General features: G+C 46.2%; 3 protein-coding genes and 1 non-coding gene across 4 annotated transcripts in view; 1 reads left to right on the plus strand and 3 right to left on the minus strand.

The window, feature by feature from the left end:
- LOC144482178 (putative G-protein coupled receptor 139) overlaps positions 1-7300 on the minus strand; it is a 15061-nt gene extending 7761 nt beyond the window's left edge. The window contains exon 1 of the mRNA XM_078201384.1: positions 7216-7300. Coding sequence (XP_078057510.1) covers positions 7216-7300 — 85 coding nt within the window. The remainder of the gene's footprint in view (positions 1-7215) is intronic.
- Positions 7301-39413: 32113 nt separating this feature from the next.
- On the minus strand, positions 39414-121439 carry LOC144482179 (NACHT, LRR and PYD domains-containing protein 3-like). The gene is given in 11 exon segments (XM_078201385.1): positions 39414-39504; positions 41366-41533; positions 76052-76222; positions 80217-80303; positions 85584-85850; positions 87379-88861; positions 101165-101230; positions 101317-101488; positions 103683-103883; positions 105078-105226; positions 121376-121439. Coding segments are annotated over 11 exon segments (2919 nt in total).
- LOC144482175 (NACHT, LRR and PYD domains-containing protein 3-like) lies at positions 48939-65898 on the minus strand. Its single transcript, XM_078201383.1, has 4 exons — positions 65885-65898; positions 64149-64235; positions 57323-57493; positions 48939-49113 (listed from the first exon to the last, which is right to left on the minus strand). The coding sequence occupies exons 1-4, from the start codon at positions 65896-65898 to the stop codon at positions 48939-48941; spliced, it is 447 nt and encodes a 148-aa protein (XP_078057509.1).
- Positions 70360-70520, plus strand: LOC144482180 (U1 spliceosomal RNA). Its single transcript, XR_013495889.1, has one exon. It is a non-coding gene; the product is annotated as a U1 spliceosomal RNA (small nuclear RNA).
- Positions 121440-126725: the final 5286 nt, after the last annotated feature.

Consider the following 126725-nt stretch of genomic DNA (forward strand, 5'->3'; position numbering starts at 1 on the left):
AGACAGGAAATCCAAAATGCAAATATTAAAGGAGCTTCTGTGATATGGGAGAATTTAGTCTGCATATCGAGTGGGAGAATCAAATTAGACACAGTAAACTAGCAGAGGCATTTCTGGAGTGCATACGGGATGGTTTTCTGGAGCAATGTGTTGAGGAACCAAGAAAGGATCAGGCCTTATTGGACTGGGTGTTGAGCAGTGATAAATGATTAGTTTGCAATCTAGTTGTGAGAGAACCATTGGGGATGAGTGACTATCATATGGTAGTAATCATTGTCAGAGAAGATAGTGATGTTGTTGATTCTGAGATCAGGGTCCTGAATCTCAATAATGGTAACTAAGCTGGTATGAGGCATGAATTGGCCATGATGGATTGGGAAACATTCATGAAATCAAAGATAGTACACAGGCAATGGCCAACGTTGAATTAACGAATAGATGAACTCAAGAATTTGTTTAATCCTGTTTGGTGTAACAGTGGTAAAGGAATTGTGGCCAAACATGGCATAGAAGGGAAATAAGTAATGTATCAGATTCAAAGAAGATGGACACAAATTGGCAAGAAAAAGCAATAGGTCTGAGGATTGGGAGCAGTTTAAAATTCAGCAATGGACGACCAATGGATTGATTGAGAAGGGGAAAATAGTGTATGAAAGTAAGTTGGCGGTTGGTGGCGTTGTGGATAGTCCGGAGGGATGTCAGCAGTTACAGAGGGACACAGATAGGATGCAAGACTGAGCGGAGAAGTGGCAGATGGACTTCAACCCAGATAAATGCGTAGTGGTCCATTTTGGCAGGTCAAATGTGATGAAGGAGTACAATATAAAGGGAAGGACTCTTAGTACTGTAGAGGATCAGAAGGACCTTGGGGTCCGGGTCCATCGGACTCGAAAATCGGCCCCGCAGGTGGAGGAGGTGGTCAAGAATGCGAATGGTGTGCTGGCCTTTATCAATCGAGGGATTGAGTTTAGGAGTCCGGGGATAATGACCCTCGTCAGACCCCACTTGGAGTACTGTGCTCAGTTCTGGTCGCCTCACTACAGGAAGGATGTGGAAAACATTGCAACGGTGCAGAGGAGATTTACAAGGATGTTGCCTGGATTGAGTGGCATTCCTGATGAGGATAGGCTGAGGGAGCTGTAGGATGAGAGGAGACCTAATAGAGGTACATAGGATGTTGAGAGGCATAGATCAGGTGGACTATCAGAGGCTTTTTCCCAGGGTGGTAATGGCTGCTACGAGAGGACACAGGTTTAAGGTGCTGGGGTGTAGGTACAGGGGAAATGTTCGGGGGACGTTTTTCACACATTGGGTGGTGGGCGAGTGGAATCGGCTGCCGTCAGTGGTGGTGGAGGCAAACTCAATAGGGTATTTTAAGAGACTCCTTGATGAGTACATGGGACTGAATAGGATGGAGGGTTATAGGTAGGCTGAGAAGGTAGGGATATGTTCGGCACAACTTGTGGGGCCGAAGGGCCTTTTTTGCGCTGTAGTTTTCTATGTTTGTTTCTATGTAACATAAAAAACACTCTGTAAAATCTTCTATCGGCATGCAAAGAAAAAAAGACTGACAAAAAAATAATGTCGGCACCTTACCATCAGAAATGAGAGAATTCATAACGGGAAATGAACAAATGGCTGAGCAATTAACTTCGTAATTTGCTTCAGTTTTCACAAAGGCATACACGAATAATGTACCAGAATTTCTGAGAGAAGCATGTTGTGGTGAGGAGCTGAAGGAAATCACCATTAGTAGATAAATCGTTTTGGGGAAATTGATAGGATTGAAGGTGGGTAAATCTCCAGGTCCTGATAATCTTCATCACGGACTGCTTAAGGAAGTGACTCTGGAAATAGGGAAATTGTAGATCCATTGCTGGTTACTTTTCAAAATGCTTTGGACTCTGCAATAACGTCTACAGATTGGTGGGCAGCTAATGTAAGCCCACTATTCAAAAAGGGAGGTAGAGAGACAACACAGAACTATAGGCCAACGCGGCTAACATCGGTATTGGGGATGTTGCCAGCGTCTGTTCTCAAGGATTTCATAAATCAGCATTTGGAAGGTAGTGGTATAATAAGGTACATTCAGCATGGATTTATCAAAGGGAAATCATTCTTGCAAATCTATTGTAATTCCATGATGAATTAACAACTAGATGTGAATGAGGAGAACCAGTGGATGTTGTTTATTTAGTCTTCCAGGTTTTCGAGGAAGTCTTACATAAAAGATGGCAATGTAACTTTAAAAGCACACTGCATTGCTGGCAATGTCTTGAAATGGATAGAAAGCTGGTTTGCAGAGAGGAAGCAAAGAGTTGGCATAAATGAGTCTTTTTCTGATTGACAGTCAGTGACTTATGGGGTTCTGCAGGCATTTGTGCTGGGACCTCAACTTTTCACATAATATGTTATTGATTTGGAAGAGGATTCTAAATGCCTTGTCACCACATTTGTTGGTGATACAATTTTGGGTGAGAGGGTGAGCTCTGAGAATGTTTCAGAAATGCTTCATCGTGATTTTATCAGGCTGAGTGTGCATGGCATATGCAGAATAATGTGAATACATGTGAGGTCATCCGCGTTGGTTTCACCAGAAGACCAATTATTCCTTGAATGGCTATAAATTGAATACAAAAGGAGACCTTTTCAGTCACTGAAAGTAATTACGCAGGCACAGCAGACAGTAAACAACGCAAATGCTTTGTTGGCCTTCACAGCGAGAGGTTTTGAGTACAGGAATAGAGACGCTATACAGCAATTGCAATGCGCTTTGGTGAGGCCAAACCTGGAGTGCAGTTTTGCTGTCCTTATCTGACGAAGGATGTCCTTGCTAGTGACGGAGTAAAGTCAAGGTTCAGCAGGCTAATTTCTAGGATGACAGGCCTGTCATCCAAGGTGAGATTAAGTCGGTTAGGATTATATTGACTGGAGGTTACAAGAGTGAAAGGGGATCTCATAGAGTCTTATAAAATTCGAACAGGATTAGACAGGATAGATTCAGAAAGAATATTCCAAATGGTGGGAGAGTCCAAAACTAGAGGTTACAATTTGAGGATACGGGGGAAACCTTTTAGAACTGAGGTGAGGAGAAATTTCTTCACCCGGAGTGTTGTAAATATGTAGAATTCATTACCACATAATGTAGGTGAAGACAAAATATTGTTTGAAATCTAGATGGAATTAGATATTGCTCTTGGGGCTGAAGGGATCAAGGGATTTGCGGGGTAGTGGGGATCAGGATATTGAATACGATGAGAAGCCATGATCAAGATGAATGGCATTGCAGGATCGAAGGACCGAATGGCCTACTCCTGCTAATGGTTTCTTTGTTTCTATGAGCCCAGACGGTTGAGCGCCAGGTTCACGAAGAACATGCAAATAAGCATTATAATAAATATAAATAAATAAATCAGTTTTTCACTGGAAATGTGCGAGAGGCTGGCCGCACAGAAAATCCAATGCGGGGAAGATCAGAAAAGTCGAGAAAACGACACGATGACACTGTCGTTAAAACTGCTGCCTCACAGTGCCTGGGGCTCGGGTTCAATTCCGGCCTTGGGTCACTGTCTCTGTGCAATTTGCACTTTCTCTCTGTGTCTGTGTGGGTTTCCTCCGGGAGCACTGGTTTCCTCCCGCAGTCCAAAGATGTGCAGATTAGGTTGATTGGTCATGATAAATTGACCCTTTTGTCAGGGGGATAAGCAGGGTAAATATGTGCGGCGATGGGAATAGGCCTTGTGTGGAATTCTGGTTGGTACAGACTCAGTTGGCCGAAAGACCTCTTCCTGAACTGCAGAAATTCTATTCTTTGAAATCGGGCATGAAGATGAGTTCTTGCCTCTCACATGATTTTACCGGCTCGCCCATTGATGGACGGACCGAGCCAGTTAAATTGTGGCCTCTGTCTCCCAGCACTAATCATGTTTTTTGGATTCATCTTGCCAACGGATCGTGCATTACATGTGGAACTTACTTAATGCTTTTCTGAAATCCATATGAATTAAATTAATCACAGAACCTGCATCTACACACCAAGTCACCTCGTTGAAATATTCAATCATATTCGTTTGGCTTAATCTCCCTCCAGAAGGGCCATGAGACTTTCCCTGATCATAACTTCCCTCTGCAAGTGCAGATTAATCTTCTGAGACAGAATTTTCTCAATAGTTCTCCTATCATGACGTGAGGACCACACCCTGTAATTCAATCGGATATATTTACTACCTTGCTTAAAAGTGGAACCACATTCGCTGCCGCCTGATCCTCTGGCACCTCCCCTCTCACCTGAAGAAGGAGCAACGCTCCGAAAGCTTGTGGTACCAAATAAACCAGTTGGACTTAAACCAGGCGTTGTGAGACTTCGTTCTGTGCTTACGCCAGTCCAACGCCTGTATTCCGACATCATGATCTCCCCTGTGGTCAGTGAAGAATAAAGAATTTGGTTCAGCGCCGCTGCTATTTCATCCTTTACCTCCCACAGGCGCCTGGGACACAGCTTACCGGAGCTTGGAATTTGTGGACGTTTAAGCTCGCCAAAACATCCAATACCTCGTCATTCCTTCAGTCACGTTGTTAAGAAGGATACATAATCTATTTTCGAATTTACTACTTTTATCCTCCTTATTCAGAGTGAAGATAGATGCGACACACTCATTTTCACCTTATCAATGTTCTCTTGCTCCACTTGCAAAATAACAATTCGTCACTAATGGACTGCACTGTTGCCCAGGTTCTGTTCTCCCTCCAATAATACTGTCCTCAAAAGAGTGGCATGGTACCTAATAGTGATGAAGAATGCCTTAAGTTGCAGTCAGGGGAGGGTCTGATGAAATGGGAAGGTGGGAAGTCAGTTGACAAATGAAATTTATGGCAGGCAAGGGTTAAATGATAATTTTTTATGCTGTGCGCAGGAACACAATGCAAACACTTTAAAGTAGGTGCTGAGTCTCGGAGCCCGGGACTTAAATGCTCAGATCATTGGTTATTAAATGTCTCCTTGACAAAAAAAGTATTGCTTCTTGCGTGCTTTATGGAGAAAACATTCATAGAGTATGTAGAGTACATAGGGAGGAGGAGAGGGTGCAAAATATACTGTTACAGTCATAGCTAGGGTGAAGAGAAAGATCAGCTTAACGAAGGTAGGCTAATTCGAAAGTCCTTTGGCAGCAGGCAAAATTGTTAGAGTCCAGATTTAATTGCATAGAATGAGAGTAAAAGATAGAATTAAAGAGTAGGCTGCAGATAGCACTCAAGATGCCGCCACACTTCGGCCACCATTTTGAATTATAATTAATGAAAATTTCATACAATATAGTTTTCTGTTTCGGAACCGAGATATATACTGATCAGAGTTAAATCTTAGTTAACTGGCAAAAAAGAAACAGATCATTGTTTTAACAAAGTTGAAAGGGTGTGAAATGCGTTATCAAAGCTTCGTAAAACTCATTCAATAATACCTTCTGAGTACGGAGTTGACAAAATTATGAAAATAAAGATCACAATGCAGATTTCTAGAAGATCAGGAACTTAATAAATAAGAGCAGCATTTGGCCATTCTGCCACACAAGCCTGCATTCATATTGAATGAGATCATGGCTGATCTGAATGTGTTTGGAATTCCATGTCCCAGCTACCTCCGTGAACCATTGATCCGCTTGACTAACACAAAACCATCAAGTTTCACGAAAATAATGTCGCCGACACGGAGGGGGGAGGGGGTGGGGGGTGTGGGGGAGGGCGGTGAGGGGGTGGTACCTGGATTGCGATGTCTTAATCATATACGACAGTGACTTTCATGAAGGGATTCACAAAATGCGAGAATTGAAGTTTTTTTTAATAGTGTCACAAGTCGGCTTCCATTTACACTCCAATGAAATTGCTGTGAAAATCGTCACACTCGTGCCTGTTTAGCTAACTGAGGGAGATTTTCGCATGGCCAATGCATTCAACCAGCACGTCTTTCGGACTGTGGGACGAAACCGTGGCATCGGAGGGAACCTACACAGACACAGAGAGGAAGTACAGACTCCACACAAATTGTGGCCCAAGGTGGGAATTGAACCCGAGTCCCTGGCACTGTGAGGCAGCAGTGCTAACCACTGTGCCACAGTGGCGTGCTGAAAGCAAAACACAGACGTGTTGGGATTGAATAGTCGACAGGAATTCATTGCATTACTTTCCAAAGAGATTAGATTGGCACCCAGGACTACAGAAAATCATTATGTGCTGCAAGGCAGAACACAGCCACAAGAAAAAAAAACATTCACAACACCTCTTCTAATTATCCAGCTGGATTTGCAGCTCATAAATTGCCTCAATTGCAGACTAATATGTTAAAATTACGGTGCAATGTTTCCCGAAGCTACAGAGCACGACTTAAGATGACAGCGACAAACACATGGGTTGAGTAAACATTGACAGACGGATTTGAAATTGGTTGAAATTTGTGCTTAAAATAAGACTGGGACCACTGCTTGCTTTCTTATACAGATCCCTGCTCATGCTGGCGAAGCATTGATGATGCAGCCAGAGTAATGCATTGTCCTGCAGGGGGATGTGCCGAAGACGAACGGGACAACAATGCAGCTTGCAACGCTGTAAACCATAATTCCGTCACACCTTCTCCAGTGATGAGAGAGAGTGTGGAAATTGTACGCAAGGACAGATGCAGATTTAAGTCATTTTTTAAAGGGCATAATATCAATATTCTTGGAAATGTTTTGGAGAAATAAGGAAACTACTTAACTTAACGAGCAGCTGGCATGGACAGCTGTCTATATCATTCTGCATCAGGACAGTGACTGAACTGGTTTGCTGTGATTTCCACGACAGAGAGTCGCTTTCGGGATGGACTGTGGGTTATGAAGGCTTGCAACGGCCAGATGACTTTCGAATCATCGAGTCATTTTGTATTGAAAGAACAAAGGAGGATCTGTGCAGCATTCCCTTAAGGCAGAGTTGGGGCATGGTCCTTGTTTGATAATGTAGAAAAAGGTGGATTCTGGATACAACCCAACTTCAGATCAATTTTGGAGGTTGTGAACATTCTTTTTCTTGAGGTTCAGGCATTGGGCAGTTCGGGGGAACGGACATTGATGGGTAGGACACCGTTTCCGTGACCGGAACTTTAAAAAAATGCATCTGGTCGTCCCAAATAAAATGACAGGATCATTAAAAATATGCTATAATTAATGGAGGGATAAACCCACTTACCAGGGACGCCAACAATAGCCAGGATGGGATAGTAACCTGACTGAATAATCAGTAATGCAAAATAGATCCGGGTGTTTAATGACATCCAAGAATAATATGTAGAAAGTTGGTAAAGAGCTCCAGATAAACTCCTGCTCATCGATGGAACATTCAAATCTCTAATTTTCCAATTATGATCCATTGGTGTACAATTCCAATCTGTTGTGCTCATATTGGGGGTCATTGTTGAAACATTCAAATCCATTGTCCTCAGATTATGAGCCACTGTTTTAACATTCCGGTCTGTCAATCTCAGATTGCGATCTCTCATCGCCCTCCGTCTCCAGGCGCTGATTCCAGATATACCCAGTGGTCTCTGACAGCCACTATGAGAGAAGGCATTGAAAGGAGTCTCGTTTTAAAGAAGATGGAATCCCTCAAGGGAAACAAATAGGATTTTTTTTTCATTCTCTGAAAAAGCAGATTGAGTTAACCCCTTCCGATGAGACAAGTTTTCCATCACACACTGACTTCAATCTGTTAATCATTCTTGGATTTTGAAGTGACCCGAGGGGATTTGAGGAATGAACATGTTAGGGTATGACTGAAAGGGAGGCAAGGTGATAAGCACTGTACTGGCTTTGCAATAACACCGTGCTCTGTTTCCAGACATCATAATTAAGGATAAAATTATTCGTTTCTTCGAAAATATAAAATAATAAATGGCAAGCAGTATGGCTTCATTCATGGAAAAGTCATTTCTGGCGACCGTAAAGGACATCCGATGAACTAATGGAAAGGGTTAATGGCCATCGTGTTGTTGTGTTAGGCATGTGGACTCAGAAATGGCGTGTTATCAGCTGGAATTCAATAGTTGTGGTCGGCAAACTGAAACCCACACATTACAGAGCAGATGCGGTGTGGAAGTGATACTGATGAGATCAGAAATCAGAGAAGTGGCGGTTTGTTGCTAATCACTCAGGCCAAATGTATACAGTGGTTTCACTGGGATATTAAAGCACTGGATAAAAGCAATTTACTATGGAGGCTGGAGTCTGAAACCAGAAGGGAAAATGTTGGAAAATCTCAGCAGGGTCTGGCAGCATCTGCAAGGAGAGAAAAGAGCTGACGTTTTGAGTCCAGACGACAAAGGTTCTTTGACAAAGGGTCGTCTAGACTCGAAACGTCAGCTCTTTACCCGCCTGACGGATGCTGCCAGACCTGCTGAGGTTTTCCAGCTTATTTTCTCTTTTGGTATTAAAAACATTGCATTTCATTCAATAAATTGTACATTCTTTTGCATGAAGAAAATAATTGCAAAACATGCGAAGGAGGCGCCTGTCAACGCGGTAAAAAAAAAATACAGCGAGGGCGAAGTTGAAGGCCGTTGGTGAATTTAAACCGGATGTTAAAGTCAAAAGACACATGCAGCTTAAATTGCAATAACGTCTAAATGGAACAAATTGGTTAGATGTAATGATGCTCCTGGGAAATGAGTCGTATGTATGCTGGTGTTCCAAGTTGTAAAGTATGCTTCTTACTTTCTTCAAAACGTAAAAAGGCAAAGAGAGCAATGAAGACTAATTAAATAAATAAATCTGCAAACCTTATTAGTCATTAGACAGGCCGTCGCTAATTTCTTCGCAAACTCTGACAATGCACATGGACCAAGTGTCAGCATCTTGGAGAAGGTGCAGAAAAGTATTCTAAAATGGTCCAGGTAAGTAAGAGCTGTTAGCAAGGGTGTAAGTACGTCTCCCATTCTTACATACTGCACAATTGGAGTGGCTCATGCTTTATTGGTCATCACCTTCGCACAAATCTATGGTCGCCCTTTTGTTTGTGTAAGTCTTTGAATTAGCGTTTTTCTTCGACATAAGTAGGCGAAGATTTACTCACTTGGATAGGTCAGAAGAACCAGCATGAAACACAAGTTTCGCGAAGGCAAGCGACGTCACACACACGCGGAAGCTTTCTTTCTGTTCTTTCTTTCTCCTGCACGTCTCACCACTTTATTCATTCTCTGCTGAAGGAATTCATTTTGCTCTCTTCGCAACTCATTCCATCGCATCAGCAATTCATTCTACTATAACGAACTCTGTCCCAGCAGCTCATTCTGCTGCACCGAACCCTCATGATGCTGCCTCAGCAGCGCATTTGCTATTTAGAGCTATGGGGAGAAATCACTCAGGGCTACAGCTTTCCTCCTTCCAGTTTCAGCACAACCTTCAGTCAACACCGTTACAACCTCATACAGTTTATTAATGACTACTTCCTCACTGTCATTGACAGTAAGACATTGATGTTCAGGGGCTGCAGAATCTTCCTCTGCAAAGGCTCCTCAGCTCTTGATAGTTCTGGTTGTTCTTCCTCCATTACAGCAGCCGGGTCATCACTGGCCTCCCCCTTCTAAACACTGGATCATCCTGAACATCAGTATCAATGTCAAAAAACTCAGCAGGATACAAGGTTTCTCGCTCATTTGCCACAGATTCCGTGCTGTACTGCTGTGATGTACCAGCTTCCGTTACATCACCAGCAGATAGGATGGCCTGACTCTCAACCATGTTTCGCTGTTCTGTCATCATGGCATCCGTGAGAGTTAAAGAAAGCACAATTATTTTCCATCATCATAACTGTCGTGTGTGTCTATATAATCAATTGGCTTTTCGTCCGCCCTGACCAAACCCAATATCCCCACCATCACATATTCTGGGCGTTGACGAACCCAGCAGGTCCCAAGCATGTTCCTCCTGTGGAGTAATCTCCTTAATACACGCCAGTCTTCCTCCGGTCACCAAACTTTCCCATGCATTATGTTCAGGTGATCAATTATTTGTGGTATTAAAGGTATACAAATTATTTTATTGCAAACAATTTGAAAAGATGAGGTAGTTATGTTCAGATAAATGTGAACATATTTATTTTTTTCCAATTACAAATATATTTTTGTCGTTGGGCTAAAATGTTCTTTTCCATTGAAATTAGCACAATTATACATTTTTTACTAAAACGTCAAACATCAAAACGAAATATTCAAATATGAGAATAGCAATTGGATAATTCAAATAAAAAAGGTAGAAAGATTAACCATAACTGAATCAAAATAAGCAATTAAAAACGCAACATACATAAAAGGAAAAGTTGTTGAGGTGGAGGTGGAAGTGTTGGAGGGAGAGGATCGGGACACTAAATATTCTTGCGTTATCCATGGGGACTTCCCCGTCCACATGACCGATCTTCCTGCATCCCAGATGGAAGAGTATGTTGCCCAGCAACAACAGTCTCTGCAAAAGGGTGGCTGCTGGACAGAGAGTGCAGCAGCAGATCCTGTTGGCTATCCGACAGGAAGCAGAGAGTCGGAATACATGGGTGCTTTTCTGGTTGGCAGATGGTAACTAGTGGCGTGCCGCAGGGATCGGTACTGGGACCTCAACTATTTACCATTTATATCGACGATCTGGAGGAGGGGACTGTGTGTAGGGTAACAAAGTTTGCAGACGACACAAAGATAAGTGGAAAAGTGAATCGTGCGGAGGGCGTAGAAGGTCTGGAGAGAGATTTGGACAGGCTGAGTGAGTGGGCGAGGATCTGGCAGATGGAGTATAACGTTAACAAATGCGAGGTTATTCACTTTGGAAGAAATAATAGCAAATTGGATTATTATCTAAATGGAATGACATGACAACATGCTGCTGTGCAGAGGGACCTGGGGGTCCTTGTGCATGAGACGCAAAAACCCAGTCTGCAGGTGCAACAGGTGATCAAGAAGGCAAATGGGATGTTGGCCTATATCACAAGGGGGATAGAATATAAAAGCAGAGATGTCTTGCTGCATCTGTACAGGGCATTGGTGAGGCCGCGGCTGGAATACTGTATGCAGTATTGGTCCCCTTATTTGCGGAAGGATATATTGGCCTTGGAGGGAGTGCAGAGAAGGTTCACCAGGTTGATACCAGAGATGAGGGGTGTTGACAATGAGGAGAGGCTGAGCAGATTGGGTTGGTATTCGTTGGAATTTAGAAGGCTGAGGGGGGATCTTATAGAGACCGATAAGGTAATGAACGGGCTGGATAGGGTAGAGATGGAGAGATTCTTTCCACTTACAAAGGAAACTAGAACTAGAGGGCACAGCCTCAAAATAAAGGCAGGTCAGTTTAGGACAGAGTTGAGAAGGAACTTCTTCTCTCAGAGGGTGGTGAATCTCTGGAATTCTCTGCCCACTGAAGTGATGGAGGCTACGTCGTTGAATATGTTTAAATCACGGATTGATGGATTCCTGATCGGTAAGGGTATTAGGGGTTATAGGGATCAGGCGGGTAAGTGGAACTGATCCACTTCAGATTAGCCATGATCTTATTGAATGGCAGGGCAGGCTCGAGGGGCTCGATGGCCTACTCCTGCTCCTATTTCTTATGTTCTTAGATGTCACCTCTTTATTCATTATTATCTGCTGAAGGACCTCGTTTTCCTGTCTCAGCTGCTCATTTCACTGCAGCGAACTCTCACGATGCTGTCTCAGCAGCTCATTTGCCATTTGGGGCTCCTGGGGGACACCATTCCGAGCTGCATCTTGGTCATTTCACTTGCGTCGGAAATCATCCTTGTTATTGAATTTTACAACACCTTCTGCAAAGCTGCGAGGTGACTACTATTTATGCAAAGCATACTGAAATCTTTACTTTGAAAGTGATTATGTTCGTTTTAATTTTTCATCCAAAACGTTACATACCCATCTGAAAGCATCAAATCATTACTTTGTTGCGACAGTGATCTGCAGCCACTTCACTATCTGCAGACACCAATGTTTCAATTTCGTTCCAAGCCATAGCTTGTATTTTCCTTGCTGGCTTTGATTTACCATTGCACAAGGTTTGAACTGTGTTCTACTTCATGCAATAAATTTTCGAAATCATTGTCAAAGACATTCTGAGATCTCTTTTCTTGCAGCAAACTTTTCACTAACTATATTCTGACTTTAAACACAAAATGTACTTATATGAATACCACGTATATTAGAAAGGTACATAACAGTAATATGATGCAGATTTAGGGCGACACATTGGCACTGCTACCTCACAGTGCCAGCGGCCCACGTTCAATGTTGTCCTTGATTTGCTGTCGGTGTGCAGTTTGCACGTCCTACCCATGTCGGCATGAGTTTCCTCTGGGTGCTCCGATTTCCTCGCACAGTCCAAGGAGTTGCGAGTTAGGTTGATTGGCCATGCTAAACTGCCCCTTAGTGTCAGGGGTATGAGCAACGTAAATTCATGTGTCTACGGGCATAGAGTCTGGGTGAAAATGCTGTTGGTGCAGGCTTGGTGGACCGAATGGCTTCCTTCTTCACCGTCGAGATTCTATGTGTGAGGTTTTCTGGCTGTGTTCACCCCGAAATTGAAAATCCCGCCTGAGGTCAACGGACCATTCCATGGTCGCTACGATTCCCGTGGAGGGTGGAATGGGGAAACTCGCCCCTCCAAATCTATTACTTTAAATAATGCGTTCACGACTTTAAAACAATTATGACATTTATTTATACATGTGAAATAATACTCGTGGTCAATCATTAGAATTGGTTTAAGAATTAGAATTCTAGTGAACCAATAACAGTCTATTAACTGCTTCAAAGTTGTAGGAAAATAACTCAAGTGCAAGTACAAACACATTCCTTCCATAAGAGCAGGGGACTCCGTTTTCAATGTCAAACTGTCTTTTTAAATCTGGACCTCAATGGACGTTTCTGGGTTGCTGTGTCATAAGGGGTCCTGGGTTGGAATATTTTGCGATGTGCTGGCGCCTGTTGCGATGGCTGCGGTGAGGGTCCCAGTCGGCTTCACACATCGGGAGTTTCGTTCGAGCTGCTCAGGAAACGTCAATATTCAATTTTCTTTCAATTTTAGGCGGACCGTCGGCGATCAGAGGTTATGGGGCAATATCGTAATGCGAGATAATTATAACTGAATAGCATCATTTAAGGAAACAAAGCCAAAACATACTGATGATAAAGCCCATATTAAAAAGATATCGCTTCAGCAGCTTATTTATTGCATCAGACCAGTGCCATGCTGCACAGTGCAATTAGAGCAAGAGCATGAACATGATAATGTTGAAGTACAGGGTGCAGTGTTGGAGGGAGAGAGGGTCCCTCCTGGCGGCCAGTGACCCGTGCCGGTTCATGTGCCTCCTGCATTCCTGATGGCGCTGCATCTGGTCCAGCAGCAATTGTCTCTGTACGTGGCAGCTCCTGGCCAGATGATGCACTATGAAGTGCCACCATATTCTTGATAACCTGATGATGGCGCACATTGTGCTGTTTCAGCGGCTCAATTTGCTGTAATGGAATGTCATTATGCTGTCTCACCAACTTGCTTCAAAACCTGTATGTGGTGAGTATTGACGTCAGCAGCGCTTTTCAGCTGCTGGGAGACATGTCTTAAGGTTTCTTCTTGGATCCTTGCTGTGGCCTAATAATTTTCAGCCCATTTACAAACCTCAAGAAACTGAGGATAACGGAATTATTCAGTGACCAGTATGAATGTGACATTAAGGAGGTGTGGGCTCTTCCACTGAAAACGCTGAAGGCTCCTCCCCGCTGAAGGCTCTGAGCCTTCCTTCAACACAGCAGCCATGTCAATGCAATTGTTGCAGTCCTTAACCGTTGCATTTTCCTGTATATCAATATGGAAATCAGAAATATCATCCTGCTGCACGGCTCCCCCCTGGTCTGCTGCAGCTTCAGTGCTGCACTGCTGTGGTATGCTCGCTTCATATACTCTCTCTCACATTCTTCAGTCGGGAAAAAGATGCATAAGTCTAAGGACACATGCCAACCGACTCAAGAACAGCTTCTTCCATGCTGCCATCTGACAACTGAATGGATTTACATCGCATTAAGTTGATCTTTCTCTACACACTGGCTATGGCTGTATCACTACATTTTGCCCTATATCCTTGCCTTCTGCATGAACGGTATGCTGGGCAAAAAGCAATATTTTTCACTGCATGCCAATACATGTGACAATAACAAACCAAATCAAAATTAAAGTTTGTTGCTATAGAGGAGGAGAGGCATAGAGGCTCATAACTGCAGGAGGTTGTTGAGCGCCTCATCATTCCTCTCGCTCTTCGAAGAACTTCAGAATTTACTGCAATCCCCGACATATCAGCAGATGACTGTAGAAAGGCAGTAGTCGTTTGGCATTGACTCTAGGAGGCTCTCGTTGGAGTGGAAGGGGAAGAGTTTCTGCGAATACTCCATCAGTCATGCAGCTAGGTCTCTGACTGCTACACGCCTGAGCTCGCATATGGCGGGAGGAAGATGATTAAATGCCACTGCTCTGTTGGACTCGGGCTTAGTTAGTGAGTAAGAATATGTTTTGTTTAGCTAGTGAGGGATGAACATATTTTTTGGAGAATTTGTTGTGCTGAGCTCTTTTGCTTATCAGACTGCTCCGGGAAGGATGATTTGGGCACCTGGATTCCTTGATGTGGTGGGCTTGATGCAGTGACCTTCAGTGTTGTGTAATAAGTGAGTCCATGGATTTTTGTTATGCAGGAATGCTTTATTCTGCTGAGGGTATTGGTGGGCTTCCAGTTTTATGTAAAGCATCTGTTGTGGTGTATTTTCTGTTTTAATAGAGGGATTTTAGGGTTTATCGTGCTGACTCTGTTGCCAAATTAAACGGTATTTGTGGTCATGTGCATGTGCACTGCGGTTGTTTATATGACTGAACCAGTGGCTTCCTTTATCATTGAGGAGGACTGATTTACTTTAAGTAATTAGAATTAACTGAATTTTTCCTTTATCGCTGGGATTTCAAATCAGTACCAGTGCTAATAGGCTGACCGTCCGTAAAGCTGTCATAAAATGGGGCATCTGCAGGACAAAAAAGTGCATCTCAGAATGAAGTTTTGCGCTTGACAGGTCAATGCCTTTCAAATCGCTGTCGACAGTACCAAAATCAAAATTTTTGGATGGAACAAAGATAAAGTTTGTCCCAGTTGGACGAGTGTTTTTTCTCGATCAAATGAACTTATTGTGAGAAAAGCCAGACACTATTGGACCCCAGACATTACGTTTTCACTGTCCCTTTGGGTTCAAGTCTGTGCATTTGAGAAGTTATGGGCAGGATTGCATCTCCGAAAACTATGGCCAGGATAAGCTGTGAGAAAGAAGATGAAAGAGTGCAACATTTTGGCCTGGCAGCAGCAAGGCAAGATCTGTGCTCTGTGGCATAAACTGAAGAGTAAATCGTGCATGTCGACCCTGATATATCATGAGCGAAACATAATTGGTATCTACTTGGTTGTTTTCCACGAAACCGGAGTAACAACATCATCATCTATATATTAGGTTATGTATACATTATTCTGCCAGAGAAATAACAGAGAAAACGATCATTAGGTTAATGTAAGCTTTGCAGAATAAACCAGCTGACACAGTCCATCGAACCAACAGCAGCAACGTCGGTGTACCACACCTGATATGGGGTCAGAAAAAAAGAATACCAGAAGCTTCTCCACACAAACTTTCTTCTGCATTGTCAAATATGAAGAACATTTTAATGACATGTGGAAGAAATGATCTCTCCACCAAGTGATCATGCAAAGACATACATTTGAAATGTTCATACACAAGGGCCCACATTGCATCAACAGATCTTGAGGAATGTTGAAAGCCACTGAACTCAATCATCCATGAAGCAAGAGGAACATTATTTGGCATCCGAACATAAAAGTTGGATTTCGGCATTGTCTGCTAAGATAACATAATTCATTATTCCAAAAAAGAAAGCCATGATGACCAACATAAACTAAACATCTGAAGCACAGCATGACCTTCAGGCAAGCAGAACAGCCATGCCAGAAACGGAGATGCTATCCTGGGCAAAGGCAGATCAATTTATGTAAAAAAAATCACTGCTTACAATGAAGAACGACAAGTTACGTCAGACTGGTCCCAAAGCCCTGGCAACAACAAAGATTAGTTTCGGAGTCTAGCAGATGCTGAAGTACACAGTGAAGAAAATAAACCAATTTCCCGCAATGCTTCTAAGATTGATGCCACTGAGTCCGGGCTTGACACTCACTTACAAATTCCTACCCCGAATGATTTACATCGAATGTTATAACCATCGAATCCCACAGTGCAGAATGAGATCATGACAATCTGCCTCATTGAACTCATAATGGGAAGCGACCACCCAGAGAACAGTTGTAAACATGGAGAAGAAAGAATATTTGCTGAACTGCTCAAAAAAAGAAAGCGCCAGCCAGCGCAAGACTATTCAACGTGTTTACTTCTCTGCTGGAAGATAGGCTCTCATCCACAGCGTGTACGTTAGGCAAAGTCACCGAACGACACACAATCAACGATGACAGAGCAAGCTGCATAAACACAACGTAGTTCTATTCTTAGCACCAGGAACATGTAATTTTATGCGAATTAGCAGAAGAGTCTCCATGTACCAGTGGAACAATGACACACGCGAACAGATGTGCTGTGGCTATGATCTAATCCATATACGAATTATTTATTTACTTTATCTCAATTTGGTATTCAATGCTTTTAAAGAAGATGGTGCCTACACAATTGTGAGTACATTTTCTTTTCACACAAGCTGTTCAGCTTCATCCCGTCCTTCTATCACAACATACAATGCATTCCATAATTTCAATTCTCCCATTCCACTCAGACTAAGAATGAAAAATGAGGTGAAATATGGCCTCTGTTCCAGGCAGTTGTGTCATTTCTTTCCCTATGATTCCAATCTGTAGGTACGAAAGGCATTCACTTACTCACTCGGCCAGACAGTCAGCTCTGCCATCTGAAAAGACGTTCAGTGAAGGCAAAAAGGACATAATTTGACATCCTGAACAAATCAGTCATCAAGGCTGAAAATGTTGTAGGGGTCATGGAAACTTTGTGAAAAGTGCTCAGTGAGTCTCTGTCAGATAAATTGAACTGTTTCTTCCTTACTAAACTTGCAATTCAAGCAGTGATGGTGAGGCTAATTTTCTGTTTGTGTTTGTGCCCCTGATTAAACTAAATGAAAATCCACAGGAAGAGGATAGCCAATGCAACTAAATTGGGTTCAGGGTGAAAGACATCACTACCCTTGAAGCAGAGCCCAAAGCACGGATAGGAAAAGTAGCCAATATCTTCGAACAAATCAAAACACGTGCGCAGGATAACATGGAGCTGACACTTAGGAACAATCTGCTGGTTCGTAACGTTTGCATTCCCAGCGCCAAATGCAATGGTTATGGAAAGTTGGCGGTACATAGCGGCCTAGAATTTAATTTCGCCTCCTTCCATTGGCTGGCTCACAACAGCTCTGCGCTGATTGAAAACCAATCACGAATTCAGAACTCTAACAAAGGGAGAACTCAGAAGTTTTGTGGGAATTTCATATAGAGACAACTTTGGAGGATTACGCACGGCCACTGGATGGAAGAATTTTTCAGACATGTGGCCTCCTATATGGAGAGATAGCCACAACAGACGTCAAAGCTTCGGCTGAAGAATGCTGGAAAGAGGTTAACGCTCTAAACGTCGACTAATGCGGAGTGTAGTCAGAGAAAGAGGGAAATAGTGACACTTCATATGAGCTAGCATCCATCTGGACAATTGACAGTGACTGTGGGATCTTGGGAGAAGGCGCCGAGGTCCAACATTACTACCAGCCATGTCACTTGACAGCATCAGTATTGCAGTTTGTGGCAGGTTCTACCTCTCAAACATTTGTCTTGACAAACGCCAGGAAAGATGCAATTACTGACGAAAGGTCAACTAAATGTATTGCTTCTTCCCTGTATCTTATCTCTCGGAGACAGAAAGAAGTATTTGTGGCCAGCAAATACATCGTAAATTGTTGCGTCCAGAATGAGACACATCATTCCAGCTGAGACCTAACAAGTCATCAGTAATATTTTAATCTGATATATTTTACCATATATCTCCCCTTACCTCCACCGTACGTTCTTTTTCTTTTCTCTCTTCCTTATGAACATTTCCAACTGCCACGATCCTGTTTCACCAATCTTTATCCTCAACATCCTGCATCCAACCCACTCACTGTTTATCACTTATGCAAAAAATGAAGTCATATGAAAAACGGCCCTTCCCCATTCACCTGTGATTCCTGTTTTATTGGAAGAAATAACATCTATGCGGAGACTGCCCGTGCATCGGTACATTGCAGTTTCCATGACAATTCCGTTACATTGCTCTTGATTGCACAACCTTTCGAAGACCATGTCCATAACACGAACATCTATATCTCCTTCAGCCATTTCAGGAAATACAGCCATGACTTGACTAAGTTCATCAGACAAAATTTTCCATTCACATATTTGCGACCATTTCCATTTATTAACACATTTTTCTTACAAGCAAATAATCCTGCTGTCTTTAATTGTGCCCTCTCGGAATTCCATCATCAGTAACATCAGACCAACGGCTGAATTTAGAAGATTCATAACCTTTAATCTCACCATTGAGAAAAAACATTCACATCCTGAAAGTTAACCTGAATAACTCGCATAAACTATCACGACGGACAGGTTTGCCAGTGCATCCAGTATTTCCATCTTGTTTCCCTCAGTAGTCCTGTTATCCCACCATTCGTTCTTCCACTTTATGTTGGTACAAAGTGAATTTGAAGGGGATAATTGAACCAGTTTGTTCAGTAACTAGAGTGTCATTAATGTCATTCTCCCAAGAACCCAACTGTGCCTCTGGGGTGATTGCCACGTCTATAAACAGGTCGAAGAATGAGGTGTGTTTCAGAATCTGAGGGCAACAGACTCGTATTTTGCAACATCGGGTGAGGATCTGAGAATAGTCGATCGAACGGTTCAACAGCGGGTGAGAATCTTCTTCACTGTCCACTGTGCCACAAATTTTGGTGTAATCGACAAACTTACTAACCATGCCTCCTAAATTATCATCCAAATCATTAATATAAATGACAAATAACAGTGGACCCAGCAGCGATCCCTGAGGCAGACCGCTGGTTACAGGCCTCCAGTTTGACAAAGAAACCACCCTCCACAGCCACCCTCTGTCTTCTGTCATTGAGCCTATTTTGTATCCATTTGGCTACCTCACCGTGGATCCCGTGAGATTTAACCAAATCCTGTGTGCTTTTGTTTTTAACTTTTTACATTTCTGAACACTGAAAACTCTTGCCCTTGTTGGGAATATCACTGCGGTTTGAGAAAAGCAAACACTGATCGCACACCCAACACAGGACTGAGCAGAGTTTCTTGTACGTTATACAGACAAAACATTCTGTACGTAGAGTAGATTGGGGTGGAGGAGAGGAAAGGGTGCAGAATATAGTGTTGCAGTTACCGACAGGGTGTAGAGAAAGATCAGCTTAATATATGGTGGGTCCATTCAGAAGTTGACATTCTCCCCAAGCACTAAACTTTCCACAAAACAAGGCTCACAAATTCGACACACTTTCCATTGTCCGCTCTCCCATTATGCTGTGTTCGGAGTCTCTGATCGATGCTAAGGGCCTAGTATTTGAGGCTCTGAGCTGAACGCACAATCTGTCTGTTTCTGAGGGAAGATTACTGCCCACTCAGATACAGGTGGCTGCAGTATCCCCTTGAAATATATCTGTTGTGTAAAGTGCCGCATGTTTTTTCCCTGTGTCCCTGAAAGAATTATTGAATAATCTTTTAATATCTGCAATAATTATCACAGAGCAGGGCCAACATGGGGGAATCTAGTATCAGGGAGGTCACAGTTTAAAATTCATGGAGCTCCCATTAAAGCTGAAGATAAGGAGGAATAATTTATTCTCTCAGAGGGTGGTTAGTGTTTAGAATTCCCTTCCCAAGAGAGCAGTGGGCGTTGGGACATTGAATGTATTCAATGGGAACAAGTTAAAATGTGCTGCAAAAGGGAGACCACCTATACCTCTCTCAATCTGTGCCTCGCTCTTTTCCTCACTCTCGATGTGTGTGTCTTGTGTCCCTCTCTCCATCTCCCTCTCCCTCTCTGGGAATCTGTGAAAAATATCCACAAATATCAGTCAGCCATTAGGCGTTTCTTCACAGTGGCCATTTTATGTGAACGCAGCACTGAGATATTTCTGACAGAGTTGTCTCCTCACCAAGGTAACGTTAGTACTTTAAATGTGACAGATACACAGCTTTGGAGACAAAAACGAGGGTTGTATATGTGTGGGGGTGTGTGTGTGCCTGTGTGTATCTATGTATGTGTCTGTGCATCTTTCCGCATGTGTGTGTGTGCCTCTGTGTCTGCATGTGTGTCTTTGTGTCAGTGTGTGTGTGTCCGTATGTGTGTCTGTGTTTGTGTACCTCAATGTGTCTGTCTGTCTCTGTGTGTTGACCTCTGTGCCTGTGCATGCCGCTGTGTGTGTGTGTGTGTCCGTGTCAGTGTGTTTCTGTCTGTGTGTGTGTCTCTGTGTGTGTGTGTGTGTTGCTCTGTGTGCATGTCTCTCTCTGTTTCACCGTGTGTGCCTGAGTGTGCGTATCTGTGTGTCTGTCTGTGAGTGTGGGGCTGTTTGTGTGTATCTATCTGTCTCTGCTCGTGTGTGAGATTGTTTGTGTTTCACTATCTCTCTATCCCTCAGTCCCCCAGTCCCAAATTGTGCTTCTCTCTCCTGACCTGCTCAGTATTCCTGCATTTACTACCTCACTATTTAAAATAATCTTTTAACTTGCGCGTAACGTTTCACAGAACGAAGGCAGCATGGGCTTATCTAGAATGACAGGATAGTGAAGACGTGAAGAAGTTATTCCTTCAAGTGGAACTCAATATAATTTTGAAATGTATTGAGGTTTTATGCCTCTCCAGATTCAATCCTTCCCAACCTCTCTATCGAGGCTCCTCATCATTTTCTACCAGGCAATTCTTTGTGTTCGAGAGAGTGTACAGAGGAGATTGAAATGAAACAGACAGTTAACTTCAACGCTCAGAAATATGAAGTGATGCATTGTGGACAATAATTTGAGGAGAGAAAATCTAAATGAAATGGGAACAAGTTAAAATGTGCAGCAAAAGGGAAACCTTCTATACCTCTCTCAATCTGTGTTTCTCTCTCTTTCTCACTCTCTATGTCTGTGACTTCTGTCCCTCTCTCCATCTCGCTCAGTTTCTGCCTCAATTTAATTTGTTTTTTTCACGGTCATTTTAAAAGATGATTGCTGTGACAATGTTCAAGTTATGTCCTGTGTCCAGTTTTAATGCTGCTTCCTGTAAACCATTTAAAAATGTGTTTGTTCTCTCTGCTCAAATGTTGTTTTGTCCTTTTCTGGACAATCAGATGAGAGTTTGCTGTGTTAAGCTGTGACGATAAACAGCATGGTCATTCTGAGAGTTATTAGATCTGTTCAGTTTTAGTGATATTTGCTTTGTACAACTGAAGTGATGTGTGCTGTGACAATTCTAAATGACATTTGTGGTGCACGTTTAAAACAATATCTGTTGTGAGTATTTTAATTGATTAGAACACACTTTATTTTAAATGCTATTTAATTTTAAAGATTTTGACTGTTATTTTTCTGACGTTATTTATTTGTACTTGCATTCCCCATTTAGAATTCAATTTGTGTCCATGTTGTTATGAAGTTGCATATATAAGGTTAAAAATGTGGTGTTTGACAAATGTACATATTGAAAAGAAATGCTGAAACCAAAAGAAGAAATCATATAGCATTGTCTCTTTTAAAAGCATGTGTCTTTGTGCTGGGGGTTTAAACTGCAGAAAGCAGGCTGCAGAAGACAACTTTGCAACATTTGTATCCAGAGCAGCATCCAGAGTTCCAGCAGAGCAAAACAGCTTCTGAATGTGGAGCAAGAAGCACTCAGAGACACGGAACCAATTGAATTCAAATCTGCGTGTTGTTGACAGCCTCAAGCCAGTCTCACTGTATTTCTCACTGTATCTGCCTGTGTCTCTGTATGTATAAATACAGAGAGACAGGCAGATACACAGAGAAATACAGAGAGACAGGCAGCTACACTGAGAAATACAGAGAGACAGGCAGATACACAGAGAAATACAGAGAACAGGCAGATACACAGAGAAATACAGTGAACAGACAGATGCACAGAGAACTACAGAAAGACTGGAAGATGCACAGCTTACCCAAATCACTGACGTATTTTGTGAACAGCTGGGATCCAAGAACTGACCCCTACGGGACCCCACTAGTCGCTGGCTGCCACTTAGAAAAAAGATTAATCAATTCCAACTCACTGCTTCCTGTCTACTAACCAATTCTCAATCTGTGCAATTATACTACCCCAAATCCTATGGACTTTAAGTTAGCGCACTAATTTCCGATGTGGCATTGGTCCATCCATTTGTGTGCAGTGTCGATTTATCAGAATGATACCAGGATAGCAAAGGTTAAATCACAAGGTGGCGAAATAGCACATTGAGGATTTTAGTCCCCGGACAGAGAGTTAACTTCAACGCTGAGAAATGTGATGCATTTTGGATAATAGGTTGAGGAGAGAAAATATAAACCAAATGGGAACAAGATAAAATATGTAGCAAAAGGGAGATCTTCTCAAGCTCTCTCAATCTGTGTTTCTCTCTTTCTCTCACTCTCTTTGCCTGTGTCTTTTGTCCCTCTCTCCATCTCGCTTTCCGTCTCTGGGAATCTGAAAAATATCCACAAACATCAGTCAGCCATTTGGCGTTTCTTCACAGTGGACATTTTATGTGAACGCAGCACTGAGATATTTCTGACAGAGTTGTCTCCTCACTAAGGTAACGTTAGGACGTTAAATGTGACAGGGAAGCAGCTTTAGAGACAAAAACGAGGGTTATTTATCTCTTGTGTCGTGTGTGACTATGTATGTGTGTGTATCTCTGTGTAAGTCTGTGTGTGTGTCTCTGTCCATGTGTGTATCCGTATGCCTGTGTCTCTGTGTGCATGTCTGTGAGTGTGTCTGTGTCTTTGTGTGTCTCTGTGTGCGTGTCTCCGTGTGTGTGTTATTTTGTGTGTCATTGTGTCTGTATGTCTGTGTGTGTGTGTATGAATGTGTGTGTGTGTCTGTGGCTCTGTGTCCGTGTCAGCCCAATTAATGAGCCATTCTAATTGAACTTTTCGTGGGGTGTTTTACTTGTAATTTGTGTTTATTTGAATTCGGATTATCTGTGAGTTACAATGACCGTAAAAGGCGATGTGCTTTGTGGTCATTTTTGATAATGTTTGCTGTGGTAATTGTATCTGAAAATGTAATTTTATTTGTCCTGTCGAAGTCATTCGATGTGATCATTGATCATATTTTCTGTGTTCATGTTAATGGATATTTTGGTGGATTTCTGCATGTTTTCTTTTATGCCGTTTTGAATAATCGTGCACACCTTGATCAGGCCCCTCAGTCTTCCCTGCTCCAACGAAAATAACCCAAGTCTATCCAACCTCTCTTCATAGCTGAAATGCTCCATCCCAGGCAGCATCCTGGTGAATCTCCTCTGCACCCCCTCCAGTGCAACCACATCCTTCCGATAATGTTGCGACCAGAACTGCACACAGTACTCCAGCCGTGGCCTCACCAAAGTTCTGTATAACTCCAACATAAGTTCCCTGCTTTTGAAATCTGTGCCACAATTGATAACTTCCTCTGTAAGTTTAGAATCCATACAGTACTGAAGGAGGCCATTCGGGCCATTGTGCCTGCACTGACAACAATCCCACCCAGGCCCTATTCCTGTAACCCCACATATTTACCCTGCTAATCCCCCTGACACTAAGGGGCAATTTACCAAGGCGAGTCAGTCGAAAATGCACATCTTTGGACTGTGGGAGGAAACCGGAGCACCCGGTGAAAACCCATGCAGACACAGGGATCATTCTCTCTGGACCCTCACCAGCGGTGACCACAGCCGTATAATCGATCGTAACTGTGGTCGACACTTTATATGCCCTGTTTTATATGCTTTTATATGTTTTTATATGTGTCTTTATATGCCCTGTTTGTGAACTGAAATCCCACTCCCCTGATGAAGGAGCAGCGCTCCGAAAGCTCGTGGCTTTTGCTACCAAATAAATCTGTTGCACATTAACCTCGTGTTGTGAGACTTTTACTGCATTCTATACATCAGCCAGTAAAGGAACGCATTCCGTCTGCCGATCGAAAACACCTTATCGAGCTGTCCTGCTACCCTCAGGAATCAGTGGACTCTCACTCTAAGATCCCTCTATTCACACACAGGGAGACCACATTAGAGAGAGAGGGGGGGTTGTTATAGGAGATTAAAAGGCCCAATGTGTCATATGGTCTGCATCTGATTGGTGATCTAACAGAAAGCAGAGAGTCGGAATAAATGGGTGCTTTTCCGGTTGGCAATCAGTGACTAGTGGCGTGCTGCAGGGATTGGTGCTGGGGCCTCAACTATTTACCATATACATAGACGATCTGGAGGAGGGGACCGAGTGCAGGGTAACAAAGTTAGCAGATGACACAAAGATGAGTGGGAAAGCAAATTGCGTGGAGGACACAGAGAGTCTGCAGAGAGATTTCGATAGGCTAAGTGAGTGGGGAAGGATCTGGCAGATGGAGTATAACGTTGGTAAGTGTGAGGTTATCCACTTTGGAAGGAATAATAGGAAAATGGACTATTATTTAAACGGTGAAAAATTACAACATGCTACTATGCAGAGGGACCTGGGAGTCCTTTTGCATGAATCACAAAAACTCAGTTTGCAGGTTCAGCAGGTAATCAAGAAGGCAAATGGAATGTTGGCCTTTATCGTGAGAGGGATGGAGTATAAAAGCAGGGAGGTCATGGTGCAAGTGTACAGGGTACTGGTGTGCAATTTTGGTCCCCTTATTTAAGAAAGGATATATTTGCTTTAGAGGGGGTGCAGAGAAGGTTCACCAGGTTGATTCCAGAGATGAGGGGGTTGGCTTATGAGGAGAGATTGAGGAGACTGGGCCTGTACTCATTGGAGTTCAGAAGGTTGAGGGGAGATTTATCAGACAAAGAAGATGATGAAGGGGCTAGACAGGGTAGAAGCAGCGAGGTTATTTCCACTTACAATGTAAACAAGAAATATGGGTCATAGCCTCAAAATACGGGGGAGTCAATTTCGAACAGAGTTGAAGAGGAACTTCTTCTCCCAGAGGGTAGTGAATCTTTGGAATTCTCTGCCCAATGAAGCAGTAGAGGCGACCTCGTTAAATGTGTTTTATTTAAGTCACAGGTAGATAGATTTGTAACCATTAAGGGAATTAAGGGTTATGGGGTGCGGGCGGGTAAGTGGAACTGAACCCACTATCAGATCAGCCATGATCTTATTGAATGGCGGAGCAGGCGTGAGGGGCTAGATGGCCTACTCCTGCTCCTATTTCTTATGTTCTTATGATGTCTCTCTGCCACAGAATTATTCAATGCCGGCTCGAAGTGTGTGCATCACCAGAATCAAACACACGCTGCTGTTCTTTACATCCAACTGTGTAGCTCGACCTTGTGTTCCCTTTGCCACATCAGGGCGTGGTGTGAGTTTGGATCTCTCCATCATATTGGGAGTCACCGGCAATGTCTAATTTCAGGATCAACTTGAACTTTGTTACAATAATTTTTAACCTTGGACTGCACCTTTGTTTTAATGCAGACCTGATCACCGACCATCACTGAGATTTACCTGAACATGTCAATACATGTTCCATTGTTTTCTAAATAAATATTGCGACATTTGCAGCGTCTCTGCCTCTGGTTTGTGTCTCTGTAGGTTGTTCACAGTTGGCGATGGGGCAATGTTAAATGCACAGTTTAATGGGATTGGATACGCATTTGGATTTCGAAAAGTGTTGCCCCGGGCTGGGGGATTGCGGCGATGAGGAAAGATTGGATTGGCCAGGGTTATTTTGCTGGGAACACAGGAGGCTGAGGGGTGAGCGAACTGAGGTGTCCAGAATGGTGAGGGTGGGAGACAGGGTGAAGAGGAAAGGGCAGTTTCCCGCGAGCAGAGAGAGGTGACTTACCGGGGGGGGAGGGGGGGGGAATGGGGGGGGGGGGGGGGGCTGCCACAGATTGAAGGGGATTGCTGGCAGCTTTAGAGGGGACATTAGGAAGAAGCTTTTCACTCAGGGGCTGCTGCCTGTCTGCAATTCGCTGCCTAAACTGGAGCCTCAGACACAAAGCCCTGGGCTTCACTCCATCAGCAGCCGCACCTGGAGCTGAAATGCTGCCGGCTGGAAACAGGGGGCTGGGGCCTGCCTGACTGGAAGCTGCGGTTACAATGGGCGGCTAGTTTCCATTCCCCAAGCTGCTGCCGCTCTGATGGGCTGAATGGCCTCTTTCTGCGCCAGGGACCCGGCTTCCATTCCCGGTTTGCGGCTGCACCACCAGCACTCACCGCAGGGGAGACGCCCCGCGGCCATCTTGCGTTGCCCGGCTTCAAAGCGGCGGCGGCCCGCGCGCGGCACTCTGGGAGAATTCCCCTCCCGCACATGCGCACAGGCAGGTACATGTTAATTTTTTTTGAATGTTGATGGTTTTTATTCCTGTCCACTCTCGTCAGAATTTCGGTTCCTGCTCGATTCGGGAACGTCGCTTCTGTTTTTTAAATTATGTTTTTTTTTAATCTGACCCGCGCGGCGCAGTCTGGGAGAAGATATCGCGCACGCGCAGTTCCGCCGCCGGCCTGTATTTGATTTAATTTTGATTCGGTTCCTGGCGGGGTTTCCGGTACGGAATTTCTCTCTGTTGCCCTACCTGCCTGCTGCCTACCTGCGGTCCATCTGTCCGTCCACTGGAGGGTGCGCTCTCCCTCGAGGGAGAGAGGAAGAGAGGACGAGGAGTGACTTTGAATTAATACTTTTCTTCATTGTTCACCAAGGAGAGGGGCCATGTTTTTGAGGAAGAGAAGGTGTTACAGGTTAATAGGCTGGAGGAAATAGATGTTCGGAGGGCAGATGTCCTGGCAGTTTTGAATAAACTGAAGGTCGATATGTCCCCTGGGCCTGATGAAATGTATCCACGGATTCTTTGGGAGGCAAGGGATGAGATTGCAGAGCCTTTGGCTTTGATCTTTGGGTCCTCGCTGTCCACGGGGATGGTGCTAGAGGACTGGAGAATGGCGAATATTATTCCTCTGTTTTAGAAAGGGAATAGAAATGACCCTGGTAATTATAGACCGGTGAGTCTTACTTCGGTGGTTGGTAAATTGATGGAAAAGGTCCTGAGAGATGGGATTTACGACCATTTAGAAAGATGCGGAATAATCCGGGATAGTCAGCACGGATTCGTGAAGGGCAAGTCGTGCCTCACAAATTTGATAGAATTTTTTGAGGAGGTAGCTAAGTGTGTTGATGAAGGTAGGGCAGTTGATGTCATATACATTGATTTTAGTAAGGCGTTTGATAAGGTCCCCCATGGTCGGCTTATGATGAAAGTGAGGAGGGGTGGGATAGAGGGAAAGTTGGCAGATTGGATAGGTAACTGGCTGTCTGATCGAAGACAGAGGGTGGTGGTCGATGGAAAATTTTCGGATTGGAGGGAGGTTGCTAGCCGAGTGCCGCAGGGATCAGTGCTTGGTCCTCTGCTCTTTGTGATTTTTATTAATGACTTAGAGGAGGGGGCTGAAGGGTGGATCAGTAAATTTGCTGATGACACCAAGATTGGTGGAGTAGTGGATGAGGTGGAGGGCTGTTGTAGGCTGCAAAGAGACATAGGATGCAAAGCTGGGCTGAAAATGGCAAATGGAGTTTAACCCTGATAAATGTGTGGTGATTCATTTTGGTAGGACTAATTTAAATGTGGATTACAGGGTCAAAGGTAGGGTTCTGAAGACTGTGGAGGAACAGTGAGATCTTGGGGTCCATATCCACAGATCTCTAAAGGTTGCCATTCAAGTGGATAGAGCTGTGAAGAAGGCCTATAGTGTGTTAGCTTTTATTAATAGGGGGTTGGAGTTTAAGAGCCGTGGGGTTATGCTGCAACTGTACAGGACCTTGGTGAGACCACATTTGGAATATTGTGTGCAGTTCTGGTCACCTCACTATAAGAAGGATGTGGAAGCGCTGGAAAGAGTGCAGAGGAGATTTGCCAGGATGCTGCCTCGTTTGGAGGGTAGGTCAAATGAGGAAAGGTTGAGGGAGCTAGGGCTGTTCTCTCTGGAGTGGAGGAGGCTGAGGGGAGACTTAATAGAGGTTTATAAAATGATGAAGGGGATAGATAGAGTGAACGTTTAAAGATTATTTCCTCGGGTGGATGGAGCAATTACAAGGAGGCATAACTATAGGGTTCGTGGTGGGAGATACAGGAAGGATATCAGAGGTAGGTTCTTTACGCAGAGAGTGGTTGGGGTGTGGAATGGACTGCCTGCAGTGATAGTGGAGTCAGACACTTTAGGAACATTTAAGTGGTTATTGGATAGGCACATGGAGCACACCAGGATGGTAGGGAGTGGGATAGCTTGAGCTTGGTTTCAGATAAAGCTCGGCACAACATCGTGGGCCGAAGGGCCTGTTCTGTGCTGTACTGTTCTATGTTCTATGGAGGGGGGGGGGAGACGTCGATTCAGACTGTGGATTTTTGTTTCCATCTGCAGTGGGCGGGGGAGTGAAGACAACACGGACTTGAACTGTTTGGGCCCGACAGGGCTGGAAGAGCCAAGTCCCCCACCCACTGCTGCTGCCCTCATCACTGGCAACCCTTCCCCCTCGTTCCTCCTGACAGGGACACCGGCCCTCCCCCGTGCCTTGTCCCTCGTCATCCCTCCTGCTCCTCCGAACTCCTCTCTCCCTCTCCAGCTCCGGGGAGAGAGCACCTAGTCCCCCACCCACCTAATCCACCCTCCCTTATTTTTCCCTCCTCATATATGCCCTGCCGTGCATCTGGGTAGTCTCGTGGTGGGTGTAACACTCCCTTATCTAAGATGGGGACATCACCAGCGTCGCCGGTGGCAGGGCCTTCTCGGCCCACCTATGTGGGCGTGGTGGCGACCAGAGGCCCCGCCGCTCCTAAGGCCCTGCCACCTTTTTCATTGATCGCAAGACAGCTCAGGGTTAAGTGCTACGCCCACCCCGGGATGTCCATCGAGGCCTGCGTGAAGTCAATGGCTGGGGTTGTCGGCCCCTCAGCCATTGTCGTGGCCTCCAAGATGTACGGCTGGGCCATATTCTTTTTGAAGGCCGAGCGGGCGGTCCACCTCGCCCTGGAGAAGGGGCTCACGGTGGGCGGGACGTTCCTGGCGGTGGACCATTCGGAGGCCACCGCCCATAAGATCGTGTTATCGAAAATCCCGCCTTTCCTACCTAAAGAGTTCCTCTTCCCAACCTCCATCTACAGGCGGAGGTCAGGTGCGGGGTGCAGCCGATCCCGCTCGGCCCTCGGGACCCCTCCGTCCGCCATATCTACTCCTTCCGGTGCCGGGTAATTGTCCGCCTGGCCCGGGAAGAGGTCGTGGAGGGAGGGTTTAGTATCCCCCTCGAGGGGACCACGTACCGGGTCTTTAGGTTCGCGGACGGTGTGCGGTGCCATGCCTGTAAGGAGGCGGGGCACATTGGAAGAAGCTGCCCTGTCTCCAGAGCCGCCGATCACGGCGGGAGAGGGAACCTCCGCGCGGCCAGAAGACCCCGAGTACGAGTAGTTCAAAAAAGAAAAAGGGGGGTTACCGGAACCCCGGCCCCCACTACCCCAGTCACCCCTGCAGCAGAATCGGGGATTGTTTCTGTTTCCCCCCCCCCTCCACCACCATCTGGTCAGCCCGTGGGCTCTCCGGGGCCGAGTGCTGGGCCCGGCGCCTCTAATGCTCGGGATCCTGGGTCCGGGCATGGGGGCGGTTGGCGTCCCCGAGCTGTCACAGCTGGCAACTCCGACACCTCAGGGGGACTTGACGGGGAGGCATGGGTTGCGCGGCAAGGCGAAAAGGGGCGGAGTGCGAGGGGCCTCTCCTGCCCGAGGGCACGACAACAAAAAGAGGCGCAGCCCGTCGGGTGCCCTGGCGTTCGAGGTCTGCGTGCCCCTCCCCCCTTGCGAGTCATCTCCTGCCGCGCCACCTCCCGTCTTTGCGCCTCGACCCCAGAAGGGGGACAAGGCGCTGTGTAAGCGAAAAAACGTGCTGCCTCAGTCCTCTGGCAAGGACTCCCCGAGGCCGGGTGGCAGCGGGGCCCCCGTGGCTCTGTTCCACCCGGCCAATTTCAACCCAGAGTTCTTTTTTGGTATGCCGGGGGACTGGGGCAGCACCCCAATGTTCGTGTCCCCGTGCGGCGGTGGCGAGCAAATGTTCCACTCGTCCTCTCCGTCCCGGCCTTGGATGCAGGACATCCCCAACCTTGATCTGGAGGTTTTGCCGGACTTGGGGGATTTTCCAGGCATCTGGGGCGGAGGGGGGAGGGGGGGGGGCGCCGTCGCCGGCGCACGGGGGCCTGCAAACCGGGGAAGGTGAGCCCGGGGGGAACCCCTCCTCCAACGATCCTGGGGTTGGGATCGGGGAAGAGTTGGGGCGAGTTGGCGGCTCTGTGCCGCCCGCCGTACATCCTGCGGCAGGGGACTCGGAGTCGTGGGGCGACTGCCCTGAGGAGATTCGCGGCTCGGTGGTGGACATGGGGGCTCTTTCGGAGTCTGCCCAGAGCGAGACGGGGGACTCCCTCGTGCCCCCCACCGAGTCGTCCCTGATTCCCTCCAGGGAACTCGGGGCCTTTCTCAAAAGACACTCTGGTCGTCCTGACATCATCCGGCTAGCCCTCGGCCACTGGCCAGACCTGGCGCTGCTCATCCGGTCCATGTAGGCATGCTCCCATGGTGCGTCGGGCCTGGCGAGAACAGAGCAGCATTGGGTACTGCGGTTCCTCCACGGGCTCGAAGGGGGGGGGGGGGGAGCGGGCTGGCGTGTATTGCGCCAGCGCTCCCCCAAACATCTAGATAAGTGGTGACAGTGGCCAAAAGCTGCTGACATGAAGGTGACTATCGCCAGCCTCAACTTCAACGGCAGCAGTGAGCCACACTGCAGGTTGCAGAACTTCTCGGCCCGGAGGCCAATTAGCTTAGTGGATTCGGTGACCAGCAGATGGTTCGGAATAACACTAACAGTGTTGGTTCAATTCCAGCTCTGGTTGAAGTAGCCTTGGGACCTGCTTCACATTGCCCCAAGAGTAGCTGGCAATCGAAAACCGCCATTGACAAAAGAGTCCAAGGCGGCAAGTATGCGGTATGTTTCCTGCAGGAAACCCACACCGTTCCGGGAGACGGAGCCCAATTGCTCCTGGAGTAGGGGGGGGAGGGGGAGGGGGAGGGGGAGGGGGAGGGGGAGGGGAGGGGGAGGGGGAGGGGGAGGGGGAGGGGGAGGGGGAGGGGGAGGGGGAGGGGGAGGGGGAGGGGGAGGGGGAGGGGGATGGTGGGTCTTCATGAGCCACCTCACGCTCGCTTCTAGCGGGGTGGCTATCTTGTTCGCCCCGCGTTATCAGCCGGAGATCTTGGGGGTCAAGGAGCCGGTGCCAGGCCGGTTGCTGCACTTGACGTTCCGTGAGGGCCCGTGGTTGTTCACTTGCTGAACGTCTACGCCCCAACCACTGGACCGCAGCAAACGACTTTCTACAAGAAAATGTCCGCTCATCTCGACACCATTGTGGGGGGCGAATGTATTATCCTCGGGGGGAATTCAACTGTACCCTCAAGGCTCGAGACCGCACGGGCCTCTGGCAGCGTTGCCCAGTGATGGTGAAGTTGCGGGACCTGCTCGGGACCCACGACTTGGTGGACATCTGGAGACATCTCCATCCTGGCTCCAGTGCTTTCACTTACGTGAAGCCTGGAGCCAGAAGGTCCAGGCTCGACCGCCTTTACATTTTGTGGGCGAACTTGTCCGGCGTGTCTTCCACCTCCATGCGGCTGGTGTCGTGCACGGACCACAACCTGGTGTAGGTGGACTTTGTGCCGTCTCGCGTCCGGCGGGGGTCCACATACTGGCACTTTAACATCACACTGCTGGAGGACGAGCTCTTCCTGGACTCGTTCCGTCGATTCTGGGCCGGCTGGAGAAGGAAGCGGGGAGGCTTCCCCTTCTTGAGGCTCTGGTGGGATGTGGGCAAGACTCACGCCATTACCTTCTGTCAGGAGTATGCGAGGGGGTCAACAAAGAGGCGGAAATCCAGGCTCGAAGAGTTGGAGAAGGAGGTGCTCGAACTGGAGGCACGTCTCAGTCAGCCCGACGCGGACCCGACCCTGCGGTCGGAGTACAGGGAGAAGAAGGGCGCGCTGCGGGACCTGCACCTTGCCAGGTCTCGCGGCGCGTACGTGAGGTCGCGGCTCCAGTTCCAGGAGGACCTGGACCGCGGCTCCCCCTTCTTCTACTCACTGGAAAAAGGGCGGGCTAACGGTCAGCAGCTCCTTACGCTGCTGGCCGACGACGGTTCCCCTGTCTCGGATCCGGATGGCATCCGGGCGATTGCCCGGGATTATTACATCTCCCTCTTCTCTCCGGATCCGTCCAGCGAGGATACCCGCACACTTCTGTGGGAAGACCTGCCGCAGTTCAGCCCTGAGGGTGTTGGCAGGCTTGAGGCTCCCACCACCATGGCCGGGCTGACCGGCGCCCTCAATGGCCTCAGGCAGGGCAAGGCCCCGGGGCTGGACGGGCTGACAGCAGAGTTCTTCAGGGCGTTCTGGGACGTCCTGGGGAACGACTACGCGGGGGTCCGGGGTGGAGGGCGTTGCCACCGGGGAGATGCCCCTTTCGTGGCGCAGGGCCATCATTGCCCTCTTGCCCAAGAAGAGGGATCTACGCCTCCTAAAGAACTGGTGCCCGGTCTTCCTCCTCAGCACGGATTATAAAATCTTTGCCAAGGCTATGGCTTCACGCCTTGGATCCGTGCAGGACCACATGATCCACCCTGACCAGTCCTACACGGTCCCGGGCCGTTGTATACATGACAATTTCCACCTGGTCCGGGACCTAATTCATCATTCCCAGAGGGCTGGTCTGTCGAATGCCTTCTTATCATTGGATCAGGAGAAGGCGTTCGACAGGGTGGAGCACAAGTATTTACTCGGGACTCTGCGGTCATTCGGGTTTGTGACGCATTTGTCGCCTGGATCCAATTACTGTACTCTGCCACAGAGTGTCTGATTAAGGGTAACGGGTCCCTGACGGCGCCCCTTCGCTTTGGGAAAGGAGTACAGCAGGGCTGCCCCTTGTCTGGCCAACTGTATTCCATGTGCATGGAGCCATTCCTGTACCTCTTGAAGAGGAGGCAGTCAGGTTTGGCCCTGCACGGACTGGATGTAGGGGTGGTCCTGTCAGCTTACACCGATGACGTGCTCCTCATGTTCATGGACCCGGCTGACCTGCGGAGGATGCGAGAATGCCAGGCGGTGTACTCCGCCACATCCTCTGCCAGGATCAACTGGGCCAAGTGCGCCGGACTCCTTGTTGGTCCTTGGGAGATGGACCCCTTCCAGAGGAGCTCAGGCCTTTTACCTGGACCAAGACCAACCTCCTCTTGTTGGACGCCCATCTCTGCCCAGCTGAGGAATCCTGGCCGGCGAACTGGCGGGAGCTGGAGTCCAAAGTCTCCGCCCACCTGATTCGCTGGACATGACTGCTCCGAGTGCTGTCCTACGGGGCGCGAATTCGCGTCATAAACCAGCGGGTTGCCTCCATGCTGTGGTACCGGCTGGTCCCTTTGACCCCTCCCCCTGGCTTTGTCGCCGATATCCAGAGATCCCTCCTGCGGTTCTTCTGGGACAATCGACTGCACTGGGTCCATGCTGCGGTTCTGCATCTCCCGCTTGAGGAGGGCAGACAAGGTCTGGTGTGCCTTCGCACTCAGATAGCGACCGTCCGCCTCCAGGCCCTGCAGAGGTACCTTTACGTTGAGCCCTCTCCATGATGGTGTGCGATGGCGACGTATTTCTTCCGCCAGTGGCACGGCCTCAATTATGACGTGCAGCTCCTGCATATCAATCTGGGATGTGTTTCGACCTCCCTGCAGGAGTGAGGACCTCCTCACTGTCTGGAACACGGTCGCCTCGCGACGCAGCTCCCTGCCCCCCACCCCCTCCACGTCACGAGTTGCGGCTCTCGTGCGAGAGCCGCTCCTCAGGAATTCGCTCGTCCAGCCGTACAGTTGCAGGTGGCTGGTGGAGAGGGGGGCTGTGGATGTTGAGGTGACCAGGATTGGGGACGTGCTCGATGGCGGAGGGGCGGGCTGGATGAGCCCCCGCATGCTGGCTGAACGCGCGGGGGTGTCCGACTGGCGTGCGGCCAAAACCATCCTCGACCTTAGGGCGGTCATGCTCGGCCCCGAAACTACACGCAAACTTGCGGTGGGATCCTGCCCGAGTGTTCCCCTGTTCGGATGGAATTCCACATTGTCCCAAAGCCTCAAACCCCCTCCCTGGGTGAGGTGCCCCACAGCATGAGCTGCCTCGCGGAATTGTCCTCCGTGCCTTTTTCTACCGCGCAGAGGTGTTTCCAGTGCGGGCTGCTGCTGCACACCTTCCACTACCGCGTCCTTGCCTGTCCCCGGATACACCTTGGCGGGCCTTGTGGCCGTCGGGCGGCGGAGGTCCCCAGTGGAGGTCCCTCTACGGAGGGATCTCCCCAATTACATTGGGGACCTGGGGTGGAGGGTGCTGCATGCAGCAGTTCTGCACAACCGTAGGATTCACTGGATCACGGGCTCCGAAGAGTGCCCCTTCTGTGGCCTTGTGGAGACCGTGGACCATGTCTATGTTTTGTGTCTTAGGCTGCACTCCCTTTTTGTTTTCCTAAAGAACCTTTTATTGATGTTTTGTTTGCACTTCAGTCCCACGCTCCTCATCTACGGTCACCTGGTGCGGAGAGGTGAGGGTCGTGATGGCGACCTCCTCATGAACCTGCTCTTGGGCCTGGCGAAACGCGCCATTTACAGGTCCAGGCAGCGGGCTACCGAGGGGGCCGTCCATCCTGACTGTCTGCCCCTCTACTGCGGCTATGTTCGCGGCCAGGTGTCCCTGGAGAGGGAGCATGAGGTGTCCACGGGCACGGTTGATTCCTTCCGCGCCCGCTGGGCACCACAGTGGGTTGGGGTGCGTTATCGACCCTAATAATCACATTTTAATTTTATGTTTTCAAGTTTCCTTTGCACTTTGATTTTTGTTCGGGCTGTTCCCCTTCCTTTTGGGGAGCTGCCCCTTTTACTTTGTCCTGACTTAATTTGAGTTTGTTTATTTGGTTTGACCTAAAAAGAGTCAACACTCAGTTCTTCCTTTTTATTTAAAGACAAATGGCAAGGGGGCGGGGCTCGCCGTGACGTCGGGTCAACATGGCGGCGGTGCCGCCCTTTCACAGGCTCCGGATGTTCCGCCAACGAGCAGCGGCTCGGCCTCAGATGGCAGGAAGTGACACTGGGAGGAGCAGCAGCAGCCGAGAGTGTTCCAGCGACCCCTCGGCACAGTCTCTGCCCAAAAGGCATCCCCAGTTCAGCTGCTGAGAGGCACTCGGAACCTCTTCAAATGTAAACATTTGCAGCTTCTCAAATTCTCTCAATGCATCTTCTCAAAAAAAGCTAAATGCAGCTTCTCAAATTCTCCATCCATCCATCTCACCCACCCTGCATCCATCTCACACTTCTTCCCACTCTCCATCCATCCCTCTCCACAACAAAAACCATTCATTCAGCACAACATCTTCCCGCTCGTTCCCCCAGGCTGTATTCCAGCCTTTATCAAATCCACTCTGCTCCCAGATACTTTGCACCATTAGATATTACACTTCAAACATTTATCATCTCTGAATTTAATATGTGGCCAAGGCGATCACAGACAAAGTAAATTCGGCATGCCCAGGACAACTCTCAGCAACTTTTACAAATGCACCATAGAAAGCATTCTTTCCGGTTGTCTCACAGTTTGGCATGGCTCCTGCTCTACGTCTCAGATCGCGTTCCAACCGACTCCAGAACAGCTTCTTCCCAGCTGCCGTCAGACTTTTGAATGGACCTATCTTGCATTGTGATACCCGAACTATGACTGTAACACTACATTTTGCACTCTCTCCTTTCCTTCTCTATGAATGTTATGTTCTGCCTGTCTAGCGCGCAAGAAACAATATTTGACACTGTATGTCAATACATGTGACAATAATAAATCAAATCAAAAGATAAATCATCAATTAAAATCCCAGCAGATGAGAAAGCGACTGGAAGCTGCATCTGAATCTCCTGTTGTTCGGTCAACCATGACAGACCAATCTGAGACATTGACGTGTAATAAATGACTTTATCAGCTGAGTTGTATTTGTTTACCTCAAGGTCTTTGCCACATTTAGAAATTAAAATAATTTGTGCCACCAAAACCAGGGATGTACTGCTGAAGCTTTATAAGGCTCTGGTTAGACTACCGTTGGAGTATTCAGAGCAAATTTGGGCCTGGATTAAAGAAAGAATGTACCGGCCCTGGAGAAAGTCCAGAAGAGGTTCGCAAGAATGATCCCGGGAATGAAAAGCTGGATGTTGGAGGAGCATTTGACGACTCTGGGTCTGTACTCGGAGTTTAGAAAGATGAGGGGGTCCTCATTGAAACTTACAGAATACAGAAAGGCCTGGATAGAGTGGACATGAGGAAGATGCTTCCATTTGTATGAGAGACTATGATTGGAGGGCAAACCCTCAGAATAAAATGACGTTCGTTTTGCACCGAAATGAGGAGGACTTTGTTCAGCCAGAGGTTCGTGAATCTGTGGAGTTCATTGTCATAGACGGCTGTGCATGGCCAGTTCATTGAGTGTATTTAAGACAAAGACAGATATGTTCTTGATTGGTAAGGGGATCAAATGTTATGGGGAAAAGACGGGAGAATGGGGTTGATAAACTTATCAGCCATGATTAAATGGTGTAGACTCAATGAACAGAATACCTTAAATTCTGCACCTGTATCTTATGGTCTTTTCAGTTTCACACTCACTGTTAGCTACAGTATTTACACTATTCCCCCACTCTTTATTAGCTTCAGTGTACGCTTTAGTTTCAGCATTCCAATGGTTCCCAATTAGAATTTGACGAATTAACCAACTAGCATTTAATTGCCAATAACTACAGTTATACAGATGATAAAATCTGACTTCATGCATCTATCCTGAGATCTTTGGGATAATCCAAAATAAATCAGACATTCAGAAACTAAATAAAGCTAAGTTGAGTGTGCAGGGACCCAGTGAAATTGTGAATTCTAGCTTTCTTTGCGATCGCTCTGCTCCTGCTCAGTGAGATGTAAGGAACAAGGAGAGAGGAAACTACATTTCCGAGGCTCCGATCCTGTGCAATGCTGCGCTAGTGTTCTTTTTTGCCCTCGTTCTAGGGATGTCGGTTTCATTTTTGTCCAACTTAAATTTAATTTGGTTACAGGGCGCTGAGAATTCATTAACCGTTGTAGTGCATGGGTGTGTTGCTTGTTGTAGTTTGTGATGTGTGTTTCTGTGGGTGCATGGCTGTATGTTGTGTGTCTTTAAGAGAGGTTCTGTGTTTCTCTCTCTGTAAGTCTCTCTGTGTGTCAGAGTAAGAATGTGCAAGGACTGGGTGTGTGTGTTTGTGAGTGTGTGGGTGTCAGTTTGGGCCTGTGTGTCTGGAAATAGGTGCAGATGTGTTATTTTGGGCGAGGAAATTCAGTGCGCAGCACAGTTTACACACTCCCATTCTGAATGGGATTAGTGTCTAATAACTGCACCAAATGTAGACATTGCAGTCTGAGATCATCCCCAACTACAATATCCAGACAAGATTCCCCCCTAAGGAAATGAGGGAACAGAGTTTATGTACAAAGTGTGGCGATAAAAGGGTTAATGCAACACCCGGGGTTCCTGTTGCAAGCTTCAATCCCTGTCAATATTGTTCAATATTCAGACTGCAGTAACCGGTTCCCAGATGCAGACATGGGAGTTACTGAACTTGTCTGAGGCTCACAAAGAACGGCGCCTGCAGTAGTTGTGAGCCGCCAGCAGATGGTGGCATTGTGGTCACTTTAATCACCAGATCATAGAAATCCTACAGTACAGAAGAGGCCATTCGGCCCATCGAGTCTGCACCGACAACAATCCTACCCAGGCCCTACCCCCATATCCCTACATATTTTACCCGCTAATCCCTCTAATCTACGCAGCCCAGGACACTAAGGGGCAATTTTAGCATGGCCAATCAACCTAACCCGCACATGTTTGGACTGGGGGAGGAAACCGGAGCACCCGGAAGAAACCCACGCAGACCCGAGGAGAATGTGCAAACTCCACACAGACAGTGACCCAAGCCGGGAATCGAACCCAGTTCCTTGGAGCTGTGAAGCAGCAATGCTAACCACTGTGCTACCGTGCCGTCAGATAGTGAAAGGGGTTTTGAGGAGAGGCTGGTGGAGTCTTTAATTCATTCACAGAGACAGAGAGGAAACTCTGACAAGATTGACCAAACTACTCTCTGCTGGATACTGTCAGAGTCGCACACACTGTTCTCTCTCTGGAGATTGATCTTTGCTTCTCCCTTTTGAAAGGATGGTGAAGACTCTGTTGCTGAGAACACAGTAAGAAGTTTAACAACACCAGGTTAAAGTCCAACAGGTTTATTTGGTAGCAAAAGCCACACACGCTTTCGGAGCTCCAAGCCCCTTCTTCAGGTGCGTGGGAATTCTGTTCACAAACAGGGCATATAAAGACACAGACTCAATTTACATGAATAGTGGTTGGAATGCGAATACTTACAGCTAATCAAGTCTTTAAGATGCAAACAACGTGAGTGGAGAGAACATCAAGACAGGCTAAATCGATGTGTATTGTCTCCAGTCAAGACAGCCAGTTGAACTCTGCAGTCTGAGTCTTCATATGCCCTGTTTGCAAACATAATTCCCACTCACCTGAAGAAGGGGCTTGGAGCTCCGAAAGCCTGTGTGGCTTTTGCTACTAAATAAACCTGTTGGACATTACCCTAGTGTTGTTAAACTTCTTACTGTGTTTACCCCTGTCCAACGCTGGCATCTCCACATGCTGAGAACACTGACAACACATTGCTGCTTAAACAATGGTTTGCAGCAATCTTTCCTTCAATGTGCAGACTAAAACTACAACAGTTTTCCAGCTGGGCATCTCAACCAAACCAGGTAAGCAGGGAAATTACTACCTCGCTGGAGGGGCTGATGCAATAGGGAGGGAGAGGGGCAGGAATGAAGGGTTTGGAAGGGGCTGTCGAAGATCTTCACAATTCAGGATTTCACTGTAACCGGTGGAGCAGCAATGTTCATAGATTGAAATGTTCACACGAACACTGTCAGTCCCGGTCTGGATCCCCGCAGCGACTCCAGCTGCGGGAGAGCTCCATTTGGACTGAACTGATTGTCCACCAGCCTGAAACACATTAAAGATGAAACAGGAAATAAACAGATTGAACAACAGAGTAAATAACTGGACACTGGAGTTAATGGGACAAATCTTCTGGTTGCTGGATCACCAGAGACCAGACACACAACTGAAGATGAGCATCGGGACCTTGTGGATGTCCTGACGCACTGATCTACCTGGGAATTGTCCCAGAGGTATTAACTTCTATTGGCGAATTCCCCTGCTGCAGTTAGAGTCAGATACTTAGGACAGATCCACAAAATTAACCTGGATAGTTACTCAGGTAATGTCAGACAGCTCACCACCTGGGCTAATACCTGAATAGAACAACCGAGTCCCCCAATCACGTCCCACTGATCCCCATACTACACCTCCCAGAATCTGACGAGAGTCACTCCCCCCAACTCATCCGTACGTCCCCTCCAGCCTGGCGTCCTCCCATGAGCCCTTAAACTAATCTGACTAACACTTCCAACTTGGCCTCATCCTGACCCAACCTCTCTTCACCTCACATAGAAACATAGAAGATAGGAGCAGGAGGCGGCCATTTGGCCCTTCGAACCTGCTCTTCCATTCATCACAATCATGGCTGATTGCTCAACTCAATAGCCTAATCCTGCATTCTCCCCATAACCTTTGATCCCATTCACCCCAAGTGCTATATCCAGCCGCCTCTTGAATACATTCTTGACGAAGCCTCTGACTTAAACTCATTACCCCAGAACCAAACCACCCCACTACCCTCTTCAAAGCTATTAACCAACCCCAGCCCCCACCACACAACCACGTCTGACTAGATCTCCAACAACATGACCAACTCCCAGCCACCATCCAAACTCCCGATTAACCCTCCCACCCAACACAATACAACTCGTCCATTCCCAAGACACCCAGAACTAATCCTCCAACCTCTCCCCAGCTCCCTGACTCACCATTGACCCAGCTACAAACTAACCCATTCACTCCCCCAATCAAGTAACTCTTATGGAGCTCCCCGGGGTCACTGTGCTGTGAATAGGGTGTGTGCTCTCTCTTCCCCGACTCTACTCTGCTCTGATGGAGTTCCCCGGGGTCACTGTGCTGTAAATAGGATTTGTGCTCTCTCTTCCCTTACTCTAGTCTGCTCTGATGGAGGTCCCTGGGTTCACTGTGCTGTAAACAGGATTTGTGCTCTCCCTTCCCCAACTCTGCTGTGATGGAGCTCCGCGGGGTCACTGTGCTGTAAATAGGGTGTGTGCTCTCTCTTCCCCGACTCTACTCTGCTCTGATGGAAGTCCCTGGGGTCACTGTGCTGTAAATCGGGTGTGTGCTCTCTCTCCCCCGACTCTACTCTGATGGAGTTCTTTGGAGTCACTGTGCTGTAAATAGGGAATGTGCTGTCTCTCTCTCTCGACTCTACTGTGATGGAGCTCCCCGGGGTCACGGTGCTGTAAATAGGGTGTGTGCTGTCTCTTCCCCGACTCTAATATGCTGTGATGGAGCTTCCTGGAGTCACTGTGCTGTAAATGGGGTGTGTGCTCTCTGTTCCCCGACTCTACTCTGATGGAGTTCTTTGGAGTCACTGTGCTGTAAATAGGGGGTGTGCTCTCTCTCTCTTGACTCTACTGTGATGGAGCTCCCCGGGGTCACTGTGCTGTAAATAGGCTGTGTGTTGTCTCTTCCCAGACTCTTGTCTGCTCTGATGGAGCTCCCAGGGTCGCAGTACCGAAGGTCCTGGGAGAAATATGCAGCAGTTTCAGGCTGGGGAATTTTCACACATAGCGGCAATCTGCTTACCATTGCTGCTGCTTGGAAGATTCAGGCCCATTTATATTTTAAATCCATTTCTATTTTAATTGATGCGCTAAAAATTAACATAAACACTCACGAGATCCACTCCAGAGTCCTGCAGGTCAGTATGAGGCGGCGGAGAGCAGGGACAGATTGATCTGTGAAGGAGTTTGATTTCAGGTTCAGAAACCTCAGTGACTGGTTTGTACAGAGAGCGGAGGCGAGATCCTCAGCACAAGAATCTGTGAGAGCGTTCTTATACAGACTGGAGATCAGAGAGAGAAATAACAGGAATCAGGCTCAATCCCCAGTGTTTTACATAATACTGTTAATAACAATAATAATGTATTGTATCAGACACTCCCGAAACACAACTTGCATTTCTGTAGAATGAGGAAATACTCAATGCTGAAAATGAAATATAAATAATCTGGAAATGCTCAGCAGGTTAGCTAAATACATGTGAAGAGAGAAACAGGGGTAATGTTTGATTTTCCATTGGAACTGGGAACGGGCAGTGAATTGACAGGTTTGAAGTGACAGCGGTGGGTGGCTGGCGAAGAAACAAAGAAAGGACAAACTGGAATTACAGGAGTGATTAAATGATAAAAGTGTTGATGGGACAGGACCATAATCACAGGATCCCCATGTCCTTACTCGGAGTGGCTCGGGAGGGATGGTCAATGGTTTCGGAATGTAGTGTGTGGTGAGGTTGGAGATAATGGCTGGGATTTTACCAGAAGCTCTGAAGTCCCAACATGGGGATTGGAAATGGGTGGTGTGTCCATGTGGGCAAGGTAGGCAGAATTATGAAGGTGATATTGTCAGTGGCGAACAATTAACGGCTGGCAGGCAAGAGGAGCTACCCACTCAGGCTGCCTGGGCAGGGGGCAGTCCCGGTTCAGCCAATGCTGACACCATGTCCAGCTTTTGTCGCGAAATTAAGGACTTCCTACAGAAACTCAACACACATGGAGAAGTTGAACCAGGAGCACTCCTCGTCACAATGGATGTCTCAGCTCTCTACACCAGCATCCCCCACAATGATGGCATTGCTGCAACGGCCTCAGTACTCAACGCCGGCAACTGCCAGTTTCCAGATGCAATTTTACAACTCATTAGCTTCATCCTGGACAACAATGTCTTCACCTTCAACAACCAGTTCTTCATCCAGACTTACGGAACAGCCATGGGGACCAAATTCACACCTCAATATGCCAACATATTCATGCACAGGTTCGAACAAGACTTCTTCACCGCACAGGACCTTCAACCGATGCTATACACTAGATACATCGATGACATTTTCTTCCTTTGGACTCATGGTGAACAATCACTGAAACAACTATATGATGACATCAACGAGTTCCATCCCACCAACAGACTCGCCATGGACTACTCTCCGGAATCGGTTGCATTCTTGGACACACGCATCTCCATTAAGGGCGGTCACCTCAGCACCTCACTGTACCGCAAGCCCACGGATAACCTCATGATGCTCCACTTCTCCAGCGTCCACCCTAAACACGTTAAAGAAGCCATCACCTATGGACAAGCCCTCCGTATATATATAGGATCTGCTTGGATGAGGAGGATCGCAACAGACACCTCCAGACGCTGAAAGATGCCCTCATAAGAACAGGATATGGTGCTCGACTCATCGATCCACAGTTCCGACGCGCCACAGCGAAAAACTGCACCGATCTGCTCAGAAGACAAACATGGGACAAGGTGGACAGAGTACCCTTCATCGTCCAGTACTTCCCCGGAGGGGAGAAGCTATGGCATCTCCTCCGGAGCCTTCGACATGTCATTGATGAAGACGAACATCTCGGCAAGGCCATCCCCACACCCCTTCTTCTTGCCTTCAAACAACCGCACAACCTCAAACAGACCATTGTCCGCAGCAAACTACCCAGCCTTCAGGAGAACAGTGACCACGCCACCACAAAACCCTGCCACAGCAAGACGTGCCGGATCATCGGCACAGATGCCATCATCTCACACTGGAACACCATCTACCAGGTACACGGTACCTACTCTTGCAACTCGGCCAACGATGTCTCCCTGATACGCTGCAGGAAAGGATGTCCCGAGGCATGGTATATTGGGGAAACCATGCAGACACTGCGACCACGGATGAATGAACACCGCTCGACAATCACCAGGCAAGTCCGTTCTCTTCCTGTGGGGGAGCACTTCAGCGGTCATGGGCATTCAGCCTCTGATCTTCGGGTACGCAGTCTCCAAGGCGGCCTTCATGACTCACGACAGCGCAGAGTCACTGAGCAGAAACTGATAGCCAAGTTTCGCACACATGAGGACGGCCTAAACCGGGATCTTGGGTTCCTGTCACACTATCAGTAACCCCCACAGCTTGCGTCCTAGACTTGCAGAATTTCACTAGCTCTCCTGTCTGGAGACAATACACATCTCTTTAACCTGTGCTGAATGCTCCCTCCACTCACATTGTCTGTATCTTTAAGACCCCCGGTTGGCTGTAGAGATTCGCATTCTAATCAGTATTCTGTAACTTGATGTTGTGTCTCTGTGCCCTGTTTGAGAGCAGATATCCATTCAATTTGACGAAGGAGCAGCGCTCCGAAAGCTAATGGCATTTGCTACCAAATAAACCTGTTGGACTTTAACCTGGTGTTGTTAAAACTCTTACCATCTCCAAAGGCAGCCAGTAGGACTTTCAAACACAGCAGCTCTGGAGAGAGCAGCGAGGGAGCTCTGCTTACTGAATGAAGGACTGAAATGTCAGAAAGCAGAGCAAGGGTTGCTCCCCAATCATAATTCCTCCCTGGAGGGGCTCCTCTCGGCTGCTTGGGCTCGGAGGGAGGTCCTGTTCCCTCATGATGGAAGGAGAAGATTATCCCATCGGTACAAGCCAGTCTGGATGGAGATTGCTGGGAGGTGAGCAGGTTTGAGATACGTGGTTACAGAGTGGAAAAGGATCAATGTCCTGATGTGTTCTGACACACATCCACCCTGGGTGAACATATCTACCCAGACACTGGCAATGACTGTCAGTGACATATCTGTTAGGCTGGCACCAGCATAGCTAGAGCCGGGTTGACCAACATATTCACTGGGCAAACACACGTCAATGTTTTTCTCACTCAAGGGGCCGATGAGTAAATTTCAGAATGATAAAGTTTGGCACAGTAGAAATCTCAAGTAAAAACTAAACTGATATGAAAAAAACAACTTGCTGAGCACAATAATGAGTAATAAATAAAGATGATTATTAGAGTTTAATCCTCATCAATCACAAATTGTTTATCTCCCACATTTGCTGCAGATTGGCTCAAAAACATATCAGCTGCAAACATGGGAAAGGAACGGCCTGTGATTGGAGGAGCAGCTCCATGCAGATTCTTCCATTCAAACTGAACTGTGTGACTGAGATTCTGGAAACTCGCTCCGGGGGCCGCATTGAGGTGCTTCGAGGGTCACATTCGCCCCTTGGTCCACACGTTGGACAACCATGGGCTAGTGCATGTGTTTGATGAGTGAGTAACAATTTATGTGTTTGGAAAGAGAGCAAACATCATCAGGGAATGAGTGAAGAAGAGTGGAGACATCCAGGTCTTGCCATCCTCACGTCAATGGAAGATGAAGTGCTGGATCAGGAAGGCCTGGCGGCAGAGTGGGTAATTACTGCAGATGAGATGGGTTGAGTGGGTGACCTAATGAATGGGCACAGGAGAGCGTCTGGTGAGGACAAAACATAGACCTTGTTTATCCATCACAGGTCACAGAGAGCAGTCTGAAGGACGTATTGGGATAAGAACAAAAAAAGTAGGAGCAGCAGGAGGTCATTCAGCCCCTCGAGCATACTCCATCACAGCTGATCTAATTGTAGTCTCAACTCTTTTCCCTGTCGGTCCCCCGTAACCCTTGATTCGCTTCTCATTCCAAAATCATTCTTAACTCAGCCTTGAATATATTCAATGACCCTGCCGCCACTAGTCTCCAGGGAAGATAATTCCACTGACCAGTGACCATCTAAAAAATGAATTTCTCCTCATCTCAGTCTTAAGGGACTGACAATTACATTTTGAAATCTGTCCCCTTGTCCTGGTCTCTCTGACAATAACAGCCTCTCAACAACCACCCTGTCTCATCCCCTCAATGCGGTCACCTTTTAATCTTCTGAACTTTCATAGATATTGCTCCAATCTGCTCAAAGTTTCCTCGTAAAATAAACCTCTCCATCCCAGGAATCAGCAGAGTGAACTTTCTCTGTCCTGGTTCTAATACAATTCCATCCTTTTTAAAGTAAAGAGCTCAACACTATGCACATTACTCCAGTTGTGATCTAATGAAGGCCGTGTAAAACTGCAGCAAAACCTTCCTACTCTTCCCTTCCATTCCTATTGCAACAAGAATGTTAGGAAACAGGAGCAGGAGTCATCCATTCTGTGCTTCAAATCCACTCCATCATTCAATGTGACCATGGCTGATCCTCTGCTTCAACACCATTTCCAGCATTATCCCTGCATTCCATGATTCACCAGCATTCTAATGGAAAACAAATACCCCTAATCTCAGCCTAAATAACTGCCCCTTATTCTCAGGCTCTGTCCCAGGTTTCAGACCCTCCAGCAAGGGGAAAAATCGTTTCTGCATCTGGCCTAATGAACCCCGTAAAATGGTGTAGGTTTGAATAAGTTCAGCTATCATTCTCCGAAAAGCCTGAGAATAAAGTGTTTTTGTTCCTCATAGGACAACCATCTGTCCCTGGACCTATTTTAGTGAACCTTCTTTACATGCCAAGTACATCTTTGCTTTGGTCAGGAGACCAAAACTGTACACAATACTCCAGGTTGGTGTCAGCAAGGCTGCATATAATTGCAGGAAGACATCTTTTTCCTCCACTCAAATCCTCTTAGAATAATGGCTAACATACCATGTGTTATCTTAACTGCTCTCATCTTCGCTTTCAGTGCCTCATGAACAAGGACATCAAAATATCTTGAAGTTGTCTTAATTTCTGTTTTTCCTACAAAATTGGATAACCTCACATTTGCTCACCTTGGAGCAAACCCTTGGCCGCTCCCTGAGCCTCTCCACATCCCCTTGAAACATCTTTGCATCCTCCTCATAATTCAGATTTCCACCTAGTTTTCTAGTATTCGCAAATTTGGAAATAATATATTTGACCTCCACATCCATATCACTGATATAGATTCTGAATAGCTGAGACCCAAACACTGATCCCTGCCGTACTCCAATAGTTAGAGGCTGTCAACCCAAAATAACCCATTTATTCCAACTCCTTGTTTCTGTCCACTAACCAGTTCTCAATCCATGCTGGTATATTACACACAATCACATGTGCTCCAATTTTCTCTAATAACCTCTTGTGTGAATCATGCAACTATAGAATCCCTAGTGTTGGAGGTCATCATTCGGCCCATCGAGACACTCTGACGGAGAATCTTACCAAGGTCCGCTCCCCACAACATCATAAATTTACTCGGGCTAATCCACCTCATCGACACATCTTGGGAAAATAAGGACAATTTTACCATGGCCAATCCATCTACCATGCATATCTTTGGAGTGTGGGAGGAAACCGGAGCACCCAGAGGAAACACACGCAGACACGGGGAGAATGTAGAAACTCCACACAGTCACCCAAGGCAGGAATTGAACCCGGGCCCCTGTCTGTGGTGCAACAATGCTAACCACTGTGTCACCGTGCCAGCCTTTCATAAATCCATGTTGGCCCTGTCTAATCGTGCCATTAATTTTGAAGTGTTCTGTTATTACCTCCTTTATTATAGATTATTATAGGATTATCCATACTATCAATATCAGACTAATAGATCTGCCATTGCCCGGTTTCCCGTACCCAACATGTTTACGCTGTTAATCCCCCAAACCTACACATCGTGGACACTAACAGGCAATTTAGCATGGCCAATCCACCTAACCTGCACATTGTTTTGGACTGTGGGAGGAAACAGGAGCAAATGGAGGAAACCCACACAGACAAGGGGAGAACATGAAAACTCCACAGACAGTGGCCCAAGGCTGGAATGGATCCGTGTCCCTGATGATGTGAGGCAGCGGTGCCAACCCCGGTGCCACATCTTCGCTTAATCTCATACAGCCTTTGAATTAACAACGGCTGGAACACTTCTGCTGCCGTTTTTCAAATGAAAGGAATGTATCTTTGCTGGAAACGCTGCACATTTGCACATCACCATGTCTAAAACAGCTTGTTTTGTGTTTGGCACTGGAACGTGCTTCTCCAAGAAATTGCTTGAATACATTCTGTGAACTAATCTTCTTTTCAACTTTTGACAATCTGAGCGATTTATACAGTAAGTGGAAGAACCCATAGGAGCACTGACCTACAGAGGGATCTGTGTGTACAAGTCGACAGATCCCTGAAAGCGGCAACAGAGGTGGAAGAGGTGGTCAAGAAGGCAGACAGCATGCTTGTCTTCATCGACCGGGGCATTGAGTATAAAAGTTGGGAAGTTACGTTACAGCTGTATGAAACTTTAGTCGGCCACACTTCAATATTGCTTGCAGTTCTGTTCGCCACACTGCCAGAAGGATGTGGATGCTTTGGAGAGGGTGCAAAGAACGTTTATAAGAATGTTGCCAAGTCAAGGAAGGTTAAGTTATGAGGAGAGTGTATAAGCACGGATTGTTTTCACGACAAAAAGGGAGGCTGAGGGGTGAGGTATGCACATTATGAGAGGCATCAATATTTCGTCAGGGTAGTCAGAGACTTTTCTCCACGGTGGAATGGTCAACTACAAGAGGGCACAGGATGAAGGTGAGAGGAATAAAGTTGGGAGGGAGGTGTGTGGGGAAAATTTTCACAGAGAGGCTGGTGGATACCTGGAAGGCATTGCCAATGGATGTGGCAGAGGCAGGCATGTTGCCAGGGTCGAATGTGCATCTTGATAGACACATGAACAAGAGACAAACAGGAATAGCAACCACGTATGGGCACTACGTTCTGGACCTGAATAAGGATTAGGAGTCGCCACAGGCTTGGTGGGCTGAAGGGCCTGTTATTGTGCTGTATGATTCTTTGTTCTTCTTCCTATATGAAGATTAAAATCACCGTGATTATTGCAGTATGCTTTTACAAGACACCATTATGTTTCCTATACAGTGTCGGAGATTGTGAATATTGTTAGGGGCCTATAAATGATTCCCACAAGTGATCCTTTAACTTTGGTAAATCTTATTTCTATCCAAACTGATTCTGCATCTTGATCATTGGAAGTAAGTTCACCTCTCGCGACTGTACTGTCATCTGTTACAAACAGCGAGACTCCACCACCATGTTGTGTCCTCCCATTTACTGTCACCTATTCATTCTCCCCCTTTTCACAAATCAATGGATGCTGTGTCCGGGGAGAGCTGTGCAAATCTGAGGAGGAAGAGAGGACCTCAGAGGGTGCACGGAAATATTATTCCCCCACACCCTCGACATTAGGATTTGTGGGACGGACATCCCATTGCTCAGGGAACAGAGAGAGAAGCAACAGGAGTCAGAGGAAAAGCAATTTTTCTTTCATAACTGACGCCAATATTAATGGGCAGAGTTTTTTTTTTACACAAATACCAGTGGACAAATTGTATTGTTGAATATTCAGTTAATATAAACGCAATCTCACACAGTCTGCTACTTACTGCAGTTTATGTATTTTACAGTCCAGTTTCCTCAGAGCCACAGACAGCAGTTTCACTCCTGAATCTCCAAATTCGTTGGTACCCAGATCCAGATCTATCAGTGAACGGTTTGTACTGAGAGCAGAGACCAGGTCCCCGGCACAAGAATCTGTGAGAGCGTTATCATGGAGACTGGAGATCAGAGAGATAAATAACAGGAATCAAGATAAATCCCCAGTGTTTTTAAGAATAAGATCATTAACAATAGTAATGTGCAGCGCGGGACATTCAAGAAATACAATTTCAGTTCATACAGAAGGTAAAATACTATTGAAGCTGTAAAACTTAAAATATGAATAAAATATGCTGAAAAGTCTCAGTAGGTCAGGCAATATCTGTGAAGATAGAAACAGATTTAGTTTTAGCTATAATTAAAACTTGGAAGGAGCAGTGAATTAAGTTGTTTGAAGTGACAGGTTAAAAATTGGCAAGACATGTTGCATCTTTATAGAACCTTAGTTCGGCCGCACTTGGAATATAATGTTCAATTCTGGTCGCCACACTACCAGAAGGATGTGGAGGCTTTGGAGAGGGTACAGAAAAGATTTACCAGGATGCCTGGTATGGAGGGCATTAGCTATGAGGAGAGATTGAGAAACTTGGTTTGTTCTCACTGGAACGACAGAGGTTGAGGTCCGACCTGATAGAAGTCTACAAGATTATGAGAGGCATGGACAGAGTGGATCGTCGGAAGCTTTTTCCCAAGGTGCAAGAGTCAATTAGGGGGGGAAAGGTTGAAGGTGCGAGGGGGGCAAGTTTTAAAGGAGATGTACGAGGCAGATTTTTTACACAGAGGGTAATGGGTGCCTGGAACGCATTGCCGGGGAAACAAATACGGTAGTGACTTATAAGGAGATGTCTTGACAAATACATGAACAGGATGGGAATAGAGGGATATGGTCCCCGGAAGGTTAGGGGGTTTTAGTTAAGTTGGGCAGCATGGTCAGTGCAGGTTTGGAGGGCCGAAGGGCCTGTTCCTGTCCTGTAATTTTCTTTGTGCTTTGACAGGGAGCTGGGGATGGGCGGGTGAGAAGAAAAGAACAAAATGGAAGTGCTGCAGTGATTACATGTCAAAAAGGCTGATGGTGAAAGGGAAGAACACAGGATTCTCATGTCCTTGCCCTGAGTCACAGGGAGTGACATGGGATAGTCAGTGGCTCAGGAATGGAGTGTGCGGTGGGGTTGAAGATGATGAGAGAGAAACCTTTTTCACACTGCCAGTGGTTCGGGTCTGGAATTCACAGCCGGGAAGTGTGGTGGAGGTCGGCTGCATCGAAGCAGTCAAAAAAAAAATAGATGATTATTTGAGTAGAAACAATGAGCAAGGAGACGAGAAAAAGGCTGGAGAATGACACACATTCCCAATGCTAATTTAGTGAGCTGGTGCAGACACGATGGGCCAAATGGCCTCATTGTGCACCGTAACAATCCTGTGAAGATAATGGTTGTAAATGCATCATTATTTCAGCTGGAAGTTGGTGATGTTGCAGTGTGGACAGTGTTAGTAGCCATAGTCCTCAATAAAATATTAACTCTCCAATAGAGAGAGACAATTTGTTACATGTAGCTTCAGGGACACAACTGAGTAAATGTGGGGCAATGGGAGGAGGTGGGACTCCATGAACCCCACAGCCGGTACGAGGACCAAACACTCAACATTAGCATCATTCTACATCCCACTCGAGACACCGAGCCAACTGAACTAACCAACTCCACACATAGCCAGAACGGGCACATTAATGTCTGACAGATGAGGGAAATCCGTCCATTCAGGCTGCACAGGCAGAATCACAGAATTGTTACAGAGCAGAAGGAGGCCATTCGGCCCATTGTGTCTGCGCTGACTCTCCGAATGAGCAACTCACTAAGTGTCATTCCCCCACCTTCTCCCCGTAACCCTGTGCATTCCAGAGCTTCACCACTGGCTGCAGGGGAAGGCCCCATTTTGACAATGCTGGCACCAGATTGAAAGGCAGCCAGCGGTATTTTTAAAGGCTCTGAAGGGAGCAGTGAGGGAGCCCTGGTTAATGAACAAAGGGCTAAAATGGCAGAAGGCAGATTGAACCCAATTCGCTTAACACTTTCCTGCAAATTCTCACGGCTATATTGGAGGGAGGTTCTGTAACCTCATGACTGGACTTGTGGAGATCTCTTACATCAACCCAAGCAAGTCTGGATAGAAACTGCCGAGGGCCGGAGCAGGTAGCACGTGGCTGCAGTGAGGCAAACGGATCAATAACCTGATATGTTCTGACAAGGCGAGTGTTAAACTTACAGGCTGATCTGTGAATAAGGATGAAAGAGAAATTGTGGAAAGAACATCTCCAGCCAGACACTGGCAATGTCCAAACAGCAGCATCAATCTTCAGGAACATGACAGCCTCTCTGTGAAGGATGAATGGACACCGCTCCACAATCACCAGGCAGGAGTGTTCCCTTCCTGTTGGGGAACACTTCAGCGGTCACAGGCATTCAGCCTCTGATCTTCGGGTAAGCGTTCTCCAAGGCGGACTTCACGACACATGACAACGCAGAGCCGCTAAGCAGAGACTGAAAGCCACGTTCTCCACACGACGACGGCCTCAACCGGGATCTTTTGTTCATTTCACACTATCTGTAACCCCCATGACTTGGCTGGGCTTGCAAAATCTCACTAACTGTCCTGTCTGGAGACAATACATATCTCTTTAACCTGTGCTTAACCCTCTCTCCACTCACATTGTCTGTACCTTTAAGATTTGATTACCTGTAAAGACTCGCATTCCAACCATTATTTTGTAAATTGAGTCGGTGTCTTTATAGCCCTGTTTGTGAACAGAACTCCCACTTACCTGACGAAGGCATGACGCTCCGAAAGCTAGTGCCTTTTGCTGCCAAATAAACCTGTTGGACTTTAACCAGGAGTTGTGAGACTTCTTACTTCGGAACAGTCTGCAGGACATGTTGGAATGTGCATTACCCTCTAACATTCTTTACTCTCTCACACAAAAGAACAGCTGTGCTGAATGCCAGACGGGCGTGCACCTCTGAAGATGAGGAGGGGTCGTCAGAGGATGGACTGTCATATTATTCCCCATAATGTCCGCCAGAGCAGGTACTGTCTCACACGAGTAGCAAAGGGTTTACAATCTGGCAGCACAGGGCAGAACACACAAACCCGAGCAGCTGATGGAGGCAGTAATAGCTGAGTTCACTCAGACTTTTGAGAGGACAGGTCATTGTCAGCTTCAGGAAGATGAAACGTGACTGGGGTCTCTAACAAGGCGGTAAATACTGGAGCTGCAGCATAAGGTATTTTACAATCATTTGGAGTTTCCACAGCCTATGTGAATCCATACGCAAAGGATGGAGGAGTCAATCCAGGCCAGCAGTGTTACCATGTCTCAGGTATGAGCACAAATAGCATCCTCTACAGAAAGATTGGTGACCTTCATGGAGAGTCACATACAGCCTATCACCCACAGGAAATACACATGAACCTGCATGTTCTCATCACCTCCATGAGCTCTGTGGAACACGGGCTGCGGGAGGGGTGGGAAAATGTGCCTGGAGTAACTGCCAGGACCTCCCCAGCTGAACAGGGAGGGTTCAAATTACCCTGAATGTATATAGTAGCGGCTGTCTACAGCATTTGGGAGCTCCTCTCAGGATGCCCCTGGTGTGGGCAGTGGGTTCCCTTCTGCTCCGTCTGTGACACCAGCACCTCACGAAGCTATGATGACAGAGACAACTCCAGCATCTGTGCAGAGGACTCGCAGTCGGCCGGATCCTTCCAGGACTCAGGAAATCCGAGGACAAGGGACACGGTCATCGAAACTCTCAGAGGACAAAGGTAAAGATCCTACCTGCAGCTCAGTGGAAGGTGCGTGGATGGCAGTTGTTGTCACGGTGGGGTTCCTTCCTTGGGTTTCACAGGGCTACATTTTGCTGTTGCTTGTCACTTTGTTATGTATGTATTTTCAGTAAATTCAGAGATGGAGCACCACGAAGAAAATCCTTCACCTTATTACTGGGTCTTTAACAGTTCACTGGGAATGTGAGATGGGAAATACAGCACTGAATGAGGTCAATACAATTCCAATGCCTTTGTTTCATGTAGTGACGGCTCCAGGGAAATTATAAAACATTCACAGAAACAGCAACAGGTCTGCAGAAGGTGAAGGATTTATTACACTGAATGGCTGTGTGAGTGTGACTCATGCAAAACATGTCTGTATCACTGAATCTCGATCCTCCCGGACATATTCCATGTTCCCTGGCCTGTGGTCCATGGGGTTCCTCATCATAAAGCATTGGTCAACATCGCACTTGTTCAAAGTCACACTTTGTTCAAAGCTTCTCCATTTTAACTCCAGGTTATAGAGAACAGCACAACACCAGGACATTTGAGACCCTTGCTGGGTATATTGAAGGGCTCCATCAGATCTATCTTTAGAATTTCTCTGGTCTGCCCAATGGTCACTCAAGTTGCCCTGTAGCAGCTGTTGTCTCTCGTCTGTAACTGTGTTTGGGCACAATTACCCATCCCCTCAGTGGGTAGCACTGGTCTTTCTTAATTCTTTCAAGGGATGATGGTGTCACGGGCAATGCCAACACTTGTTCCCATTCACAATTGCCCTTGAGAAGGGGATGTTGAACCATCTTCTTAAATTCTGAAGACCCTCTGGTACAATGCCGTTAGGAAGGGACATCCAGGATCATGATCTCACAGTAGTGATGGAAAAGCAATATATTCCAAGTCAGGTTGGTGTCTGGCGTGGGAGGGAATCTGATCGTGGCTGGAGTTCCCATTCTTCTGATATTCTTGACAATCTAGGAGATAGAAAAGTCTTCCTATTTTCTGTCACCTAACCAGCACTTTGATGGGAGAGTAACAATGGAACTTTATGTGCCTGTAGAAGAGAGCACGAAACGTCAGGAAATGAACTACAAATGGTGGCAGTGTCCAGATCTTGCCATCCTTACACCGAGAAGCAGCTGCACTGGAGCTGGGAGATCAACAGGCAGGGTGGGAAATCGCTAATTGTGATATTGGTTGTGAAGCTGAGAATGAGCGGTTGAATGGATGGGCACAGGAGACCGTCCGGCACCTGCAACACATAGAGCTTGTGTGCCCATCACTGGTCACATGGAACCGGCTGAAGGACGTGTTGGAATGTACATTTTGTTACAAACTATGTCTTAAAGAAATGAATTGAATATTGAAGGATATTGAATTCGATGATCAGCCATGAACAAAATAAATGGTGGAGCAGGGTCGAGGGGCCGAATGGCCAACTCCTGCTTCTAGTTTCTATTTTAATCATGTTTCCATGCAGGTTAGGTTATCGGCACCGTGCTATCTGTAGCTGGTTTCCTTTATTGTCACTGAAGCAGTATAATTGACATCATGTTGATTTTAATCTGGACTAATGCAGTGTTCTGTTGTTTCATTGTTCCCCTGCGATGGCAGAGTAGACCTTGATTGCGGGTGATTGACAGGTTATGTCATGTGACTGAGGGACAGCTATATTTCACAGAGCATTGTAGTTTTTATTTTCCTTTCAGAAGCTGCTTCACGTTAAGACAAACAGCAATGTTGTTTTCCTCTCCGAATTTAGAGATTTTGCTGTTTGAGTGCTGGAAGCTGCCAGAGACTGGGGTTACCTCTCTGTGGTTGGGCTGTTCGGAGGTAACATCCTTCTCTGAAACAATTGTCGGTTGGCTGTCCAGAAGTGTTAAAAATCTGGAAATCGGCAACATGTGAACATACTTGTTTTTGTGTGAACTGATGTTGGAGAAGGGTGTATGTCTGTGGGTATTGCTTTATATTGGAACAACAGAGATAGCTAGCTGTTAAATGTTATACTGTGTCATGTTTAATCTTGCAATTGGTAAAGGTTATGCTAATTCTTGTTGGTATATTCTAACTGCATTCTTAAATAAACTGTGTTTGATAAAAGCATCCTAGTGGGTCACTTGATTCATACCTGGAGTGAAACACCCCGTGCTCATCAATGCCAAAATCAAGTGTAAAACCAAGGGTCCAGGCTAACTTCACAAAACACCTTGGAGTTTCTGGCTTGTGTCTTAACAATTGCCTCCATTCACTCTTTTCTCTTCCTCACAAATCAAGGGTTGTGTGACTGGGGGAACATCAGTCCCCCTGTGAGCATGTGATAGGTCCTCATAGAGTCACCGTCACATTATTCCCCCACACCCAGGGCACACAAATGAATGTGATTGACATTCCATTGTATTGGCATCAGAGAGAGAGAAATAACAGGAATCAATGAAAATTTAGGTTCTGGTTCATAACTTCCAACCACTGGGCCTTTATAGAGTTTTTCAGCACAGAAAGAGGCCCTTCGGCCCATCGTGTCTGTGTCAGCCATCAAGCACCAATCTATTCTAATCCATTTCCAGCACTTGCTCCATAGCCTTGTCTGCTGCGGCATTTCAAGTGCTTGTCTGAATACTTCTTAAATGTTGCGAGTGTTCCTGACTCCACCACCCTTTCAGACAGTGAGATCCAGATTCCCACCATCCTCTGGGTGAAAAAACTTTTCCACAGAACCATAGAATCCCCACTGTGCAGAAAGCGACCAATCGCCCCATCGACTCTCCACTGAGTCTCCGAAAAAGCATCTTAACCAGGCCCACACAGCTGCTTAACACTGGACATTAACCATGGCAAATCCACCGAAACTGCACATCTTCACACACTAAGGGATAATTTAGCATGGTCGATCAACCTAAGGTACATATCTTTGGACTGTGGGAGGAAACCAGAGTACCTGACAGAAACCCACACACATGGGGAGAACATCCAAACTCCATAGACAGTCACCCGAGGTCGGAATTAAACAAATGTTCCTGACGTTGTGAGGCAGCAATGCTAACCATTGTGTCATCTTCAATTATCCTCTGAAACTTCAGCCCAATGCCTTAAATCTATGCCCCTGGTAACTGACCCCTAAAACAAAGGGGAAAGGTTTATTTCTATAATTTGATACAACTCCACATGGTCGTCCCCCAGCCTTCCCTGTCTGAAAAAAACAACAGGAGCATTGACATACAGATGGATCTGTGCGTACTTGTCCACTGATCCCTGAAAGTGGTAACACAGGTGGATAACTTGGTCAACAAGGCATGCAGCATTCTTGCTTCATTGGCCAGGGCATCGAGTATAAATGTTGGCAAGTTATGTTAGTATTTAACTTTAGTTAGGCCCTATATGGAATATTGCGTGCCGTGCTGATCGCCAGACAACCAGAAGGATGTGGATGCTTTGGAGAAGGTGCAAAGAACGTTTACAAGGATGTTGCCTGGGTCTGGTTAAGGTATGAAGAGAAGCTGAATAAATTCGGATTGTTTTCACTGGAAAGTCGGAGGCTGAGGGGCGACATGATAGAGGCATATATATGGTTCATAGTTGGAGTCTTTTCCCCAGTGTAGAAATGTCAACCACAAGACGGGATATTTTGAAGGCAAGATAGGGAATGTTGAGAAGCGACGTGTGGAGAAAATTTTCACATAGAGGGTGGTGGGTGCCTCAAGTGCACATCCACTGAATTTGACGGAAGCAGGCATGTTCCCAATTTTCAAGGTTTATCTTGATTGAAACATGAACGGGAGATGAACCGAGCAATAGAAACCGCGTATGAGCAATAAGTATTGGGTCTGAATAAGAATGAGGAGTCGCCAAAGGCTTGGTGGGCCGAAGGGCCTGTTACTGTGCTGCATGGCTCTTTGTTCTTCTTTGTACATGAATGTTAAAATCACCTGTGATTATTGCAGTATGTTTTTACAAACCCCATTATTTATCCTGTGCATTGAGTCGGATATTCTGAAAATTGTTAGGGGCCTCTGAATGATTCCCACAAGTGATCTTTTAACATTGTTAATTCTTAACTCTACCCAAACTGATACTGCATCTTGATCATTTGTACTAAGTTCACCTCCCGCTACTGTACTGACGTCCGTTACTCACAGCCAGACCCCACCACCATGTCCTGTCCTCCATTTAATGTCATCTATTCACTCTCCCCCTTTTCACAAATCAATGGACGCTGCGTCGATGGAGAGCTGTGCACATCTGGGGAGGAGGAGGGTTCTCCCTCAGGTGGTGAAACATAACATTATTCCCCCACACGCTCGACATAAGGATTTATGGGACTGACATCCCATTGCTCAGGGATCAGGGAGAGAATCAACAGGAATCAGAGGAAAGGCAATTTTCCTTATTCATAACTGACGCCAATAGTAATAGGCAGAGTTGTTAATACAAATACCCGTGGTGAAATTATACTGTTGAATATTCAGTTATTATAGACAAAATCTCACACAGTCTGGTACTTACTCCAGTTTCTGTATTTTACAGTCCGGATTCCTCAGAGCCACAGACAGCAGTTTCACTCCTGAATCTCCCAGTTTATTGTAACCCAGATTCAGATCTATCAGTGAGCGGTTTGTACTGAGAGCAGAGGCCAGGTCCTCGGCACAAGCATCTGTGAGATCGTTACCAGACAGACTGTAGATCAGAGAGAGAAAAATAACAGGAATCAGGGCAAATCCACAGTGTTTTTAAGAATAAGATCATTAACAATAATAATGTACAGCGCGGGACATTCAAGAAACACAACTTCAATTCGTACAGAAGGCAAATTTCTATTGATGCTGTAAATCTGAAATATGAATAAAATATGTTGGAAACTCTCAGAAGGTCAGGCAATATCTGTGAAGAGAGAAACAGATTTAGTTTCAGTTCAATTACATAAACTTAGACATTGGAAATATCAGTGAATTAAATTGTTTTGAGTGACAGGGAGCTGGGGATGGACGAGTGACAAGGAAAGGACAAAATGGAAGTGCCGGAGTGATTAAATTACAAAAAGGATGATGGTGAAAGAGAAGAGAACAGAATTCCCATGTTCTTATCCTGAGTCACAGGGAGGGGCATGGGATGGTCAGTGGCTCAGGAATGGAGTGTGTGGTGGGGTTGAAGATGATGAGAGAGAAAACTTTTTCACACTGCCAGTGGTTCGGGTCTGGAATTCACAGCCGGGAAGTGTGGTGGAGGTCGGCTGCATCGAAGGAGTCAAAAAGGAATAAGATGATTATTTGAATATAAACAATGAGCTCGGATATGAGAAAAAGGCTGGAGAATGACACAAATTCCTAATGCTAATTTGGTGACCTGGTGCAGACACGATGGGCCAAATGGCCTCATTGTGCTCCGTAACAATTCTGTGAAGATAATGTTTGGAAATGTATCGATATTTCAACTGGAAGTTGGTGTCGTTGCAGTGTGGACACTGTTAGTAGCCATAGTCCTCAATGAAATGTTAATATTTCTCTCCAATAGAGAGAGATAATTTGTTACATGTAGCTTCAGGGACACAACTTAGTAAACGTGGGGCAATGGGAGGAGATGGGACTCCATGAACCCCACAGTCAGTACAAGGGCCCAACCCACAACATTAGCATCATTCTACATCACACTCTGGGCACCAAACCAACTGAACTAACCAACTCCACAATATTGCCAGAACCGGCACATTAATGACTGACAGGCGAGGGTAATCTGTCCACTCAGGCAGCACATGCAGAATCACAGTATTGTTACTGAGCAGAAGGAGGCCATTCGGCCCATTGTGTCTGCACTGACTCTCCAAATGAGCGATTAACTAAGTGTCATTCTCCCACCTTCCCCCAAAACCCTGTGCATTCCAGAGCTTAGCCTCTGGCTGCAGGGAAAGGAGCCATTTTGGCAAAGCTGGCACGACATTTAAATACAGCCAGCGGCACTTTTAAAGGCCCTGAAGGGAGCAGTGAGGGAGCCCTGGTTAATGAACAAAGGGCTGAAAATGGCAGACGGCAGATTAAACCCAATTCGCTGACACTTCCCTGGAATTTCTCAAGGCTATATCGGTTTGGAGGGAGGTTCTGTTCCCTCAGGACTGGAGGAGGAGACCTGTCACATCAACCCAATCAAGTCTGGATAGAAACTGCCGAGGGCCAGAGCAGGCAGCACGTGGCTGCAGTGAGGCAAAAGGATCAATAACTTGATATGTTCTGACAAGGTGAGGGTTAAACTTACGGGCTGATATGTGAATAAGGATGAAAGAAGGAATTGTGGAAAGAACATCTCCATCCAGACACTGGCAATTTCCAGAGAGCAGCATCAATCTTCAGGAACATGGCAGCCTCTCTGTGAAGGGTTCCGGTCAGTCAGAGATGATTGCTGCACTGCCGACCCTGAGTGACCATCCTGGTGGTCCCATGATGGGCAGTCTGGCAGCACCATAGGCCTGTGTGTGTCTTTGATGTGTGAGTAACAATGGAAATTGATGTGCTTGTAGAAGACAGCACACAGCGTCAGAAAAGGAGCCAAGAGTGACACTGTCTGGATTGTGTCATCCTTATGCCAATGGACGATGAATTGCTGGAGCTGGGAGACCTGGATGCTGGGTGGGCAATCGCTGATGGTGAAATGGGTTGTGGGTCCAGAGAGAGTGAGTGAGTAAATGGATGGGCACAGGAGAAACTCTGCTGCTGAGTCCATAACTTTGGGGCTTGTGTGTCTTCCATTGGTCACATGGAGCTCTGGGTTAGGAACAGTCTGCAGGACATGTTGGAATGTGCATTACCCTCTAACATTCTTCACTCTCACACAAATCAACAGCAGTGGTGAGCGGGAGACGGGCGGCACCTCTGAATATGAGGAGGGATCATTAGAGGATGGATTGTCATAGTATTCCACACAACGACCGCCAGAGCAGATACTGTCTCACACGAGAAAGAAAGGGGTTACAATCTCGCAGAACATGGCAGCACACGCAAACGCGAGCAGCTCATGACGGCAGCAATAGCTGAGTTCACTCACACTCTTGAGAGGACAGGTCAGTATTTCGAGTCTTTAACAAGGCGGCAGATACTGGAGCTGCAGCGTAAGGTATTTTAACATCCAGTGGCGTTTCCAAAGGCTCTGTGCATCCACACGAAAAGGATGGTGGAGTCAATCCAGGCCAGCAGTGTTACCATGTCTCAGGTATGAGCACAAATAGCATCTTCCACAGAGAGAATGGTGACCTTCATGGAGAGTCACATCCAGCCTATCACCCACAGGAAATACACATGAACCTGCAGGTTCTCACCACCTCCATGAGCTCTGTGGAACACGGGCTGTGGGAGGGGTGGGAAAATGTGCCTGGAGTCACTGTCAGGACCTCCCCAGCAGAGCAGGGAGGGTCCCGTTTGCCCTGAATGGATAGAGGAGCGGCTGCCTGCAGCATTTGGGAGCTCCTCTCAGGATGCCCCTGGTGTGGGCAGTGGGTCCTCTTCTGCTCCGACTGTGACACAAACACCTCACGAAGCTATGATGACAGAGCCAACTCCAGCATCTGTGCAGAGGACCCGCAGTCGGCCGGATCCTTCCAGGGCTGAGGAAATCCGAGGACAAAGGCCACGGTCATCGAAATTCCTGGAGGAGGGAGGTAATGATCCTGCCTGTAGGTCAGCGGTTGTCATGGCTGGATTGCTTCCTTGGGTTTCATGGGGTTATACATTGTTGCTATCGGTGACTTTGTTATGTGTGTGTTTTCAATGAATCCAGAAATGGCGCACCACTAAAAAAATCCTTCGCCACATTTCTGGGTATTTAACATTTCACTAGGAATGTGAGATGGGAAGTACAACACTGAATGAGGCCAATACAATTCCAATGCCTTTGTTTCATGTAGTGACCACTCCAGGGAAATTGTAAAACATTCACAGAAACAGCAACAGGCCTGCAGAAGGTGAAAGATTTATAGACTGAATGGCTGTGTGAGTGTGACTTATGCAAAACATGTCTGTATCACTGAATCTTGACCCTCCCTGACATAGACCCCATGACCTTGGCTGTCCTCCATTTGGTTCCTCAGAATGAAGCATCTGGTCAACATTGTATGCCATCACACTTTGTTCAAAGCTTCTCCACTCTGACTCCAGGTTGAATAGGACAGAGCACAATACCAGGACAACTGAGACCCTTGTTGGATATATTGAAGGGTTCCAACAGATCTATCTTTAGAATTCTTCTGGTCTGCTCAATGGTCACTTTAGTTGCCTTGTTGCAGCTGATGTGTTTCTCCTCTGTAACTGTGTTTGGGTTACACACAGACACAATTACTCATTCCTTGTGGGTAGCGCTGGTCTTAATTTGTTCGTGAGATGATGGTGTCACGGGGAATGCCAACACTTGTAGCCCATTCCCAATTGCCCTTGAGAAGGTGGTGGAGAGCCATCTTCTTAAATTCTGCAGCCACCTGGTGCAATGCTGTTAGGAAGGGACATCCAGGATTATGATGCCATAGTAGTGACGCCAACGCAGTATTTTCCAAGTTAGGATGGTGTGTGGCTTGGAAACGAATCTGAAGCTGGTTGGTGTTCCATTCTTCTGATATCCTTGCCCATCTAGGTGATAGATGGCACATAATTGGAATATGATGTCTCAGGAAATTTGGTGAGTTGCTGCAGTCCACATTGTGTGTGGTGCACACAGCTGCCACAGTGTGTCAATGGTGGAGAGAGTCAATATTTAATTTGGTGAATGGCCTGCTGATCCAGTGGGCTCCTCTGCCATGGATGAGCTTCTTGAGTGTTTCTGAAGCTGCACTCATTCCAGCAAGATGAGCGGATTCCATCACACTGCTGACTGGTGCCTTGCAGATGGAGGACAAGCATTTGCGAACTCCCACGCTCTGATCTACTCTTGGAGCCATAGTATTCACAGTTCAGTGTCTGTTCAATGTTCCCATCCAAGCTGATGATGGTCGAGGATTCTGCGATGGTGCTGCCATTCAATGTAAGGGGAATATGGTTAGATTACCTTCTGTTTGAGATCGTCCTTGCCTGGCACACACCATCCTGCACGTGAAGCGTTACTTGCTATTCATCAGGTTAAGCCTGAATGTTCTTCAGCCCTTAGCTCCGATGAAGAGTCATCCAGACTCGAAGCGTTAGCTGTTCTCTCTCCACAGATGCTGTCAGAAGTGCTGAGGTTTCCCAACATTTTCTGTTTTGTTCAGGTGTTGCTGTTTGTTGATATAGATTGCTTCAATATCTGAGGAATTTTGATCAGTACTGAGCATTGTACAATCATTAGTGAGCATCCTCACTTCTGACCTTGATTTTGGTATGATTGAGCTCGGTCTATCATATGCTGCTTCCGCTCTCTGGTCTGCAAGTGGCCGTGTGCTGGAACTTCACCAGGTTCACATCTCATTTTTAGATAAACCCAAGTCGAATATGTTAATATATGTAAAGACAATTAGCCATAGTAACACTGTACTGATTGCTGGGAAAAGCCGCTGTAATCTTCCTCTAACTGAAAGAGTACAGTTCGCCACTCCTGTCTGGCTCACAGATAACTTCATATCCATGCTGCCATTGCCTGTTTTATTTCATGGTCTTCATTTTTGCTGCCAAGCTGGTTATGTGTCTATTAATAGCGGACAGCGTTTCTAACACGAATATTGATAGCTATAGATACTTCTATTGTAGTATCAATATTTGTGTTATTAAAAACACTGCCCATTATTAATAGTGATATAATTCTGACTATTCTGACTGTGATTATTACCGTTGGCAGCTGAGCTGAGCCTTGAGTTCATAAATCCATGAGTTCATAAGATACAGGAGCGGAATTAGGCCATTCGGTCCACCGGGTCCACTCCGCCATTCGATCCTGGCTGATATGCTCCTCATCCCCATTTTCCTACCATCTCCCCATAACCCTCCAAACCCATTACGAATTAAAAATCTGTCCAAATCCTTCGTAAATTTACTCAATGTCCCAGCGTCCACCGCAATTTGGGGTAGCGAATTCCACAGATTCAGAACCCTTCGGGAGAAGTAGTTTCTCCTCAACTCTGTTTTAAGTTTGCCACCCCTTATCCTAAGACAAGGACTTCTCGTCCTAGAATGCCCCACCAGCGGAAGCTACTTTATCCGTACTTTGTATCATCATCTACCTTTCAATTTGACTCCCCTCATTCTTCTAAATTCCACAGGGTATGGGCCTAAACTGTTCAATCTCTCTTCATACGACAAACCCCTTACCTCTGGAATCAATCTAGTGAACCTCTTCTGAACTGCCTCCAATACCACTACATCTTTCCTCAAAGAACTATGCACAATACTCCAGGTGCGGCCTCACCTTGTATAGTTGTAACAATACTTTGTTACTTTTATATTCTATTCCTTTAGCGACAAATGCCAACATTCCATTCACTTACTTCATTATCTGTTATAGCTACATGCTAGTTTTCTGGGGCTCATGAACGAGGACATCCATATTCCTCTGCACCGAAGCACCCTGAAGTCTCTCCCCATTTAGATAATAAGTCGCCTTGCCATTTTTCCAACCAAAATGCACGACCTCACACTTATTCACGTTCAAGTCCATCTGCCACATTTTGGCCCACTCTCCTAACCTATCTATATCCATTCTTATTTCTGCATTGTAACTTACTGTCCCGCCTCCTGGGGTGTAAGAGGTCCTGGGCTGTAAACTCTGGAAATCCCTTCCTAATCCTCTCCACCTCGATCTCTGCCTTCACTTTTAAAATGATCCTTGAGCTCCGTTTAACACATATTTGAGAGTGAATCCCTCGGGATAAAACTCATCAGATTTCAATGTCATTGTTTAACTGCCTTTCCGATATACTGCAGTTTTATACTTTTAATGAAACTGAGAAGCTTACAGACTTAAACATCTATAATCTGAATGACAAATTAAATAGTTTGAACATGTGACGTCCCATCTATGGTATTTCTATAAGCATTTAATTGTTTTGTTCATCTTTGTTTTCTGATGAATGCTTTGAGAGTAATTATAAATGAATAATTAAAACTTTCACTTCTGAATCTTGCTGTTTATTGTAATTCAGGTTCGACACATGACTGACTGGTTTGTACTGAGTGCGGAGGTGAGAATATCTGTGGCTGTTATGCTCCGACCTGGAGGTCAGAGAGGGAAAGATTACAGGAACCAGAGTAAATCCGTGGTGTTTAACAACAACACTAATACTGATAGGAATGATGTGTAGTGATTAGTAATGACACTATTACTCACACTGATAATAATTTACCGTGTTAGACATCCAATTATTATAAACAATCTCACAAAGTCTGGCACTTACCTCAGTGCCTGTATTTTACAGTCTGGATTCCTCAGAGCCGCAGACAGTACCTTCGTTCCTGAATCTCCCACGTTATCGTGATCCAAGCTAAACGGATAGAGTTAAAAACACATTAAAATCAGCTACATTTTCACCAGAAAAAGAAACTGGGTCTATTTTTGTGTCAGAAATTTAGCACCAATGGGGAACTGATTCAAGTTACGATACTACACCGTAAACAATTGTCATTTCAGTTGAATTGGAAAGAAAATAGCAGTGCAAAATGATGACACAATCGCTACCACTGGTTTGACTACTGGTGAAAACCACCTTTACACCTCTAAAAATATATACTTTTGTTCAATTTTTCATGGATTTGGGTGTCGCTGGCGAGACCAGCATACGTTGCCCACTGCTAATGGCTCCTAGAAGATGTGAGGGTAATTAGGGACGGGCAATGAATGCCAGTCTCGCCAGCGAGTCCACACCCTATGAACAAGCAAGTAATTTTTAAGCATATCCCCCATTCTGGTCTCATTTCCTGATCATCAGAATTACCCTCCTGAATCTGACTGACCCTGCAAAGTTTCCAGAAATTCAAATCATTTCTGCTGTGACATAAATCCAGGATTTTATGAGAATTGTACAATTTACTGAGAATTAAATGATAAAGCTGAGATTCCCTGTACTTCTTAACTGTTGACATTAGATTAATCCGTATAATATCTCAGGGTGAGTTAAAATGTGAAGCTATGCTAACTTTTGGTGGAGGATCCATCCCCTGGATTTTATACAATAAGGAAAGATTATTCTCCCATTAGAAAGCTGAAATATTTCTGCTTGAACAGTTGATGGGGGAAGGAGAGTCTCACACTTTATTTCACATTAAACAGACTCCACATTTACTCCTCACATGGAAAAGGATTATCAGAAAATCCTGTTTCATGTCACTGACAGTTTGACTGGAGATTTTCCGGCAGTGGATATCCTCATTCAGTAAATCCTGGTTTCCTTGGCTCAGATCTAAGCTCTGCAGTCCTGCCACATTTCGCTGTGAATGGTAGTGCACAATGGCTTGAACATTTGATGGGGAAAGGAGTGTCTCCCACTTTATTCCACATTAAACAGGCTCCATATTTACTGCTGGTATGGCGAGTGTTCTATCTCTTGGAATTATCGGAAGTTCCCTCTTCCCAGTACATCCTCACATAGGAAAAGGATCAGTAAATCCTGTTTCATATCACTGACAGTTTGACTGGGGATTTCTTCATTCAGGAAATTCTGGTTTCCTCGGCTCAGATCTAATCTCTGCAGTCCTGCCACATTCAGTTGTGAATGGTAGTGCACGATGAAAAACAGAAGGAGGAGGCTCCACAAATATCCCATCCTAATGACGGAGGAGACTAGCACATCAGTGCAAGAGATATGGCTCAAATATTAGTAACTAACTTCAGTGGCTGAATCATCCAGAGGTCCCCAGCATCACACATATGTCTTCAGCTAATACGATTCACTCCACATCGTGTCAAGAAACAGCTGAAGGCACAGGGTGCTGCAAAGATCATGGGTCTTGCCAACATTCCATTTATTGCAGTGAAGATTTCTGCTCCAGATGTTGCGCTTTCCCGAGCCAAGCTGTTCCAATACAGCTACAACACTGACATTTACCCAAAATAGTGGGAAATTTCCCAGGTATGACCATACACAAAAAAGAGAGAACAAATCCAATCTGCCCATTTACCACCCCATCAGTCTACTCTCGAGGCGTCATTGAGACTTTCAAATGGCATTGAATTAGCAATGAACTGCTTGCTGAATCTGAGCTTGTGCTTAGTCAGGGTCACTCTGCTAACTACCTCATTACAGCCTTGATGCTAACACGGACAACAGAGGTGAACTCAGGATGTGAGATGAGAGTGTCTGCCCTTGACATCAAGGCAGAATATGACCACATGCAGCAGAAAGGAGACAGAGAAAAACTGAGGTCAATGGAAATGAGAGAAAAAAACTATCTGCCGGTTGGAGCAACACCAGCACAAAGGAAGATAGTTGTGGTTGTTGGACCATCTGCAAGATGCAGTGCAACAACTCACCATGGTCCATTACACAGCACCTTCCAAACTGGTGATTTCTGTCCCTGGAAGGACAAGGGCAGCAGATGAGCGGAAACATCACCACCTGACCGTTCCTTTCCAAGATACACGCCATCCTGACTTGGAAACATATCACCGTTCCTTCACAGTGACTGGGTCAAAATCCTGGGACTCTCTTCCTCACAGCATTGTGGGTGCACCTACACCACATGAGTACCTACATGCAATGACAGTCATATAATAATGTGCAGAGTCGTTTTCCAAGCAATTGATATGAGTTTAATTCCCAGCTTTCTCAGTTTGTTGGAGTGGGTGAAGAGAGGGTCATCTTATCTCCAGGAAGTCACAGCAGGAATTTCTCAGGGGAGTGCCCTAGGCCCAACCATCTTCAGCTGCTTCATCAATTAAACTTCCTCCATCATCAGGTCAGAAGTGGACGTGTTTAATGATGTCTGCACAACGTTCAGCACCATGCTCAACTCCGCAAGACAGTGATGCAGGACCTGTCCATCTGTAGCAAGACTTGAACAATATTAAGGGAAGGGCTCACAAGTGCCAGATGATGACTATTTCCACCAAGAGAGAATACAGTCATTTCCCTTTACGTTCAATGGGATTATCATCCCCATGAATCCCCAACTATCAACATCTTGGGTGTTACCATTGATCAGAAACAGGTGAGCAAGATCAATACTGTGGCTATAAGAGAAGGTTAAATGAAAGGATTTCTGCACAGAGTAACTCACCTCCTGACTTCCCAAAACATTTCGACCATCTACAAGACACATGTCAGGAATTTGATTGAATACCATCCACTTGTCTGCATGAGTGCAGCTCAAGATTCAGGAAGCTCGCCACCATCCAGGATAACTCTGCTTGTTGACTGGTTCTCTACCCATCACCTTCAACATTCATTCCATCCACCACAGAGGTACAGAGCGAGTAGCGTGTACCATCTACAAGATGCAGTGCAACAATTCCCAATGGCCCGTTACAAACCTTCTAAACTTGTGATTTCTATCCCTAGAAGGACAAGCACATAAATGGAAACATCTCCACCTGGAAGTTCCCTTCAAATATACACATCATCCTGACTTGGATATATATTGCCGTTCCTTCACAGTGACTGGGTCAAAGTCCTGGGCCTCTCTTTTTCACAGCACTGTGGGTGCACCTACACCACAGGAGTCCCTTATTGCAGTAATGGCGGTATAATAGTGAGCATAGCTGCTTTCCAAACAGTTGATACGGGTTTAATTCCCAGTTGTCTCAGTTTGGAGTGGATGGAGAGAGGGCCAGGAGGTAGTAACCACAACCGGGCACCACGGTAGCACAGTGGTTAGTACTGCTGCTTCACAGCTCCAGGATCCCAGGTTCGATTCCCGGCTCGGGTCACTGTCTGTGTGGAGTTTGCACATTCTCTTCGTGTCTGCGTGGGTTTCCTCCGGGTGCTCCGGTTTCCTCCCACAGTCCAAAGATGTGCGGGTTAGGTTGATTGGCCAGGTTAAAAAATTTGCCCCTTAGAGTCCTGGGATGCGTAGGTTAGAGGGATAAGCGGGTAAAATATGTGGGGGTAGGGCCTGGGTGGGATTGTGGTCAGTGCAGACTCGATGGGCCGAATGGCTTCCTTCTGCACTGTAGGGTGTCTATGATTTCTATGGTTTCTATGAAAAGAGTTGGTCAATCCAATTTAGTCAAGTCTGCGGCTCCAAACTGAAGCAGTCGTGTGAAACATAGCTGAGGGTCGGAGGGTCAGTTGATCATTCAGCTACTCTGCGCCGGCCCTCGCTAAGTTCAAAAGGGAAATGGTGAATCTAATAGAGACACAGAGGAAACTGAAATCATCAGTTGGTAAAATAATTGCCGTTTGCGACTGGCTGTATATTGCTGTGAATTAGAAGAAGCTACAGAACTGGCCAATGGTGGTTCCGCTGTTGATGTGGTATACATGGATATTCAAGAGTCATCTGATGCAGTGACACAACAGACTTGAGGCAGACGCTCATAAAATAAATGGGAAAGTAGCAACGTGGATATAACATTGGATGAACAAAGAGTAATGGATATTTTTAAGGCTGGAGGATGCCGATTTTGGAGAACCCTAGCGGTCAGTATTGGGATCCTTGCTTTTCCCTGATATATATGAATGATCTAGGTCTTTGCAGTCGCGAGGAAAATTTCAAAGTTGGTTGATCACAAAAAAGTTTGAGGCATCGGAAACTGTGAGGAGGAGAGCTTGGGAATGAAATACGGACCTTGGTGGAGTGCGCAGATAGGTGGCAGATTAAGTTCAATGCAGAGACGTGTGAGATGATACTTTCTGGTAACATGCAATAACATGGAAGCAATATAAAGTAATCGGTAGAATTGTTAATGGAGTGCAGGATCAGAGGGACTGAACGTATATGTACAGTGATCATTGCCGTTGGCAGGGTAAGTGTAGATAGCAGTTAATAAAGAATACAGCATCTTGGGCTTTACTGCAATGAAATAGTTTATGTTTTTGGGCATCAGATAATAATTCATGAGTTTAAGTTTAATGTCTGTTTCTGTACTAAGAAAGGGCCAAAACTTTAATTTCACTTCATGTTGAACAAAGCTGCCTGCTTGCGGGTTTTTGGTTTCACTTTAAACTGTCCCTGCATTTTAATTTAAGGTTTATGACGTTGTAAGAACTATAGAGGTTAAAACAATGGCTGCTTATATTCAGAGGCCCACAATGAATGATAGGAGCACTGAGTTTCAGTTGCATCCAGTTAACCCAAGAAACAAGACAGTGTTCACAGAGGCTGCCAGTAGAGGCAGGGTAGTGCAGGGATTCAGAAAGCAGGAACCAGAAGATGAATTGCTGTCAGAAACCAAGGAGGAAAAGAGGAGTGCCAGGAAGACAGCAGTCAAAATGACAAAAAAACCTGAACCTGAACAAGCTACTGCTCCCGAAGTAAAAGAGAGGAGCACAGAGAGACTCCCAGTTAAAGACAGAGCTGCGAGGTGTGAACAGGTTAAAGTTTACTCACGAGAATCCAGACATCTGATATAATCCTAAAGTTGGTGACACCTTCATAGAACTTATGAGGCACTGGTGCCTGTTGGCATGGCTGAATATGAAGGAATAATGAAAGGAAACATTGAACTATTGGAGGGGGATTCTTGGTGAAGGCATCTGGTTTGTGAAAAGGCATCTTTGTTTGTGAAAAGAAAGCTGCTTTTTTTTCTCGAGTGGAGGTTAGAAACACTCGTGTGGAAGCAAGAGACCCAGTGAGATTAGTTTTTTCACAGTGTGACAAACATCTGGGGGGATTTGAAGAAGAATCCACTGAAGTTACTTTGGATGGAATCTGTGACTTAGTTTCAGACAGTGGTGTATCTGACCACAGGTGCCTTGTTGGTTTACATTGATTGTCTAATTTCTGAAAACATGTGAGCATAAGATCTATTTTGTAACTTGTGTCATCCTAACAGATCTGTAGACATCTGTGAAGTTAGATGGGGTGCAGTAGTGGTGCATTATAGTTATTTTTAGCAAAGATGTTCGTGTATTGTAAAAAAATAAGTTATGTTCGACTGACCCAGTGTTCTGCTCTTAGACCTGACTGTCCAGTAGTCAGCTGGGATTTTAAGATTGTCAATACGGGCATAGAGTACTCGAGCAAGGAGGCTGTGCTGAACCTGTAAAAGACATTAGTTAGATCTCACTTCAGCGTGTCATACTTTAGGAAGGCTTTGAACACATTGGAGTGAGTGCTGACGTGGATTACAAGATTGGTTACAGGGATGTGAAATTTCAGCCACGACGTTCAATTGAGGAGGTTTTGACTGTTCTTCTTGGAGGGAAGAATGCTAAGAGGAGATTTGATAGAAATGTTCCAGGTAGTCAGGGTGCTGGACAGAACAGGTCGCAAAAAATGTTGCTGCTCGGACAAGGATCAAGAACAAGCTTTAAAGTGATTTGTAAAAGAAGCCAATGTGATGCGAGGAAAGCCTATTTGTTTTACACAGTGTCTGGTTCAGGTCTGGAATTGAGGTGAAGGCGATTTTACGAGGCTGTAGTCAGAACCATGTTGAATGAAAACACATGGGTTGCTGTAACTTAACAGGGAGGTTTATTTTCACAGACCTTACGCACTCCATAAGGTTTAGTACTTACCTGGCAAGGAGAGTCAATGATCAGGCAGGCTTATCTCCCAGGATAAGGCTATCACATGACTCTCTGCGTGTGCTGACCCCTGCGATGTCCCAATTCCGGATATTCGACTGCAGAATTTGTGGTGGTGGGGGACTGCGTTCGCACTCTGCCCCATGTATTTCAGGCAATGCTAGCACCATCTCCAAAGGCAAACAGCAGCACTTTCAAACACAGCAGCTCTGGAGGGGGCAGTGAGGGAGCTCTGCTTACTGAATGAGGGGCTGAAGTGACAGAAAGAGAGCAAGGGTTGCTGCCCAATCACTAATTCCCCCTGGAGTGGATTCCCCCGGCTGCTCGCGCTCGGAGGGAGGTCCTGTTCTCTCAGGATGGGAGGTGGTTATCCCATCACTGCAAGCCAGTCTGGATGGAGATTGCTGGGAGGTCAGCAGGTTTCTGTCGTGGTTGCAGTGAGGAAAAGGATCAATGTCCTGATGTTTTCAAACAAGGTGAGTACAGCACAGCCTGATATGTGAATAAGGATGGGTGTGAAATTGTAGAAAGAACATCTCCACCCAGACACTGGCAATGCAAAGGCAGCAGCATCGACTGTCAGAGACATGTCCGTTAGGCTGACACCAGCATAGGCTAGAGCCGGGCTGACCAACATATACACTGGGCAAACACATGTCAATGTTTTTCTCACTCAAGGGGCCGATGAGTCAATTTCATAATGATAATGTTTGGCACAGCAGAAATTGCAATTAAAAACTAAACTGAAATATGAGCACAATAATGTGTAATAACTAAAGATGATTATTAGAGTTTAATCCTCATCAATCACAAATTGTTTCTCTCCCACATTTGCTGCAGATTGGATCAAAAAAATATCAATGGCAAACATGGGAAGGAAACGGGATGGGATTGAAGGTGCAGCTCCATGCAGATTCGTCCATTCAAACTGAGCTGTGTGACTGAGATTTTGGAAACTCGCTCCGGGGTTCGCATTGCGGGGCTTCGAGGGTCACATTCACCCCTTGGTCCACACGTTGGACAGCCCAATTTATGTCCAAGCACATAAATTGTTACTCACTCATCAAACACATGCACAAGCCCAGGGTTGTCCAACGTGTGGACCAAGGGGTGAATGTGACCCTCGAAGCCCCTCAACATCATCAGGGAATGAGTGAAGAAGAGTGGAGACATCCAGATATTGCCATCCTTACACCAATGTTAGTTAAAGTGCTGGATCAGGAAGGCCTGGGGGCATAGTGGGTAATTACTGCTGGTGAGATGGGTTGAGTGGGTGGCCTAATGAATGGGCACAGAAGAGCGTCTGTTGAGGACAAAACATAGAGCTTGTGTATCATCACTGGTCATAGAGAGCAGTCTGAAGGATGTATTGGGATAAGAACAAAATAACCAGGAGCAGCAGAAGGCCATTCACCCCCTCGAGCATACTCCATCACGGCACAATTATTTTCCCGCTCGCTCCTCTGTAACCCTTGATTTGCTTCTCAATCCGAAATCATTCCTAACTCAGCTTTGAATATATTCAATGACTCTGCCTCCATAAGTCTCCAGGGAATGGAATTCCCTCACTCGCGAGCATCTAAGAAATACATTTCTCCTCCTCTCAGTCTTAAGGGACTGACAATTACATTTTAAAATTCATCCCCTTGTTCTAGTCTCTTTGCAAGAAGAAAAAGCCTCTCAGCAACCATCCTGCCTCGTCTCCTCAGGATATAATTTGTCTCAATGCGATCACCTTTTAATCTTCTGAACTTTATAGACATTGCTCTATAAATAAACCGCTCTATCCCCGGAATCCGTCGAGTGAACTTTCTCTGAACTTGTTCTAATACAATTCTATCCTTTCTTATGTAAAGAGCCCAACATGATACACATTTCTCCAGTTGCGTTCTGACGAAGGCTGTGTAAAACTGCAGCAAAACTTCCATACTCTTACATTTCATTTCTATTGCAATTAAAAAAAACATGAACAAACAGGAGCAGAAGTCAGTCATTCCGTCCTTCAAACTCACGCCAACATTCAATGTGATCATGGCTGATCTTTTACTTCAACACCACCTCCAACATTATCTCTGCATTTCTCGATGTTTTTAATCAGAAAAAATATATCCAGCTCAGTCCTGCACAAAATAAATGACTGTACCCCTCAGCTCTCTGGGGAAAAAATTCCAAAATTCACCAGCATTCTAATGGAAACCATTATTCTCAGACTGTGTCCCAGGTTTCAGACCCTCCAGCAACGTTTCTGCATCTGGCCTATTGAACCCCGTAAAATAGTGTCTGCTTGAAAAAGACCAGCTGTCATTCTTCTAAAGGCCTGAGAATAAAGTTTTTTTTTGTTCCTCATAGGACAACCCTAGCTGTCCTTGGATCTGTTCTAATGGACAGTTTTTACATGCCAAGTACATCTTTCCTTCGGTCAGGAGACCAAAACTGTACACAATACTCCAGGTGTAGTCTTAGAAAGGTTGCATATAATTGCAGTAAGAAATCTTTTTCCTCAACTCAAATCATCTTAGCATAATGGCTAACATACTATTTGTTATCTTAACTTCTCTCATCTTCGCTTTCAGTGCCTCATCAACAAGAAATCAAAATAACTTTGGAGTTGTCTTAATTTCTGTTTTTTTTTCTGGAAAATTGGATAACGTCACATTTTTACGCACTGTAGTCTTCCTGGCAAACCTTTGGTCACTCCCTGAGCCTCTCCACATCCCGTTCAAACATCTTTGCATTCTGCTCACAGTTCAGATTTCCACCTAGTTTTCTATTAATCGCACATTTGGAAATATTATATTCGATCCCCACATCCATAACATTGCTACAAATTGTGAACAGTTGAGACTCAAACACTGATCCCTGCGGTACTCCACTAGTTAGAGTCTATCAACCCAAAAATAACCCATTTATTCCAACTCCTTGTTTCTGTCCACTAACCAGTTCTCAATCCATGCTGGTATATTACACACAATTCCATGTGCTCCAATTTTCTTTAATAACCGCTTGTGTTTGAATCTAGCAACTATAGAATCCTTAGTGTAGGAGGAGGTCATTCGGCCCATCGAGATAATCTGACTGGGTATTTTACCAAGGTCCGCTCCCCAAAATATCACAAATTTACTCGAGCTAACCCACCTAACTTACACATCTTTGGACACTAAGGGCAATTTTACCATGGCCAATCCAGCTACCCAGCACATCTTTAGAGTGTGGGTGGGAACCAGAGCACCCAGAGGAAACACAGGCGGACGCGGGAAGAATGTACAAACTCCACACCGACGGTCACCCAAGGCTGGAATTGAATCTCGGTCCCTGGCGCAGTGATACAGCTGTGCTAACCCTTGTGTCACAATGCCAGCCTTTTGTAAATCCATGTTGGCCCTGTCTAATCCTGCCATTAATTCTTCAGTGTTCTGTTATCACTTCCTTTATTATAGATTACTGGAGTATCAATGTCAGACTAACAGATCTGCAACTGCCCTTTTTCCCATAACCCCACATATTTACGCAGCTAATCCCCCTAAGGAACACATCTTGGACACTAAGTGGCAATTTAGCATGGCAAATCCACCTAACATGCACATTTTGTGGACTGTGGGAGGAAGCAAGAGCACCCAGAGAAAACCCACACAGAAACAAGGAGAACGTGCAAACTCCACACAGACAGTCGTCCAAAGCTGGAATGAACCCGAGTCCTTTACGCTGTGAGGCAGCAGTGCTAACCACGGTGCCACATCTTCGCTTAATCTAATAGAGTCCTTGAATTAGCAACGGCTGGAACACTTCTGCTGCTGTTTTTCAAATGAAAGGAATGTATTTTGTTGGAAACATCACACATTTGCACATCACCATGTCTAAAACAACTTGTTTTGTCTTTGACACTGGAATGTGCTTCTCCAGGAAATTGCTTGAATACATTCTCTGAATTAATTTTCTATTCAACGGCGGCACGGTAGCACAGTGGTTAGCACTGCTGCTTCACAGCTCCAGGGACCTGGGTTCGATTCCCGCTTGGGTCACTGTCTGTGTGGAGTTTGCACATTCTCCTCGTGTTTGCGTGGGTTTCCTCCGGGTGCTCCGGTTTCCTCCCACAGTCCAAAGGTGTGCGGGTTAGGTTGATTGGCCATGCTAAAATTGCCCCTTAATGTCCTGGGATGTGTAGATTAGAGGGATTAGCAGGTAGGATATGGGGTAGGGCCTGGGTGGGATTGTGGTCGGTGCAGACTCGATGGGCCGAATGGCCTCTTTCTGTACTGTAGGGTTTCTATGCTGATTTCTATGATTTTGATAATCTGATTCATGCAAAAGACCTAAATTCAGAAGCGAATTATACAGTAAATGGCAGAACCCATCAGAGCATTGACCTACAGAGGGATCTGTGCGTACAAGTGCACAGATCCCTGAAAGTGGCAAGACACGTGGATGAGGTGGTCAAGAAGGCAAACAGCATGCTTGTCTTCATCGACCACAGCATCGAGTATAAAAGTTGGCAAGTTATGTAACAATAGTATGAAACCTTCCTCAGGCCACATTTGGAATATTGCTTGCTGTTCTGTTCGCCACACTCTCAGAAGGATGTGGATGCTTTGGAGAGGTGCAAAGAAGTTTGACCTGAATGTTGCCTGATCAAGGAGGGTTAAGGTACGAGAAGAGGTTGGATAATCACGGATTGTTTTCACTACAAAAAGGGATTCGGAAGGGTGACCTGATAGAGGTATACACAATTATGAGACGCCTCGAACTGGTGGATATTCAGAGACTTTTTCCCATTGTCAAATGGTCAACTGCAATAAGGCACAGGATGAAGGTGAGAGGGGCAATGTTTAGGGGAGATGTATGGGGTCCGTTTTCACACAGAGGGTGGGGGTGCCTGGAATGCACTGCCAATGTTCGTGGTGGAAGCAGGCACATTGCCAATATTCAAGGTGTATCTTAATAGATAGATGAACAAGAGAGGAACAGAGGAATAGAAACCACGTATGGGCAGTAAGTACTGGGTCTGAATAAGGATTAGGAGTCACCAATGGCTTGCTGGGCCGAAGGGCCTGTTGCTGTGTTGTGTCGTTCTTTGTTTTTCTTTGTATATGAAGATTAAAACAGCCCGTGATTATTGCAGTATGTTTTTTACAAGAGCCCATTCCTGTGTCCTGTGTCGGAGTTTCTGAATATTGTTAGGGGCCTAGAAATGATTCCCACAAGTGACCTTTTAACTATTAAGATTAATTCTTATCTCTACCGAAACTGATTTTGCATCTTGATCATTGGAACGAAGTTCACCTCTCGCGACTGTACTACCATCTGTCACTAACAGTGCGACTCCACCACCATGTCCTGTCGTCCATTGACTGTCATGTATTCACTCTCCCCACTTTCACAAATCAATGGATGCTGTGTCCGGGGAGAGCCATGCGCATCTGATGAGGAGGAGGGGACCTCAGAGGGTGCACCATAACATTATTCCCCTACTCCCTGAACATAAGGATTTGTGGGACTGACATCCCATTGCTCAGGGATCAGAGAGGGAAGCAACAGGAGTCAGAGGAAAAGCAATTTTCCTTATTCATAACTGACGCCAATAGTAATGGGCAGTGTTTTTTAGTCAAATATCAGTGGTAAAAATATATTGTTGAATATTCAGTTATTATAAACACAATCTCACACAGTCGGCTACTTACTGCAGTTTCTGTATTTTACAGTCCGGATTCCTGAGAGCCACAGACAGCAGTTTCACTCCTGAATCTCCCAGTTTATTGAAACCCAGATCGAGATCTGTCAGTGAGCGGTTTGTACTGAGAGCAGAGGCCAGGTCCTCGGCACAAGAATCTGAGAGATCATTATCATCGAGACTGGAGATCAGAGAGAGAGAAAAATAAAAAGGAATCAGGGTAAATCCACAGTGTTTTTAAGAATAAGATCATGAACAATAATAATGTACAGCGCGGGACATTCAAGAAACACAACTACAGTTCATACAGAAGTCAAAATTATATTGATGCTGTAAATCTGGAATATAAATAAAATATGTTGGAAACTCTCATCAGGTCAGGCAGCACCTGTGAAGAGAGAAACAGATTGAGTTTCAGTTCAATTAGTGAAACTTAGAAATTGGAAATAGCAGTGAATTAAATTGTTTTAAGTGACAGGGAGCTGGGGATGGGCGGGTGACAAGGAAAGAACAAAATGGCAGTGCCGGAGTGATCAAATGACAAAAAGGATGATGGTGAAAGGGAAGAGCAGAGGATTCCCACGTGCACCATATGGAAGATGAAGTTTTGGAGCTGGGATACCTGGAGGCTCGGTGGGCAATCGCTGATGGTGAGATGGGTTGTCGATCCAGAGAGAGTGAGTGAATGGATGGACACAGGAGAGACTCTGCTGCTGAGTCCATTACTTGGTGCTCATCATTGGTCACATGGAGCTCTGGATTCGGAACAGTCTGCAGGACATGTTGGAATGTGCATTACCCTCTAACATTCTTCACTCTCTCACAAATCAACTGCTGCGGTGAGTGAGCAACAGGTGTGCACCTCTGAGGATGAGAAGGGGTCGTCGGAGGATGGATTGTCATATTATTCCCCATAACGCCTGCTAGAGCAGAGAATGTCTCACACGAGTAGCAAAGGGGTTACAATCTGGCAGCACAGGACAGCACACACAAACCCGAGCAGCTGATGGAGGGAGCATTAGCTGAGTTCACTCACACTCTAGAGGGGAGAGGGCAGAGCCAGCTTGTGGAAGGTGAAATGTGAATGGAGTCTTTAACGATGCAGCAGATACTGGAGCTGCAGCGAAGGGTATTTAAACATCCGGTGGAATTTCGAAAGGCTCTGTGTATCCATACACACAGGATGGAGGAGTCAATCCAGGCCAGCACTGTTACCATGTCTCAGGTATGAGCACAAATAGCATCCTCCACAGAGAGATTGGTGACCTTCATGGAGAGTCACATCCAGCCTATCACCCACAGGAAATACACATGAACCTACATGTTCTCACCACCTCCATGAGCTCTGTGGAACACGGGCTGCGGGAGGAGTGGGAAAATGTGTCTGGTGCAACTGTCAGGACTTCCCAGCTGAACAGGGAGGGTCCGGTTTGCCCTGAATGGATGTCAGAGTGGCTGCCTGCAGCATTTGGAGCTCCTCTCAGGATGCCCATGGTGTGGGCAGTGGGTCCTCTTCTGCTCCGACTGTGACACAAGCACCTTACGAAGCTCTGATGATAGAGACAACTCCAGCATCTGTGCAGACGACCCGCAATTGGCCGGATCCTTCCAGGACTCAGGAAATCCGAGGACAAAGGCCACGGTCATCGAAATTCTCAGAGGAGAGGAGAGAGATAAATACCCTGCCTGTGGCTCAGGGGAAAGTGCAGGGATGGTGGTGGTTGTCATGGTGGGGTTATTTCCTTGGGTTTCACAGGGTTATACTTTGTTGTTACTGGTCACTTTGTTCTGTATGTATTTTCAGTAAATTCAGAGATAGAGCACCACTAACAAAATCCTTCACCATATCACTGTGTCTTTAACAGTTCACTGGGAATGTGAGATGGGAAATACAGCACTGAATGAGGTCAATACGATTCCAGTGCCTTTGTTTCATGTAGTGACGGCTCCAGGGAAATTATAAAACATTCACAGGAACAGCAACAGTGCTGCAGATGGTGAAGATTTATTACACTGAATGGCTGTGTGAGTTAAGGTTCGTAGAAATTATATCTGCATTACTGAATCTCCATCCTCCCTGACACATATCCCATGTCCCTGGCCTGTGATCCATGGGGTTCCTCATCATGAAGCACCAGGTCAAGATTGTATTGCATCACACTTTGTGCAAAGCTTCTCCAATCTAACTCCAGGTTGTATAGCGCACAGCACAACACCAGGACATTTGAGACCCTCGCTGAGTATATTGAATAGTTCCACCAGATCTATCTTTAGAATTTCTCTGGCCTGTGCAATGGTCACGCAAGTTGTGCTGTCGCAGCTGTTTTCTCTCTCTTCTGTGACTGTTTGGGTTACACACGGGCACAATTACCCATCCCTTCAGTGGGTAGCGCTTGTCTTTATTAATTCTTTCATGGGATGATGGTATCACTGGCAATGCAAACACTTGCAGCCCATCCTCAATTGCCCTTGAGAAGGAGGTAGTGAGCCTTCGTCTTAAATTCTGCAGAACATCTGGTACAAAACCGTCAGGAAGGGACATTCGGGATTATGATCCCGCATCAGTGATGGAAAAGCAATATATTCCAAGTCAGAATGGTGTGTGGTTTGGAAAGAAATCTGAAGCTGGTTCGAGTTCCATCCTTCTTATATCCTTGTCCATCTCGGTGATGGATAGTACTGTTTGGATGATGCTGGCTCAGGAACCTTGGTGAGATGTTACATTCCACCTTGTATGTGGTAAAATACTGCCACTGTGCGTCAGTGGTGGAGACAGTCAATGTTTAATTTGGTGAATGGCCAGCTGATCCAGTGGGCTCCTTTTCCATGGATGAGCTTCTTCAGTGTTTTTGAACCTGCAGTCAATCCAGCAAGATGAGCGGATTCCATCACACTGCTGACTTGTGCCTTGGAGATGGTGGACAAAGATTTGGGAGACAGGAGGCGAGTTCCTCATCTCCGAATTCCCAGACTGTGATCTACCCTTGGAGCCATAGTGTTTACAGTTCAGTGTCTGTTCAATGGTCCCAGTGCGCCCCCACCACCCAGGATATTGATGGTCGAGGATTCAGCGATGGTGCTGCCATTAAATGTAAAGGGAATTTCGTTAGATTCCCTTCTGTTGGAGATGGTCCTTGCTTGGCATTTGTGCAGTGAAAATTATTTGCTATTTATCAGGTTCAGCCTGAACGTTCTTCAGACCTTAAGACGGTAGCTCTGTCGAAGAGTCATCCAGATTCGAAGGGTGAGCTGTTCTCTTTCCACAGAAGCTGTCAGACATGCTGAGCCTTCCAGCATTTTCTGTTTTGTTCAGATCTAGCTGTTTATGGACATGGACTGCTTCAGTCTCTGAGGAATTGTCAAAAGTACTGAACATTGAGCAATCATTCGTGAGCATCCTCATTTCTGACATTATACTGGAAGGATGGTCATTCATAAAGCAATTGAAGGTGGTTGGGCTTTGGACATCACCCTCAGGAACTCCTGAAGTGATGCTCATGAGCCACTTTTCTGATGATCAAGAGCAGGCTGATGGAGTGGCAATTCATCAGATTGGATTTGCCCTGCTTTTTTCCACATTGTCCGGTAGATCCAGTGTTGTAGCTATCCTGGAACAGCTTGGCTCGGGGAATTTGAGAGTGGATCCCTCGGCATAAAACTCATCAGAATTCAATGTAGTTTGTAATCTGCCTTACCAATATACAGCAGTTTTCTATGTTTAATCAAACTGAGAAGCCGACAGACATAAACATCTGTAATCTGAATGACAAATTAAACTAAATTGAACATGCGACCAGCCATATCTGGTAATTCTATAAACATTTAATTGTTTTCTCCATCATGTTTATTCTCATGAATGGTTTTGAGAATAATTATAAATGATTAGTTAAACCTTTCACTCCTGAATCTCGCAGTTTATTGTAACTCAGTTTCAGACACATCACTGACTGGTTTGTACTGAGAGCAGCGGTGAGAATATCTGAGGCTGTTACTCTCCAAACTGGAGATCAGAGAGATAAAAATTTCAGGAATCAGAGTGAATCCGTGGTGTTTAACACGAATACTGACAGGAATGATGTGGAATGGTTATTAATGGCACTATTACTGACACTGATAATTTACAGTGTCAGACATCCACTGATTATTCACGCAATCTCACATAGTCTGATACTTACTGCAGTTTCTGTATTTTACATTCTGGATTCCTCAGAGCCGCAGACACTAGTTTAACTCCTGAATCTCGCACTCTATTGCCACCCAGACTAAATGGAGAAAGTGAGAAACACATTAAATTCAGATTAATGTTCAGCAGAAAAAATAGCTGGATCTATTTTTGTGTCAGAAACTTAGCACCAGTGGTGAACTGATTCAAATTACGATACTAAACCTCACCCAAGTTGATCTTTCTCTACACCCTAGCGATGACTGTAACACTACATTCTGGACTCTTTCCTTTCCTTCCCTATGTACGGTATGCTTTGGCACTAATAAATGTGACAATATTAAATCAGATAATATCAAACCCTTTCTGTTGAATGGAAACGGCAATAGTCAGCATTGAAAAATGATGAACAATTCACTCTCACTGGTTTGCCTCGTGGGGGAATCCACTTTAACACCTCTCAAAATGTATATTTTGTTTAATTGCCTATGAGATATGGTTGTCGCTGGCTAGACCAGCATTTATTTCCCACTGCTAATGGCCCCTAGAGGAGGTGATGACCACATCCTGTGAACAAGCAAGTAATTTATAAACATGTCCCACATTCTGGTCTCATTTCCTGATCATCAGAAATACCCTCCTGAATCTGACTGACCCTGCGAAGTTTCCGGAAAATGAAACCATTTCTGATGTGACATAAATCCAGGATTTAATGAGAATTGTACATTTTACTGAGGGTTATATGATAAAGCTGTGAGAGTGGATCCCTCTGGATTCCCTGTGCTTCTTAACTATTGACATTATAACATCTGTATAATATCTCAGGGTGAGTTATTGTTTGAAACTGTGCTAATTGTTGCTTTAACGTCCATCCCTTTGATTTTATACAACAAGGAAAGATTATTCTCCCATTAGAAAGTTGAAATATTTCTGTTTGATTAGTTTATATGGGAGGAGTGTCTCCCGCTACATTCTATATTAAACAAGCTCTACATTTTCGCAGGTATGGCTAGTGTTCTGTCTCCGGGAATTACCAGGAGTTCCCTCTTCCAGTAGATCCTCACATAGGAAAAGGATCAAAAAATCCTGTTTCATATCACTGAGATTTTCCAGCAGCATGTTTCCTCATCCAGGAAATTCTGGTTTCCTCAGATCAGAAGGAACTTGGGGTCCGGGTCCATAGGACTCTAAAATCGGCCCCGCAGATGGAGGAGCTGGTTAAGAAGGCAAATGGTGTGCTGGCCTTTATCAATCGAGGGATTGAGTTTTGGAGTCCGGGGATAATGATGCAGCTATATAAGACCCTCGTCAGACCCCACTTGGAGTAATGTGCTAAGTTCTGGTCGCCTCATTACAGGAAGGATGTGGAAAAGATTGAAAGGGTGCAGAGGAGATTTACAAGGATGTTGCCCGGATTGAGTGGCATGCCTTATGAGTATAGGCTGAGGGAGCTCGGTCTTTTCTCCTTGGAGAGACGTAGGATGAGAGAAGACCTAATAGATGTATATAAGATGTTGACAGTCATAGATCGGGTGGACTCTCAGAGGCTTTTTCCCAGCCTGCAAATGGCTGCTACGAGAGGACACAGGTTTAAGGTGCTGAGGGGTAGGTACAGGGGAAATGTTAGGAGGAAGTTTTTCACACAGAGGGTGGTGGGCGAGTGGAATCGGCTGCCGTCAATGGTGGTGGAGGCAAACTAAAGCGGGTCCTTTCAGAGACTCCTGGATGAGTCCATGGGACATAATAGGATGGGGAGTTATAGGTAGGCCTAAAAGGTACGGATGTGTTCGGCACAACTTGTGGGGCCGAAGGGCCTGTTTTGTGCTGTCGTTTTCTATGTTTCTATGTTTCTAGATCTAAGCTCTGCAGTCCTGCCACATTTAGTTATGAATGGTAGTGCACGATGAAACAACAGAAGGAGGAGGCTCCACAAATATCCTATCCTCTGATCGGAGGAGAATAGCACATCAGTGCAAAAGATATGGCTCAAATATTAGCAACTAACTTCAGTGGCTGAACCATCCAGATGTCCCCAGCATTATAGATATGTCATCAGCTCATTCGATTCACTCCACATGATGTCAAGAAATAGCTAAAGGTAATGGATACTGCAAAGATCATAGGTCTTGATAATATTCCAGTAATTGTACTGAAGATTACTGCTCCAGAAGTTGTTTTGTTCCGAGCCAAGCTGTTCCAGTAGAGCTACAACCCATACTGATGTTTACCCAAAATAGTGGGAAATTGCCCAGATATGACAGTAAATAAAAAGGAGAGAACAAATCCAATCTGTCCATTTACCACCCCATCAGTCGACTCTCGATCACCACAGAATAATGGAAGGCTAACGAGATTAACAAGTGGCACTTAATTAGCAATGACCTGCTCGCTGACTCTGAGCTTGTGCTGACTCAGGGTCACTCAGTCCTTTACCTCATGACAGGCTTGATGCAAACACGGACAGCAGAGCTGAACTCAGGATGAGGGGGAAGAGTGTCTGCCCTTGACATTAAGACAGAATACGACCACATGTCGCAAAAAGGAACCAGAGAAAAACCACTCTGCCTGTTGGAGTAACACCAGCACAAAGGAAGATAGTTGTGGTTGTTGGGCCATCTACAAGATGCAGTGCAACAACTCACCATGGCTCGTTACACAGCACCTTCCAAACTTGGAATTTCTATCCCTGGAAGGACAAGGGCAGCAGATGAATGTAAACATCACCACCTGGAAGTTTCCTTTCAAGATACACACCATCCTGACTTGGAAATTTATCATTCCTTCACAGTGACTGGGTCAAAATCCTGGGACTCTCTTTCTCACAGCACTGTGGGTGCACCTACACCACAGGTGTCCCTAAATGCAATGATGATATAATAGTGAGCATAGTTGCTTTCCAAGCAGTTGATACGTTTAATTCCCAGCTATCTCAGTTTGTCGGAGTGGGTGAAGAGAGGGTCATCTCATCTCCAGGATATTACAGCAGGAATTTCTCAGGAGAGTGCCCTCGTCCCAACCATCTTCAGCTGCTTCATCAATTAAATTTCATCCATCATAAAGTCAGAAGTGGAGATGTTTGCTGATGTCTGCACAACGTTCAGCACCATTCTCGGCTCCTCAAGATAGTAATGCAGGACGTGCCTATATTTAGCAAGGCTTGAATAATATTCAAGAAAGGCTGACAAGTGCCAGGCGATGCCCATCTCCACCAAGAATTAATACAATCATCTCCCTTTACATTCAATGGGATTATCATCACCTGAATCCTGACTATCAGCATCTTGGATGCCACCATTGAACAGAAACAGACTAGACATATCAATACTGTGGCTTTTAGAGAAGATTAAAGGCCAGGAACTCTGCGCAGAGTAACTCACCTCCTGACTCCCAAATACATTTCCACCATCTACAAGACACATGACAGGAATTTGATTGAATACCATCCACTTGTCTGCATGAGTGCAGCTCAAGATTCAGAAAGCTCGCCACCATCCGGGATAACTCTGCTTGTTGACTGGTTCTCCACCCACCACCTTCAACATTCATTCCATCCACCAGAGGTACAGAGCTAGCAGTGTGTACCATCTACAAGATGCAGTGCAACAACTCCCAATGGCCCGTTACACAGGACCTTCCAAACTTGTGATTTCTATCCCAAGAAGGACAAGGGCAGCAGATAAATGGAAACATCACCACCTGGAAGTTTCTTTCAAAAATACACACCATCCTGACTTGGAAGTATATCGCCGTTCCTTCACAATGACTGGGTCAAATGTCCTGGGACTCTTTTTCTCACAGCACTGTGAGTGCACCTACACCACAGAAATATCTAAATGCAATGATGGTGATATAATAGTGAGCATAGTTGCTTTCCAAGCAGTTGATACAGATTCAATTCCCAGCTATCTCAGTTTGTTGGAGTGGATGAAGAGAGGTCCGGGAGCCAGCAACCCCAACCTAAAAGAGTGGGTTAATTCATTTTCGTCAAATCTGCGGCTCCAGCCTGGAGCAGTAGTGCTAAACTTAGCCGAGGGTCGGAGGGGACTTGATCATTCAGCTACTCTGAGCCGGCCCACGTTTAGTTCAAAAGGGAAATGGTAAATCTAATAGTGACACAGAAGAAAACTGAGTTCATTTTTTGGTTAAAAAAAATTGCCATTTGCGACTGGATTTATACTGTTGTGAATTGGAAGATGCAACAGAAAAGTTCAATGGTTGTTCTGCTGTTGATGCGGTGCACATGGATATTCAAGAGTCATCTGATGCAATCTGAGTCATATGAGCAAGCAATATAAAATAATCGTTAGAATTGTTAACGGATTGCAGGAGCAGAGGGACTGGGCGTATGTACAGTGATCATTGCCGTTAGCAGGCAAGTGTAGGTAGCAGTTAATAAAGAACACAGCATCTTGGGCTTTTCTGTTATGTAATAGTTTATTTTTGTGGGCATTAGACAATAACTCATGAGTTTAAGTTTAATTGGTGTTTCTGTGCTTGTGGCTAAGAAATGGCCAAAACTTTAATTTCATTTCATGTTAAACAAAGCTGCCTGCCTGCCTGGTTTCACATTAAACTTTCCCCGCATTTTAATTGAAGGTTGACGACGTTGTAAGAGTTATAGAGGTTAAAAGAATGGTTGCTTCTATTCAGAGGCCCACAATGAATAATAGAATCACTGAGTTTCAGTAACAACCAGTTAATCCAAGAAACAAGACGGAGTTCACAGAGGCTGCCAGTGGAGGCAGCGCAATGCAGTGATTCAGAAAGCAACCCGAACTGATGATGTTACCAGTGATCACGTGACTTATAAAGGGACATTGTCCCAATATAACACACACCTACTGTAATACATAACAGAGGTAGAGCGCAGTAAAATAACTGATAATAATTAGCCACAAACTGTAAGCTGTATCGAACAACAGAAACTAATTTCTGTATAGCATCGTACATAATCAGATGGTTTCTGCTGGGAGAGGGAAAGATCCTTTTTCACATTTTGGAGGGAGGCCTTTACAGCTCTAATTATTTAAAACTCTTCCCAATAATGTTTTTATTCATTCATGGAACGTGGGCATCGCTGGTTTTGCCAACATTTATTGCCCACGCCTATTCCACGAGAATCTGCCTTCTTGAAATGATGTAGTTTTATCGGAGAATCATAGATTTATTACAGGTTCAGAAGGAGGCTAATCGGCCCATCATATCAGCATCTGCTCTCAAATGAGCATTATTACTTTGTGCCATTCTCCCACACTTTCTCTGTGTCAATTGGACATTGTTTCTCTCTTGACGTCCTCGAATGAACATGCCTCTGTTTTATTAGAACAAAGGAAATGGCTTCTCAACAATGAAAATATCCGCTTTGAGACCAAACAGTTACCTCAACTCCTGACATTTGTGTAGAACGGGTCCCAGCCGCTGGAGCCCTTCACACTGAATGTAGCATTGCTGTAGATCGAGGTGTTTTATTGTATCACAGAGTCCAATGACATGAGACAGGACCGCACAGTCAATCGGGGTCAGTCGCAGTCCGCTAAATGAAAGTGTTTCCATAGATCCCACTGTGTTCCGAGCCAGTGCTTTATTCTGAGACTCAAATAGGTAGTGGAATGTGTTTAGGAGCTTCCTTGTCCCAGATTCTGTCTGTCTGTATAGAAGACAGAGGGTGGTAGTGGAAGGGTCTTTTTCCGGCTGGAGGCCACTGACTAGTGGTGTACCGCAGGGCTCTGTATTGGGACCTCTGCTGTTTGTGATTTATATAAATGATCTGGAAGAAGGAGTAACTGGGGTGATCAGTAAGTTTGCGGACGACACAAAACTGGCAGGACTTGCAGATAGTGAGGAACATTGTCAGAGGCTACAGAAGGATATAGATAGGCTGGAAATTTGGGCAAGGAAATGGCAGATGGAGTTCAATCCTGATAAATGCGAAGTGATGCATTTTGGTGGGAATAATGTAGGGAGGAGCTACACGATAAATGGAAGAACCATAAAGGGTGTAGAGACGCAGAGGGACCTGGGTGTGCAAGTCCACAGATCATTGAAGGTGACGTCACAGGTGGAGAAGGTGGTGAAGAAGGCATATGGCATGCTTGCCTTTATAGGACGGGGCATAGAGTATAAAAGTTGGGGTCTGATGTTGCAGATGTATAGAACGTTGGTTCGGCCGCATTTGGAATACTGCGTCCAGTTCTGGTCGCCACACTACCAGAAGGACGTGGAGGCTTTGGAGAGAGTACAGAGGAGGTTTACCAGGATGTTGCCTGGTATGGAGGGGCTTGGTTATGAGGAGCGATTGGGGAAACTGGGGTTGTTCTCCTTGGAAAGACGGAGGATGAGGGGAGACTTAATAGAGGTGTATAAAATTATGAAAGGCATAGATAGGGTGAACGGTGGGAAGCTTTTCCCCGGGTCGGTGGTGACGTTCACGAGGGGTCATAGGTTCAAGGTGAAGTGGGGAAGTTTAACACAGATATCAGAAGGACATATTTCACACAGAGGGTCGTGGGGGCCTGGAATGTGTTGCCGGGCAAGGTGGTGGAGGCGGACACACTGGGAACGTTTAAGACTTATCTAGACAGCTATATGAACGGAGTGGGAATGGAGGGATACAAAAGAGTGGTCTAGTTTGGACCAGGGAGCGGCGCGGGCTAATTGTTCCTTGTTTCTCGTTTCAAGGCTTCATTCTATGATCATCTTGCTGGTGCCAGTACAGAGCGAGACTGCGGATAGTTGGGAACCTGTCTCGGGGGCAGGGAATTCATATGGTGTTCGTGGAAGTGGAAATGACGGGTTGGGAAACATTTTCCGATCAGGGCCATTGTGATCTCCTGGACTCGTTTCGATCGCCTCAGGGGGTCGGAGAGGAATTTCCCAGATTTTTTTTTTCCCCATATTGGCCCTGGGGTTTTTCACTCTGGGTTTTCGCCTCTCCCTGGAGATCACATGGTCTGGAATGGGGGGGGGGGGGTGGGGGTAAGTTAATAGGTTGTAATAAACAAAGCATCGTAGCTGTGAGGGACAGCTCGGTGGATAGGATATTGGTATGTAGATAGGCTGGGAAATTGGGCGGGGATCCTGGATTCAGGATTCAATCCTGGACCGGGGAGCGGCGCGGGCTTGGAGGGCCGAAGGGCCTGTTCCTGTGCTGTATTGTTCTTTGTTCTTTGTTCTTTGTGTCTCCAATCTGTCCTTCAACCCTCTCCTTCACCCAGTCAATCACTCGGCAGGTTGTTTGATGAAGAAATGGACCCAGAATCTCCTCCAGGGGTCGAGCTGACTGTGGGGAGGAGAGACCAGCAACAAAACGGAGAAATATCTCAAATCGCCCATCTTCTTCGCTGTGGGCTTCACTGAGGAGTTTCCCGATCTCCCTGGGATCTGGAGTCAGGAATGGTGTGAGTGCAGCTACAAACTCTTGAATGGTGAGGTGTGGGAATGTGTAAACCACACTCTGGGCAGAATCATCTCTCTCCAAAAGTTCCATCAGGAACCCAGACAGGAACTGGGAAGGTTGTAGATTGTACTCAATCAAATCTTCATCTCTAAACACAATCTTCTTCTCGGAGACTCCTGTGAAGGCCATCTCACCAAGCTTCAGTAACACATCACGGGGGTTTTCAATCTCTCGGCCATGGTTTTTCAGAATGTTGTAAATATAGTAGGAATATAGTTGGGTGATGGTCTTGGGAACTTGCTGCCGTTTCCTCTTTCTTTGTATAAAGAAGGGACCCAGTGACAGACCGAGGATCCAGCAGTAGGAAGGGTTGTAACACATGGTGTACAGGATCTCGTTCTCCTCCACGTGTTTGAAAACAGCCGCTGCCACCGCCTGATCTTCAAAAAACTTGTTGAAATATTCCTTCCGTTCATCACCTACAAATCCCAGGATTTCAGCCCAGACACTGATGACAGCCTTTTCCAATAAACGTAATGCAGTGGGGCGGCTGGTCACTAGCACTGAACATCCTGGGAGCAGCTTGTGCTGTATTAAACTGTACACAATGTCAGACACTTCACACCAGCATTCAGGATCTGTGCACATGGACTGAGGTTCTGTATTCCTCCGATTGTCGGCAAAATCAATACTGTCCTTGAATTCATCCAAACCATCGAATATAATCAGCAATCCCTCTGGGTTCTTGCAGAGCTCTCCCAGAATATTTCCAAAGTAAGGATAGAAAAACAGTATCAAATTCCTTAGGTTTATTCTACAGTTAATAGTGTTCAAATCCCGGAATTTAAAACTGAAAACAAATTGAAAGTGTGGGTATATTTTCCCAGTGGCCCAGTCATAAACAATCTTTTGTACCATTGTTGTTTTTCCAATTCCCGGAACTCCGCTCACTGCTGCTGAACTCCCAGATTTTTTTCTGAAAAATGTAAATTTGCGCAAAATGCTGCTCTGAAATAATTGATCTATTCGGATTTTCTCCAGTTCTTTCCGGAGATGTTTCTTTCTCCATTCTTCATGGTCTCGGCCTCTTGCCAGCAGTTCATGTTCTACAAGAGTCCGATCTCGAACAGCGGAAATAACCGTCAGCTCAGCGTATCGATCAACCAGCTGGAAAATCTTAACCTTCTCCTTTATGAGGATAGTGTTCACTCTCAGTCTTTCAGTTTGTTCCCTGAGTGTCTCCTTGTGTTTCTGTTGAAGATCTTCAATTAGAACAGAGAGACATGTCAGTTGCATTAAAACACAGTCTTTGCTGAATTGTTAGACTTACTTTACAGTGTCAGTCAAGGTTTGTGCAGGAATTAAAATTAAGTTATTGGAAACCTCGTTTGACAATCAACAATTTTCAATTAAATTCTTAGATCATGACTCAACTTGAATATGTTGATAACTTGTTGATTTTATAAAGGTGATGTTTTCTCTCTGATGGTTAATGCTTTCCAACCTCCCCTTAACATGGACATCTCACTGGCAGTCTGCAAGGAGCATGGTTACATGACAGACAATTTTCGGGCCCATCAGTCTGTGAACTAGTCGGTGTTCCCAATCTGCTGCAGAAATTGTAAATTGAATATTGGATATGAATGGCAGATGGAGAGCTTGTAATAGTTCAGGAGTCTCGCTGTGACTGTATCTCATCTTCAACAGGTTCTCTTTCATACAGTGTGAACATCGGAATACCAACAGCTTTGTACATGGACATTTCTGCTATGCTATCAGGCTGTTACCTGGTCACCCATGCTACTGGGGAACTGGTTGGCTCAATTGGTCAGATTGTGGGCCATATTGTGTCAGCAACATGGGGTTCGATCCTCATTGTATCTGGGGTAAATTCGGGACCTCACTCCTTGCCTTACCCGTACCGGAGACAATTCAGCCGTGTTTCAAACCTGCCTTCAGACAGAGAACTCAAAGAATACCCATCTCTTTGTTATAGTGTATTTCCGTAATCATTAACTATGTTTCAGGAGCAGTACAGAAATATTCATTAATTGTGTTTGATAACCGTTCTGCAATGATGGCAACAGGAAACAGAACAAGGAGCTACTTTACTAAGTGAAATATGAAACCAGTAAACATTCACAGTTCATTTAACCTGTTTAACAATAATTATAATTCATGGTTAATAATGTTTCTTGTTTCCAACAACCTAGTTTTGGGAAATGGAAAATATATTCATCTTAATTTTTACATTGGATTAAAGAAAACCCCTGAATTAAGGGATTATTCTTTCAGTAGAATAATGTGCTCTCTTTAACTACCATTTGGAAACTAATCAGTAATTTTGGATTAAGCCTCAGAGACATTCTTCAGATTAATGTTCAATTGTGTGAACACCTCTAGATATTCTCATTGTTATCAAAGATTTTCTGACCTCTCAATCTGTTCTGTGATATGGTAAAAATTATTGGGGGCGATTCTCCCATCCCAACGCTCTAAGCTTTTAGCTCGGTGGGCTGGGAGAATCGCTTGTGGGCCGATTTGTGGGATTCACGCATGCATTCCCGACATGCACGCATCTCCAAGTGCCAGATATCCGGCACGGTGGGGACAGCAGGTACGAGATTTTAATCTGTCTTTAATCTTATTTTAATGTTATTAGCGAGCCCGGGACTGAAGTCTCCGAACCCGCTAGCATCTCCCACTCCCGTCAGTGCAATTTCACGCCGGCGCCGTTCAGACTAGCTTCCCAGTTTCAGGGAACTAACAGGCGACCCCGCTGGAGTGAAGGGAGGAGTGCAATTGGGACCCATCAGGAGGTTGGGTGGCTTCGGGTGGTTACCCCCTGGGTATGGGCACTGGGTACATTGGGGAAACCATGCAGACGCTACGACAGCGGATGAATGAACACCGCTCGACAATCACCAGGCAAGACTGTTCTCTTCCTGTGGGGGATCACTTCAGCAGTTAAGGGCATTCAGCCTCTGATCTCCAGGTAAGCGTTCTCCAAGGCGGCCTTCACGACACACGACAGCGCAGAGTCGCTGAGCAGAAACTAATAGCCAATTTCCGCACACATGAGGATGGCCTAAACCGGGATGTTGGATTTATGTCACATTATCAGCTTGCCCCCTGGACTTGCAGAATCTCACTAGCTGTTCTGTCTGGAGACAATACACATCTCTTTAACCTGTGTTTAATGCTCCCTCCACCCACATTGTCTGCACCTTTAAGACCTGGCTGGCTGTAGGGATTCGCATTCTAATCAGTATTCTGTAACTTGATTTTTTGTGTCTCTGTGCACTGTTTGAGAGCACATTTCAACTCCATCTGACGAAGGAGCAGCGCTCCGAAAGCTTTTGGTATTTGCTACCAAATAAACCTTTTGGACTTTAACCTGGTGTTGTGAGATTTCTTACTATGGGCACTGTGGCAGGGCCAGCCTGTGTTCATGGCACTGCCTAATGGGCAAAGTGCCCGTGCCCAGGGGACACCTTGGCACTAAGCACCGGGTATGGGGCAGTGCCAAGGGGCAGGGCCTAGGTTGCCTCCATGGATGGGGTGTCTGCCTCCCGTGGGGCCGGGGATCCGGGGAAGATCGAGGTACTCCGAGAGAGGGTCAGGGCTGGCGGCGAAGGGGCAGCACTGCAAGTGTCCCGTGGCTGACCAGCGATCGAGCTGGCCAGCAAACTGCAGGCTGACAGTTTGGGGCCACTGTGCATGGGCAGAAGTCAGGAACTGTCAGCCTCTGGTGTGAATCGGCCCCACCCCCTAAACGTTTCATGATATTCACAGTTGTGACCTCTGCATTGCACAGAGTGTGGGAGATTCGAGTTTGAGCTCCCACTGAAAAAAACAATCTTGATTTACACCAGTTTCCCGCCAATTCAGCACATGGAACGTTTTTGGGAGAATCGCCCCCAATGTTCCTCATTTCTGCAACAATTTCCCTACAGTTCAAAATGGAACAAATCAGAGCCCGGGAAATCCAGGTTTCTCAGCTTGACAGCCGTTATTGGGAAGATACTCTCAGGTGTAAGAAGAGCTGTCTTTATGATTACTGGGAAACGGAAAAAGGCCATTAGGAATTCACAATAAACTTTCACGATTTTCCCTAAACGTTTAGGCCTACATGGGGTAAATCAGAGCTGGGAAACTGCAAGCCTCCGAACCAGACGTTCGTTATCAAGTGGACATTGCAAGGGATAATTTAAAGTTTTCCTTATGATAACTGGGAAAGGGAAGAATCAATTATAAATTAACAGAAGAACTGAAAAAGTTAAAATTGCTGGAGTTTGAGGAAGCGAGTAGAATAGTAAATGATGGAAACATGGTGGACATTGTCACCCAAGACTGTTAGAAAGCCATTGATAGGTTTCCTCACCTAAGAAGTTTATTGTATCAGTGGAAATTTGAAACTCTGCTTCAGGAATCGTCTTCAATGTTACAACTAAAACTTAGTGGACTCGATGTAGTTTGGCTTGAAGACATGTCACAAGTGATCTGAACAGAAAATGTTGCATAAGATCAGCATCCATGGAGACAGTAATTATCATTTTGATTCCATATGACGCTACTTTAGAACTCAGTCACATTGGACTCAAAATGTTAACTCTCGTTCTTTCTCCACAGATTCTGCCAAAACTAAGTCGATCTCACATTTTTTGTTTTTACTTCAGATTTCCACCATCCATAGGTTTTATTAAAGATGATCTTCTGTGGGAAATTAGCCTGAGGCTCACTACTCCTCACAGTCTGATATGCAAGAGCTGAACAAGTTTGAACTTATGAACTAGGAGCATGAAATAGTAGCATGATATGTGTACAGTAAGTTTGTAGATGCCAACAATATTTATACACGGATTAACCTGGGCGGCACGGTAGCACAGTGGTTAGCACTGCTGCTTCACAGCTCCAGGGTCCTGGGTTCAATTTCCGGCTCGGGTCACTGTCTGTGTGGAGTTTGCACATTCTCCTCGTGTCTGCGTGGGTTTCCTCCGGGTGCTCCGCTTTCCTCCCACAGTACAAAGATGTGCGGGTTAGGTTGATTGGCCAGGTTAAAAATTGCCCCTTAGAGTCCTGGGATGTGTAGGTTAGAGGGATTAGCGGGTAAATATGTGGGGGTAGGGCCTGGGTGGGATTGTGGTCGGTGCAGACTCGATGGGCCGAATGGCCTCCTTCTGCACTGTAGGGTTTCTATGATTTCTATGAACCTGAGGGGAGAGAGTGTGAGAAGAGAACATTGGGATATTGAGAAAGACAACAGGACCTAGAGGAAAGTGTTAGAGGGGGAGACTGGGACAGACATTCAACAGCACCTAGAGAAGAGTGAGGAGGGAGAAAACTGGAACACTGGGACAGTCAGCAGCACCTAGAGAAGAGGGCGAAAGGACAATACTGGGACAGACAGTTAGCAGCACCTAGAGGAGAATGTGAGAGGACATTGGGTTACTGGGACAGACAGTCAGCAGCATCAAGCGAAGATTGAATATAGACCAAAGAGTGCAGTGAGAAATTTGAACACTAGCTTGGAGTTTGGAGATGCAGTGGTGACACCAGGATTCAAACTCCCTGGCTCGGGAGTCAAACATGTTTCATGGACAAGTTAAAAAAAAACAGGAAGGGGAATAAGAAAAAAGTGATAGGCCGATAAATCAAGGTCCAAAATTAAACAGGGCCACAGTGAACAAATAGTGAGAATGGTACAATTGACAAAACAGACTTTGTGCTTTAATGCACGGAGAATTCAAAATAAAGTGGATGAATTATTCATACAAATCGATGCAAACAGGTGTGATGTAGTCGGGAATACACCGATGTGACTGCAGGGTGACAAGCAATGGGACATCCAGCCATGTTCACGATCTGGGAAGGACAGTCAAAAAGGAAAAGGTGGTGGTGTTGTTTGGCTAGTTCAAGAGGAAATTAGCTGAATAATGAGGTCGGATATCAGCCCTGGTGACGTGTAATCTGTATGGGTAGAGCTGAAAAGGTTCAAAGGTAACAAAAGTTTAACGTGGATAAGTGTGAGGTCATAATTTTGGTCGCAAAAATGGGAAGCCGACTTGTTGTCTAAATGGGGAGAGACTTCGAGGTGCTCCGGTACAGAGGGATCTGAGTCACAGAAAACAAGTATGCAGGTACAGCAGATAATAAAGAAAGCAAATTGAGTATTGGCAGTTATAGCTAAAGGAATATAATTGTAAGGTAAGAAAGTATTGTTGCAATGATACAAGGCATTAGTGAGGCCGCCCCTAGAGTATTGTGCACAGTTTTGGTCCCCTTATTTGAGGAAAGATGTAGTGGCATTGGAGGCAGTTCGAAAGAGGTCCACTCGATTGATTCCAGAGATGAGGGGTTTGTCGTATGAAGAGAGATTGAACAATTTATGCCCATACCCTCTGGAATTTAGAAGAATGAGGGGAGATCAAATTGAGGTATTCAAGATGATAAAATGTACGATAAAGTAGACGTGGAACGGATGCTTCCGTTGGTGGAACATTCTAGGACAGACGCCATAGTCTTCGGATAAGCGGTAAAAAAAATTAAAACAGAGTTGAGGAGAAGGTACTTCTTCCAAAGGGTCGTGAATCTGTGACATTCGCTGCCCGAAAGTGCGGTGGATGCTGCGACAGTGAGTACATTTAAGGAGGAGTTAGACAGATCTTTAATTGGTCATGGTTTAAAGGGTTATCGGAAGAAGGCAGAAAAATGGGGATCAGGAGCATAGCAGCCATGATCGAACGGATGAGTGGACAGGATGGGTGGAATAGCCTAACTCTGCTCCTATATCTTATGAACTTATGAAAACTTTAATGGGGGTTGTAGATGCCCCAAAACTGTAGTGGTGAGGTTGGGGATGGCATTTAAAAGGAAATTAGTGATGCATGTGATAAAGGAACATCAGTAACTGCGGGTGATTTTAAGCTGCATATGGACTGGCCAAGTGAAATCAGACACAATAACGTAGAGTAGGAATTCCTGACGTGTTTACGGAATAGTTTTCTGGAACATTCTATTAGTGGTGGGGAAAGTGCTATAGTTCATTAAAGCACTTGAAAAAATTGGACAGAGTTGGCATGGATATATGAAATGGAATTCTTGCTCGACAAATCTACTTGAATTTTTCCAGGAAGCAATTGGAGAAGTGAAGGTGAGAAAATGGTTGTGATGATTTTGGACTTTCAGAAGGCTTTTGTGAAGGTCCCAGGTAAGAGATGAGCATGTAAAATTCAATACATTGATTTGGGAGCAGTGTATTACGATGGACAGGAAATAAGCTGGCAAGCAGGAAACAGAGTAGCAATAAATGGGTCTTTTTCAAAATAGCAGACTGTGACGTGGGGTACCACAGTAATCGGTGCTAGGAGCCCACTGAAAGGGGTAATGTCACACAAGCTGCTATGAAAAAAAAAGTTATTCTTACAAAGTTTTTACAGATAAGCACCAAGACCAGTAGCTCATGGTGACTGTGATTGATTTTAATATCTGAATGATGTGAGCTTAATCAATAACTGAGTGGATTGAGATAACTCCTAAAATGTGATTGGTGTATGCTAATTCCCTGGAATTGAATTTGAGGCTATAATTACTTGTGTATTTAGGAGTTCTGTATTCTGGCGAGTTACAGACTGTGACCCGTGACTTTCCAGAGTCTTCACTACGTAGATGATTAAAACAGCTGTTTAAGAGAACTCTGTGGCTTGATCTAGTTACTTGAAAGATAAAGTTGTGATCAATTAAAAGGCTGATACCAATTACTACAACATCATTTGTTCATGATATATGTTAATGATTTTGATGAGGGAACTAAATCTAACATCTCCAAATGTGCCGACTATACAAAACTGGGCGGGTGGGTGAGCTGTGCGGAGGATGCAGAGATGCTTCCATGTAATATGGAGAAGCTGATGAAGTGGGCAAATGCATGGTCGATGCGGTATCATGTGGACCAATGTGAACTTAACCACTTTGGTAGCAAAAACTGGAAGGCAGATTAATATCTGAATGGCTATAGATTAAGGGAGATGTGCAACGAGACCCGTGTGTCATCGCTCACCAGTCACTGAAGGTAAACATGCTGGTGCAGAAGGCAGTAAAAAAGGCAAGTGGTGTGTTGGGCTTCATACCAAGAGGATTCGAGTACAGGAGCAGCGATGTCTTGTTGTAACTACAGGGACTCGGTGAGATTACACCTGGATATTACATGAAGTTTTGGACTCCTTATCTGAGGAAGGATGTTCTTGCTATAAAAGGGGGTGCAGAGAAGGTATACCAGGCTGATTCCTGGGAGTTCCCCACCCCAGCTGACCCAGTCCCGCCCCCACCGACCTGGAACGGCCCACACCGGGGTACAGAGAAGGTTTACCAGGCTGATTCCTGGGATGGCAGGACTAACGTATGAGGAGAGATTGAGGCAGTTAGGATTATATCCACTGGAGTTCAGAAGGGGGGGATTTTATCGCAACCTAAATTCTAACAGGACAGGACAGGATAGATGTAGATAGTATGTACCCGATGGTGAGGAATTCCAGAACTAGGGATCGCAGTCTGAGGATACTGGGTAGACTATTTCGGACTGAAATGCAGAGAAATGCAAAGAGACATGACCATATGAAATTGGTACTACAAAAAACAGCAAAAGCTAAAACATTGTATGTTTTCAAGAAGAACTTAGCTAAAAGTATCAAACAATTTGCAGGGAAGGTGGGATCAGGCTAATGAGTTGAATGTTCAACCATGATCATAATGAACGGTAAAGCAGGATCGAAGGGCTGAATGGTCTACTCCTGCTCCGACTTTCTATGTTTCTATGACATGATTTTGCCTGCACACTTTCTTGGTCACATTTCACCTGGACATTGTGCACAGCTGTGGTTATCGCGCAACATAGCATGAAAAAGTCACAGAAGCAAGCTACAAAAATGATTAACAGCTTTGAGAAGCTCAGCTACATGGAAAACTTCAAGGACCATGGTTTATTTACTTTGAAGAAGTACAGATACAAGCTCTAATTGAAAGAGGTCTAATCAATATCTGAATGAGTATAAAATCCCTATTGATAGGTGATTCCAGTCATCAAATGGTGTGGGACCAGATAACACATGTTTGAACTATGAAAACACAGGAATAGAGTGGATGTTCAGCGTTTCGTTATCTCCAGAGAACTATGGGCCTCTGTAAGGTGTTTCGAGTAGCTGTGGTGACTCTAAAGAGGGAGCCAGTCGAATCCTGTCTGGCAGACAGACTGCATGATGTGGAAGAGAAGTGCATGTGAGGAACAATGGGACAACGTGATCTGCATGATTGGATACAATCAGCTGAGGGATTCGAGGGGAATATTAAACACAGCATTTTTCCATATCAACTCTGGCGTTTCTATTTTTGCTGCAACAAGATGATTGCATGGTCATTGTTAGTGGCAGAATTTGGACTGGGAGGCACCAGTAGAAGATGTCTTTCGCCATAATGCTTGAACCCTTGTTATCTTTGTTTGATGGACCTTCTGGGATTTTCCTGCTCAGTATTTTGGTTTGTGTTTGTTTAGAATGATTGCCATGGAACCATAGAATCCCATCAGTGCAGACAGAGCCCATTCGGCCTATCAAGTCTGCACCGACTCTCCAATACAGCATCTTACCAAGGCCTACGTATCCCTCCCTCCCTATCCCTGTACCACAACACATGTACTATGGCCAATCAACCTAACCTGCGCATCTTTGGACTGAGAGAGAAAACCGGAGCACCCAGAGGTGTTCCACACAGACAAGGGGAGAACGTGTAAACTCTACACAGACAGTCGCACGAGGCCGGAATTGAACCCAGGTCCCTGGCACTTTGTCACCGTGTGTGGTGAACCATCGTTGGTTACCACTGTGGGGTTATTCCAATGTTGCTGTTGGAATAGGGTGTTGACACTGTGGGATTAATATACCTGTGGTGGATGCTGTTATGGCACATCCCGGTCGGGCCCCGCCTCCTGGGAGAGGTATAAGACCCTCTGCTCAGGCGGGACCCCTCCAGTCTGGAATGGTGTACTCGTGTTTAAATAGTTCCATTGTTTGTCAATAAAAGCCTTCAATCGCTGAAGCCTTGTACCTCGTGCTTGATTGTCGCGCATCAATTTTATTGACAAACACAAAACTCTCGACAGTAAAGAGAGTATGGAGCAAATGCTGAAACCAGAGCGTCTGACGCTGGACCCACGTGCGGTCGGCACCTCTAACACCTTCGACCACTGGCTGAAGTGTTTCGAGGACTACCTGGCAGCCTCTGCAGCAGTTACTACGGATAACGACAGACTCCAGGTCCTCCATGCGAGGGTAAGCGACACTGTCTACCTCGCGATTCGTGCGGCCACCACTTACCCGAGGGCCCTCGATGACTTGAAAAAGCGATACACGAGACCACCCAACGAGATCCACCCTCGTTACCTCCTCGCTACACGACGTCGGCAGTCGGGCGAAACCATGGAGGACTACGCCAATGAGCTCTTGCAGCTTGCCAGGGGCTGCGACTGCAAAGCTGTGTCGGCTGAGCAGTACATGTACGACCTCGCCCGAGATGCGTTTGTGGCAGGGGTAGGGTCTTCGTACATCCGGCTCAAGCTGTTGGAGAAAGGGAATCTCAACCTGACCCAAGCGATGGAGATGGCTGAGATGCTGGAGGCGGCGTCGAAAAGCTTGGCCCTGTATCCAGAAGACCACGTGGAGACAACGTGGCAGGAGCAGTCACAAATCCCTCCTCGCCCCACGGGCTCGCGCTCCCATATCGACCCGACGACGGTGGCATCCCCAGGTGGCCCGCGGTGCTATTTTTGCGGAGGAGCCAAGCATCCACGGCAACAGTGTCCAGCTAAAACGGTGATCTGCAGTCAGTGCGGTAAAAAGGGGCACTACGCGAAAGTCTGCAGATCGAAGCCCAAGAACGGCAGTGCAGCCTGTGACCCTCCAGAACGGAGACAATCTCCATCGGCGTCGCAGTACCCACGAGGTCCGACCACGTGCGAGCCCAGGGCGACGCCATTGTGGCTGGCGGAGGAGGAGGATGACCACCAGGAGTCGCTACGCTTGGCGCCCTCACCCACGTGCGATTCATGGGGGCGGCCATCTTGGTCGACGACGACCAGGAGCGACCAGCAGGGGTCCTCAGCATCAACCTCGGCTGCCTGCAGTGACGTCCAAGGGCCAACGATGGCGTCGATCACCCTGGACCAGGCTAAGCATCACAGGCTTGACTGTTCAATGATGAACATCAAGGTAAATGGTCGTACTGTGTATTGTCTGTTTGACAGTGGGAGCACCGAGAGTTTTATTCACCCTGACACTGCAAAGAGGTGTGGACTCCGGGTTCTACCTGCCAAACAGACAATTTCTATGGCATCACAGTCGCGGTCTGTACCGATCCAAGGACGTTGTGTGGTAACCCTGGAGGTGCAGGGCACAATTTACGAGCGATACAGGCTCCTTGTGTTGCCGCATCTTTGCGCGCCAATTCTCCTCGGACTAAACTTTATGGTCCACATGAAGAGTGTGATCCTACAGTACGGTGGGCCACTCCCTTCGCTGGCAGTAGGGAATCAGCCGCAGCCTCCATAATGACCTGTGCCATCCTGGGGTCACTCGGCTCTACCACTTCATCAAAGCCCGCAACCTGCCCAACTCGGTGGAGGATGTCAGGTCAGTAACAAGAAGCTGTCGGATTTGCGCGGAATGCAAACCGCACTTTTACCGACCTGACCGGACACAATTGGTTAAGGCCACTCGCCCCTTCGAGAGGCTGAGTGTGGATTTTAAGGGCCCCCTTCACTCAACGGACCGGAACGTGTACTTTCTCAATATCATAGATGAGTACTCCCGGTTCCCGTTTGTTGTCCCCTGTGCGGACACATCGACTGCCACGGTGATCAAGGCATTCCGTGATCTTTTTACCCTGTTCGGGTACCCCTGCTACATACATAGCGACAGGGGCTCGTCGTTCATGAGTAACGACTTGAGGCAATTCCTGCTCTCATATGGGATTGCCTCTCGTAGAACCACGAGTTACAACCCTAGGGGCAACGGACAGGTGGAGAGAGAGAATGCTACAGTCTGGAAGGCTGTCCTATTGGCGCTGAAGTCCAGGGGCCTTCCAGTCTCCCGTTGGCAGGAGGTCCTTCCAAATGCACTTCATTCCATTCGCTCCCTCCTGTGTACGGCAACCAATGCTACTCCCCACGAGAGGATGTTCTCATTCCCTCGGAAGTCGTCCTCGGGGATATCTTTACCAGCCTGGTTGACGTACCCAGGACCCGTCCTTCTGCGGCGACATGTAAGGGCCCGCAAGTCCGACCCCTTGGTCGAACCGGTCCAACTCCTCCACGCCAACCCTCAGTATGCCTATGTGGCATATCCTGACGGGCGAGAGGACACAGTCTCGATTCGAGACCTGGCGCCCGCAGGGGACGTAGCACCTCCTGTCGCTCCCATACCCCCTGTCACGAATCCCCTATCACTTATTTCTTCCCCGGACGTGGCGCGGTCAGCACCGGGACCAGTGCATAACAGTTATACTCCCATGTACAGCTTGCCTGAGACTCGGAGATCGGCGCCACCACAGAAGGTACCGGGATCCCCTGCACCACCTCTTCACCAGGGTCAACCGGCCCGTGAGTCCTCGAGGGGACAGCCGGACGCTGTTTTGGAGAGAACGCCACCGCAAGCACCTGCTCCGGTGTCACAACCGGTGTTGAGGAGGTCACAGCGACGGTGCGGTCCTCCAGACCGTCTGGACTTGTAGATTTTTTGTATATATGTAGTCTGTTTTCGCACCCCACCGGCCTTTGTTTTCAAAGGAGGGGTGAATGTGGTGAACCATCGTTGGTTACCACTGTGGGGTTATTCCAATGTTGCTGTTGGGTTAGGGTGTTGACACTGTGGGGTTGTTATAATGTTGTTGTTGGGCTAGGGTGTTTACACTGTGGGATTAATATACCTGTGGTGGATGCTGTTATGGCACATCCCGGTCGGGCCCCGCCTCCTGGGAGAGGTATAAGACCCTCTGCTCAGGCGGGACCCCTCCAGTCTGGAATGGTGTACTCGTGTTTAAATAGTTCCATTGTTTGTCAATAAAAGCCTTCAATTGCTGAAGCCTTGTACCTCGTGCTTGAGTGTCGCGCATCACCGTGCCACCCCAGTGTAGAGAAAAATTAACTTCTGGCTCAAGGCTCTTCTCTTTCCTGCCATCCAGATCATCCATGCACACACATAAGATTTGTTTAAGATTCATAGTGTAGCAGGATTTTGTGAAGTGTATAAGACATCAGAAATAATAGAAATCAGCAGTTGATTAAGTGAAAAGATGCAATCGCCACACATTAACAGAGTGCAAGAAAAATCCTATGAATTGTAATTTGAATCTCTGCATAGTTGAGGATCAACGACAAACACCAATGATGTTCAAACCTGTTACCCCAGCCTTTATCTTTCTGATTCTCAGGTTTTTGACAACCTCTGAAACAAAAGCTGTAATTAATCATTCTGATTCTCAGAAGTGAAATGGTTTACAATCTCCATTTCCTCTCTTACCTTTCAGGTGACTGGGCAATTCAGATAAACCTTGTGCAATGTTCATGTCATCGAATGCATCAGAACCTGTTTAAATAAATTCATGAAATCAAATCAGTGATATCTGCAGTGTTTAAATGAGAAATTCAAATCACTGTGTGATTTTACCGTACCAAGCTCCTGTGTTTCTTTCAATATTTTATTCAGCTTTGGGACTCCGTGACGCATTCTCACAAAGGATTCCCACATCACCCTTCGAGCCCGAGATCCTTTTCCCATCACCAGATTGAGGAGAAGTTTGGAACTGTCCGCCCGGTTTCCCTTATCCACGAGCTCAGTGACTTACTACAAAGAATAATAATGAAGAATAATGAGACGCAGAATGAAAGATAAACACTGAGAATGAGAAGGAAAGGATCTGCTCAGTGATGGGATTTCCCAGTTCTTTTGAGCTCAGAAATCAGTCACTGGCCGGTTCCTGATCCATAATAAACACGGACTGAAAATTCTCCTAACATCTCACTCCAGTCATTAACGATAAAGAAATGAGAATCAACTAAACTAGAATCAAAAATATATTTCCAGGAGAGTGAGGAATTACTGAGAATCTGCAGTATTTTAATGTCATTAGTTGTCTGTCCTTCAGAGTCCAACATGACATCCGGTTGGTTACTGATTGACAATATGATCCATTTTCTTTCTCTGAATTCCTGTTGCATCACTTCGTGATTTACTCCGAAATCCGGAGGTGATGAGGTAGTTTGTTTCTCTAAGAAGGTCATAAGTCGTTGGAACTGTCTTCCTGAAAAAGCCATGGGCTAATTCTAAAACGGAGGTAGATGGACCCTTGGGAAGCAAGGGGGTGATAGTTCATAAGGGACCGGCAAGATGCAGATTTGAGCTCACTATCAAATCAGCCACAATGTTGTTAAACAGAGGAGTGGAACAGCCTACTCCTGCTCTCTGTATGTAAATAAAACAGTGGCGAGTCAGAACTCAGGTGGCAAGAATAGGATGATTCTGATCATTACGTTATTTAAATAGAAGAATGGGAAATCCTAAAATGAAAATTGGCTGACGAATTAACATTTGACTAATCCAAACACCAACTGTTGACTTATGTCAGGAGAATGAAGCAATAATAATGGTGAACAATCTAATCATTTAATCATTTCTACTCATTAACTCAAGTGTCAGAAACAGAATGTTGTCAAATTATTTCTGGCATAAAAGCTCAGGAAGGAGGATTGGTGAGTTAGATAATTCAGCTACAATTGGGAGTCTGAAGAAGTCGCTGCGCAGAGTCAGAACAAAGGAGAATTTCAGACTGGAGTTTACAAAGGAAGGTTTCAAATTCATTAACTCATTTAAAATAGAACATTGCTGTTGCCTCACAGCGCCAGGGAGCCAGGTTCGATTCCGGCCTGGGTCACTGTCTGTGTGGAGTATTTACTTCCTTCCTATATCTGTGTGGGTTTCCTCCGAGTGCTCCGGTTTCCTCCCACAGTCCAAAGATGTGTGGGTTAGGTTGATTGGCCATGCTAAAATTGACCCTAGTGTCAGGGGGATTAGCAACGTAAATGTATAGGGTTACAGGAATAGGGCCTGGGTTGGATTGTGGTCGGTACAGACTCGATAGCTGAATGGCCTCCTTCTGTATTGGAGGGATTCTATAAATCATTCTATGAATATAGACCAGTTAGAGACTTGGGTGGAGAAATGGCAGATGGAGTTTATTCCGGACAAATCTGAGGTAATGCATTTTGGAAGATCCAACATGTCGGAATTATATAGTAAATGGTAGAATCCTTAGGAGTATTGACAGGGAGAGAGATCTGGGCGTTCATGTCCACCGATCACTGAAAGTGGCAACGTAGTCAAGAAGGCATACGGCATGCTTGTCTTCATCGGTCAGGATACTGAGTTTAGAAATTGACAGGTCATGCTGCAGCTGCACAGAACCTTAGTTAGGCCTCATTTAGAATATTGTGCATAATTCTGATCACCACAGTCCCAGAAGGATGTGGATGTTTTGGAGAGGGGAGAGAAGAGGCTTACCGGGATGTTGCCTGGTCTGGAGGGTATTAACTCTGAACCCAGATTGCTCTCATTGGAACGACAGAGGTTGAGGAGCGACCAGATCGAAGTTTGCAAGATTAAGAGTGGCATTGACAGAGTGCATAGTCAGATGATCTTTCCTCGGGTAGAAAAGTCAAGGACGAGGAGACATAGTTTTCAGGTGTGTGGGGAAATGTTCAGAGGAGGTGTGCGAGGGAAGTATTTTTTTAAACGCAGAGGGTAGTGAATGTCTGGAATGTGCTGCCCGGGGGATGGGGCGGTGATGGAAGCAGGTACAAAAGCGGCATTTAAAGGGCATCTGGATGAATACATGAATAGGATGGGAATGGAAGGATATGGACTCGAAGAGCATATGGTTTTAGTTTAGGCAGGCATCATGATCGGCGCAGGCTTGGAGGGCCGAAGGGCCTATTCCTGTGCTGTACTGTTCTTTGTTCTATCCTTTGTCCCTCCCTCTCACCCGATGGTCTTGTCCAGTGAAAATCCTCTCATATGTTAACGATAAGCTGACTCCATCCACTCCTCCTTCCATCGCCTGTTCTAGTCTGTCCCGGTAGAATTTTGTCAATTGGAACAGTTGGTAATCATCACACTTTGTCAGAAACTGAGGAGTTGTGGAGTTTGGATCTGTAAACACAAATGGACAAAAATAAACACATTTCTGTCAATGAATTCCTATTCATGTTGTTACACTTCACTTTACAGAGAGCAACTAAAGCCTCCTGTGAGCCACATTATCAAACACCTTCTGGGAACACAGAAACATTCAGTGAAAGCATATTTGACCTGACTATAATCACCTTTGTCCTCAATCCATTGCCACCCTTGGTTAACAAGAGTCCATCAATTTCAAATATAAAATCAACATTTTTAAAATTGGTCACTGGGTGTGATGGTTCCAGGCAAGGCAGGAATTTGTTGTGAATCCTTAATTGTTATTGGAAAGCTGGTGAGACACCGTCTTGAACTGCTGCAATTGACATGGTGCATGTACACTCAGTACTGCTGGGAAGGGAATACCAAAACGTCTGTACAGGAAAAGTGAAGCTGCAGCAATATTGTACCAAATCAGAATGTTGTGTGGATTCAAGGGCAACTTGCAGATGATGGTATCCCCTTGTATCTGCTGCCCTTGTCCTTCTAGGGTTGCAGAGGTCACGGGCTTGGAAAGTGTTGCTAAAGGAACCTTGGTGAGGTGATGAAATGCACCCTGTAAATGATGCATATTGCTATCACTTGCATCGGTGGCAAAGAGAATGAGGTGGTGGATGGGTGGTGTCAATCAATTGAGCTACTTTGTCCTGGGTGGTGTAGAGCTTTGAGTGTTCATGGAGCCACAGTTAACAAATTGCAAATTTTCCAGTTGTGCCTTGTACGTTGTAGACTTTGGAGAGACAGTGAGAATGTGTTTAAGGTAGATTGAGGAGAGAAAGGGTTAAAATTGGGATGCGTAACTAGGAATCAGTTGAGGGATAAACTGGTTATGGAAAGGGCCTGAGGTGAGGGCGACAAGGCTCACCGAAACTAATGATCACGTTAAAGAAACTGCGAATCGGTAATTGTGGTTCTGGCTTCGGAGGGCAGGGCCTTACCGATTGGCCTTTTGTTCTTGAAAGTAATCTAATCAAAATGTAACAATACAGCTATGCCCTTATTGGCTAACAGAAGTATGTTATATGTAGTGTATAACTGAAACTGTTTTTTAAGCCAGACAGAGAATCACGGCCCCATGCTTATGAGCATGGTCTAGCGATCTCTCCTCCGATGCAATAATGAAGGTTTGCGGAGAAACCTGTGTCTCATCAGTTTTTGATCCGACTTCCGAAAGCAAATTCCACAACAGGAGATGACTTACTCTCCAAAGAATGCCCCGCATCTGACCTGGCACTGTATTTATATGGCTAATCCAGTTCAGTTTCAGGTCAAAGTCACGGTGACCAATTGTGAGGTATGGAAATACCTCTGGCATTGGAATGGGCAGGGGAGCGGCTACCAAACCTGTAACTGCTGGGGCAGGGGAGTTTGCAGCAGGTTGCTTCTTGACGGGTCAGAGCCAGACAGGCTGTGCCTGTGCGAATACACACAGCGCATGTGCAGAATTGGAAACACAAAATTACAGGACAACAATCATCCTGGCAGCAGACAACCCAGGGATACAGGGCTCAAAAATAGGACAGTGCAGAAAATCTGGATGTTTGATTACCCTGGTCAAAAACAATCTCCAGAATGTCAAGAATGGCCAATTCAGTGATGGTAATGCCGAACTGACTGTCAGACGCAGATGGTTAGATTCTCTCTTGTTAGAAATCATCATTCCTTGGCATTGTATAGCACAAATGCTGCATGCCATTTTGATCAGCTGGACAACTCAGAGGCAGGATATCCTTTCTGATGGCAGCTTAAGTCTTGCCCTGACCCACTTCATGGTCCTGTGACCCTTACTTTGTTCAGAAAATTCCTCGTCGCATGAAGGCAGACACTTAAATTTTCATCCGACACCGCCTTAATGTAGGATTCCGCCTCGATTTAGGCTCGAGTACTCGGCGGCACAGTTAAAATAAGGAGCCCTTTCACAACATGAAAACACACAAGAAATGAAAGCATGAGTAGGCCACCAGTTCCTTCAAGCCTGCCCCGCCATTCATAGAACATAGAACATAGAAAGCCACAGCACAAACAGGCCCTTCGGCCCACAAGTTGCGCCGACCATATCCCCACCTCTAGGCCTATCTATAGCCCTCAATCCCATTAAATCCCATGTACTCATCCAGAAGTCTCTTAAAAGACCCCAACAAGTTTGCCTCCACCACCACCGACGTCAGCCGATTCCACTCACCCACCACCCTCTGAGTGAAAAACTTACCCCTGACATCTCCTCTGTACCTACCCCCAGCACCTTAAACCTGTGTCCTCTCATAGCAACCATTTCAGCCCTTGGAAATAGCCTCTGAGAGTCTACCCTATCCAGACCTCTCAACATCTTGTAAACCTCTATCAGGTCACCTCTCATCCTTCGTCTCTCCAGGGAGAAGAGACCAAGCTCCCTCAACCTATCCTCATAAGGCATGCCCCCCAATCCAGGCAACATCCTTGTAAATCTCCTCTGCACCCTTTCAATGGCTTCAACATCTTTCCTGTAATGAGGTGACCAGAACTGCGCGCAGTACTCCAAGTGGGGTCTAACCAGGGTCCTATAAAGCTGCAGCATTATCTCCCGACTCCTAAACTCAATCCCTCGATTAATGAAGGCGAGTATGCCGTACGCCTTCTTGACCGCATCCTCCACCTGCGAGGCCGATTTAAGAGTCCTATGGACCCGGACCCCAAGGTCCTTCTGATCCTCTACACTGCTAAGAATGGTACCCTTCATATTATACTGCTGCTTCATCCCATTGGATCTGCCAAAATGGATCACCACACACTTATCCGGGTTGAAGTCCATCTGCCACTTCTCCGCCCAGTCTTGCATTCTATCTATGTCTCGCTGCAACTTCTGACATCCCTCCAAACTATCCACAACACCACCTACCTTGGTGTCGTCAGCAAACTTACCAACCCATCCCTCCACTTCCTCATCCAGGTCATTTATGAAAATGACAAACAGCAAGGGTCCCAGAACAGATCCCTGGGGCACTCCACTGGTCACTGACCTCCATGCAGAGAAAGACCCCTCCACAGCCACTCTCTGCCTTCTGCAGGCAAGCCAGTTCTGGATCCACAAGGCAACAGCCCCTTGGATCCCATGCCCTCTCACTTTCTCAAGAAGTCTTGCATGGGGGACCTTATCGAACGCCTTGCTGAAGTCCATATAGACCACATCCACCGCTCTTTCTTCGTCAATGTGTTTGGTCACATTTTCAAAGAACTCAACCAGGCTCGTAAGGCACGACCTGCCCTTGACAAAGCCGTGCTGACTACTTTTGATCATACTAAACTCCTCTAGATGATCATAAATCCTGTCTCTCAGGATCCTCTCCATCAACTTACCAACCACTGAGGTTAGACTCACCGGTCGGTAATTTCCCGGGCTGTCCCTCTTCCCTTTCTTGAATATAGGGACCACATCTGCAATCCTCCAATCCTCCGGAACCTCTCACGTCTCCATCGACGATGCAAAGATCATCGCCAAAGGCTCCGCAATCTCCTCCCTCGCCTCCCACAGTAACCTGGGGTACATCCCATCCGGTCCCGGCGACTTACCAACCTTGATGCCATTCAATAGTTCCAACACATCCTCTTTCTTTATGTCCACATGCTCGATTCTTTCTGTCCACCGCAAACCAGCAGTACAACCACCCAGATCCCTTTCCACTGTGAATACCGAGGTAAAGTATTCATTAAGCAGCTCCGCCATTTCTAACGGTTCCGCACAAACTTTTCCCCCTTCACCTTTTAAGGGTCCTATGCCTTCACATCTCATCCTTTTACTCTTGACATATTTGTAGAAAGCCTTGGGATTCTCCTTAATCTTACCCGCCAAGGCCTTCTCATGACCCATTCTCGCTCTCCTAATTTCCTTCTTAAGCTCCTTCCTACATCCCGTATACTCCTCTAAATCCTTAACACCTCCTAGCTCTGTGAACCTTCTGTACGCCTCTCTTTTCTTATTCACCAGGTTCATCACAACCTTCGTGCACCACGGTTCCCGTACCCTACCAACACCCCCCTGTCTCATCGGAACGTTGTCATGCAGAGCTCCAGACAAACATTCCTTGAAAATCCTCCACTTTCCTTCGGTACTTTTCCCCAAGAATGCCTCCTTCCAATTTACTCGTCTAATTTCCTCCCTGATGACACTGTATTTCCCTTTACTCCAGAGAAACACTTTCCTAGCCTGCCTGATCCTATCTCTTTCCAATGCTATCGTGAAGGAGATAGAATTATGATCGCTATCCCCAAGATGCTCACCCACCGAGAGATCCTCCACCTGTCCAGGTTCATTAGCCAGCACCAGATCAAGTACAGCCTCTCCTCTAGTAGGCTTATCCACATACTGTGTCAGGAAACTCTCCTGGACACACCTAACAAACTCCTCTCCATCCAAACCCCTAGCCCTAGTGATATTCCAATCTATGTTTGGGAAATTAAAATCTCCCATCACGACAACTCTGTTATTCCTACATCTCTCCAGGATCTGTTTCCCCATCTGCTCCTCAACATCTCTGTTACTATTGGGCGGCCTATAGAAAACACCCAGCAACGTTACCGACCCCTTCCTGTTCCTAACCTCCACCCACAGATACTCCGTAGTCAATCCCTCCACGGCGTCCACCTTCTCTACAGCCGTGACACTATCCCTGATCAACAGTGCCACTCCCCCCCCCCTCTCTTGCCTCCCTCCCTGTCCTTCCTGAAACATCTAAAACCCGGCACCTGAAGCACCCAGTCCTGTCCCTGAGACATCCAAGTCTCCGTAATGGCCACCACATCACAATTCGAAGCAGCAATCCACGCTCTAAGCTCATCCACTTTATTCACTACACTCCTGGCATTAAAATAGACACATCTCAGACCTTCAGCCTGAGCACTTCCCTTCTCCATCACTCGTCTAACCTCCCTCTTACCCTGTTTACATTCCTTATCTATTTGCGAGCTAACCTCCTCGCTCTCAGTCCCCTCATTTCGATTCCCTCCCCCCAACCTTTCTAGTTTAAAGTCTCTCCAGTAGCCTTAGCCAACCTTCCCGCCAGGATATTGGTCCCCCTGGGATTCAAGTGCCACCCGTCTTTTTTAAACAGGTCACACCTGCCCCTAAAGAGGTCCCAATGATCCAAGTACCCAAATCCTTGTCCCTTGCTCCAGTCCCTCAGCCACGCATTCATTCTCCACCGATTCCTGTTCTCACTCTCCCGCGGCACAGGCAGCAATCCCGAGATTACTACCTTTGCATTCCTCTTTCTCAGCTGTCTACCTAACTCCCTATATTCTCTTTTCATGACCCCTTCCCTCTTCCTACCTATGTCAGCAGTACCTATATGCATCACGACCTTCGGCTCCTCTCCCTCCCCCTTCAGGATTTCTGGGACTCGACCAGAGATATCTCGGACCCCTGCACCAGGGAGGCAAACCACCATCCGAGAGTCCCGTCTGTGTCCGCAAAAACGCCTATCTGACCCCCTCACCGTAGAGTCCCCAATTAGCACTACCCTCCTTTCCTTACCCTTTTGCACTACTGGGCCAGGCTCAGCTCCAGAGACACTGCCACCGCTGCTTCCCCCAGGTGGGCTGTCCACCCCAGTAGTACTCAGACAGGAGTACTTATTATTAAGGGGCACATCCACCGGGGTGCTCACCATCAACCGAGCTTTCTCCTTCCTCACTGTTACCCAGTTACCCTCCTCCCGTGGTCCCGGGGTGACCACCTGCCGATAGCTCCTGTCAATGACCTCCTCACTATCCCTAACCCGGCGAAGGTCCTCGAGCTGCAATTCCAGTTCCCTAACATGGTCCCTTAGGAACCGCAGCTCAACACACCCAGCACAGATATGGTCGTCCGGGAGGCTAGGAGCCTCCAGGACCTCCCACATCCTACATTGGGAACAACATACTGGCCTCACACTCATAATTGCCCCTTTAAACACACAGGGAAAAAAAAGTGAATGAAAATTTTAAACTTACCTTTCCTCCTCCTGTTTTCTCCAAAGCCCTGCTCTCACTGGGTCTTTTTTTTAGGTTAGAGGAGGAGGGAGGGTGGGATACTCTACAAGTGTAGAGTATCGGGATTCCTCTCTGTTCCAATTTATTGGGGAAAAAAAAATCTCTCTCTCCCAGACCTCCCTGCGCGACCACTTCCGGGTTTAGATATTTTTAAAGAAAAAACCCGCGAAAAAGTAAGTTAAAAATAACAGCGCTTACCCGCAGCACTCCTCTCGCGAATCTCTCCCTCTCTGCTGCACTTCCAAGACGCAATGAGTCAAACAGTTCATTTTAAATTAACACTGAAGCTGCGATTCCAATATTGCACAACTGATATAACAAGGCCGAACACTGCGGTTTTATTAAATTAAAGTTTGAGACAAAAACTGATCCGCTTGACAGTAAATAACACTTTATATCCGAGATAACTGGACTCAGTGCTCAGACTCTCCATACCTCTCACTCAGCATTTCTGACCTCACCTTGTAACCTTTCTGCACTGTCTACAGGACCAGAATAAATGCAACTTTCTCTCACCTTCCTCTCCAGAAAATATACGGAAGTTCTTTCAATCTCAAGGTCTCTCTCTGGTTGGCACTCTCACAATCCTGTGCTGGTTCACCTCTTAGTCCCGCAGTCCACACTCCTTGCTTACTTCCAGCTGTGGATTTTCTCAATCAATCCAGCATTCACCGGAGATCTCATTAAAGCAGGAGTTAAAAACAAAAGTGACAAATAGTGCCAGGTGAACGAGAACGACAATTTTCTCACTCCCAGGTCAGCCCATAAACCAGACCCGAAAGAAAGATTCAATAAGACTGTTGGAAATGTTTCAATTAGAATGACAGTTTCCTCAATCCTGGGACAGTCCATCTAGTGAAGCGAACAGGGAATTTCAATAGGAGTGTTGGAAATGTTTAAATTACTGTATTTTCATTGGACACATGAATGAAGGTTACAAAATGTCTCATCAGACTATCCTAATTTTCAATCTGGGGTTTCATAAAATCCCGAGATTTAAGAAGGGGTTTATTTCACCCATCGAGTCTGCCCCGATGACAATTCCACCCAGACCCTATTCCAGTAACCCCACATATTTACTCTGCTCATCCCCTGACATTCGGCTCAATTTAGCATGGCCAATCAACCTGGCAAGGAAGGTGGAGTCCCAAAAGAAGACCCAGAAGAAGAACCAGGATTCTGTGCAAACAGAAAGAGCATTTAAGACCGATGATCCAGTCCATGTGAGGAACTTCAAGGACGGCGTCCATTGGACCCCCAATATTATAACAGAAAATACAGGGCTCATGTTGTACAAAGTCCAAGTGCAGGTCAAGATTATCAGGAAGCACCTGAACCATCACCAGAATAGAGAACCTATGTCAGTACAGGCGTCAGTACCAGTCACATGCATGGCCACTGCCAGCGACGAGCCATAAATGGGGATCGAACACACGCGTGATTTGATTTATTGTCATATGCATTGAGATACAGTGAATAGTATTGTTTCTTGCTCGCTATACAGACAAAGCATATTGTTCATAGAGAATGAAAGGAAAGAGTACAGAATGTACTGTTACAGACATAGCGAGGGTGTAGAGAAAGATCAACTTAATGCGAGGTCGGTCCATTCAAAAGTCTGATGGCAGCAGGGAAGAAGCTGTTTTTGAATCGGTTGGTACATGTCCTCAGACTTTTATATACTTTTCCCAACGGAAGAAGGGGGAGGAGGGAATGTCTGGGGTGCGTGGTGTCCTTTATTATGCTGACTGCTTTGCTGACGCAGCACGAAGTGTAGACAGTGTCAGTGGCTGGGAGGCTGGTTTGCGTTTTGGGATTGGGCTACATTCACGACTCTTTGTAGTTTATTGCAGTCTTGGACAACGTAGGAGCCATACCAAGCTGTGATACAACCAGAAAAAATGATTTCTATGGTGCATCGGTAAAAGTTGGTGAGAGTTGTAGCGGATATGCCAGATTTCCTTAGTCTCCTGCTACGGACTCCGACATGGAAGTGCAGAAGTCCAGTGCCCCTGGTGAAGCGAGGCCTCAAAAGGAGCCAGATCGGTGACTTTGCCACACTTTCTCCAGAAGCAAAGGTCCCCCATCCACTTCACACCCACTGATCTGGTCCGACCTCCAGCTGACCCAAGGCCGATCACTAAACAGCAGAAAGGATGCTTGCTGGTGGGGGTGCAGGGGAATAAATTGAATTGGGGGGGGGGGGAGAGAGGGATTTTATGATGGCCCTGGGGAATCATCAATAGATCTCTGCTGGACCTCTTTTCCTCTGAGTATCAGCTCCCCTAGGGAAGGAGCAGCTGGTGGGGGAGGGGGCGAGGTGAGGGAAGGGTGAGGGGGCTTTAAAATCAGTTGGCTCCACACAGGCCAGCAGTTGTAGACTCAGGGCTTATTTGCACTCTATAGCAGTCGAATTGCACTCAACTGCCGCTGTAAATAAATGGGTGTATGGTGATGGAAAACTGGCCTTGGTAAGATTACTACACCTTGATATTATTTATTTTCATGGATATTAAAATGGTTTAAAACTCAATCAGCAGGCTCTGATATCTACACTGGCTTTTTGTGAGAACAAGGTTAAAGTTTTCTCACTCTGACATATTCTTCCTTCAATCATTTATCTCATTCCCTTGAAGGATTTCGGGGTGGGTTCTGAACCAGAACAGATTCAAACCATCCCCTCCCAGTTTAACGCACTGTTTGATCTAACAATTCAATCCTGATGGTACCACAAGTAACCCGCTGTGTTACTGAACGTGTATTTGTTTACTAACCATCAATCTTTCAGAATATGAACAGTGCTTTCTTTCCTTTAACATGATTTATTATCATTTTAATGAATGGAATTGACAGGAACTTACAGAGTAAGACAAAAAAATGGGGGCAGAATATTAAATTATACCCAATGCTAATTCATTCTCAGAAATATAACTAGTTGAACTAGTCTATCAGCAGCTCAGTCCCTGCATCTCAGGTATTAACCAAACAATACAGCTCAGCTCCATCTGGAGCCATTGTGGATGTAATTCAAAGCTGAACACTGTGAGTTCCAACTAACCTCATTATACTGGCCTGTAAAAACTTATTCAAACTGAATCTAACATTTGCTGATTTCTGTATCAAGAATCAGTCTCAGCATGACCATCCGTCATTCATTTCCTACTCGATTCAAATCTGTCGCTTTTAAATCTAAAGTGTATTATCTCACATTGTGCCCCAAGAAGCTCCTTCCACAATCTCGTCACTCTTTCTGTGGAGACCCTGTGCTCCCTGTCCCTGGTTAATCGCATCACCTCTTATTCAAAATGAGAGGGTGGTGGAGAATAGAAACAAGTTGAGCTGTGAGGGTCCCAGTGTTGAATAAACTGTTTCTCAGTTACTGTCTGAGCTCATAGTTAGATAACAGCTACAGCCGCAAAGGATGGATTCACTGAGGGGAGCTCACAGTTAGATAATAGCTATAACTGCAAAGGATGGATTCACTGCAGGGAGTGGAGGAGAAACATCTCCCTGGGAGGCAACACATTTAAATGTGAGGAAGAAAGAGATACTTCACAATCAGTTCAGAAACTACATTCCCACTTGACCTCAATCACACCGGCTTTACTGTCACTGTGCATATCCTGCCTTTGTTAATTCACTGCAGCCTGGTTATCTCAGTAGAAATCATACCAATCATCTGAGCTGACCCTGTTTATAATACCTGTGTCTGAGTTTCACCCTCTGGTAAAAGCTGTTATGAGATATTTAGAGATTCTATTTATAAGAGAGAGAAACCAATTGAACCAGTTTGACAAGTCTGCACCCAATTCAGCTGGAAGCAAAGTTTAAGGCTGGTTAGAAAGGTTATCATTTCCAATTCAGTAAATGCCGTGAATTTCTATCTGTAACATTACAAAAAGTCACAGTGTTCATCTGATATTTTGACTTTTAACCACACACTTGAGAGTGTGTTCATTACCCGAGTATTGGTTGTGGCAGGGAAATGCAGACTGTGCAGCTAAACTGTATGTTGAGGGCATGATGTGGAGATGCCGGCGTTGGACTGGGGTAAACACTGTAAGAAGTCTCACAACACCAGGTTAATGTCCAACATGTTTATTTGGTAGCAAAAGCCACTAGTTTTCGAAGTGCTGCTCCTTCGTCAGGTAAGTGGGAGTTCTGTTTGCAAACAGGGCATATAAAGACACAAACTCAATTTACAAAATAATGATTGGAATGCGAGTTTTTACAGTTAATCAAGTCTTGAAGGTACAGACAATGTGAGTGGAGACAGGGTTAAGCACAGGGTTAAAGAGATGTGTATTGTCTCCTGCCAGGACAGTTAGTGAGATTTTGCAAGCCCAGGCGAGTCGTGGGGGTTACAGATAGTGTGACATGAACCCAATATCCCGGTTGAGGCCGTCCTCATGTGTGCGGAACTTGGCTATCAGTCTCTGCTCAGCGACTCTGCGCTGTCGTGTGTCGTGAAGGCCGCCTTGGAGAACGCTTACCTGAAGATCAGAGGCTGAATGCCCATGGCCGCTGAAGTGCTCCCCAACAGGAAGAGAACACTCTTGCCTGATAATTGTCGAGCAGTGTTCATTCATCCATTGTCGTAGCGTTGAGGTCGCCAGAGCTTCTAAAATTAATTCCCTGTAATTACAAAAACCCATATCGAGGAAGGTCCAGGGCCCAGCCTGGTCTGAACTGGGATGTGGGAATGTTCTGATTCACCTCATTCCATTCCTCTTAAAAATGAAAAATAATGGTGTAGGACAGGAGTGGCCTGATTCTAGGAGCCTCACTGTTAAACAGATCACCTTCATCACTGCTCCAGCTCAGTCACTGTATAAAACCACAAGGAAAGGGAATGGCTACAACTGAGAAAATGCTTTAAAATAAAGAAATACATAAAGTAAAGGAGCAGACAAATCTTACCTTGACCTGCAGATTCTCTGCTTCCGTGTGGAGTCAGCTAGTTTTCTCTTTGTAAATTTGTTCCTACCAAACGTAATGTTGTTCCTGGTTTTCTTTCAGCAAATCACAGTTCAGTAATTGGGTCTGATCTCTGTAATTTGAGATTTGTATTACATCTCGATGGGTTGAATGGTTCCTGCTGTGCTGAAACGACTCTGATTCTGTCTCCGTCCTCCAACTGGAAGTTGCTATTTAGAAAACACATCATTGAGCCAATTTAAAAACTCTTTGAACTATGAACAAAGTTAGTTACAAACAATTTGTAATTAATTGCTGTCACACAGTGAGTTCAATCGGAGTCATGCCTCCAGAACGAATCACTGGGTTTCTACCTGAAACTGTTTAAAAACTCCATCGATTTCCTCATGTTTAGACTTTCAAACAAAGGGCCAGTGTCAGATGTTTCAATGCAGGATCTGATAACTGAAAAGGTGAACACATTAACTGTTTAATTGCTGAATGAAAGTGTGGCTGCACAGAGAGAAATGTATTTCCCCATGCTCACTCATATTATGAAACTGGATCTTATTCACTCCAGGCTGCCTGTCGACCCTGCCTCCTGTGTTCACTGACCGACATTGGGATTCAGTCCAGAAATGCCTTGATTTTAAACTTCTCATTCCCATCTTCAATTTTCTGAATGATCTCACCCCTTCCGATATCTTTAACATTCTCCAACGTTGGAACCATCCAAAGTTTCAGCGTTCTTTCAATTCTGCGTCCCTCATTTATTTCATCCCTCCATTGTCAGCCGTGCCTTCATCTGCCTGGGTCCAGAGCTCCAGAATTTACTCCCATCTGTCCCTTAGAAATCTTTTACAAATCTGCCTCTTTTATCAAACTTTTACTCTCCTGTCCAGTAAGGACAGTAAGACAATAAACTTGCCTCATTTTGCTCCAGTGAAGGAATTTGGAATATTTTATAGCATTAAAGGAGCTATAAGAATGCAAATCGCTTTTGTTGAAATCAAAGCAAAATACTGTGAATATTGGAATCTGAACCAAAGGGTGGGATGGGTGGCCCAGTGGTTAGCACCGGTGACTCTCAGTGCGAGAGACCCGGGTTCGATTCCCGGCTTGGATCACTGTGTGTGGACTTTGGACGTTCAACCCTTGTTGACCTGGGTTTCCTCCGTTGCTCCGGTTTCCTCCCACAGTCCGAAAGACGTGCTGCTTAGGTGCATTGGCCACGCTAAATTCTCCCTCAGTGTAACCTGAACAGGCGCCGGAGTGTGGCGACTTGGGGATTTTCACAGTAACATCATTGCAGTGTTAATGTAAGCCTACTTGTGACACGAATAAATAAACATAAACAGAAAACACTGGAAAATCTCAGCAGGTTTGACAGCATCTGTGGAGAGTGAATAGAGCCAACAGCCCTCAGCAGAGCTGACCATGGTCCTTGCGGGCATTCCCCTCGGTGAAATGGAGCTCGTGGCAACAGGCTCTGAACTTTTGCACAAGCCAAACACATCGCTGCTCTCTCCTCGATTTGGGTATCGAGCCCTGACCACCAAAAATAACTTCTTTCATAACTCAGCTTTCCAATGGAAACTTGACTGACGATATTTTATGGTATGTCCGGCTGACTGTGAGAAATGGAATCCTAGTATGAGGCCCAAAAAACATTGTTAGTGACCGATTATCCATTAATTCAGTACATTTCCTTCCACATCGGTGTTGGCCTGATTCTGAAAATGATTCCTGGAGCTTCCTTTTGTTTGTGTGCAGAGTTCATTCCTGCTCTGTTCAAGGTCTTGGTGCAAAAACTATCGGCTTCTCTTTCCCATCGGGCATTGCGTGAGAAACTGCTGCCTCCATCCCATAAGGCGATGCGTTATGTGCCAGTTGCAAAGGTAAATTTGGATTAAAGTGTGTCAGGATTTCTGACTTTACTAGTACCTCTTTAGCTTGTACGAAGGCTTTCTCACACACATCCACCCATTTCCATTTCTGTTTCCTCTTATGACACAAAAAGTTGTGTAAATGTTTAAGAATAGTCGCTAGATTAGTGACAAACCTTTCATGAAAAATACTTTAATAAGCCCAAAGGAGAATTAAGATGATTGATGTTGAGGTGCAGGTGCGTCAGAAATGGCTTTGACTTTTGAAGGCAATTTGTGCAGTCTCTTTGCATCTATAGAAGATTGGAAATCTTCCGTATTTATCTTTCCGTTCTCTTAATCCATGATCTTCTAGTCTCTGGAGTGTGCCATCTAGGTTGTGGAGATGTTCTTCCTCATTCTTTCCAGTAACTTAGATATGGCCTATGAAACACTGGACTCTTTCTAATCAGCTTAGAATTTGATCCATGGCACATTGGAACAGTACAGGTGCAGACATGATGCCAAATGGAAGTCTTGGATATCTGAATAGCCCTTGGTGTGTCACAATCGTCAAATATTGTTGTGAATCTGGATCCACATTCATCTGGAGATAAACACGATTAAGATCAATTTGACTGAAGTGTTGCCTTTAGCCGAACCAGTGAATAAATCCACCTTTCCATCATACAACATCTGTTAGCTCTGGGATCAGGCATTTCCCAAGAGTAATCATTAACTCTCCACAGCCGGTGTGACACAGACAGCTGCCCAGTGAAATCCAGAGAGTCCCACTGGTCTCCACAACCTGGTTACAGGTGGGATCCTGTTCACTGAGACTCCACACTGGGAAATCCCATTGGTTAAAGATTTACTCCCAGTTCAGGATGAAACCAGACTAATTCCCATGGCAGAGAATATTCTCAAGGGAAATGTGGAGTTGGGTGATCAATGGTGAATTAAATAATCCTTCACTTGGTTTCTAACAGCCTGGCAGGGTTGTACTATGTTAACATTTATGTTTGATGTGTTTGATTTGATGGCGTTTTGATATTAAGCCCTGGTAATGCATGAATTATATCTCTGCACTTATACATTATAAGTGGATTTGATTCATCTGGACAGTGACAATCTCCATGAGATGAGTGCCCTGGTTGAAGCTCTAACTTGAATACAGTGACCAAATTTCTCATTGTGTCAGCAGTTGACCAATGAACACTGTAGGAGGTGAAAGTAGTTACCACTCTTCTACTAATATTAACATCAATGTATAATATTTTCATTCGTAAAGGTATCATCAAATAAGGTCATAAGGATTGAACTGAAGAACAAGAAAGGGACACTGACAGTTCTGGGAGTATAACATCTACCCCAGACAGTCAAAAGGAAGTCAAAGAGCAAATATGTAGTGACATTGCTGAGAAGAATGTACTCAAGAGGCGGCTGGATATAGCACTTGGGGCAAATGGGATCAAAGGTTATGGGGAGAAAGCAGGATGAGGCGATTGAGTTGGACGATCAGCCATGATCGTAGTGAATGGCGGAGCAGGCTCAAAGGGCTAAATGGCCTCCTCCTGCTCCTATCTTCTATGTTTCTATGCATAGAACATAGCACAGGAAACGCCCCTTCAGCCCACGATTTTGTGCTGAACATGATGCCAAATTAAACTATTCCCTTCTGCCTGCCCCTGGTCCGTATAACTCTCTTTTCTGCATATTCATGTGCTTCTCTAAAAGCATATTAAATTCCCCTATCGTATCACCCCTGGCAACGTGATCCAGACACCTACCACCACCACCCCTGGCAACGCGTTTCAGACAACTACCACCACCACCCCTGGCAACGCGTTCCAGACACCAACCACCACCACCCCTGGCACCGCGGTCCAGACACCTACCACCACCACCCCTGGCAACGTGATCCAGACACCTACCACCACCACCCCTGGCAACGCGTTTCAGACACCTACCACTGCCACCCCTGGGAACAAGTTCCAGACACCTACCACTGCCACCCCTGGGAACAAGCTCCAGACACCTACCACTGCCACCCCTGGGAACAAGTTCCAGACACCTACCACCGCCACCCCTGGCAACGCGCTCCAGACACCTACACTGGCAACCCTGCCAACGCGTTCCAGACACCTACCACTCTGAGTAAAAAATATGCCTCTCACATCTCTGTTGAACAATCCCCCTCTCACGTTAAGTGCAGTCCTCTTAGTAGTAACTCTCGGTAGAAAATCTTCTCGTAAATGTCAACCCTATGATCATTTTATAGATTCCTTTCAGGTCTCCCCTCAGCCTCTGCCACTGCAGAGAAAAGAACCCGAGTTTGTCCATCCTCTCCTTATAGCTCATATCCCCTAATCTAGGCAGCATTCTGGTAAACTTCTTCTGCACCCTCGCCAAAGCCTCCACACCCCTCCTGCAACGTGGCAACCAGAATTGAACACAATACTCGAAGTGCAGCCGAACCGAAGTTTTATAAAGCTGCAAAATGACATCCGAACTCTTAAACTCAATGCCCCGACCAATAAAGACAAGCATGCCATACACTTTCTTTACCACCATACCTACTTGTATAGCCACTTTCAGGGAGCTATGGACTTGAACCCCAAGATTCCTCTGTCCATCAATGCTATCCAGGGTCCTGCCATTGACTGTATACTTACCCTTAACATTTGACCTTCCAAAGTGCAGCACTTCACACTTGCCCGGATTAAACTCCATCTGCTATCTCTCTGCAAATATCTGCAACTCATCTATATCCCGCTGTATCCTTTGACAACCTTCTATACTATCCACAACTCCACATACCTAGAGTTGTCTGCAAATTTACTGACCCATCCATGTTATCATCCAAGTCATTTATATATATCCCAAAGCAATAGGTCCCAGTGCGTATCCCTGTGGAATATAACTAGTCACGGACCTACAGCCAGAAAAACACCCTTCTACCACAACTCTGACTTCTTTGGGCAAGTCAATTCGGAATCCAAGTGGCCAGGTCACTGTGGATCCCATGCTTGTAAATCCTTTGGATGAGCCTAACATAAGGGGCCTTGTCAAAAGCCTTACTAAAGTCCATGTAGACTAAATCCACTACTCTACCCTCATCGATCACCTTCATCACCCCTCAAAAAAAACAATCAAGTTAGTAAGGCATAACCTGCCCCACACAGGCACATGCTGACTTTCCCGAATAGGCCTGGCCTTTCCAAGTGCAGAAACAAAATGGCAGCGATCAAAGTGGTTTTCAACTGTCCCAGAATTAACTGAGATGAATTGAGGTTGGGGGGAAAAGAGCAATCAAAATGCATTTGTCCAACAATATACTCTGCACATGAAGTTTACAAAAGTATATTACAAGACTACTCAAAGCTGACAGCACACAAAGTGCAAAACAAATAAGTTTCTCCCAATTCTGTATGTTATTTACTCCATTCACAATCACAGTTAACATTTAGCGTGAACATATGTCAAACATGTAGCCTGAGGGTTTATTTTGAGTTTTCATTCTCTCGCTGAGGGGTCTTAAAAAGCAGCCTTTTCCCTTTGTGGTCGCAGCCCCAGATTTTACTGTGGCCCCCAGTACGTTATCCTGAACCTGGGAATGTGTCAGTCTGCGATTACAGAGCTGGAATTAAAAAGGAACGTGGAAAAGCAAAGAGAGGGCAGGAAACAATAAGGGGGCAGTAAAAAGGAAAGACAAAATATATTTTATAAAGACAAAAAATGCAAACAGATAACTCAGACAAGAACACCAAGCATTAAAAAACAAAATGGTAACATGTGGATGGAGAGAGACGAAATGCACATGGTTCTTAATGATCTGTGTGTCTGTTTTAACAAAACAGGGGAGCGAAGCAGACCTTTCAGTTAAAGATGGGGCTGTGAAATATTGAATGTGTTAAACTGAGTGAGGGATGAAGTTTTGAGATATTTACCATCTTTGAAAGATTTGGATGAAATGCATCCCAGGCTGCCAAGATGAGTAAGGGAATAAAAAGAAGAAGCTTTAACCATCACTTTCCAGCGCTCTTTGGCTACAGCGTGATGTTGTCAGATTGGAGAACTGCTAATGTTATTTTAAAAAGCAGCAAGGGGTAATTACAGGTCAGTCAGTTTGATCTTGGTGGACAAATTATTCAAAGACCTTCCGACAGTTATTATAAATGATCCTTTGGAAAGGCATCAATTCGTAAAAGAAAGGTGAAGTCTGACTATCCTCACTGGATTTCTTTCAGATCAGAGAGACACTTGTTTGATGCAGTCTACATGGGTTTTAGTGAGGTTTTTACTGACAACTGGTCAGAAAAGTAAGAGCCATTGGGTCCAAGGGAAAGAAAGTGGTCATTTGGATCCAAAACTGGCTCAGTGGCGAGAATCAAATTGTAATGGTGGATGGATATTTTTTGTAATTGAATGACTATCCAGTGAGATCTCCGTACTCGGCGCCTTGCTGTTTGTGGTAAATATCAATAATTCAGTCCTAAATACAGCAGTGATTGGCACAAGGAAGGTCCTCTGCTTATTTCTCCACTCTTCACAGTTCTGAACATTCCTCTGTCGTTATTCGTCAGAGCCTCCCATTTCCTACTTCAACGAGCAATAATCCGAGCGAAAGGAGCGAAGAAGTTTCGTGACTTCCTGTAAACTAAACACAAGTCCTCTTCCTGAAGAGTGCTCCACCCATAAGCAGCCATTGTACCTCGAGGTTCCAGCACTTCCAATATTGCGATCAAACATTTACTGGTTCCACAACCCTTGGCCATGACGCGTAAACCCCATATGGGATGCTTAATTGGGGCTGGAGTGAATTGCAGAAGAAAAATCTTCCTCAGGTTGCAAATGATCCTGCTACACTGACTTAAATTTAGGAGCCATGATTAAGAAGTTTGCAAGTTATATGAAAATTGGTTCAATAGTTAACAGTGAGACAGAAAGCTTTAGAATGAAGGAAGATGTCTGTGGACTGAACAGCTGGGCAGAAAAATGTCAAATCGAAATTAATCCAGAGAAGTGTGAGGTAATGCATGGAGAAAAGGCAAATAAGCCGATGAAATACACAATAAATGGATGGATTGGTGAAAGAGACCAAAGAAACAGAGATATGTTGGAATCCAGGACAAGCTGCATGTACAGGATACTGGTCAAGGCATTAAATGTAAGAAGTTACATTAATCTTATCTTCTGCCTGCAAAAAATCCCTGTCTCTTCATTTCCGTGTAGTCTGTGTAATTTCTCTCCCTGATCCTCTGCATCAATGGGATAGAAATTTCTTGCAACTTGCTGAAATGAAACAAATTGGAAATGTGATTGTCTCCCTTTTCAGTGAGGCTCACAGCTTTACCCTCTGTGTGAAAGCTGCTGCCCATCCTCAGCATGGAATTCAATTTAAACATTCCCCACTTACTGCAGAGAAGGGAGCGGCCCCATTCCAGGCATCAAATTCAACCAGTTTGACAACCTGTGGCTAATTCAACAGTCAACAAGTTTCATTTGAAATTTTACTTTAACTCTTCTTGTTCCAGAGATGTTCAGTAAATCAGTCAAATGATAAGAAACAAATTCCAACTGAGCCATCGGAATTTTCAGCAAACATTGATTTCCTGATATTTGTGGTTTCACCCCAGAGCCCAGGAGCCAGTTCCTTGTCAATGAGCTGAGAGAAGGGCTGTTTCTCTACATGGAGATTAACCATTTAACTTCCAAACTGAATGATCTCTGAGCAACAATGGCTGCAGCTGTTGGGCAGTGAGCACTAACACTCCAGTTACATTTATTATTGTAAACCATCAACAGAGACACCAAACAGGGTGGATTCTGACCCAATGGAGTTATTCAAGAAGATGCTCAGAATTTCATTATTTCAGGATGACAAGTGAAGTGAATCTCTGGCAGGTCATCGTCAACTGTCCTTATCGAGGATGACATCTACTCAGGGTAAATGGAGTTAAGATGCAGATGAGGCAAAATTTAGTGAAATAGAGGAATAGGCTCAAGGGGCAGAATAATTGCCTCCTGTTACTGTATTTAAATGTTGGTTGAATAATGAAGTGTGAAACTTCTGGAGGATTTGCACCTCCCTTTTAATCAGTTGAACTTGGATTGTTTATTTCAGATGGTGCAACATTTTTATTCAGAGAATGATCAGATAATCGGTTTCAAAGGCCAAACTTTAGAAACGATACTTTCGCGAAAACACTTTCAATGTTCCATCCTGTGCCAGTTATAGAATCAGGCCCCTAAACTTATTCTGGGTTCAACCAAAATCTCTGAACAAAAGATTTGCTATCTAGTGATTTTAAATGTACAGATTTGGAAATTACTGATTTATAACCTGATCCAATATGCTGAAGATTCTAGATCGGATCCACGAGGTTAAATATCAATTTTGATATCAGATTGATAACAGTAAGACAGGTGAGAGCAGTGTGCACTCTAACACTGCTTCCAACTCTCCATCTCTGTTGGGCGAGTCCCACTGGTTCTCCTGCACCCACCTGGCAGGACAAGACAACAATTCAGGTTGTTGTTTTACTGTGTGTAAATTACAGACAGTGTGGGCCTCCAAATGAAAAGAGAGAATCGAGCCAAAGTTTTGAGTCAGGATGACCCTTCATCAGAACTTTTATTTTGGCTCATACTTTAATTTTCCTGACCTACTAGCTGTAATTGAATCAGAATTTGACCCTATTTAATTCCTAGAACTCAGGAACACAGAGAGACTAAGTAAGTTGGTAAAGCTATAGCATAAAAAAACTGGAAATCTATGAATAGGCAGTGTGAGGCCATCCAATTCAGTTCTGAGTATTTTCTCTGTGGGAAGTTATGAGGGATATTAGATGAAAACATGATTTCCGTCTCCAGGTAAAAGACATAAAAGCAAAGAGTTTCGGGAATGAAGTTCAGAGCTGCAGGCCTTGGCATTTGAAGGCACAGCATTCAACTACCGGGGTCCAAAGGAGTGGAGATACACAGGAGGCCAAAGGTGGAGGAATGCTGAGATCTCAGAGGGGAAAAACCATGGACCGATGTGAACAGGAGGTTGAAAATTCTAGGGCGAGAAGAAGACACAGAGCTGAAGAGGGATATGAAATTCAGGATGAGATAGTTCTCCTTGGATGACAAACTGAATAATTTCAGCTTATACACTGAGTTGAGAGGAATGAGAGGTGATTGCACTGAAACATACAAGTATCTGAAAGGACTGGGCAATGTGGACACAAAGTAATTATTTTCCATTTTCCACTCGTTCGGAAATTGAAAACAGGAGTGCAAAATCTCAGGATAAGTAGTTGATTGTTTAGAATTGGGGTGAGGAGAAATGTTTTCACTCAGAGGGTTGTGAATCTGTGGAATTCTCTGCCCCAGAGAAGGTGGATGATCCAGCACTAAAAACATTCAGGACTGAGATTTCTGATCTCTTACAGAGTGAAGGGATATGAGGAGCAGCTGGGAAAGTGGAGTTCAGGCAGAAGAGCAGCCATGACTGTATTCAATGCAGAGCAGGGGCAAGGGGCCATGCAGTCTGCAACTGCTACTATTTCTGATGTGTTTAAATTAGAAGTCAGACATTTGCCAACTGGGGACCAAGGCAGTAATATACAAATTAACACTTACAGTTCACTGCCTGGCAGACAGGAAAAGAAGATATTAATGTCCATGGAGAAGAAGTCAGGGTCAAAGCGGCAGTCAAGTTCACACATTTACCCAATTAGGAATGACTGGAACAAAAAAGAGAAAGATCTTACAACGGAGCATGAACAGTCTTACAAACCATCACCTTGTCTGAATCCGCAATGATGAGCTTCCCCTTTCCCAAAATACAAATGAAGAACGTATCCACCCTCTGCTCTCCATTTATTCACGCATGCGCACATCGTTCGCTGATCGCAGAAAATACCTCTCAGCATCAAGATCACTGCCATCAAATCCCCACACATCACTGGCATCATCGCTGGGTCCCGCAACCCCACCAGAGAAATTGCTGGCCAGCGCAACCCGCCACCCCGACACACACAAGCCTCATTGCTTGCCCCCACAGCCCCTCCACACACCTCGCTGGCCTCATTGCTGACTCACACATCCTCCCCACCGACATCACTGGCCTCATTGCAGGCTCCCTTAACCCCCCGCCCGCCCCGTCAGGAGAAAACTCTGGCCTCATCGCTGCTCCACCCCCTCCCCTCCCCTCCTCCACCCCCTTCCCTTCCCCCCTCCACCCCCTTCCCTCCCCCCTCCACCCCTCCACACCCCTCCCTCCCCCTTCCACCACCCTCCAACCCCCCCTCCAACCCCCCTCCAACTCCCTCCCTCCCCCCTCTCTCGCTCCCCCATTCCACACCCCCCTCCAAACCCCCCGCCACCCTCCCCCCCTCCAACCCCCCCATCCACCCCCCTCCCTCCCCACATCCACCCCCCGCCCCATCCACCCCCTCCCTCCCCCCATCCACCCCATCTCCCCACCCTCCCCCCGTCCCCACCATCCCCGCCACTCCCTCCCCCTCCTTCCTCCCACTCTCCCTAACCCCCTCCCCACCCCCCTCCTTCGCCCCCTCCTTCCCCCCTTCTCCCCTTCCTCCCTCCCCCATCAAACCCATCTCCCTCCAACACCACTCCACCCCCCCCTCCCTCCAACCCCCTTCCACACCCCCACCACTCCAACACCCCTCCCTCCACCCCATCCACCCCCCTCCCTCCCCCATCCACCCCGCCCTCCCTCACCCCCTCCCGTCCCCCCCCACCCTTCCCACCTCCCTGCCCCCCCACCCCACTCCCCCGCCTCCGCCTCCACCCCCCTCCACACTCCCCCTTCCCCCCCTCTCCCCCACTCCCCCTCTACCCCTCTCTCTCCCTCTCTCCCCCCCCTCCACCCCACCCTCCCCTCTCCCCCTCCACAGCCCCTCCCTCCTCCACCCCCCCTCCCCCTCTCTCCCCACCTCCACCCCCCTCCCCTCTCCCCCCACCTCCCCCCCCACTCCGCCCACCTCCACCCCAACTCCCCCCACCTCCACCCCCCCCTCCTCTCTCCCCCCAGCACCACCCCACCTCCCCTCTCTCCCCCCAGCTCCACCCCCTTCACTCTCCCCCCAGCTCCAACCACCCTCCCCTCTCTCCCCCTCCTCCCCCCTCCCCTCTCTCTCCCTCCCTCCCCTCTCTCCCCCCTCCTCCCCCCTTTCCTCTCTCCCCAACCTCCACCCCCCTCCCCTCTCTCCCCCTTCTCCCCCCTCCATAACCCTCCCCTCTCTTCCCCCCCTCCACCCCAATCCCCTCTCTTCCCCCCCTCCAGCCCACGCCCCTCTCTTCCCCCCCTCCAGCCCACGCCCCTCTCTTCCCCCCTCCATCCAACTCACCTCTCTCCCCCCCTCCACCGCACTCCCCTCTATCCCCCCCCTCCCCCCTCCCCACTCCCCTCCCTCCCCCCCTCCACCCCACTCTCCCCCCTCCACCCCACTCCCCCCCTCCACCACTCCCCCTCCCTCTCCCCCCTCCACCCTCCCTCCACCCCTCCCCCCTCTCCCCCCTTCCCCCCACTCTTCCCCCTCACCCCTCTCCCCCTCCACCCACCTCCCTTCCCCCTCCCCCCACCTCCCTTCCCCCTCCCCCCACCTCTCTCCCCCCACCTCCCTCCCCCCTCCCCCCACCTCCTCCCACGTCCCTCCACCCTCCCCCCACCTCCCTCCCCACTCCCCCACCTCCCTCCCCCTCCCCCAACCTCCCTCCCCCGTCCCCACCTCCCTCCCCCTCCCCCCAACCCCCTCCCCCCTCCCCCCTCCCCCCACCCCCCTCCCCCGCCCCCTCCCCCCTCCCCCCACCCCCCTCCCCCCACCTCCCTCCCCCACCTCCCTCCCCACAACTCCCCCCCCACCTGCCCCACCTCCCTCCCCCCTCCCCCCACCTCCCTCCCCCCACCTCCCTCCCCCTCCACCACCTCCCTCCCCCCTCCTCCCCCCAACTCCCTCCCCCCTCCTCCCCCCACCTCCCTCCCCCCTCCGCCCACCTCCCCTCCCCCCTCCGCCCACCTCCCTCCCCCCCATCTCCCTCACCCCTCCCCC

This window comes from Mustelus asterias (assembly GCF_964213995.1).
Source record: "Mustelus asterias chromosome 26 unlocalized genomic scaffold, sMusAst1.hap1.1 SUPER_26_unloc_9, whole genome shotgun sequence".
Taxonomy (NCBI): Eukaryota; Metazoa; Chordata; class Chondrichthyes; order Carcharhiniformes; family Triakidae; genus Mustelus; species Mustelus asterias.

Coding starts and splice junctions, on each gene's coding strand:
- LOC144482175 (XM_078201383.1), bottom strand. Junction 57,494..64,148: donor TGTAAAATACAGGCACTGAG/GTAAGTGCCAGA, acceptor TCTGATCTACAG/TCTGTCTGGTAACGATCTCA. Junction 49,114..57,322: donor TGTAAAATACAGAAACTGGA/GTAAGTACCAGA, acceptor TCTGATCTCCAG/TCTCCATGATAACGCTCTCA.